Below are 144,179 nucleotides of genomic sequence, written 5' to 3'. Positions count from 1 at the left end.
TAGGTTCTTAACGATCAGATCAAGGATCAGTTTATGCTTCACCCTCTGCTTTTAAGAAAAGTCATGTCCTCAAATGTCAGAGCAAAAGAGAAAGAAGCAGCCCAAAGAAAAGCAGAGGAAAAACAGAAGAGGGAATACAGCAGCATCTCCTTGTGGCCAAGGACAAGTTTGTGAAGTCTCAAAACAGAAGCCAGTTTCTATAAAGGCCACGAGCAGATCTAGCTAAGTCATTCAGCTGTACTTCAGATTCCCAAGGAGTAACTGTCGAAGTCAGTGGGAAGTGTTTCTTCTGAGCCTGATAAGTTCCACAAAAACAGATGAAATGGCAAGACTCAAAACTGGAGTTGAGCAAAGTGTCAAGGAATGCAGGGAATGCAGATACAGAACGACAACCACAGCCACAGTCTGAACCAAACGGTGAGGACAGAAATGACCACCAGCCACATCTGCTTACACAGTCCCTCCCTCAGAGGATGCCATTCCAATAGCAGCAGCAATTGAAAAATCATAGGAAACCTCCTAGAATGCCTTTGTCTACAGCCCTGTCTGTAAGCCAAAACTAATTCCCATCTGTCTAAAATACAGTGGGCAGTTCAGAAGGAAATCTGCTTCCTCTTTAACTGCTCTGCCACCTGGGCAATGGCCTTTGGGAGTGAGGCACAGAGCCTTGGAAAGCCTCAGCTGCTGCAACACATTCCCCCGCTCCCCAGCAGCTGAATGTGAACACGTGGTAACATTAATGGACAAGATGAAGTCCTTCAAGGGTGGAACTGCTTACAGTGAAAAGAACTGAGGAAGAGCACGTACCTATACTTGGCACCTTCATCTTGATCCATCTGTGTTTGCACCTGAGCAAACCAGGAGAAGAACTAGAAGAGATTTTATGGTGTGAACAATATAGATATCACATGCAATCAATTAAAAAAAAATCAAATCTATGATCTATGAAATGAAGATGAGCTTTTGTTAAAAACAGAGCTGTTTTAGGATTCAGTTATTAATCTAGAAAACTAATTCCTCACTGTGGGTCCCTTCCAACTGAAATACTCCATTCTATTCCTTCACTGAGTTAAAATGGTGAAGACTGGATTTCATCTGGCTTTATTTGCACGAGAACAAAGGCATCACATTAGATAGTGGGGGTTCTTCTACTTCAAGAGCAACACCACTTTACTGAAGGGGTGCCTTATTCTCACATTAAATTCCACTCCAAATGCAAAAAGTACCTGTCACTTCAGAGCTAAGACTTCAGTGCTGTTTTCCCCCCAAGTTCCCCTTTATGCATCTTGAAAACAGGCCAAAAGGTTTAGCAAACCCTCTCACCATACCAAAAGCTAGGTGAGACACACAGAAACTAACAGAATTCCCTGAAGATTACTGCATCTTGGAGGTCTTGGTAAGTGAATAAAACATTCACTTACCTGCTGTGCTGTTTCAATTCTTTCATCCTCCATCCCTAGTGCTGCAAATCCCTTCAAAAGGACATCCTCGGTGGATTCTGGCACGGCAGCTGTCAGCAGAACAGGCAGCGACTGGGACGTCAGGCTGCACAAGTCCTCAATGGGCAGCTGCTCACAAAACACCACAAACAGTGCTCAGGTAACTCACTGAGAATCCCCTCACACTGAAGCACAGCTATAAAGCAACCCAAAGCAGTAAGATGAGAAAATTACAGGCTTCTACTTTTGAAGAAAAAAATGCAACAGACATTTTACCTATCAATATGATAATGGCAGAATCATTAAGTTTAGAGGAAACCTCTGAGATCACTGAGTCCAACCATTACACCAACAACTACAACATCCATACATTTAGAAACACCACACAGGAACTGTCAGGGTTTTTTTGCCAGACATTCAAGGAAAATTCAAGACTGCTGCCATAGTTTATTCAGAAGACAAAAAATAGCTCTGCTGAACTGGATTTTTTTTGCCACAATTATTTTGTTTAAGCAAGAAAAACATGAAAAAAAAAAAAAAACTTGAGATAATTTGTATTTAAGGATGACCAGAGACTATTAACTAGCCTATATGCAAGACATTAATTTAAGAAGAAAAATACTATTATATACACTTAACTAATATAATACCCTCTCCAGTTACAGGATGATGAATTGTATGTTTTCTGAGAACATCAGTAGGATAAAACCAGAAAACACTGCTTAACTGCAAATTGGTATCTCTCTAGAAAACAACTCGCTTAGTAAAATATTCCCTGCCTGGTAACATTAGTCAAAAAAAAAAAGAGCCATCAATATTTCAACAATTCATACATTTACAGATTGCCATACATTGTCCAGCTTCCACACACCTCTCCAGCCTGCCCCCAAAACAGGGCTGACCCCAGCAGGGGAGCCAGCGTTCCTCAGGTGTCTAATGCAGAGGGAAAGGTGAATCCATCAGAGCTTCGGGACAGCTGAGACAACACTGCCCTGCCCCCCAAAACAGGGCTGACCCCAGCAGGGGAGCCAGCGTTCCTCGGGTGTCTAATACAGAGGGAAAGGTGAATCCATCAGAGTCTGCTGCTTCGGGACAGCTGAGACAACACTGTCCCAGCTCTCTGAAGAACTCAGTGCCTTGCTTTGCTGCTGTCCTCACTGGCACACACAGTACCTGCCTTGTTGCAAAGCTGGTTTAAGAACACCCTCCGATAGCAGGACATCCTGCTACAATCACTTTGGATGCCTGCCAATATTTACTTTTTGCATTCTGCTTACACAAAAAAAAAAAGAAACCAGGAAGGATTAAATGAAACAGGTGTATTTGAGGAAGGAATTGCTTTACACTCTCTCTTTTGCAGCTCTGAGCTTTCAGACACTTGCTGAGAGCAAGCTTTGTTGACTTTATGGCACCATATCTTACACTACGATCCTGTTTAAATACAAACCCCCTCCTGAAAAGTGCACTTAGGAACACTTAGGAGACCAATCCCTGGCAGACAAGGGAGTGTTCATAAATAATCACCTTGTCAGAGTTTGGAATTTTACACCGTGGGAGACCATGTCCTCTTTGGTGCTGGAAAATTATTAAGCTTTTTATCCCTATTCCTGGCTTTCCTCAGTTCTTTCGAGAGCCTGCAATTCGTACCAGGAAATAACTCTGGCGCCAGCAGCAATGCATCAGTAAGGATCAGTTTAAGAGGACCAAGAGAATGAACTCCACGACTAAAGTTCCCAACCTCCGCAGGACAAATGCCGGCGGGCTGAGGGCAGCAGCGAGGGCGGGCAGCGAAAGCCCGTGCATTCCCAGGGGAAAGCTGCCCAACAACCCCTGCCCGACAGGGCGGCGGGAGGCTCCTGGGAGGGCTCCCGGAGGACGGAGCGCTCCCGGGGCAGGGGGCGGCTTCCGGGGGAGGCTCGGAGCGCGCCGCGCCGCGTCGCGTGGCAGCGGCGTCACGGGCACGGGGCAGAGGAGTGCGTCACGAGGGCCGGCCGGGCGGGATGGCGCCCTCTGGCGCCTGGGAGGATCCACAGGACCACAGACGGGCCTGGGAAAGAGCTGGGATCGCCCGGGATAACCTGTGACCAAACAGCACCGTGTCAGCTAGACCGTGGCACTGAGGGCCACGTCCAGTCATTCCTTAAATACCTCCAGGGACCGTGACTCCGCCCTTTCTGGGAAGAAGCTGCCCCTGCTGTCCAACCCAACCCTCCCCTGGTGCAGCTTGAGGCTTTGGCCTCCTGTCCTGTCGCTGGTTTCCAGGGAGAAGAGACCAATCCCACCTGGCTGCGCCCTCCTTTCAGGCAGTTCTAGGAGTGGCAAAGTCCCTCCTGAGCCTCCCTTTCCAAAAGCAGCTTGACCAGCCCCCGCTCTCCCAGGCCCTCGTGCTCCAGACCCTTCCCCAGCTCCACTGCCCTTTCCCAGACACACTCCAGCACCTCAACGTCCTTCCCAAACTGTGGGGCCCAGAACGGGACACAGCACTTGAAAAGCAACTCCACCAGTGCCAGGCCCAGGCTGACAATCCCTGCCCTGCTCCTACTGGCCACACGTGCTGATCCAGGCCAGGCTGCCATTGGCTTCTCAGGCACCTGGGCACAGCGGGCTCATAGCGCCAGCTGAGATCCTCAACTACTACTTCACTGCTTTGTTGCCTTTGGGATTTAGCAGCCAATTCCAGTCCATCTTGTCCACTATACCTCTGCAGCTTCCCCACAGATGAACTGGTACCACACAGTTACTGTCACTCCAAACTGGCAAACTTCTTGACACATTTGAAACTTCAAAACCAAAAGCACTTCTAAGTCATCACACTTTACATTTTAACACTTTTAATAGGCTTGAAAAAGATATACTATACTTACACAGCATACAAAAATATTTACATTTTTTATTAAAGCACAGAAACAGTTTTAAGGGGAAACACTGCACATCAGCATACCCCTGTATATAGAAAAATTTTAACCTTAGGAAAGAAAGTGCCTTGTGCATTTAAAAATTCTATTTGTGAATTCAAAATTAGTAATTTTAGGTGATTACAGCAATTTTGATATCGCAATGAAACTTCTTTAAGTGGAATGCATGATTCTATGAAAAATGTGTAAAATAGTAACACAAGGCCACAATAATCCAAAGCTATGGATCCTGCTTTGCTGCCCTCTGTAAACACAGAAGATCCATCTTACAATTTGCATCTCACATACTCCTTTTTTCCTGGAATTCAACAACAGCACTTAAGAAGGCTGATGTAACTGTTGAGTTAACAGCCCTGAAGTTCTGATATACCTTTAAGCCTAAAGGTAATGCTTATAGGAACTGTGGTTGATTTCTACATCAAGTGTTTCCTTGCATGTAACAGCAACTTGAGCATCTTTGGTATATGAAAGTGTTCACTAGTTCTGGACTTGGGGGTCTTTTTAAAGGAGGAAAGCAGTCTTTATAGCAGATTTGCTTTTGGAGGGGTTGGCTCTTGTCACATAGGCACCCACATGACAGGGCCTGACTGCTCAGTAAAAAATTGCTCTGTAAACCAGATAGTAACCAGCAGTCCTTCCCAAGGATGGAAAAGGCATGGAAAGTTTTCTCTGCAAGATCAGCAGATGGGCATGAACTTGTTTGAACTTCATTCCTACTTGCAATTTCCATATGAATATGTTTAAGAAGCACTTACACTGAAATCAAGAATTATACATGGAAGAAAAAAAAAGAAACTTTCTTCAAGCTGTGCAAAACTGTGAACTGTAGCAACCACACTTGCTAATGAAGCTGGATTATTCCCAGAAAATTATGCAGACATATCAGGACTTCGAACACAGGAAAGCTTCAAAACCAGAAACAGATTTTATACTGCAGTAGTTATTTTGCCAACCTGAAAGCTAGCAAAGATGTCTTGCGACACTTCCAGTTAACTGGAAGCTTTAAGCTATTACAACCAAATTGTATACATTTCTGAAAGCAGGAAAAGCCCAACTCCTCAGTTCTGCTTATCTTCCCTTACAGAAATACTTTTTTCCTTTACAGAAATATTTTTCTTTTCCTTCCTTTATGGAAATACAGAAGAAAAAAACCCTTTTCTTTAACTCTTACAAAACACTATGCTTTGAGACTCGGATGCACAAAAGTTGCATTGTGGATCTTTACATTCAAGAACATTGAAACAGTTGACAGAAGGTATTCCACCATGTTTGGTTCAGCCTGAAAAACAGTGCACATCAGTCACTGAATCACATGCACAAACCATGGTTACAGGAGCCAGTTTGCCTTGAAATCCCTTCCAGGTTCTTCTCATTCAGTCTTGCAGTGACCTCTTCCTTTGGCCAGCAGCTCAGACAGTAAAGAGCAAGCACTCAAGACAACTTGCACATTGCTCTAAACTCAGAAAATTAAGAGAACTCTGTACACAGCTCAACATGTCAGGCGTCCAATTTCTTCAGCTGCTCATATGTCAGAAAGAACTGGCACATGTGATTAAGGAAAATTGTTTCCTGTTCATGCAGTTAAAACTGGTCACTTCACTACTGAAGGTTAGCTGCACCTGTGTGCAGCTGTGTTCCATTCCTTGTTCCTTCCTTTGCCATGCTGCAGGTTGGTCACATTTTTACACAATACTAGGCAGAACAACGAAACTTGCTTAAAGGCTGGTGATACAAAATACTTTCCCATCCATCTTCCTCAGGATCTTAAACCCACGACTGAGGAGGCAGTCCTGCAAAAGCTGCCATAAAAATACTGCAAAAGTCTTTAAACATTTAGCTTTGATGGGCTAAAGAAGGTTTGCTTATTGTAAAAAACATTTCTACCAACCCACTTCCCAGGGCTTCTGAAACAAAGCCAGACTTGTGAGACTAAGATAAAAAAAAAAGGTTGCATCAGTAACTGCCAACAGTTTCCCCAGTTCTGGAAATAGCCCCCATTCCTAATTCACCTAGTCAACTTTGATTAAAACTAGGCTCATAACAAAGAAACTGGGCAGGTATGAAATTGGAAGAACAGAAAATTATTTTGCAAGGCTGTATTTTAGTGTTGACTATGTCTGAATGAAATTCAATCTGACTGGAAGCAGTTGACTAAAAAAAAACCTGTAAACTGCACAATTTTCCATTCATACAAAAAGGGAGTATCTGTGCTGATATGACACTTCCCACACTGACTAGTTCTGTAAAAAACAATACTTGCTCTTGTATGGCTTAGTCGTTTTGCACACCTATGGAAAGGATACAATGATATTCCAAGGACCAAGTCTTAGCCAGTTTGGCCAAAAGCCTTTATACAGAGCAAAAAAGCCTTCATTCTTCCATGTCTAGGAAAAAAAAAAGAACAAACTTATGTAATTCTTTATTAGTGAGAAATCCAGACAGCATCTCAGCTAACAAGACTGTACCAGACAAGGGGGTGGCTTAGTTCCTGTAACCTTAATTTATTGTCTGACAGGACAAAGAAATACATTTCATTAGATGTAAACTTGCAGTTGACATCTGACAGCCCCTTGAAATTTGCTGCATGTAAACCTGTAGCTAACATTTGGCAGCCCCTGGAAATATTTCAGTTTGCTTTATGGACCTCAAAAAATTTCCCTGGACAATGTGACTTGGACTGTTCCATCAACAGTTGGACAGCAACAGCTTACTATCCATTCTTCTTCATGTAAAAGTCCATCATGGTCCCACCTCATACCGAAGTTAGAGACTCCAGAAACCAAATCAAAGTAATCAAAATCAGAGGCTGATCTTGCCTCTGGCTGTACTAGGCTTTCCACTATGCAGTAAGCAACACAGAAAACCATCTGTTTCAGAAGATCTTGTCCTTCAAGGACTGACCTATGAAATTATAATTTCCCATCAGCCAGACAGAGTATAAAGTTGAGCAAGAGAGATTGCTGCTGAGAGCCTTCCTCTCCTCATCCAAGCACCCAAAGAAAGTAAGGTTCTGCAGTAGACACTAACTTCCTTCCTGCCTTTCTGCCAAGACAGTAAATACTTTTCACACTTGAGTGCACTACTGACAGCATAGTCCTTGTAAACATTATGGCAAAAAGCATGTCTAAGTTACTAGGGAAAACAGAACAATTTTGAGTTCCAGAGCAAAAACCATTGCTTGGTGGCAGCAGTTTCTATTTATGATGATACATGAACTACTTACCTGTAACAAGCAATCCAAAGTGCCCTTGTAGGCTGAGTGTCCCCCATGGTTTTGGCTTTTCTGATTCATCATGCGTGTTCTTACAACATCAACTGGGTTGGATGCAAGGGCTCCAGCTAACCCACAAAGAAAACTGGAACTAGTAAAAGAAGGGTTTAATGAAACCTGATCTACCACACAGATGTACAAGAAATCCCCCTTCCCACAAAACACACAGTAATAATGACAGTTTAATACTTTTACTAAAAAAATTAAATCAGTTAATAGATGTGAAAAGTTAGTTTTCATTTACTATACAACCCTTATACACATTATGCTTGGAAAGATGTTTGTGCCCCAGGGAATAATATTTGACTGTAAATTTCTTCTAACCTCAATTTGCAGAGTTGAATGATTCATACCACCCACAAAACAAATTTTCACATTGCAAAAGAAAGCTAAATGCAAATGCTAAATAAAATTAGCTTCCATGCTACCATTTGAGATGCTATTAGACTAAAAACTATAAACACATCAGAAGTATATGTACACATCTAGACAAGTGATAAAAAAAATCTAACTACTCCTCTCCCCTATAGCAAGAACTAACCAATCATGAGCTATACAACCAGTTACACAAACTTACAGGAAGTGAGTATATACAGTATCTCCCATATGTCCAGACATGATTATGTGCTTCTTGGTAAGGTCATATACTGGCAGCTCTACTCCAACAACAATAGCAGCTCTCTGTGCTGTCAATGATACTCCCTGGCCAAAGAAAGGATATAGCTGAAGTTTAAAGTCAACCTTCATGCACGGTTAGAAAAGCCAACCTCTTATAATACAAAGCAAAACATCACAAATTTGTTAAGAACATTGCAAATTCAAATAAGGCTAATTAGTACAAGTCTTAGATGTATGTGCTCCAAAACCACAATTTATGAAATAACATAAATCACTTCTCCACACATGGCAACTTCAGAGCCTTTAAGTTATTTTTTTCTCTGTTTAAGATCTCAATTCTTGCATCAACAGCTAAAACTGCAAAACCAGTGTTCCTTTGCTGCTGGCTGAAAAACTGACAAAGTAAGGCTCTCCAGTTTTCTGTTCATCCTCAAGAAACTATGATAAAAGCATGCTAATAGAAAAACATTCCTATTTTCCAGCTATTTCAAATCAATTATCCATTTTGGCTCTTTAATTGTTATACAATCTTTGACTACAACTGGCCCAAGAGACAAGCTGTAAGACTGAATGTGAGAGTTCCTGAGCTAGAAGAGATGCTCAGCAGCTCCTTCACTTCCAAATATTCTTTAGCATATGTTTTAAAACAGACAGATTGAGAGTTGTCATGCAAAGGGTTGTTGAACTGTTCCTAGAGCCAGTCACCCTAATTGAACCCTACATTTGTCCTCCCTCTCCAAAGTGGCAGCTAATCCTCACACAAGGCTGGCTGTAACCCTTCACCAAAAAGCACTGAGACACCAGCAGTGAAGCAGTCATGGCAAATGACAGACATTACTCCCTCCATATTTCTGCTGAGAACACTGCAGGAACACATGACATTCAGTTGAACAAGGAACTGTAGTTGAAGTGTAAGATACAGTTAAAAAAAAAAACTTGCCTTCCATAATCCTTTAGTGCCTTCCTTTTGGTAGATCTCTATGAAGTTGCCCATCATTCCTCCTTGAATTGTTCTACCTTGAGCTTGCATTCTGATCTGAGATTCATTAGAAGATACAATTAAAAAAAATAAATACAACAAAAAAATAAAACTAGATTCAACTATTAAGATACAACTGCAAATAGTAAAATCAATTTCTCTTTAAGTATAAAAGAAAGAGCTGACATTATCACATATCACAACTATAGTGCAAACTTTTGCCTTAACTATCCAAATGCAGCTGCTAATTTTGAAGAAGTATGTGGTAGAATTCTTAGCTGCATTGAGTCACTTCTATTTCTGTATGGGTACACTGCTCCATTTAGATAAGAATGGCAGATGGGTTCTGCAGGATATCCTTTACAGTGTTCTCACAGGAACATGTTGAAATGAAAGGTTAAACAGATTAATGTTTCAGCTACTGAAAACCATGGTCTTCAACCCTGTAGATTTATAAAATCATCCTTAGGAACCTGTCAAGGTAACTTTCATATACAAGTTGTCAACAAGTGACTCGGTAAGTGGATATAATTTTAGGAAGTAACTAATTGAAGCTACACTTGAAATACAAGCTTATGTTTGAAATGCCACTACATAACCACACTAGCACTATGAAGGACTAAGCTTTTTAGTAGTTTCAGAAAAACAGTTTTCTTGACTTCCTTTTTATTAGGAGCAGCTTTGTAAGCCACAAGCTCCACTTTTATAAGATAAACCCATCAACCCTTTCAAGTAACTGACTATGATTAAGCTAACAGATTCTTAAAGAGGTGGTTGTTTCACCAATTCACTTTAAATGACTGATGCTGGAATGCCATTTCCTTGGAACACAGGTTTGCAAAGCCTCTCCACAGTAGTAAGGAATCATACGGTACAAGTAGCATTCACTGGAACTCTTGCCTCTGAACTGATCTTCACCTATTTTGAGCTCCAGCAACATCCAAGTGTAATAGTGTTACCAAGAAGCACAGATTAAATATGCAGTATGGCTTCCACACAAACACCACAGCACCAAAGCTTTTCTCCACACTCAAAAACATGTGGATATAACTACCTCCCCAGCCTTCATCTTCCTCATGTATACTTCCAAGCAATTAGTATGGACCCCAAGGAGGTTCCAAGAACTCAGGGTGTTACTGATTCTTTAGAAGTTAGGAGATGAGAACAAATAGGGTTACAAAACAAATCCTATATTCATCAGGAGACAACAAAAACTAAAAGACAAGCTCTACATAATTACCTTTAAGACATCTGTAGGGTTGGCAATAGATGACGAGATTACTCCCGAAAGAACACCGCACAGAACATTCATCATGAGGGTTTCATCTATTTCACAAACAAAGATTTTAGCTGCAGATTTACAAAACTTAAGATGCCTTAGGACAGGACGATGCCTCCCCTCATTTAACCAGAGAGAGCCAGTTACAGAAGCCATAAAACCTGCTCTGACAAGTTACCCTTGCTGACTAACTTTGCTGTAACTGTTGTCAGGTGTAAGGAATGTCTTCTCAGTAGACTTGTTGAAATGCTACAGTAAGATACTCAATGGAATTTGCTTCGAGCACATCAGTCCTCAGTTAAATAGAAAATGACCACTCACCTTCTGGATGCTCAACAAACATTCTTTTTAAGCTCTGGTAAGTGCCTATTTTTATAGTTCCATATGAAGCTTGTCGTAGCATTGCCGGTGCAATCCTGTGAAAACAAGCAGGAATAATGTCTATGCTCCAGAGCTCAAAAACTCATCAGAAAATTCTTCCTAGTGCAGAGATATCTAGCAAAGAAAGGTTTGTTCATTTAAATCAATGTTTTAAGCTTACTATAAACAAAACAAGCTTTGGAGCTTTTTAGATTTTGGTTTTTGTTTTCTGTTTTTTTAATACAGCCTGCAAGAACATGAACAAACTCTGAAAGGAATATTACTATTAGACCATGCTTCAACTTGTAACCTATAAAATAGCTGGCAGTCATGTCTGAAATGTAGTTCCCCCACCATCCTGCATGTTTTGAAGAAAACCATGCTCATTTAGAGACAAAGGTAAATCCAGTTTTAATTCTGAGGGATGGAACAACCATAGCAGAACTGTAGAGAATAACCTTATGCTTCAGTATTTTGTTTCATGTACGTTTTGTTCTTTGAATTTGGTTGTTTTTTTTGGTTTTTTTTAATAGGAAATGCTATGGCAGTGTGCAGCACTGAAGGTATCAAAGCTGGGTCTTCCAACTTCCAGATTAAGGCTAGCCAAATACCTTGCAATCCTGAAGCCCAAAAATTCACATAGAATGGGCTTATACTTTTATCAATAGACTGTTCATAAGCCATTGCTGCAACTCAGTTAACCTTACCCAGAGTATAAGGCTTTCAACCCTTCTTCTCTGCATATTCTGACCAGTGCATGCACCATTCCACGGTAGCGGATCTCTTTATATTTGGCATCATTAACTTGACCTTGAACCTGGAGACGTGTTTTGGTCAGATCAATGGGGAAAGTACCTCAAAGGAAAGTGAGTGAGAAAATTAATGAAGTACCTACCTAACCAAGGACAACAGAGAATATCATACAAGAAACATCAACATTTATTATATATCATAACATATGAAAATACACCCATGGGAAAGAAGTTTTTCTTACCAAGACTTTCTTTTAAATAAGTGATTCACATTCTATCACCTTGTTTCATCTAAAGGCCTGACAGAGGCCCTGCCTACCTCCTGTGTTCACATTCACTATATTTTCAGACAACACAGCATTGCCATATTGTAAGCAGCCACACTGAACAGGACTTTGCAATCCCAATCAAGCATTGAGTTTGCATGTGTATTCTACCAACACTGTTGAAAAGGATGTCACTGAAGGCAAATAAATTCTGTAGAACATGCTATACAGATTCTGGCCTACTGTCTGAAAAATAAATAGCAGCAGTACCTATTCCTGTTACTGCTTTCCTGTAACCTACTGCTATGTTATGTTCAATTCATATTCTCCATGCTTCCCTTATGAAAGGATTCAGAAACTATCCATCCAGGAAAGGACCACCTCAAAATTCCATACTAACCTAAGTACTAACAGGAGCCAGAATTAACTACATCTGTTTAAATGAGCCTTACTGGACAAGCAAAGCTTTCATGAATTGTATGTCTTCCTCAAAAGCTTCTGGCATTATTGGCCATATTCAGTGAAGTCAAATAATGATAGGTTTGAAACCATTCATATTCTCCATGCTTCCCTTATGAAAGGATTCAGAAACTATCTATCCAGGAAAGGACCTCAAAATTCCATACTAACCTAAGTATTAACAGGAGCCAGGATTAACTACACCTGTTTAAATGAGCCTTACCGGACAAAGCTTTCATGAATTGTATGTCTTCCTTAAAAGCTTCTGGCATTATTGACCATATTCAGTCAAGTCAAATGATAGGTTTGAAACTCAAATTTGTACAGATTTCCTAAGTAGAAACCCTTCCCATCCCTGGAACCATTCAAAGTCAAATTGGACAAGTCTTTGAGCTTCTGGCATTATTGACCATATTCAGTCAAGTCAAATGATAGGTTTGAAACTCAAATTTGTACAGATTTCCTAAGTAGAAACCCTTCCCATCCCTGGAACCATTCGAATTCGAATTGGACAACAATTTGAGCAACCTGATTTAATTGAAGATGTCCCTGCTCAAAGCAGGGGGTTGGACCAGACAACCTTCCAACCCAAACTACTCTATGAAAACAAAATAGCATTCTTAAGTGTAATTTGATACTGCCTCTACTTTACTAGACAGACCTTTCATGCAAGCCCACCACATGTCCACTCATGTCCTGCTACAATGACAATCCAGATTTCCTTTATTTTCATATACATGCATTTCAAATACAACTCTACAAAAATGTTGATATTTAAAGTTTAACTTTAGAGGGGGCCTAAAACATCAAACATGCTGTTTCACTACAGCAATTATTCTGTGTTGCTCACTATTGAATTTAAGTGTTCAAATCTAAGAAACCACTTGCATTCAGGAAAAGATTATTTGAACTGCAACACATATTCAGGAAAGCTAAGAGAAAAATCTACAAGTTAAGAGCATAACTGATCTACAGCAGCAAAGCAGAAGCTGTATCTACTTATGACCACTATCTAGGAACAGATCAAACAAACACCAAATAATAAAATACAGAGGCAAAATATGTGCAGAAAACAAGACTCACCAGGGATAAGAGTTTACAGACACAAGTGTTCTGACATTGCAACAGAGATAAGAGCAACTCTTCAGTCAGCATTAAGCAAAAAACTCTATGCTGCAGACCACCATATACCACTGTGTCACTGGCAGCATGGAACCAAACTTGTTTTACATAGAGACAGTCCAAGTAAAGAAAATCATGTCAATTGTTAAAGCAAACACTTACCACATTCTGCAGTGATTGATGCTAAACCTCCATAGATAAAGGGCTTCCAGTTCAGTGCTGGCATTATTGGTTCCTCTTTCTGTGAAAGAGGAAGATTTAACACTACTGTAAGTACATGTCACAAATATACATGCTAACACTTAGTAAAAGCTTTGTGCCTGGTCTATTTAAAATGGGCCTTTCAAACATGAGTAGAGAAAGAGTAAAAAACCACATTTAATACATTTGACAATCAGAAGAAAGACAGGAATACCACAGAAAAGCATCAGGGTTCAAATCAGTGTCTGCTATGTATTTGGGCCACCACTCTCCTCACCATGAAAGGTTAAAGCAGGTTGTCTCCCAGGCATAATGTTAAGGAGCACTGCAGTGAATAGCCTCCAAGGATTTTTACTAAGCTGAACTAGTCTGACTACATCCTGCAGGCATTACAGAACTTCCTTTTTTTTCAGTTACCAACATTATTTACCATGAGCAAAGCTGGTACACTTGGACCATTTTTTTTTTCAGTTACCAACATTATTTAGCATGAGCTAAGCTGGTACACTTGGACCAAAAATAAGGGTGCATACACCATTTTGCTTCCATTCAGATCCATTTCTGCTACCAGTGTTCACAATAGTCATTCTTGTGATTGTTACATGAAAATTGTCATTTAGTGATTTTGACAAAGTAAATTCGTAATTGACTCTAGCATATGCTTTGCAAGATGTTAAAGTAATCCAATTGTATTAGAAAAGAGATAAGAACTTCAAAACCAAACTAGTCCAGCCAACACAAGATTGCCCTTCCCAAAAGCAAGTATGTCTCAACATCTTATTTATCCCCTTCCTCACAATATAAATAGTTTTCATTCCCCATTTTCTGTGATATCTCCCTAAACACTGCATTCCACAGTTATTTTTGCCAATTAATTTTAGGGAGAAATTGTACTTGAAAATACTTCCCCTGGCACTTACACTCCCTGTAATTCTTCCCTGCTTTATCACCTGTAGTGCCTAACTGGAAAATATCACAAATACACCCGTTACTTAGCCCTGCCTTTTGTACAGCTGAACCTTCTTTAGTCACTTCCTCCAGAAATGCCAATAACCCAGGACCTAAATGAGTTTTCAGAGCTGCAGACAATCAGCAGGCCTGAGCAGTTTCAGTTCTAGTTTTCCTTTAATCATCTTTAGTTTATGATGAGTTACCTGGGTGTTCTGACACACTGGGAAAGAAGCTAAAAATCACACAGTTTCACATACTGAACACCTACATGCACAGAAATCCTTCTTATTCTTTAGACTGCTGCAAAGAACATAATTAAAAAAAAAAAAAGGACAAGGCAACTAAGGTCACCCCACTATACTGCCAAAAAGAGTGCAGTACAGAGATCTGGACACACAGGCTAAGACCATGCCAGCTTTACAATATGAAGGAGGCAGAGCCACATGGATGACACTGTATCAGAGGGAGGCCAGTTCCAGCTCCAAGATCCTCGTAATCCTGTTCTGCCATGATTAATGGCAGATCACTTAATTAACAGAGACAAAGCCAAGCTCAGCTTGCCCACTATCTGCTACACACCTGATCTTTACTCCTGAGAAACTCATCAAAATTGACAGTTAAGCCCCCCAAACATATTAAAACAAGTTTTCATCTGTCACAAATACTACACTAATAAAACAAAAATAGATCCTTTTTCTGTTCATTTCATATTTCACTCTGCTTAAGCAATGAAGGCTACTCACTTTTTCTATGCAATTCTGAGCATGGTCAAATAAAGTTTTCAATTTCCACACAGATTTACAAATATTAGTTGAAGCCTTAATATATAAATAGGATACTCTAATGTAAAAATTTTAAAGCACACTCTTCCTTTGACAGATCCCAAAGTGAAAGTCAAGGCCTGTACATTTGAAAGGTTTTCAAGTCTCATCTCATGCCAGTATGCTGAACTAACCATATGAATCTTTCAACTTCTAACCTCCAGCCCCCTTCTTCAAGATTTCCATAATTTAGGAAAAAGTATGAAGAAGAAGAAAAAGATAAAGCAAAGAGGTAGAGTTTTTCCCAGGGAAAAAAAAAAAATAAAAAAGACACACCATCCAGTAATTTCGCCCCATGACCTCAGGTGTCTCATTTCCCGCTTATATTCCAAATTCTTGGTTTTCTTCTTAGTCAGAACTTCTTCCCTATATCAATAAAAATAGTAAGTGTCTCCTCAGAACAGTTCTGCATCAGCTGAGTGAGTGGCAAACTACTCAAAAAGGTAATCCAGCCATTATAGAAAACATTTTCCCAGGAAAAAAAAAATAAAAAAGACACACCATCCAGTAATTTCGCCCCATGACCTCAGGTGTCTCATTTCCCGCTTATATTCCAAATTCTTGGTTTTCTTCTTAGTCAGAACTTCTTCCCTATATCAATAAAAATAGTAAGTGTCTCCTCAGAACAGTTCTGCATCAGCTGAGTGAGTGGCAAACTACTCAAAAAGGTAATTCAGCCATTATAGAAAACATTAAGGTCTCCACTTTTACTAGAAAGATACTGCTTTTACAAAATACACATTGCCATACCCTGAACATCAACGATGACAGAGGGGATACTCGACCCTACAGGACATTGGGTTGAATTAATACAGAGTCATCCACACGCTTTCTGCAGTGGTCACAAGAGAACCCTCTTTCTTTTAACTACAGCAGGACTGGACTAAACCCAAAAGCCCGGGCTGCACGAAAGAACGTAACACTCAAATAACTCGCTATTTCCCCGACGGGGAACAGGTTTGAGAAGTCCCACATCGAATTACGTATTGGTTGAAAACATCGCTAGCGTATTAAGCACACAGTACACTCGAGCTTATAGCAATTTTAACTATTTAAAGCGTATTCGGGTCTAAGGTGGCAACAACTACTACACACCAAAAATGGTCTCCCACCCTCCAAGACCTGAGCAGCCACCACCGCCTCACTCACCAGAAAACATCGCTAGCGTATTAAGCACACAGTACACTCGAGCTTATAGCAGTTTTAACCATTTAAAGCATATTCGGGTCTAAGGTGGCAACAACCACTACTACAACCAAAAATGGTCTCCCACCCTCCAAGATCTGAGGGCAACAGCAGCCGCCACCGCCCCACTCACCACCGAGCCCTGCCCGAGCCCTGCCCGACCCCCGCGTCCTGCCGTGCCGACCCCGCCGCTCCCAAATCCCAGCGCTGTTCCCCGCAGCCGCGGCCGCGGCGGCTTTTGGGGAAGGCGGTGCTCCGCCCCGGGGCGGGCTGGCCCGAGGGGCCGAGCCAGCAGCGGGGTGTGGAAGGGGTGGATGCAAAGCCGCAGTTGGTTTGAAGGGGGCGCCGAGCCGGCTGTAGTTATACGGGGAAAAGATTAACCACGCTGACCTTGCAGTCAGAGGTCTCCCCCCGCCGCTGGCCTTGGAGGCCGGCATTTTCTATTAGCATTCCTGCTCCCGGAGGATGGAGCGGCTGTGTCGGGTGTTTGAGCGCTCCCCCGTTAACAAGCAAGTCACTCGCCCCTTAGAGTTTTTCCTCGCTAGTATCTATAAAGACATTGATTTTGCCCCTCGGTTTACGATCCTATGGGCGCCAGCGACGCCGCAGCAGTACCCGGGCTGAGCTTTCCTGAGGCGGCACAGGAACCTTTATCTACCTGCTGTGTGGAGGAACAGAAAGGGACAGGGTGGATTTAAATAGCTACTTTGCTCTTTAAAATACCCTCTTCAATATTTTTGGCAGAAAGGTTACACAGGTGATTCAGCAGTCATAGTAGTATTACACAGTTCTGTGCCATTCTAACTACGTTTCTTTGCATTAGCAGGGCAGAAATTATGGATTCAGTAGATATGCTTTACATCGCTTTGTTCACACACATCCAGTGACCAGAAGGAAGGGGGCTATCCAAAAGGGCGGGTCTCAGCCGCTGTACGGGTGGCAGTGACCAGTGCGTGGAGACTGGAGGAGAACCAGAAGTAGCCTGGTCCAGAGCCCAGGGCTTCCTGTGAAATAGTTGGAATCAGCTCTTTTGCTGCCCCTAAAGGCAAAGTGTTCTGGCAACTCGGTGCTTTCTGTTTCTGACTGAAGAGCTGCCAGGAGTGCTTGTAGGGACCTACCCCCACGGTGCAGCCTTGCTGCCACTGTCAGTCGGCTGCCTTGCCCCGGAAAGGGCAAAATCCCTGCGGGATTGCTCCCTGCGCCAATCTCAGGGCAAGGCTGGAGGCTAAGAACCTTTATTTGAACTTACTGGCTGGTGGAGAAAGGGGGTGACAGCCGCTCAGCCCTCATTGAGAAGCTGGATGTGGCTTTGCATGCAATCCTCAATAAAGCATAAGGAATCCAAAATCTGGGTTCCGGTATGCCACAAGTGCTTCATAGGGTGAAAATAGTTCTCTAAAGCAATCCAAGCCTATTACAGACTTCCCATAAATGTTACATTTCAGTTGTTAAAGGATGGATAGCCTACAAAGCTGGTGCTCTGTAGCACAGAGTAGTGCTATCACAGTGTTGCAAGGTCATCTTTGCAGGTGGGCCTCACAGAACCTAGCTCCAAAGTCCCACCTCAGAAATGGTATTCATTTTCTAACCCCCTCCTGAAACTCCTAGTACCTGGCTAGTACTTCACAGGTTTTATATCTACAGCAAGTAGTAGCATGATCTTACTTCAAATAAACTTTTAATGGCTCCTTTCTTTCTTTTTTGCACAGAGATCACTTGGACTGATTCTAACATTGAGTGATTTTGCACTTCGGTGCAGCCGTTTCAGTTTTCTCACTTCTCAAATTTCTGCCTCCTTTTAAGAAGGACTTTAGTTCCACTGTGATCTTGAGTTAAGCAGCTCCTTTTGCAGGCAGATGGGTTTTATTGCCTCTGATGAAAAGCAGCTCCTGCTCACATGTTATATCTTGCACCCAATCACATTTCTTAGTTTCTTAACAACCTAGTTGCTAGTTCTCAACTGTGTACTTCTGAACACAGAAGAATTCAGGTTAACTCTTATTACTACTGGTGACTTTACATGGGTCCTCTGAATAAAGTCTTCTGTTGTATTCTCAACCCAATTCATACTACGTATGAGGTACGTAATGCTTTTGTCAACAGACAGTGGACTACTTTTGGCAAGCTGCCTTGAAGCTGGCATCTGCGTCATACCAGCACTGACTTAGGTGCTCAGCATCTTTCCACATGTGCTACTGATTGCACAGTCTTACAACAGCTTTATCCAAGCACCGGTTCTTTCCCAAGGGGCTGTGCAGGACTACAGTTTAATTAATTAATTCCCAGAACCCTAAACTTATTGCTCCTATATTTCCTCACACTTTTTAAATTTTTTTTTTTAAAGCAAAAGACAGCCCTCAAACCATTTTACAGGGGAGCTCTGCTCTTTTTGCGTTTATTCCTGTTTTGCTATTTGAACTGCTGCTTGAAATGGAAAATCATTTCACTTCTGGTCGAGACAGGTCTGCCAAGTCTCCTGCTGCTTAAATGAATGGTTAGTGGAGAGACACAGCTGGCTACAGGTATTGTTCAAACTGCCTTGTCATTTTGTTGCCAGCTGTAACCACTGGAGGGTTACCTTTTTCCCTTGGCAACTTCCACAATTATTAGTTACATAATTGATTTCCATTTTTCATGTTCCATTGGCTGAGTGATGAAAGTGAGCCTAGGACATTGGAGTCAAGAGCTCCCTGCCCTGGCACAGCCTCCTCACCTTCAATTGTTTGCACTTTCCCTCTGAAGAGCATTTCATCTGACCCTCAATCATACTGCAGATGACTTTGCTGGGAAAGTAGTCACTCAGTGTGCTGTTGGCATGTGCAAAACTGTAAGACATAATAAATAGTATTTCCATTGTGTTTGCCAAGGACAAAGCCTCAGCCTGAAGCACCACATCCAGTTATGTGTGGTATATTTCAGGAGGGTTGTACAGAAGAACTAGGAAAATAAGGCTAGGATTACAAAACACAATCTGTAAGAGAAAATTGAAAGAAACAGTCTTAAAAAAAAAGATTAGTATAACATCATCTTCAAGACTGAAGGTTATCCATAAAGAGGAATTTAATTATCTGTTCTCCACCTCTTATATTAGACATACAACAGACTTTCTAATGGTGTGGACAGTGCTAGATGAAAATGACTGTGGAGTTTGCAGTACCTTCATCATCACCAACTTTTAAAAACTGTTAGGCAGCTGTTTTTGAGACATAATTACAATCTGGATTACCCAGGCCAAGCATTTGGGATGGACTCTCAAGGATCTTTCCAGCCCTTTTTTTCTGTAATTATTCAATGAAATTTCCTTCTCCAGCTGCTAGCATATGTTATGTACAATGACAAGACAACTGAAGTTTCCAACTTAGTAACATAATCTACTGTGCAGAGACCAAAGAGAAAGGAAAGTGAAATCAGGAGTAACAGTAAATGCTATTTTGTAATCTTTTTTTTAATTATTTTTTTTTGTATTCTGATTTGGACTCTGGCATTGGCAGGAGGCAAAGGTCTTTACTGTTTCATTGTTTTGTGGATATAAAAGGGTCATGTTATTTGTTTTTAATGGGTAAAGGGTGAAGGAACAGAGGGCAATTCCAGGCTTTGAGTGGACGAGAGTCACAAAGCATAAGATCCCAGCAAAGCAGTTCTAGCAAATGTAAACCTGTAAACCAAACAAAATTTTCTGAAAGTGTTGCAATCTTGCAGCAGGTCCTGGGAAATTGATTTGTCTTCTTTTCTGAGACTCCATACAGAGATAATAACTCCTGTGTACGTCACAGTGTTGGACTTCATGTTATTTGAATGAGCAAATGAAAAGCTGCTGAAGTTGCTCAGATAGGAAGGCACTATAGGAGGCTTTTCACTGCTACAAAATACTTTCCAACCTCAAAGGGTGATTCTCCAGGTCCTTGCTAAATAAAGATCAGTCACAGTTGCTTCACAGAGGCTTTTGTCCAACATTTCACTGCACTAAACAAGTAGCAACTGGAAGAAACAATGCCAATTTAAATGCTGGTAGAGGCAACACAAAGAAGAACAAATATTTTTCTATGTCCTACCAAAACCCAGACAGAATATGGTGTAAGATACAGCCTAACCTTTCCTACGAGGGAGATGATTCAATGTTGAATGAATGACAGAGAGGTTGACGTGACACCAAATGACATCTCACGCATGGCATGTTTTCTGCCACTTTCAGTACACCCCTTGCTGGCAGTACTCAATGTCCAGGGATAGTAGGGAGCATCTGTTGGGGGAAACACATATTTGTGGAAGTGTCTGCTGAGGGAGATACATATTTGCACTATCCTGTGGAAGGGAAACAGAGTTGCAGTTGAAGTAATTCTACAGTAAAAGACAAGAGAATGGTCAGGGAGATGTACTCACAGGTGACCCCAAGCCATGTCCTCCACAATGCGGGATTTAGGTTGATCAGAATACAGAACTGCCTATGTAGCAAAATTTCAAGCTTTCAGGGCTATTACTTCTTAAAGGAGCTTCACTATTCTCTTTCCAGATTCTCAAGTTTTGGTGGTTTTCCTCTAGTGTTTACAGAATGCTTTGCATTAAATTGTTACCCAAATAATACAACTTTTCTTCTGGTTACTCCAGTCTGGCTTTGGGTAACCTAGCTTTTGCTATCAGCATCTGAATACCATTTTCTTCCTTTTAAATTTAAAAGTGTATTTGATAAAATTTTATCAAATGAAGCATTAGATAACTTTTTTTTTTAATAAAAAGTTCTGAAAAGGCAGGATGCTTTCTGAAGAAGTATTCTTATTCTTCTGCTTCGCAGGCCTGCTGATCCACAGGATGACAACACCAGAACTAACACAGTGTTTGGCTGAGATGAGCTGATTGCTGTTAACCTTGAGCAAGACAGGTTATTCTGCACAGCAGGGAAAAGCAGCTGTAGGATTTTGTCCTTGTGGTAGTTGTCTGTCACAACAACCACATCCTGAACAAGTAACTCAGGACCTTTAATGTGCAGTGGGATTCCTTGCTGATGCAGCAAAGCAGCAGTCATGGGTAGGAACTCCCATCTCCACTGCTCCTAGTAACAGAGCCTGGCAGAGTGGGAGAGCAATTGTCTTCCAGAGGCTGAAGAAGCACAGATGACAGTGATAGACATCCTGGGTTTCCATGAAACACAGCAGCTGATATACTCATGTCCCTCCATTTCCCAGAGTTATTCTTCCCTATACTCGGTTCAGTGGATGCCAGCCTTTGGACACACTCATGCCTTAGGAGGCAGCACCAGGGAGCAGAGCAATGTGCCTCACATCTGTAAAAAGGGTCTTTGTTCTGCAACAAGGCAGTGCTGACGTAGCAGCTCACTGCCAAAAAGGCAGATGCTCCCTTACCTTCCCATATTCCCCTCCCATTCCCAGGCACAGTTCTAGCCCTTTGCTCAAGCTGCTGATTGCTGTCATCTACTTATGAGTGGGTTCAACTCACTAATTACAGAATGCAGCCATCAAACCCCAGGCTTCTTCCAGCTGATCCAGCTGAACTGGCTTCACACTGGCAGCAGCACCAGTGTAACAGAAGAAGCAGCATTGCATGACTTGAAGTGGGTTCATCCTGTTGGAAGCATTGAAATATTAGACTGTCTCAACATCTCACAGGAGAGATGTTGAGTATACAAGTATCTGGCAGAGCAAATACTCCTGAGGGGTTGCAGTATGCATCCTGCCTTTAACACCCCATCCTAATAGCTCTGGTCTCCTGTCTGGCTTGCAGTAAGAAGAGGAGGTGGCATTAATGCCCAGACTTCACACAATCTGCTAACAACATTTTCAGACCTTCAAGGCCAGACAACAGAGGCAAGGCAGAGCCACCTTGCAGCCTGCAGGCTGCCAGCTGGATCGTGTGTAAAACCTCATCAAAGAACTTTGGATGGCCTCCTACAACACAGCTGAAAATGCAGACTTCAATTCATGCCAAAAACAGGTTGGCCTTGTTTCAGCTCTAAGGCCATGGGCAATCCAGTTCTGCCTAATCAAAAAACCAGCCTGCAAACTTCCTTGCTTTTGATTTCAAATGCAAAGTCAACAAGAAGACATGGAAAAGAGAGACAAAAAAGCAATTAAGAGTAACAAAGATGAACAAGAGAAGATAGTGCAAATGAACATTCAGACAAGAGATATGAGGAGAACAGGCCTGTAAAAGTTGTGCAGAAGGTTTTACTGGTCCTTATTGATTTCAAATGCAAAGTCAACAAGAAGACATGGAAAAGAGAGACAAAAAAGCAATTAAGAGTAACAAAGATGAACAAGAGAAGATAGTGCAAATGAATGTTCTAGATGACTAGAGATATGAGGAGAACAGGACTGTATAAATTGTGCAGAAGGTTTTACTGGTCCTTGACTGTCTGAAATAACAAGAGGGATTTTTGTAAGTGAAAAGAGTAAGTGATGCTTTGAAAACAGATGGTTTGCTAGCTCAATGATAGTTGTCATGAGGACTAAGACAACTAGGTAGCTTGTTTCAGAGGAAAGCACTACAGGTGAAAGCTACTTCTGACACTTTCAGGATTCTGAGAGAATAAATGTTCTAAGTGTCTGGGGATTGAATGATTGTCTCCACGTGCTGGGGGAGGTGTTGAGGTATCCTGGAAGGTCACAGCACTATGCAGTCACACCTCAGGATACCCAGCATGGCCATCCTTCCAGGCTGCTTGGAGTACAGGACTTAGCAATAGATTATATACTTCCCCCTAGATGGAGTTAGACTTTGTGGTTTTGTAGTATCTGTAAATTTTATAGGAAACTAGCCTAGCTCTTTAGGATGTGTAACATCCCAGATTTTATGTGGTTCCAAAAGATCCACTGGTTTTATTATTTTTATATCTTAAATGACAGTCCCTACCTGAAGGGCTTCTGTAATGGAGGTAATTGCATGTGTATGAAAATGAGGTAACTATAAAAACTACACAACCAAATGTATCTCAGCAATGTGTAAATGACAGCGCTTTTTTCTGATGTTGATTTTCACTGCAGACTCCATTGTAACATTGAATTTTGGAGATTATAAACAGGCTGTTCTCTATTTCTAAAACCATGAAGTACAAAAGCAGTTCCAGAAACAGGGGAACCCCAGAAAATGGCTTTTGATCAGTAAGTATACAGCATCTCAAAGGAATGGGAGACGTGAAAGTGTGAGCAATGAAATGTAGAGTATAGATGATTTTACTCACTCCATACAATCCAGTACCCGGTAGAGGCATTTAAATGGTGTGGTTAAAGACTAGGTGGGGAAAATAACACTGGTGTGCAGGCTCCTGCAGCTCCATCTGGTTTATCTGAACAGAGCTCATTCAATTAGCTCAGCAAGTTTCTAATCAGCAAAAAAGATCTTAGTTTAACCACTGTCTACGTCACCAGTGCAGAAGGAATTAGCTCCCAAACCGAGCTCATCTGACCATGTTAGCACATAGTTATGTGTCTGTCTTTTCCATGTTAAAGTTAACACACCTGACTTCACAGGTTCCAAGTATCAATTAGTTGTGTCCCAAAAGCCCAGTTGTGTCCCAAAAGCCCTCTAAACTTAGCCAAACACAAGCTTCTGGATACCAGGCAGAAGAGTTCTAAGAATTTTCTTAAATTCTGCATTGTGCTGTAATCCCCTAACAATTGTGATAGGAGAATTTCAAAACGTCCTTTACCTGTTGCAGGGGGACAGCATTAGGAATTAATTCTTGGCATCTTAAATTCTGCATTGTGCTGTAATCCCCTAACAATTGTGATAGGAGAATCTCAAAACTTCCTTTACTGTTGCAGGTGGACAGCATTAGGAATTAATTCTTGGCGTGCTGTCAGAAGTGCAGCACTTGCAGCAGGAAAATCAGAATCAGGCCTCTTTCAATCAAAGCTGTTCTGCCAGTGTTGCAGATGTTTTGTTTTGCCTTAGAAACAACGAACAACATTTTTGCATTTTCATTAATTAACATTCTTGGTCAAAATCATTATACCCAGAAAACTCAACTGAATAGCATTTTGGTTTTTTCCTATTAAATCTCCTAAATCCACTGCAAAATACATCAGTTCTCTGGAAAACAATTGTTCAGACAGTCCAGAGCACCCATCCACTCTCTCAATAGTTCCAGCAACTCCAGAGTGCATTTACAAGGTTTGGAGGTATTTGCCCTTTGCTGACAAGTGGCAATGGCATCAAGCCCTGGAGTTTCTCACTGACATTCAGTTCTTTCTCCTTTATTTCGCCTGTTTTGTTTACTTCAAATGCACTGAAACAAATGGCCATATAAATGTTAATGAATTACAGGCTCACTAATCTGACCTGGGTATGCCTCCAAGTGTTAGCTGATCTCTCTCAGCGTTGTGAGCAATGTACTGTGAAAATTCTTGAAAAGCCAGTTTAGTTTCAGAGGGTGGTGGTGGGAGGCCGATTATTATTTTGTAATGTTCTCAGATCATAACTTTTATTGTAGTAAAAATAGGAGGGGAAGCCTTGAAGGAAAATCAAGAGCAAAATATTCTTGAAAGGATACCAACTGCTCATCCTGAACCAAGGGTCTAATTTTCCAATATTAGGCTAGACACAGTAATCTCAAAATACTCCATGTGCACCAGCACTGCAAAAGATGTGGCTGAATTTATGAAGTAGATTATCCTGTCTAGTGTACATTACACCTGGAGACATCCTGTGACACTGGCACTGTAAATACAGAGATGTGTCTTCCAAGAGTTCTCTGAGCTCACAGAGGCTCTGCTCTGCTGATTTGAGCTGACTGTGGCCATTGAGTGAGGAGTCAATGGTGTGTGGCACAGTTGTAGTCACTCTGCATTTTTGATGACTGAGATTGGCTGGTTTTATTCATACTTAAAGCTTGGTCCAGCTTGGCTCCAGAACATCTCAATTTTAAAATCTTCTGGAGCATACTCTGAAATGTTTTCCATTTCCATTTCCATCACAGAACACACACACACAAATAAAGATGCTCTCCACCCCACTCCCAACCTTACTTTATACTTGAAGAGGTGCTTGCAAACATGAACTTTAAAAAGTACAGACAAAAGGGCAAGCAAAAGGGCAGTGGACAGGTAAAAAGATTATAATAAATCTCCTCTGTCAGAACTGCATCTTAGTTCTCACTGCCTCTGTTTTTAAGCCCAGATTTGTAAGTCTGAACTTTCCTCCAAGTAGCACATGACAGAGCCAGTTTGTGCCAGGTTCCAAAATCAGCTCCCAGAGACCTTTCCTGACCACAGACTGGAGCCAGAGCAGGCAGTGTGACCTTACTGTGGGGTCATGCTGGGCCCATGCATAAAAAAAAATTATTTTCTTTTTAGCTTTTCACTTCTGCAATTGCATGAATGTTTCATTTCCTCTTATTATACACTATTAACATAAGAATTGGTATTGAAATAAGTCAAAACAAAGCCATGATGTCACTTGCCAGAGCATGGAATATAAAACATTGCATTGAAAACCACAGCTCTTGTCTTGCAAACTACATGATTAAAAAAATATAACTACAGCCAGCTTAATATTACATCTGTATCACACACTAGGCAAAACCAGAACTCAACAGTCTTCAACAGTCTTCAGCTCTCAGATGTCTGCTGGACATTTGTGTTAAAAGACTAAAGTACTTTCTGTATGAGTTCAATATGCAAGTCCAGGTGTGCAGTATATACAATCTGTAGCTTTCATGTTTTTCACATAAAAATTGTTTTTATATAAGCTAACAGCAGTTAACATTGTGTGCCTTTTTATATAAGTTTTAATCATTGAGATAGATACATAGATAATAAAATATTGTTTAAATGTTGTGGTGATAATATAAGTCTGTATTATCAATACAATACATTCTTCTCTTTGTGCCTTTCTGGTAACTTCATAGTTATTATTATTTACAGTTTTTAAACTAGTAGGTCCTTCACATTAATGATATAAAAAGCCAAATAAAGGACTTCAGAACTCTGAATATGACTGAAATTGCACTGACTGTGAAAAAAGGCTGTAACTGTGCCTGAAGCTGTTCACATCTCTGCAACTGGACTTGAACAAGAGGATGCAATTCCTGCATGTTTTGTAATACTCAGTTTTCTTCCTTGAGACCTTAAAGGGATCTCATCCCATAGACTGCACTTCTGAGCTGTTAGCAATGACTCTTTAGGGTATTTCTGTGCAGTCTGTTACTGCCCACATGTACACATTATGAATAAAGGGACTGAAACCAAATAATGGAAATCCAAACTGAGTGCCAAGAACAAGACCTGAGCATCACAGGAAACTCCTGCCTCTGCTGGGAAGCAGAAAAGTACTTTGATTCCTAAAAACATTCTTACAGGCTTAGCCCTGAACACCCTAGAAAGTGGCACAGCTCCAGCAGGGCTGCAACATGGGAGTTCACTACTGTCAGTCCAAAACTCAGCCCTTTTCCATGCTTCTCTTTCAAGATTAATATTTTGTAACTTGGGACAAATGCCACACTGTGAAAACAAACTTTGTACCTCTCTGTAAACCAAACTTCATCACCAGCACCACTGAAATATTATCTTGACAAGATCTCAGGTTCTTGTTATCCATCCTGAATATCCATGATCTCCACAGTTTTGTTTCCCTACCTATGGAAATAAGTAATAATTTGTTATGACTGCATTACACCAGAAGAGAAACTATAAACTAAGAAACATATTTGGTCAATATAACTACCAACCATCATGGCTATGTTCAGGAATAGAGCATATACTCAGAAATCAAGGAAATTGTGAAAAAGAAGTTTCCTGGTCCTTAATTTTCAGTGGGCTACAAAAATCAGAAGCCTCAGCCTATATGTTTGCATTTTTCATGTGAAATGTTCTAAAAAAAAAAAAAAATTGCAAATAAAAATCATGCCTTGAGCCTCTGTCTTCCTAGGTCAGACTCCAGGTAGTAAAGACACCCAGAAATGATCAGGTTGTTCCTCTGAAAATCTGGCCCTCAGGAAAGCAGCTTGCTTATAAACAAGACTGCATGCAGAAACAGAAATGGTGCCTTTTGTGTTCAGCAGCAGCACACCTGTTCAATAAACTAATGGAGAAATTGCTATTTTTCTGTCTGTGTTTCTTGTGTGAAGCATGCAACTGAAGGCTTTGGATAAAAGCCAAGTCTTTAAATAGCACTGGCCATCAGCAGAAATCCAAAGCAGTGGATAGTAAACTCAGATTAACAGAAAGAAAGAAAAACCATCCCCATTTTCATGGCATTGCTCTTATGTGCCTGGCTGGAGCTCACCCCTTTGCCTTGCCCCAGAGGATTCTGAAGTCAGTTTCTATCCTGCTGATTAGGGGTCCCCCCACAGCACTGGGCACCATGAGCACATCACACCCTGCATGCTCTCACCCAGTGTATGCAACACCCACTCTCCCCAAAAGCAGCTTCTTCCAGGATGTTCAGCACAAACCTGCCTGTGAATAGTGAGAAAATGCACCAAAAAGATGATCAGAATAATTTGCATATATTTGATGTTCAGCATAGTGCATCTGTTGCATGGTTTCCATATTCATGCTGTTCTCAGAGGAGAATCATTTGCTTTGTGCTATAAGAGCTACACCCCCACGCCTCCCTGATTTCTCTGCATTCACTCACTCCCATACGTATTAATTTTTTCAGTGGGATTTCTTCCTGGTTTCCTATGCCCATAGAGTAGTAATGATTTGTTCTATGAAGCCTTGCAGTAGGTGCATAAACATTACTGGCCTCATTTCATGCATGGAGAATCTGAGACAGGAGGGTTATGCACAGACTGCCATCTGTAAGCACCAGTTTTGACATACAGGAATTTCTCTGTTGCCTCACAGGTATGTACTGTGTTCCCACCCATGCTCCTGAGCTTTTTAAAACTGAAGGATAGCATGACCTTTTAGGAAAAACAAGCCCAAACCTAACAGGCACTGTGTGCACCACAGTGGTTGTTATTTACAGCAGAAAAATGTGTGTGCTCAACTTTGGATGTGCATAAATGTGTTTTTTAAGTCCTAATGCACTTTGCTCATACACATGTACATGCTTGTGGGCTCAGGTATTCACGTGTGGCAGGACATCCCAGACAGGAAATTTGCTGTGATTTTTAATGATGAGCCACAGCTGCAGGAACACAGGACTAGACCGCATTGCAGAACCACTTAAAAATGAGAGTCACAGAGGGGGCCTGTGGCCCTACTAAAGCGTGCAGAGGGTGGATGTGATTTCTTGGCACTGCTGAAACAAGGCAGCCTGACCTCACATCACCTCTGTAATCCTTCGCTTACTCAGGGATATCCAACACTGCCTTGGCTGGGCATTTGAGCACAGTCATTAAACAGTAAGGAAGTTGGTGGCAGCTAAACCACCTGTCACATGTAAGGAAGGTTTTGCTTGCTCTTTGAAATGTCAAAACCAGGTCAGAACTGTAAGACAGCAGGATCAGATGAGGAGAAATCCTCAGGGCAGCAGCTAATGCAACTGGCATAGCTGGGAGCTGGTGAGGCAGAATGGGCAGCAGTCCTCCCTCACCTCAGCATGGCCCCACAAGTTTGCCAAGGGTTATTTCAGGGCAGAGGAACAGACAGATGATTCCCTAGCCTCCTTACAACTTTCTTTCCCCCTCAGTGTTTCTAGAAATGTTCTCCCCTAAGGCTGCATATGATTGACAAGTTAAGAAAGGACATTTAAGGATACAGAGACTTCAAACTTCTTCCTGAAAAACATACAAATCTATGCAGAGGAAGGCAACATCTCAGTGTTAAATTTCCTGACCTCCATCAGTCCTTGGCTGTAGGGTTTCTTCCTGAGCCAGAAGTGCTTAGTAGCCTTTTCTGCAAGCTTGTAAAATTGCTTTTACAATAACTCTAAACTTTTGGCATCCACAGCATCCTCAAGCACTAAGTTTCACAGGGTAACTATACACAGGGTGTTAAAAGGAGCCATCTTTTGACTCTTCTGAACTTGTCACCTCATCATTTTCTTGATGTTCCCATATTTCCTGTCTGCTGATAGACAGTAAATAGTTAGTTGGTCTCTTCTAATTTTTGCAGCTCTGTTGGTGATTTCAAAGATTGCCATCACATCCACCACCACAGATATCTCTTTTTAAAGTTAGTGTGTCCTATTGCAGATAATATTTTGCTCCCTGCCTGTCTTCTTGGTACTGGTCCCACTTTTATCATACGTTTTTGACACTGTGAGGCCAGGCCTGCACATGGCACTTGACATTTGGGCATGCAGCAATTACATACAAAATATGTGTGTGTGTGTGTGTGTGTATTTACTCTGTGTGTGTGTATACAGACATATGGCAGGGATGTTTCTGCTTTCATTCTCTATTTCCTTCTTAAAATTTCATTAACAGTTTAGTCTTGTGATCAGCACTGAGAGAGGCTCTTATGTTTTCACAGATGTAGCTGTAATCGCTTCAGGCAACTCTGTCCTGAATTGTATTCATTAGCTCAACTGCTTTTTTTATGTAAAACTCTTGAAGAAATGCATGAGATGAGCTGGTTCTTCCATTTTTCCTCTCTGTGTACAGCATCACAGCTGTGGAGAGAGATTTCCATGTGCCCACTGACCCAGTGAAAGAACCAAACAGCGAGGAATACCCTGGTTCATCCTGTGTGAAAGTACTCACAAATAATATAGTTGGGCTTTTTAAAGAAATACAGAAATTTATTTCTGTATTATTCTGCACAGCCAAGTGTCTGTGTAGAATGGGGCACATTGAGCTCCCTAAAGATCTGAGGATCACACAGATCTCTAAATCCACATTAATGCAGGTTGTGATGCATCCTAAACTTGTAACACTCACAGGGGAATGGTAGAACCCAGCCCCCTGCTCAGTAAGCATTTCTGTTTGTTCTGCAGAGGACTATGGAAATCTCCAGCGCCAGGAAATCTGAAGAACAAGGTAAGCAAACATCTCCCCAGAGAAGTGCATGTTTAACTGATCCCTCTGATGAAAGAAGACTTGCTGACTGAACTGTCAAGGTCCTTTTCTACCCTTATCTTGAAGTGCCTCAGATTATCAGCCATCTCACAGATAGACAAGCAGATCAGTCCCTATTTCCCCAGAGCATATTTGTGGATAGAATCTGTAAACACCTTCTTCTCTCATCCTTCTCTTAAAATTCCCCAATTTTGAGTAGCTCCTACAGTGCTGCCATACCTTTCTGAAACAATAGAGCAAATCAAAATCGCTCAGAAGCTGGGAGATACCTCCTAAGTGTCCAATACATCCTTTGTCACCCAGGTGACAAAGGATGTATTGCAGAAAGGAGGAATGTAATGGACACTAAATTCTTAACAGAAAGTAATAAATATCTGTCTTGAGATGTTTGAAAATGACAGCAGCTTTGTATTTCCAGCTGACATGTGTTACGACCTCAAGTTACTGGATTGCCATTTGAGAAGCTGTTTTCCAAAATGGAATCTTTTAGTCCCGTTGCCTGCTGTCCCCTACAGTATTTTAAAGTGATGCTTTGTGAGACCAAGAAGTTCAACCACCCATTTCCTCATAATGGATATTAAATCCTGCCATTTTCCTGGTGCATCTGCAGCAAAGTTTGCTTTCTAAATGTGACTGTGTTACCCGCTGGTAGTGTCAGAATTCCACGGATAACACCATTAACATGTTGAGTGCTCTGATGATTATTTCCCTCTATTGACAAGACTGAAAGCTCACTCTGTGTAATAATGACCTAAAAAGCACACAGGGATGGATTAAAATGGCAGAACTCAATTTCAGGCTTCATAAGATTTCTGAAGCAAATTTTGAAAAATGGCAACTGAGTGAGTTTAGCATGGCAGGATTAGCCCCTAGAATGGTTAAGAACTCAACAGACCCCAGCTCATTATGAGTGGATGCTAATTATCTGGAGTGAATGGTATCTGTGTGCAGCATCCAGCTGGCCAGGAGCCCAGAGCGGCTGCATCAGTTACAGGTCCGAGATCGAATTTTACTTGTGCTGGTCCTGGGGCATTTCAGGTGACATTGGAACGGTACCAACAGCAGTGGAAAAAGCTCTGGCCTCCTACCAAGGTGAGCAGAGCCCTGATTACCATCCACCGGCTCCTGTTCCGCCATCTAGTGGGGTGTCTCCACATGGCACAGGCGTTCAGAAAGCCTTAAGGCTGGCACAAAAATAGAGAGCTCGCAGGAGGATGTCTTTGAGTGCTCTCAACAGGGATCACTAAATTAACTGAGGATGTCCTCAGGGTGAAGAACTGGGCAGAGATGTGTGCCTTAGAAGCACTGGCTAACTTTGAAGTGGTGCCTGTGCGTAGAACTTGTAACCTTGACTCACTTTGCATAAAACCAGCTCCACGGATGAGCTGCCCTGCTGGGACTCTCTTCCCCAAGGCTCAGCATCTGTTTGTGCTCAGACCCATCCTGGCCTGGCTGGGGCACCCTGGGACTAAGCCCTGGCTTGGGAGGACACTTCCCCTGCCTGCAGTTCCAGCTCCCCTTTCCTTACGTAGCCAGCCCGGCTGCTCCATGAGAAGTAAGCTTGAGCTCTCTTAAGAAATGGATCTACTCATGAGTTATCTCTGCTGTGGAGAATAAACAGGACAAATTCCATTCCCATTCTTTACAAAACAATTGAACCAGCCAGGCATGCACTGATTTTTTTTGGTTTTTTGGTGGATGACTTTATAAAACCTCCACTCTGCTGTAAGAGAGGATATGTCTGCAGAGAGACATCCAGTTTTACTGCCCATGGACTCAGGAGAGTCCCATCACAAGAAATTAGATCCCTTTGTCTTAGGTTTGGCACGGAAGGAACCCTTTCTGCAGCATATCTCTAGTCTAAGGATTGTACCACACTTTATTTAAATAGGACTAAAATAGGGACTTACTAGGATTAAAACTCTGGGCACTGCAGAACCTGAATGCTTCTCCTTCTGTGTATATGTGATTTCCATGCAGATCCATCTTGCCATGCAGGGCAACATTCCTCTCTCACAATGCCCCTTTTCTAAACCCCTTGTTCATTCTGAATAGGGATTTGAGGATATTAATTCTATCCTGATTGTGCAACCTCTCTAAACAGGTATAAATGACAGCACATCTAAGAATGACTTGGTGATGAATAGGGCTAAAAAGAACCTAGACAGGCAGAATCAGTCAGCACATCTAAGAATGACTTGGTGATGAATAGGGTTAAAAAGAACCTAGAGACAGGCAGAATCAGCCATTATTTGTGTCAATAATAACAGATCTAACATGCTTTCTGATCTCTCATGAGCAGGTTTCTAGCTTATTCTCAAAAACTTGCCAAGACAGAGAACTAGGTAGACAGCCTATTCTTTGCTTCTCTATTGGCTGTACTGGAAAGCATTTCCAGTGGCTAATCTAAATCTTCCTTGCAGAATAAACAAACTGATTCATTTTCCTCCTACTCATTTCCTCTGCTCTTGTGAACCCTTGCTGATCAGTCCATACCTTTTTCCAAGTGTGTTGCTAAAGCAGTGCTCCAGGAAACACCAGCACCACCAAACAGCCCCTCATATCCACGACAGCACCAGTTTCTTACATATAACATCACCACTTATTTACTCCAATACGGTGTGGGCTTTTCTCAGAACAGGTGAAAGAGGCATTAGGATTTTTTTTCCACTGATGCTTTCCACTGGTCAAGCATCAGAACAGACTGCCCAGGGATGTAGTTGAGTCACCATCCCTGGAAGTATTTAAAAGACAAGTAGATGTAGCACTCAGGGACATGGTTTAGTGGTGCACTTGATAGTGCTGGGTTAATGATTGGACTCAATGATCTCAGAGGCCTTTTTGAAATTAAATGTTTCTATGACTCTATGATTCTGGTTCAGCTTTGGATCCACCAGTATCCTAGATCTTTAACATGCCCAGTTCTCTGTCCTGTGTCCATGGCTGATCATTTCTGCTCTGCACTCACAAGCATGACATCAGAGCACCCATATAGAGCACATCATGATCTCAGCATTCCCTGGCATTTGCCAGCAGCAGAAGCCTACAACAGAGCAGAGGACCAGGGCCAGGATAAGGCAGCACTTCCCCTATGCACTCTTTGAGTTTCTAGTAACGTGTGGCTCAGAGCTTTTTGAACATTATGCTGCATCTTTGTGTTCAAAAGCCTTTGGTAGATTTTCCTTTTAGTAAATGTTTGACTGCTCATGGATGGGCTGGCCTTGTCTAAATGCCTTCTAACAATTCAGGCCACTCATCCAATGTGTCAAAATCACTTTTTAATTCCAATCTTAATCTCCAATACACTTGTAGTCCTTCCCATTGTAACGTTACTGCTACTTTAATGAATGCACTCTCTATTCCATCACTGAGCACATCGGTGGGACACACTGGCAACAGACCTGAGGATCAGGTGCAGGCATTTCCACCACAGCCCCTTCAGTCACCTGGATGCTTATACAGTTAATAAGTATAAAATTGCGGGTGGGCAGCACCTTGCTTCATAGTTCTTAACTTGGGAATCGCAGTCCTGTTTTTCCTAAACACGCAGCAGCTGCAGGGCGGGCTGACAGCCTCACAGCCCCCAGGGCAGGGTCTGGGTGAGCTGGCCTGGTGCAAGCAGTGCCACAGATAAAAGGGTTTGTGGCTGCGCAGTGACCTCTGCGTCTGTCCGCAGAAGTGCAGCAGCCAGCGAGAGGAACAGTAAATACTGAAAATGCGCAGGTAAGAACACCTGCAATTGTTCTGAGTGCAAGAGGGGTTGTTGCTCAATCGAAGACCTTCCTTGCATTCTAAAAAGTGATGCCTTTTTATGGGATACCTTAATCCAGTCTAATATGGTCTATCATTTGTGAATAGATCTGAGCTGATAAACTACACTAAAGATCAAAGCTCAACTCTTTCAAATATTAATCTTGGGATCTGGGATTCTGGCTTAGTACACTGCCAGTGTAAATCTAAATTATGAATTTTGGCTCGAGATCCAAAAACAGTCGAAGGATTGCCAAACACTGGAAGACTGACAATATTCATAACATAAACTCACCCGAAAGAATCAAACTGATGGTCTGGCTTTGTAAGATCAATCCCCAATTAATAAGAGGGGGTAACAAATAGTGATCAAATCTTTATTGGCTGGAAATGCTCCGGGGAAAGGACTTGAAGGAAACCAGTTAAAAGCTGCAGTTTCCACCTGTGTGTGTTGAAACAGGGTCTACAAAGTCACAGCTCTTTGATACAGTCCTACATTCCAGACAGATTTGTGAAGATATGAGCTGATCACATGCATCCAGCCTTTGTGCTGGGAGATGCACTGGGGAAGGGGGCACTGGGCACAGACTGTCCTGCCAGCCTCTCTGCAGCACCAGGGCTTGCTCAGCCCTTTAATCCTCGTTTTCCTAGTTTCCTTCTACCAGCAGATGATAGATATAGATATAGATGCACTTAGGGTCCTCTCCCCCACACCCAGCAAATGATGTAAAACATCACCATTTTATGTGAGTTTAACAGCCTTTTACAGAGGTTAGACTGGTGCCATCCCTTATGTCATAGCCCAGTATCACCTCTCTTCCTCCAGACTCACCTCTGCTTTATTTTCACTGATTGCACCCTGCAGGGAAGATAGCTGAAGGCAGGATCCCCTCCCTTTTCTTACAGCTCAGTGGGAGTTGCCACAATGGGCTGAAAATGTACTGTTTATTTAGGGACAGGATGGTGTAGTATCAGCTGTCACCTGGCACTTCAATCCAAGACACAATTAGTTGAGCACAGCCATATCTAATCGCTAATACTTGATGGAAGCAATACTGCAGTAATTCACAACTGTCTGAGGCGTGGCTTTCCATGAGAAAGGCTTCTTGTGAGACTCTGCAGACAGCTGCCTAGAAAATCCTCCTCAGATATAGTTAGAAGACTCCTCTATAAACCCACAGGATTCCATCAGTCCTTCGGGATTTACACAACACCAAAGGTGAGGTGCACTATCAGGAAAGCTTCTCACATCATTTTGGTTGTCAATCGGCAACGAAAAGGGTGGAGGGAGGGATACAGTGGATTCACTGAAATGTGAATCCAACTCCGGCTGGATGTGAGAAGTACTTGAAGAGGCTGCCTGGACAGAAAGCAGGTGAGGAACACTCAGGTTTTCTCAAATGTCACTGGTTTCTGAAAAAAAAAAAAAAAAAGGGAGGGAAAAAAGCATTTTCAAATCTATTTCACAAAGTATCAGCACATAACATAATTCTGTGTTAATATGGGATCACAGGAAAATTTCAGCACTGGGACTTCAGTGAAGCCTATGCCAATTAAAACACAGCTAGCTTCAGCTTGATACTGATTTAACTTAACTCCACATCAAACTGGCATTCACACAGGAGCCTTGACCCATTTAACAGACGCATTTTTAAATGACATCTCATATTTTACACCTGCAACTCTTAATGCAGACCTACAGGCAAGGTAAAGCAACCTGAAGATCCATCTACCTTCACACTGTGCTAAATGCTTTCCACCCTGACTTCAGCAAGTTGAGTCAACTGATGAATTTTTAAGAGGTTTCTGGACTACTCAGAAATATCCACTTTTCTAGAACAGTCTCTTGAAAGTAAAACCAAATTGAAGCACACCTACTAACTGGATGTTTTTAGCTGCATATTACACTACATAGAAGGAGCCAAATGTTCCCCTGTCACTCAACACGCTGCTAAAGATGTAAGTTGCTCTTTTTTTACTGTGATTTGTAAAAGAGGGGCTATCTTTTATCAGGCCAGCTGCCACTGAAAAAGAAACAGGAAAAGCTTTTGGGAAGAAGCCCCTTCTTCAGGCCCAAAATAGCAGCAGTCTTGAAGGTGAAAACCAGCAGAGAACGACTTATAAATTTAATTAGATTATGTAAGAAGCTAGACCATCTTAAAAAAAAATAAAAAAAGGCCACTGATATCTAGAGCAAAGGAAGGAAGAGCAGGGAAGGAGGAGATAAAAAGGGAGTTCCACTGGCACACACAAAGAAAGCAATGAGCAATTCACTGCCTAAGGAAGGCGAGGGACAGGGAATTGTGTCCTGTGCCCTGATGTCTCTGCCAAGTCCAGGATCATTAGCAGCATTAAGTGTTTCAGGTCCCATGATGTATTTTGAAGGTATTTTATCAATGTCTCTTAAGAATCAGAGTTCAAGTGAGGTCTAGATTTGTTTTAGCTGTGACAGGCTGCTGCAGGAAAGTATGTCCAAAGGGGGAAAAAGAGGTTTAGGCATAACTGCCCTTCCATCTTTCATCTCGACCTTGACTACTGGGCTACATCTCACTTATCCTTAGAAAAATAAGAAAAATATACCTGCCCCAGCCAGCACTATCGCGAGTGCATAAGCAGTGCCCCTGAACATACCCAACTCAATTTCACTGGGGGAGTAATAACAGAAAGAGTCCAACAGCTTCCTAATTATTTCCCTATAAATGTTTTGAAAACATCACTTATTTGGAGGAGGTTCAGCACCCGGGAGAGCAAATGTATGTCCATGTACACCCAGTAGGGCGAATGACTTTCTGTGTCCCTGTGTCACAGCCCTTGCAAGGTCCAGAGCCCCTCAGCAGCTGGAAGTGGCCAGGACAGCTCACACAGACACACCCCATCGGGCTGCCCAAGGAGGGGACAGCCTGGCTGTGGTGGGACACGGGCAGCAGTGCTTCCCCGGGGTGCTTGGGAAAAGCTGGGCACACTTCTCCTTGGAAAGTCAGTGTGTGGATTTATCAGGCTGCCTGTGTTAAACTAGAGGCTAGTCTGGAAAATGGGAGTGCCAAGATGCTTCCTAATACAACACAAGGAAAAGAGAGTGGATATACATTTAAAACCAAACAAAAAACCCCCAAAAAAACCAAAATCCACCACAAAAAAAAAAAAAAACAAAAACAAAAAACCAAAACCAAAACCAAAAAAAAAAAAAAAACCCACAAAAAAACCAAACAAAAAAAAAAAAAAAGAGGAAGAAGAAAAGATGGATTGATGTGCCCCAAAGCTGTACCATCTTGCAGCAACCGGCAAAAAGAAAGTGAAAATGTGATCATCCCAGCTCGGTGACTCTGAGCAATGAGAAAAGAGCCAGTGATCTCACATCCCAGACACCTCATAAGAAGTTAGACAAAAAGAAAAATGTTACCGAGAGCTTAAAAGATTAGGGGAAAGAGGAAAATTGGTGTTGAAACCCATGAAATGCAACCACAGGCAATGAGGGAGAGGCACCAGCCCCGCTCTGGCGCGGGCAGGTCTGGTTGCTCTCCAGAGGTCCCGTCCCTCTGGCTCGGGAAGGATGAAATCCTGCTGCCCGTTTTGCAAACTGAATCCGAGCAGAGCCCGGGCAGCCAGGAGGGCCAACCCTGTCCTGGGGGCATCAGGCACAGCATCACCAGCCGGGCCAGGGAGGGGATTGTCCCGCTCTGCTCTGGGCTGGGGCTGCCCCTCATCGAGTGCTGGGGGCAGTTCTGGGCGCCACAACGCAAGGAAGACATGGAGCTGTTAGAGCGTCCGAAGGAGGGCAGTGACGATGGCACAGGGCCGTGAGGGAAGCCGTGCTGGTGTGTTGATGCCGGCGGGGGCGGAGGGCCGGCCCCGCGCAGTGCCGGCTCCCTGAGGCGGCGCCGCCGCCCCGGCGGGAGCGGTGGGGGAAGGTGGGGGGTGCCGGAGGCTGACGCGGCCCGGTGTGTATGTGTGCTTGTCTGTGCCCGCAGAGGATGAGATGTTCTCGGACATCTACAAGATCCGGGAGGTGGCGGACGGCCTGTGCCTGGAAGTGGAGGGGAAGGTGAGTGCGCGCCCGCCCCGAAGCAGGGAGGGAGGGAGGGAGGAAGGGTTGCCGCGGTGACTCACGGCCGGTGGGGAGTGGGGTGGCGTCCCTGCCAAGGGCCCGAGCAGGGAAAAGAGAGAAGGGAAGACTCACCTTGGCCCAGTGCCCCGAGCTGCCGTAGATGGTGCCTGAGAGAGGCCGGGTCAGCCAGGCTGGAGTGTAATGGGGCTTCGTTCGTGCACCGTGGGCGAGTCGTGCTTGGGAGTCATAGAGCCATAGAACGCTTTGGGTTGGAATAGACCTTGAAGATCAGCTAGTTCTAACCTCCCTGCCGTGGGCAGGGACACCTTCCACTAGACCAGGTTGCTCAAAGCCCCATCCAGCCTGGCCTTGAACACTTCCAGAGATAGGGCATCCACAGCTTCTCTGGGCAACCTTTGCCAGTGCTTCCCACATAAAGAATTTCTTCTTAATATGTAATCTAAACCTACTGTCTTTCAATTAGAATCAATTCCCCCTTTTCCTGTCACTGGGAAGTTAGTGCTCAAGCTGCAGCCAGGTCCCTTGCACTGAGCTGTATGTCTCGAGTTGTGCCCTGCTGTCAGGTCATAGGTGTGTAAGAGCAGTAGTGCTAAGGTTTTTTGCAGAGCCGTTAAGTTTTTTGATGTCTCTAAATCTAGATGGTCACCAGGACAGAGGGTCAAATTGATGACTCTCTAATTGGTGGCAATGCCTCTGCTGAAGGTCCTGAGGGAGATGGAACAGAAGCCACGGTCATAACTGGTGTTGACATAGTAATTAACCACCACCTTCAGGAGACCAGCTTCACAAAAGAATCCTACAAGAAGTACATCAAGGATTACATGAAAGCGTAAGTGTTGGCAGGCTTTTCCTTTCAGTTGGATTGCAGTGGTTTTGTGTGCTTGAGATTGTAAAAACAGCATTGGATTTACTCCTGTTAGGTGTTCATCCTGGTACACGTGTAAAACTGGCTGTGAACTTCAGTAAGGTCTTAATGCTTGGCAGAAGTGGAGCTCAGAAGAATGGGGGATGGAATATCTATGTTTATTTTGGCTGAGGTGGAGGACCTGATCATGTGCTTTGGATCTTATTTGTAGCCTTGCTGTTTTCTGTTTCTCCATGCCAGACCTTCATGTGGAAGGGACTGAAGTGGTAAAGAAAAGCTTCTGACACTTTTCTAGAGTGACAATGTAAACAGCTAAAAAAAGTGTGTGAATGGGTCTTTTTGCTAGTTCATGGTGTAATAGCTGTTGTTTGATGTTCAGTGGGGTCAATACTGAAAGTGAAAAAGCTTTGTGATGTGGTGGGTGATACTCCTGGTGCTGTGGAAGGGGCTTGCTGATTTTTGCCTATTACTAGCCTGGTTGTAAAATGACCTTGGTAGGAGTGGCAGGAACTGTTCTGTGATTTCACTTGAAAAACTAAGTTAAAATCTGGGGGCTTTGAGAGGAAGTGGGGGGAAAGGCAGCAAAACCTAAGTTTGACAGGTTGCTGGGTGTAGTCTTTCTGCTATGACATCCTGCCAGACAGCGAAGATACTAAGCTAGAACGTGTTTTCAGAGCATTTTTTCTTTCTCCTTCCAGAATCAAAGCCAGACTTGAGGAACACAAGCCAGAGAGAGTAAAGCCTTTCATGACTGGGGCTGCAGAACAAATCAAACACATCCTTGCCAACTTCAAAAACTACCAGGTAAGTTATGTCTCCTTACAGCAGTATTGGTAAGCTGTGATTGGTTCATCTGCTGAACAGCTTGTTGAGAATTTTGAGGGCTCCTGTTGTGAGGCTGCTATAACCTGACCATCTCTGAGAGTATTGGGGGCCTGAGAGTCAGGGAGGAGAAACAGCCAAAGACTGTTGGATGTTTGGGGACCTCGTTCCAGCTGGTAATCCTGGTAGTTACCTGCATTTGTTGTTGTGGTGATTCAGGGACTGTGCAGTTAGTCTTGGATCACTTTGGCCCCTGCTGTCTCTTGCTCTGTTCATAGCAGCATGATAAAATTATTGAATCACAGAAGGCTTTGGGTTGAAAAGTGTTATCTGGTTCCAATTCCCTGCCATGGGCAGGGACACCTTCCACTAGACCTGGTTGTTCAGAGCCCCATCCAGCCTGGCTTCAGACACTTCCAGGGATGGGGCATCCACAGCTTCTGTGGTCAGTCTGTGCCAGTGTCTCACCAGCAGCACAGTAAATAATGTCTTCCTAATATTAAGTAATCTAAATCTGTCCTCTTCGGAGTTTCAAAGTCATTCCCTGTTGTCCTATTGCAATGTGCCCTGTCAAAGTCCCTCTCCAGACTTTTTGTAGCCCCTGTTATGTATTGGATGCTGTAAGGTCTCCCTGGAGCCTCTGGGGGTGAACAGTCCCAATTTCCTCAGTTGGCCCTCATGGGAGAGGTGCTCCAGGCCTACCTAGGCTTGGTCCATCTCAGTGGCCTACCTAGGCTTGGTCCAGCAGGTCCACATCCTTCTTGTGTTGGGATCCCAGCTCCTGAGCTGGATGCAGGTCTCCAAGTGAGGTCTCAGCAGAGCAGAGGAACAAAATCATATCCCTGGACCTGCTGGTCACTCCTCTTTTGATGTTTGGGTTTCTGGGCTGCAAGCTCACAGTGCTGGGTTGCAAGGACTTACGTGTCATCCAATGCCCCAAGCCTTTCTGCTGAGAGCTGCTGTCAATCCATTCCCAAGCCCTGCATGTCTCTGTGCTTGGGCTTGCCCTGACCTGGGTATAGGGCATTGCACTTGGCCTGTTGAACTTCACAAGGTTCCCATGGATGCCCCTCTCCAGACTGTCAGGGTCTCTCTGGATGGTATCCCTTTCTTCTCATGTGTCAGCCATGGTGGCAGTAAGATGGACAAGCTGCAGAGAAGGAAAATCCCTGTGGCTGGTCAGGGAGACTTTTAAACTGAGTTTGGTGATGTTGCATTGTTTATACAAAGGTATTGTATAAAAAGGCATTTTCTCATGGCATTAGCCAATTAAATGTCTTAGAGACGCATTCCTCTGCAGTTCTTTGTAGGGGAGAACATGAATCCAGATGGAATGGTTGCTCTCCTGGATTTCCGTGAGGACGGTGTGACCCCATATATGATTTTCTTTAAGGATGGCTTAGAAATCGAGAAATGTGTAAGTACAGAACCGGGTTAACATGCCCAAGTACATGGTGAGCTCCTTCATCTCTTGCTTTCCTGTACCCCTGTTGAACAGTTTGAAAACTTTAAGTATTGTGTAAGTACAGCCTGATTGGTGCTTTTGTATTCTACAAAGTGCCTGAAACTTTCTTTGAGTACTATTCAGTTGTACTGAAAGGGGATGTAGTAGTATCACTGCTGTGATTCACGGTGACTTAATGGCCAGGAAATGCAGAAGGGGTGGCCCTGGTGAAATGTTTGTAATTGGAAATGGGTTTAAACCATTAGATTAAAGAGCAGGTCCTCTGAAATGGAGCACTTCTATTTTGGATCCCTTTTCTGGAGGTTAATTGTGAAGTACCTTGTGTGGTCATGTTCCATGTTCTTTCATTTCATCTGATGCCCTTATACAAGAACTGTCAGTTTAAATATTGCCCTAAATTTGGAAACAGTATTACTTGACCAGATTATTAACCTTTTTCTGTCTGGAATCACCAACTACCTGAGCTCCTGTGGGCTGCTTTAACTGCTCTCTATTGGAATGTGGTTACCACAAGACAGTATTTGGATCTCAACACTTGTGGGTTTTTGGCTTGCTTGGAGACCTGTGGAATTCACTGCAGTGTGGGATCAACAGTTGCTTTGCCCATTGTGGACTTGTGAAGTCTGTATATAGACAGCTAAATTTATCTAAAGCCTCTCACAGGCTTTCTGGTATGCAAGTCATGTAAAGATGAGCCAGATTCTGGTGTGGAGCAGTAGCCCAATGAAGGGAATACTTCAGTTGGCCAGACACAGCACCTCCCACAGCCTGATGGAGGGGGGATGTCTGTTCTGGCCCAGGAACAGGTGATCACCTGGAAGGCACCTCCTGGGAGCAGAAGCTTGTGCATCTCCTCTGTGGGGAGGCATCCCTCTATGGGGGCACGCCTTTTACATGTGTTTGGATAACTCCACCTACTTCAAGGTGGAGTAAAAGAACAGTAGCAAGGTGTTCCCATGTGCAGTAAAACCTGCTTCAGCTTCTTGGTGCAGCTGTTTCAGGAGACAGCCAGGTACATTGTAAGCTCTGGTACTTGTTTAGGATGTGCTTGAGAGGAAATCTGAACCTTGGTGTGTCAAGCAGGAAGGGTTTGAAAGCGTGTTCAGCCTGGCTTGCTCAGCAGCTGGTGGCTGCCAGTTGCTCTGTATGATTGTAAAAATGATCAGCATCCTCTGATAGACCACGAGCACTTTCCCTGTTGCTCCCTGGTTTGCACTAAGATGCAAAAATAACTTCCTTGCGCTTTCTGCCTGCCTGACTGTGGCAGCCCAGATTGAATTAGGGAATACACAAACAAGTTGCAGAAACTTGCTGATACTGTCATGACATTTAACTAACACTTGCTACTCTTTTTTCAGTAACAAATCAAACAGTATGGTTTTGGATCACTTGTCTTCATAGCTGGCTGCTGTTTCTTCTTCATCGGCACAACACCAGGAATCAGCAATGTCTAACTGGACTGATGTCATCTTGAGCTTTATTCACTTATTTTGACCCTGATTTGGAGTGGAGGCATTGTTTAAAAAAAAACGAAAAAACATCTATCATGTAGGTTGTCTAAAATAAAACTCATTTAAACCCATTCTAGGTGATGTCTTTTGGTCTGATGTGTCTCTCAAGGTGACTCGAAGGAGAGGTTGCACACCATGGATTGGATGCTGTCAGTAGCACAGCTGGTGCTAGAGCACTACAACTGGACTGTTTCCAGACAGATTTCACAGTTTGCCTGTGGCATTGGAGTGCAAAAGCAAGTTGAGGTCAATAAGGCAAAGTCCAAGAAATGTCATAATGGAGTGGACCACCTTCTTTTGTGATTGTGCAGAGACTTACCACTTCCCGAGATAAATTAATAATAAAAACATCCCAGAATGGAATATGTGCTACTCCAGCTGAGTGCTGGCTGAGCTGCTTTGTCAGACAAGAGTACTTGTGCCTCTGCTGAGCTGTAGTATGTCTCCAAGATCAAGGCGGGAGGCTGAATGGGAATACTGGGGAGAGAAGGTGAACTGGCTCAGTTTTCCAGCACAGCTTGGCTGTGGTACTTGGTATTTGACAGCTGTTGGGGGAGAACTAGATGATATGAACTAGAATTCAGTCAAGTTGCAGGACTTTGGGTTTTTCTGTACTTGGCCTCTTGGAGAGTGATGTTGAAATGGCCTAGCCCTGCTTTAGACTTCTCCAAACCAGGTGAATGCTTGTACTGGGGACTTACTTGAGTCTTTGTAACTTAGGTTCCTGCTGTATTCCTTGTTAGGGAATGCATCTGTTTGACAGACCTGGAGCAAACACTGTTGCTTCTCAGGTTCTCTTTTGAGATGCAACAGTAACAGGTTCCTTGCGCTTTCTGCCTGTCTGACCCGGTGGCAGTTTGGATTGAATAAAGGAACACAAATTCCTTCAGCCCCACCTGGAGCAAGGAGCTGTCTGTTGCTGCTGACCCTGTTCCTGACCAGGGATGTTGCCTTGGACTGCTAATCATTAACTTTTTCCCTGCTGCAGTGATGGCAGAGGCATAGGAGGTTAAGGTGCCTGAAAGGGGAGGGCACAGCCCACTTGGTAACTGTTTATCTCCTTTGGAGTTTTCACATCTTTGCTGTTTTGTGTCGATTTTTGGCCCCTGATGCTGGAGGGTGGAGGTGGTGGAGGTTCTGCAGGGGTGAGATAGATTTGGCAGAAGGCTGGGAGGAGTGAGAGACTGGAGGAGGGAGTGGAGCCTGCCCTAGTTATCTCCCAGGTTCCTGTCTGGTTAAATACACCCTATTATAGTTCTGTGGGAACTTCATATATATAGGGTTTTTAATTTTTTTTGTTTGTTTTATAAGCTTGTTCAATAAAGGGTTTTGGATCAGCTGTGCTGGATGAGGTAGAATTTTGGTGTAGCCTGCTTCATCCATTGAGGCTGGGAGGCAGGGTCAAAGCCAGATAAAGGCACTGAGGCAGCTTGTGCTTTTCTTGCAGAGGATGTGTTTAATGGGGCCAGGTGAGGATGTTATCTTCCCTTTCCTGATGCTTCTTCATTAAAAATGGCAGCATTAAAAGAGAGGAAGAGGAGGCAGTCCTCAGCTGAGTGAAGTTAGTGTGGGCAGGGCAGTGTGGTATGCCTGTGCTGCCCCTCATAGCCCTGGCTCCCGCTTCCTGTGAGTCAGTGTTTAAAATTCTGGGGCTGATATGTGGGAGTGGAAATGACTCCTCCCCCCGCTGGCTGGTCCTGCCAAGGCTGGGAGCCCTGGGCACCAGCCTGGAGCCAATTGCCACGTGGCACCTGTGTACAGGTGCGGAGCTGCTTTGAAAAGCAGGTGCTTCAAAGCACGATGAACACAGCCTTGCTGCTTGGTTGAGTGGTAAATTGTCATCCTGTCTGTACTCCAGGCTCATTGGGGTATTTAATTGCTGTGTGTAAACATTCCCAACTAGGGAGTTCTGTGCTCCAGGCAGGTGTGCTTTTCTGCATGGCACAGCCTCTGGTGGGAAGGCTTCTTTTGCCTGCTGTAAGGAAGTGTCAGTTCAAAGGCTCTGGAGATGTGGCATTTTGTTTGTTTCTTCAGTGAGCTGCACTTCCCAAAAATGCATTGCTGCCTTCAGTTTCTCAGGGAAGAGGATAAGCCTTGCTGCTCTGCAGCATCACGTCTGTCAGAGGCACCAGGGAGGGTGTGGCAGGGAAGGACTGCGGCAGTGCCAAGTTGCTGCAGCTGCACTGCTGTGGTAGCTGCCTGCTGTGCAGTCAGGGTGAGGGAGGGGAGTCACTGCACGCTGTGGAGGGGAGGCCCGTGCTGGTAAATGTGCTTGTCCACAGTCCATGACGCAGCTCCGCGTTGGGAAGGAAGTCTGCGTATTTCCTCATAGCGTAATTCCTCTTCTTCTGACCCATCTTCATCTCAAGCAGCTGTTTATTTTCTGAGCCTGAAAAGCTGAAGTGATTTGGCAAGGAAAATCTTCATAGTTCAGACAACAGCTTTGGAGTTATTAAATTGATAAAATTCCCCATGACAACAAATTAGCCTGGTGCTGCTTAAAATACAGCTGGAACTGAAGGACAGCTTTAACACTTAGCCCAGTCTTGTTTCAAAATGTGCTTATCAGGCTTCCATCTCACATTCCTGGGAAGATACCTTCAGTGGATTTGGGAAGGATCCAAATTGCATTTTCCCTGAGCCTCATGGAGCAGGTTAAGCAGCTGGGTAGAAACCTCCCTTATGCTGGTTGGGGTCTCAGGCTCTGTGGGGCCAGGAGGCTGCTCCCACTGAGCTGGATGCTGACAGGAGAAGGAAGGTTGATTTGCTTACAAGAGAAAAACCTGCCTTTCTAGTTTCATGCTTCTGTGGTTAAAGGAGTGATGCCTTGGGGCTGAAGGAAGCAGCTGCTGTGCTGCCCACGTGTCCCATGGTCTCCCTGACTTTTTGCCCTCAATATCTGCTTATTATCTCACAGTTTTGCTATGCCACCTACAAATTCACTATTTTGTTCTCTGGAAGCAAACAAAAAACCCCAAACGCTTTCCATGCCCCAGTGACTGATGTTAATGTCCATTTTGCTGCCTGGCCATCTGCTTGGAGGAGAAAGGGTGCAGACCTGGGGGTGTTTGTGCAGTGCAGGGACCATCTGGTGTTCCCACTGCCCCTCTGGGGTGCCCAGCTTTGCCCACTGAGCTGGGGGTGGATGCCAGAGCCCAAGTGGGTGATGGGCTTTGAGCCTTGTGCAGCCCTCAGCTTTGGCACAAGGAGGGAGAACCTGCAAAGGGAAGATTCTAAACGAGAGTATGTAGGAAACAGTTGGGTCTGATTGGTGTTGGGGGCTTTTTTTGTGAGTTTATTTTTTAACTCAGTTTAGCTCACAGCCAGAAGGTAGTTACAATAAGCACAAGACATGGTTGTTACCAAATAAAATAACTAATTTTTTTATTTTAATTTTTTTTAATATGGAAAAAAAAATGGAAAAGCTGCATTTTACTTACTTTGCTAAGCAAGTCTCTGGCTGTTGAGCTGGCACAGGTCAGCCTACTTCAATCCTGGCAGTGGGCAGCCGTTCAGGGAGGATGCTTTCATTAAAAAGCAATAGTATCCACATCAAGAACTTCTGCTTTCTCATACTCTGCTGCTCACTTGGAGCAGATAGGATGCCTCCCTCTGCTCCTGTGAACCTCCATCTGTGCTTTAGCTCTGTAGCCATTTCTCTGGGGTGTTGCTGCCCTTGTAATCTGGGACGCTTTGCTCTGGACCAGGAAATCTGTGTCACTGTAGCTGGCAGTGGGAGAGCAGCAGTTAAACACCACATTCATTAGCTCAGGGATAAACGTCTTTGTAGGAGGAAAAAAAACCCAGCCAAGCCTGGGAGGTTTTTGCCCTAAACAGTACCAAATCCATTCACAAGAGCACAATATTGTTGGTTTGCAGTCCCTGTGTCTTGCTGTCTTTTGGTTGAAGCTGCAGCTGGAAGCTGTTGTGCAAAGATCACAGCCAAGTGCCTGTGGCCAGGACTGGTGGCTTGAGGGAGCTTTTTTTGGGTGCCAGCAAATGCTGGCAACCCTGCCAGCGTGTTCTGCAGGAGTGGGTGGGATGTTGAGGATGCACATGGCTGCTGAGCATTTTAATCCACTAGAGCTGCATTCATCACCTTCCACCTCAGGCAGAAGGGGTCCAAACACCCTTGAAGACCTTTTTAGGACTATTCTGGTTGTGTGATGGCAGTATTGCCAATGTGGCAGCAGCTGGACACACTGATAAAATGTTGAACCATTGTTTCTCTGCAGCCCACATTTTATCCTGGGAGCTAACAGCTGAGATTCACCTCCCCATCTGTAACCAGCAGCAGTAGGAGGGAAGCACTGCTGGCATTTCTGAGAGCAAACCTCTATTTTCCTATCCTCAGCGAGGTGCAGATGTGCTGGCACAAAGCAGTCCAGCTGTTTGTTTTGGTTTGACCATGAACATAGACGTTGAGAAAGTTTAAAAATCAGCTTCCCAAACTATTTTTAACAGAGTGATTGAAAAATGGCCATGTAAACCTGGGTGCTCCTGTCTTCCTCAGCTAATAAACTCCCACTGTTGCTACTGGAGTGGTCTGGTTCAAGGGCTAAGGTTTAGCTGCTCTACCTACAGCTGTGTCTGCACCCGAGCTGGGTGCCCTGGGCCCCTCCCGTGGCAGTAGGGAGGGATGATTTCGCTGTCCCTGCAGCTGTGTGGTTGCTGCAGCCACAGAACTGCCTGCAGCTGCTGGTGCTTCCTCACGCTGCCCACAAAAAGGTGTTTCAGGGAGTCAGCTCTGCTCTTCACCCACCAGCAGCATGTGCCATCCCAGTACCCCATATCCTGATTTTCAGCCGTGCTCATTTCTGAGTTTATTTCTTAGCAGCTGTTGCAGTGCTGTGTTTTGGATTCAGAATCTGAATGGTGTTGGTAACAGACTGATGTTGTTTTTCTGCTAAGTCGTGTTTACCCTAAGTCAAGGACATTTTTCTGTTGTCTCATGTGCTGCCAGCAAGAAGGGATACAAAAGAAATGGGGCAGGGAGAGCACAGCTAGAACAAAGAACATGGGCTCACCAGGGATATTCCACACCAAAGAATGCCATGCCCAGTATATAAATGGGGGAGACTTACTCATAAGGGGAGGTCTGCCATCAGTCAGAGGGTGATGAGCACTTTTACTGTCCATCACTTGTTTTTCCCTTTTTATTAGCATTTCTATAATTTTTTTACCATTATTACTATATTTTACTAATTTTCAGTTATTAAACTGTTCTTTCTCAACATAAGAGTTTGACTTTGATTCTCCTTCTCTGGAGGAGAATTTCTCTGGTGTTGGGGGAGAGAAAGGAGGTTGAGTGAGCAGGGGATCTCTAAAGGGGTGGCTGTCACCTTGTGTCTGCTCAGGTCCCTGCTGACCTTACCGTATATGAAATTTCCAATGACTCAAACTGGTCATTCGGGTCAAGCAAGGCTGGAGAGTGGATGTGCTTTTAATCTCACTTAATGGCATTCAGCGTACAGAAACTTCTGCTCATGCCTGTGGGACCCGCTCACCAAGCAGCATTTTGACCACTAATATTCAAGAACAGCTGCATGAACAGAGTTCAGCGTCAAGCAGAGACAGCAGCAAATGGGAAGATCAGCAGGGAATTGTTCATCACTGCTGCAAGTCCAGAGTTTAAATTAATCCAAATGTGGGGGCCAGGGAATAAGACCTGAACGCCTCTGAGCCTCCTCCTCTCTTCTGGCAGATTGAAATCTTGCCAACAGCACTTGTGTAAGGGCGTTGTGCAGAACAAGCACAGCAGAGCTGGAGAGGTTTTGCTGGTTATTAAGTGATGGATCCAGACGAGGTTCTCCCAAATGCTCAGTCATTATCCCAGCCTTGCATGAATTTAATAGTCCTGCAGTGCCCTGGGTTACTGCAGAAGGTAAATATGGGACTCATAGCAGCATGTTTATCTTGCTGCTTCTGTCTCTACGATGGTTTGTACTGTAAGATCCCGTGGCTTAGCTGCAGGTTGGATGATGACCTGCTAAGGGCACCTAAAAACTCCACCTTCATCTTTACCATGTGCTCCCACCAGGTAGGAGCCAGCAGAGCCCTTGAAGGCATGGCACAGGTCCTGCTGTCAGCACAAGAGAACATCTTTCATGCTCTAGATCAGCATTTCTGTGGGCTCATTGTTCCCTTCTCTCATGCCACTTGGATTTTGTGGCAGCTTTTGAGGCTAAAATTCCAATGACACCCTAACATGCTAGAAAAACTTCAAAATCATGCAGGAAGCAGGTAAAAAAGTAGCTCACAAGCTACCTGGCTTCTGAATTCTCCACTGGTTATCTTTTCTTAGTTTACTCTGATACAGTAATTCCATTTTTGAAATGGTGTTTCCTCACTGTCCTGCTCCTCATTATTTGGAACTAGTGCTACTTCAGAAGGCTGAAAGCAAACCAGTACACCATAGCATTCCTCATCTTTTCTAGTTGCTCACTGGTTAAAAACTCTACTGCTTCTTTTTTCTGTTTACTTCTAGCAGTCTACATGTTTTAATGATACCCATTAAAAAATCAGCCCTTTGCAAAGACCATAAACCCCATAAAAAATGGAGTGCTCTGCACACTTTGTATTACTCCTGAGCAGAGCTTATTTACCCTGTCCAAAGGCACTCTGCAGATCAATAAAATACTTCCTTACATGTTCAGGCATTTCATGCTGACTGATTATGTCCCTCTTGACTGAAGACAAACTGTGAAGCAGCTCACATAAAACCAGAAACACAAGCAGACCCAAAACTTTCCTGCTAAACTAATCCTGCTGGGGATTCCACTCGAGGTAACCATTTCCCTCTGGAATGTCACAGTCATTTTTACCTGTGGCAAGGAATTACACCACTACTTAATCAGGATTGCGTGGCATCCCCCTGCATGGATTTAGAGGACCATATGAGGGGCAATAGAAGGGAGAAGCTTACCTAGACTTGCTGGGTGCTTCAGCTTCACCTGCTGAAACAGAACACGGATCCCACAGAAGAGCCCAGCTCATCAAAGGCAAGAGCTCTCATCCTACACATCCCTGAGCACAAGTCCACAGAGGGCTCGAGCACTAGGATGAGGACAGCAGTGAGCAGGCCCTGGCTACTGCCTGGGAGCACATGGTGTTCCACAGCAAGGCACAAAGGCTGACTTCCTGTGTTCCTCTCAGCATCCTCAGATGGCTCCTGCAGCCATCTGCCCGCTGGGTCCTGCTGTAGAGCCCGAGGAAACACGAGTCAGTGGCAGTATTTATGAAAGCACACACCCCCCTGGAATGCGATCTGCTCTTCAAAACCCTCAGCAGTCCCCCTCCTGGGAACTGGGCATTTAATGCCACAGGATGCTGAGCACCAGCTCAAAGTGTAGCTGTAGAGAGATGCCTACACAAACAACTCTAGAAAAAAATGAATTTAGCAAAATTGTGTGACTTATGTATAAGAGTTGTTTTACAAACCTCTGAAAGCACTTGACCACTCCCAAGCCTTTCACTGCTTCCAAGTGGACCAATAATGGAATGTTTGCTTCTCACACAGACCTCCTGTGTCATTAGGGTGAGCAGAAATGATGCATACACCTGAAGGACATGAGAGAATGTGAAAGCTGAGCTATCAAACCTCACCTGCTTAATTTACAGGTATAATAATGAGGTTATCCCCACTCTCTGTTTTTTGCTCTTTCTTTAACATAAAAGCTTTGAGAATATAATTAAGTAGTCCCTTCTCTGCTCCCTCCTAAAAAGGATGTTGAAGGAATAACCCTTGCAGTGTGCATTTCAAAAATGGGGGAACAGAGACACAGACACTTTTAGCACTCTTCCCTAAATCACAGAGGAACCCAGTGGCAAAGCCAGCAATAAAAACATGCTTTGGAAGAACACTTCAGACTTGTGCCACCTAAATCACAGCGTGTTTAAGTCAATATTGTGTGGTACAAATGAAAGTAATACTTTTATTGATAAGCTTAAACAGAACATAGGTATCAGAATAAAAACCAAACAAAAAACTGTTCCTTGCTGTACCTAACAGACATTTCATTTTTTTCTCAGTAATCACATGGAGGGGACTGACATCTTCCCATTGACTTCATGAATGTTTAGCTGCATTGGTTTGTTCCCAGGGAGTCTAAGGATTGTGATGAGCACCATGGTTGTGGCTGTTCTTCCTAAAGCCTGATATTAGGAGGAGCATCATGTCCATTCCACACAAACAGCGCACAAAGAGTTGTGCACATTTGCAGGCTTCCAGACAAAGCCCTGACAGATGCCAGGAGAACCAAGGGTACTAACCTGGTTACACTGGAATGCAAACCCACAAAGTTATGGTTTCCTCTAAGACACATTTTCCATCAAAGTTATCAAGACTTGGAAAAGCCACAAAGCTACCAAGAAAAAGTAAGAGGAGAACTCAGAAGATTTCTAATAAAGATAAATCTAATACAAGTTTATTCTATAAACTTTTCCTGTCAAAAGACAAAGCATATATAGAAACATACAAGAAATATTCCTTGGGGAAAAAAGCTACAGAAAATTACAAAGTATCAGCTGCTTTAATTTATCTTTATCCTTGCAGAATTGCACTGTGCTCAGTCCTGTCTGTAAATACCACAGATCCCTCAGTGCAATCATTCTTACATAATAAATATTTTTGTTAATCACTCTTTTCTTCTCCTTGGTAATGTCTGTATTCTGGCTTCAGCTCCCATGTGTTTTTGTGGGTTCCCTTCACATTGTAGATGCCTATTTCTCTCAAAATTTCTTTCAAGTATATCTGAAAGGAAACAAAAGTTCAAATTAAACAGACAGGCAATTGCCACAGTTCCTGCACACCTGCTCAACTGCATGGACTCAGTTCCTAAGGGGCAGACAGCCTGGCTGGCTGATGGTAACTGGTGTGGGAAGGACTCTGGGATAGACTTTGACCCTCAAGCACCAGCAGGGATTAGTGCAAGCCCCAGGGATGCAGCAGGGAGCACCAAGCCCCAGAGGTGATGGCTCCCAGGCAGTCCCTCTGAGAGGCAAGTACTCCAGGGGCTGCTGAAATGAAGTTACCAGCACCTCTTGGGAACTATTATGTCACACATCTTCCTCCTGCTGGAATTTCTCCAATTGAGCTAAAAGCTCTTGACCTTTCTTCCTGCTTGGGCTGGGATTATCTTGAAAATCCGTGCCTTATTCAGACTTTGTCAAAGCCTCAAGCTGTTGGTTTTCATGCCATTTTGCAAAGCTTTAAGCATTTTATTATGGCCTCATTTTTAGAGGAGAGCTGAGTGTATGTCTGAGAAAATATTAAGGTTTGGAAGAGAAAGAAAAAAACCAAAACAAGTAGAGCTATTATGCCAGTAGTGTAATAATCTTTGACAAAACGCAACTCACTGGTATTGCCCTCCTTCACTCTTTATAATAAACACCAGTAATTTTCTTAAGAGTCACAAGAGCCTGCTTGTTTGTTTAATTATTAATTGGGACTGAGATGAGTGGATTGTCATGGCAACTACAGACCACAGTTTAAGAATCCCCACATTAAATTCATAATTGCTTGAGTTTGAACAATTTAATCTTGTTGGAGTGCTTATATTGAACTGGAGTTGTTGGAATGCTTGTATTTTTGCATCTGCAGTTTCATAAATATCAATGTACTCCAAGCTATTAAAACCAACAAATACATGTTGAAGACACAGGAAAATAAGAAAGGCTGATTGTCGAAGTGTTCCTTACATTCTTTCCCTCTTTGCTAAATGGAAAAGCTGTAAAATACATGAACAAGTTACTCAGTCAGTAAAATAAGTGTATTTTAGTAAAACTTATCCTTACTCTCCCTCTCCAGGTACACATCAAAAGTGTGCAAAGCAACCCAACACGTAAGAAAGGTGACTGTCAGGGATGTGCATATGAACCAGCTTCTTAGGGTCTTCCAGGGTGTTTCCTCTGAGCAGAGCAGCTGGGCACAGGAGCAGGGAGTTCACTGTGCAGGAATGGCTGCTCAGCCTTCTGGGGCGCAGGATGCAAACCCCAGCAGGTGGCAGCAGGAGATCAGCGACGTGCCCTCGCACACCTCGTCTGTTGCAGAGATGCCGTCATTATTCCCCTCAGGTACCCGGGACACGGGCTCGCCATGGCAGTGATGCACCATGCATGGTGTAAAAGGCGCTGGGAGCAGGTGGAACAGCCATTTCTGCATGGGTGTGTGCAGGTGGGCACCCCTGCATACCCACTGCCTGCTCGGCCATCCCTGCACACGAGGCAGTGTCACCCACAGACACTTCAGAGCAAGGCAGAGTGGGCAGGAGAAACACCTGGCTGCAAGGTTAAATTCTGCTCCAGATCACATGGACAGAGAACTGGAAAAAATCCCCCACAACTGCACTCAGTGCCATGAGGTACACTGATGTGCAGTTCTCGAGTTGGCAGATCAGTCTGTGTGGGAAGCTGGGTCACAGGGTGTGATGCTGCTGCTGGGCTCAGGCAGAGCAAAACCACTATGGCTGAACTTTCCACAGCACCCACCCAAACCCACCCACCCTGCTACACGAAGGCTATTTTTAATTTCAACTGCTTTTCAGACCTTATTACCCAGGCAGTTCTGCTTCTCTCAGGGCAAAACTTCCAAGAGTGTAACAAAATGGAACAAAACCAAACCAAACGGCAAGGTAAGGTCTGTGACACAGATAACAGCACTTGAAGCTGGAACCGTGAACTGCAGCAGCTGAGGATTTGCCACTTACTTCCCCCCTCTGCTGCAGGGGGTACACCAGGCAGGAGAGGTGTTAGGGAGGGCAGCTGAGAGCAATGAACCCCAAAACATCGTTGTGTGTGCACAGACCACACTGAACTGCTGGAGTTTTTAGACAGTTATGAAACATAGATAATCCCACTGTGCTGGGCTGTACCTGAGAGCAAGTGGCTTGAAGAGATGAGTTCAGGGGATGCTATGATTTTTCCTGCAGGATCAATTCTCCTTCCAGAAACCCACCTGGGTCTGCACTGCACCAGGCTGGCCTATGTATCTTGATGTATAGTGCTCTGACAGTGTACCATGGAGAGAAACCCCAGTGATGCCAAATACTGAATTTTAGAACCTGGTGATTGCTGATCAGGGGGCCACAATTTTTCCTCAGAAAGGGATCCATATAATTCTAGGGCAGAAACTCATCTGTAGGTGATCTGTTCATATATTTAAAGCTCTTCTGCTCTGTTCTACCTTTCCTCATGATTTTTTTCCATACAAAGTGAAATGTTACCATGGAATTATGGGATAAAAATTTTTGAGGAGTTAACTTACAAGCTCTAAAAATTCTTCTGAAACTTTAAGGAGGAAACAAACCCTGTTGTATTTAGGATAACCACTACTTAAATCTAAAATAGAAGAAAAAAATCCAAACAATCTACTCAATTTTTAAAAAAATACAGTTCTTAGGCCACTGGCTCCATCCTGCTTCCATTCTTCACAAATATTTGATTCCTCACAGACAGTATTATGCTCTCGGCCATGAAGCCCAAGTCTAGAATTACTGCAATATTTCCAGGGAGCATTCAGTACTTACATATGGGTAGGTGGCAAAAGATTTGCCTACTACTGCAAACTGTTATTTTGCATTAGAATGAAAAACAAATAAATCCAGGTTTCCCTAATATAGCAGTAATTTACATTCAGAAAACACTCGTTTTGTGATTTCATGACACAAATAAAGATGGCAGCAACTTCTTGTGTAACATGCAACATATTCTGTAGCAAAGTTTAATTTACTATTTACATTTACCATTACATAAGAAAAGTACCTTTATTTATTTGTAACTTCAAGTTCTCCAGTGCCTTAAGTGGGAGTCGTGGGTGACTACTGCAAGCTGATGTCATGGTAGATGAGATAAATCTGTACAGACTTGCATTCAAAGTGTTCAAGATAGTGACTGCCACACTTCTCTTGGCAAAAATAAAACCCACTTAAAATTCTCTTGCCACTTCCTCCATACCTTCCTCCTATTCCTTCCTCCTTCTCAGCTCCCATGACCCACACACCTTCTCTGCCGCAGAGCTATGGAGCTGACTCATGAGATAAATGAATGGAAGACATGGATATGTTACTCAATTTCCAAGTTCCTTTCAAGACACTAGAACACAGTGAACCTACATGGATTTTACTTGGGCAACATCTTCGTGCAGCTTCTAACCAAACAGATTGTTCACTTATACAAAGGCTCTGACAGAGATACACTTCATTCTAAATGTGAAGTGAGCAAAACTAGTAAGCATCTTCATTTCCACCCCTTTTTTTTTACAGAGTATTTTTTTCCATAATCCAGCTGTTACTGTTCTTTCTTCTGCCTTAGCTCTAACAACCTGTGACATTGTTGCTCCATTTAGACTCAATTAAGTCCCCTTAAGTCTTCTGACATCTGCAGCTGGGTTGAGGATAGATATTGAAGTTGGCAGTGAAAAACATCAAGAACACTGACTTTGCATGTCACTGTCACCCTCCCACTCTTGCCTGGTCTGCCCAAGGACAGCTTGAACACGGAAAGAAGGGAAAGAACTGTAGAGTTATGGTTCATACATGAAGAGGCTGACAGACACTGCAAGACAACAAAACCATCACATATGCAGATGTCTTGCTGCTTTTCTTGTCTGTGTATCAAAACACTGTTTAAAAGAAAACCCCAAATAAATCCCAAATATCAACCACCTAAACTCTTAACCTAAAAATTACCCTATTTGTAAAGGAAATCCAGTGATTTTGGAGGCATTGAGCCTGAGCTCACAATGCCTGAGATTCTAATATGCACAATTCTTTCATTTAATACAAATTTCATGAAATACAGAAAAAAAGCAACCCCTGTACCAAAATACAGCTCAGGAGCTGAGGGAAGGGCTGACCACAGACAAACGCAAGCTCACAACTGCCAAGAGAACTTGCTTCAGTGAGGACAGGAGTAGCAGGGGAGACATGAGAGCATTACAAAATTTGGTTCCTAGTATTAAAGCAAACCTAAATAAAAAACAGACCATTTAGGTTATTTAAACCATCTCTGTCAAGAAAAAGCACACTCATTAGAGCATTACAAAATTTGGTTCCTAGTATTAAAGCAAACCTAAATAAAAAAGAGACCATTTAGGTTATTTAAACCATCTGTCAAGAAAAAGCACACTCATTGCAAAGTTTGGTATCCTATACTGTCCTACAATGCTGAACTTAAAACTTGGTGATTTCAGTTTGTTGTAAAACATACTTAGAAAGGAGTTTCTAAGGAATATATATTAAACTATTTTCTAGATATGTAAAATACACACAGTAGTATCTACTGAAAATGGTTGTATTTACAAGACTTGCAGTACATACCACTGGCTGTTTGGTTATGTCCACCAGGTCTTTAATGTTGTAATACTGATGTTTCTCAAAGGCTGAAAAAAGCATGTCCAACACTTGCTGTTTATCAGCTCGAGCTCTTTTTCCATCTTCTTTCTTCTTCTTCTCATATTCAATCTGTTACAAAACATGTTTTAAAGACATTCACATTTAATGCTGTATAATTCTCAGTGCTGACCATTAAGCTACAAAAAACCTTTTCTATTTAACAAAACACTGTTCAATGACTGAGTGCTTGTCATTTGCAAAGTTTTCTTTTGAACATTCAAATATTATTTTATTAATGTAAACTAAGCATTTTGTCCTCAGCACAATAAACTTCTCAGATGTATCTATTTTAACCAGGGGGAAAAAAATGCAGAAATAGAGCCTGCAGGTGACCAGACACAGAAAAAAACCCTAATAATAATACAGAAATCCAAACTGAGACAGTATTCTCATTCCACTTCTGTTGGTACCAGCTTCTGAGGTACAATGACAAATGTCAACCAACCTCCAAACTGCCATGCTTGGGAAAATCCACAGACTAACATGGCTACATCCGCAATCATAACAGGCACTTGCCTAAAGAATATTCCCAATGGCCCTTGGACATTGCCTCATTTTCTGCAGAAGCAGCACTCAAGGCATCAGCTCCATCAATACACAACCAATCTTCAAGGACACACTTTGAGGAGCTGGATGGTTTCTCTTCAGGAGAAGCCAGAGTTGTGCACATGAAGTTGCACTAGTCCCAAAAAACCAAACCTTCTAAGCAGGCAGAGGCCCCTTGCAGCCACACATCATCCTACTTCAAACTGTACATCAAAAATTACTTAACCATTATAATCTGCACCAGATGACTATATGTTTTCACAGAAACTTTTATCGCCTCCAAAAATACTTCCTCTGATTCACCATCAGAAGCACAGACCAGCACACCCCAAACAAACCCCAGTCGCCGAAGAGCACCAACCGCGCCACCTGCCAGCACATCACCCCTCCCGCCCCCAATACCACCCTGGAACAGAAAACCAGCCAGCTCCTTGGAACCAACAAAAGTGATCCAGAAGGTAGTGTAAGTCATGTAATCATCAAGTGCTTTCAGGCAAACTGCGTGGGTGAATCCATAGCGGCACAATGTACAGCAGAATGTACATGCATGTGATCAATGAGGGACACGTGCCTGGCTGTAAATGGGATAATTCTGTATGGGAGCTGTTCTGCTTCTGATGGCTCAAATCTGACTCTCAAAAAGGAAGACCTTCAGATGAAAAGCCTAGAAATGAAAATGCACAGATCTACTAGATAGTAAAGATCTTATTTTTAAGAAGAAAGATTGGTTTATGGCCCAATTCATATTTTCCTATGCATCCTTGCCAGCTAACTCCCTCCTACTCTCAGAGTGAAAATAGCCTGGCTCTTGGTAGCTGCACCAAAGTGGCTAAAGACTATTGCCACCTTTGCTGTGGCTCCCAGGTCTCCAGCCAGCCAACTATCTTCTTCACATTCTGAAATGGATATGCATCATTAAACTAGATGCAGAGCAATTGTTCCCAACCTGCAGCTTGAAGTCTCTTCTGCTTTAAACTGAGTGTGCACAACTAAATACTTGTCTGCTTTTCTAACTCTGTGCAGTGTTATAAAAGCTACAATCTCACCACACAAACCCATCATGCAATTGATTTTTATTCAGTAACACAGTTTAGTGCAATTATTTAACTCTTTAGCCAGTTCATTTAAAGAAGAATAAATCTTCACAACAGTAATAGCTGTGCAACATAGCAAACTGTAACACCAAGCAAACCAGCTTGACAGTACATTATCATGGTTGCCAGGATCCACAGCAGAACTGCTGCACCACAGACACGAGAAGAGGAACATAAAGCTATGACACTGGCCTTCCTTTAAACAATAGCATGTCAAAACATTTGCTTCTTCTGGAAGTCCAATAGACAATTATTTTAAAGATTCCATGTGACTATTCTAATATTCTTAATTCATCAATGTATAAAATCAACTCATATAAAAAACTGTATATCAAACCCTCCCTTTACTGAAAAGTTATTAGCTGCTGGTGCCCCAGTTGCCCACTCTCTAATTAGCAATACTCTAGCATTTTCCTCTAACTTCAGCAACAGTTTCCACTGTTGTCTGATAGAAGAGCACATAAAGAACTGCTAAAAAAAAAGCCTGGTGTCTTATGTTGATGATTTCTTCTTTTTGGCCTTGTGAATACACTGCTCACAGCAAGTTACAATACAGCCTTTCACTTTTTTCCTTCCTGTTTTCTTTGCAAACAGGATCTTCTATGTAGTAGGCTTAAAGCACTTTTTAATAATCATGTAATGCACCTACACTGTAAACTAGATGTCTTAGATGTCTTTAAAGTTGTGTGGTTTTTTAATTTAAAAAACTTTCAAATACTATTTGATTTCAAGGAAGGACCATTTTAGAACAAGCTGCTTAGCACAGAAGTTGTGAGTTTATCCCCAGAAGACTTTATACTGAAATCAATTTCTTTTTGTTTACCTTCCCAGGATGTTGCTAAGCTTGCTGAAAAGCTGCCAAAATTGCCTTCTTGAAAGTACCATTAATACTGAAGCTGATGTAACTGCTTTGGTAGACAGCAAGACAGCGAATACAAAAGTGATAGAGAAGTTGGAATAAATCCGAAGTTTCATCTAAAGATGCTTTAAAGTAGTCCTAAAGGTTTCCTTGTCTCCTGGAGCATGGATACCAACCTCTATTGTACAGGACATTGGGAAGAAAGGACCACAAAGAAACCACTAAAAGAAGCCTCTGAAGGGGGAGCCAGAACCAGTGAAGAACCTTTCTGCTGCATTATGAAAAATAATTAAGTCACAGAAAGGTTCCAGAATATGAATTCAAGAATATTAACATTGCAACTTTGTAAACATATTTAATATTTACAGATATAATGGAGGTCTTCTCCCCAGAGAAGAAATGCTAAGTTACAATCTTAGCATATATTGTAATGGAATTGCAATTTCTTTAAAAAAAAAAAAAGTAGGTGTAATATAATTTCTTGCAAAAATAACCTAATCACTTTTCCCAGTCCTTGAATTCAAACAAGCTATTGCTATTCCCCATCCACATGTAATTCATTTCCCTCCTCCTTCCTGCTGTATGTTCATTTATAGGTACATGAAGCAGCCACACTTAAGTCCCATTTTATATTCTTTCCTTCAAGAAATGTTAACTCTTTCTATCTTACTTAGTAGATACTCATTCTTCCCTCAGAAACTGCCCAGATGATGACTATATTAACACAGATGACAGTTTGTACATTTTTATTTCTTTCTTGTGAAAGTTCAGTCTGTCCCCAACACAGCACCCATATGATTACATGCAATGCAGCAGCTTCTAAGAAAGCAGCTGCTGCTTGAAAAGGGCAGAAAAATTCAACCAAGCAGTTTTAGAAGTTCATGGACCTCTTCTCCCAGTTATATACCCTTTCAGCTATCTAACCTGAACTTTAATAAAAGACTTAATGAAAAGAAAGATTTTGTAGAAAGTAGTCATGCCTTCACTTTTAGAGTCAAGGCAAGGTCAAGGTGACTCAAGGACAAGTATGTCTTACAAGATTTTTCCCATCAGAACACCTTTAAGGTAGACATGAAAACTAAATACATTGCTGATGGATTTCCATGACCATGGACAGCTATGTAACCAATAAAAATATATACTAATTAGGACATAAGAGCATCATCACTTGTAACAGGCCTGGTTATACCCCCTCAATCTCACACAAGATTTAAATTTCCATAATGATACGATGACCTGCAGTTTGCAGCTGGAATAAAGATACAAAGATTATCTCTAGGTTGTAGTCATACTGCCATAATTATGCTGCTGTCAGGGATATGGAACAGCGTCCCACTAAAAAGAGAAGCTGTACCCCACCAAAGCTTATTCCAGAATTAAAGAAGAACTCCAGCAGCATCATAAAACAATATACTGATGTAAAACTGCATCTGCATAGTTGGACACATCAGTGTGACTGTTTTGATTAAAAGGCATTCCCTGAGCTGCAATAGTTATATTGGTATGATCATTCACATACAGAGCAGACTTTGAACAGTAACTACTACAAAACAGACCCATGTGAGAGAAATTATTATTTCTGGTTCGGTGGCAATAGACTGACTTTCATAATAATGCTTAAATATCATCCAGTATATTGTCACTTGTTTTATGTAAATAAAATCTTAATAAAAAGTGTAAAAGTTTAAATGACTAACACAGTGATTCATTTTCAGTATGACTTAATGTTCCTCACATTCAACATACTCAAAGAGTATCGTTAAGGAAAAGGACGTTAGTTTATATGTACATCAACCGATCTGAAACAGCAGTGTGGGTGTAATATTGACAAAGCCAATGATGCCAATAACATGTACTGTGAAGGTAGGAAACTGAGAAAAATTATCAGCTGTTAGTTACTCTTTTCTACTTGTTGCCAATTCCTCCAAAGGACTGGAAACTAATGACTCTTTTCAAGTCCTTTACCCTCCTGCAGATGATAAGTTATTTGGCTCAAAAGAGCCTTTCCACATCTCACAGCACAAAGCCAGAACTGCCTGTCATCCACAAATGTAAAAATTACATTTTAAAAAATATTAGACGAAGAATGTAATAAAGCCACTAAAAAGGGCTGGGTGAAGGTGGTCTGCCCTCCATCAGATAACACAAGACAGTTACGACTGGCAGACCTTAGCCCCAAGGGTGATACTGGTCTTGAGACAGAAAGAAAATCCCCAGAAGACAAAATCAAGGAGAAATCAGGTGACATAGAGCATTAACAAAGACAGTGGCCAAATGTGAGCAAAAGACCTGCTGGACAGCAGCAGAGCAGTGCTGGAGTCCTAAGCCAAATTCCTCCTGAAGAAAAGAAGGGAAAATACTAAAAGCTACTTACATTATACTGATGATTAGCCACTGGTTTATAGTTCGTGGTTACAGCTTTGTCCAGCTGCTGTGATAACCTTACAGGTTTAGAAGATTCTTCTATCTGTAATCTACAAAAAAGAAAACAAGAATAAAAAATTCAGACAAGCACACACTCAAAGTCAATTCTAAAAATCTGCAATTATGAACCAGTCATTATCAAGGGTCAGCTGCAAACAATCTATAAGGCAAAACAGATGCACTCTTCTGGATTAAGTACTTCCTACTCTATTTTTGCTTAAGGACACTGAACTATTAGGGTGCTGCATTCTACAGAAGATACTGAAATGCTAAAAATCAAACAGCTGAAGAGAAGTTACTAAAACCAAACCTTGAGCACAAATTTCACTGCAAAAGCCTAACGCCCAGATTGAAAAAAAGTCCTTGCTCTTAAAAAAGATCAAACCCAACCCAAATGAATGCAGAATCTCACAGCTTACCCAGCTGAGGGATGAAAAAAGCTTTTCATCCACTCTGGTAACCCATAACCAATCTTCTCTTAGATATTGAAATGTAAAAACATAAATTTCTGTGACCTTTCCTTTGGTGTTACACTACAGTAAGAGAGTGCAAATAATGGTTTTAAGAGCATTATAAAGACATGAAGACAGAAAAACCTACCCAGCTTCAAATCAATGTGCAATTAATTCTCTATCACACAGATAACAATAGGTGACCTTCAATTCTCTTTGGGAAAGACTCTCAAAAGGTCACTAGTTGAGGATATCTTGTCAAGCTCATCCCTATGTAATTGAAAGCTTCTGTGTGTTGATGTAGAGGGAATGTTCCATTTAATTCAGATTTAGCACTCAAGAATTTCTATTTGAAATGAAGAGGCAAGAAACCAAGCTCTAAAAAAGCATAGGACAATGGCCTTTCAGACACAATGGCTTTATGGCACATCTGATGTGATCTGATTCTGTTCAATGAAGCAGCTTTGTTTCCAAAGGTGCATCTTGTAGGCAGGGAGTCAACTTCCACTAAACATAGTATAACACAGCCCAATAAATGCACAGTGATGCTTGCTTCTTTCCAAACAAAAATTAGTATGGTGACATTAATGCAAATAATAACTGCATGTTTTCTAGTGTAAAACATACAAATTACAAAACTGACAGATCTTTAAAAACAACTGTAAATGTTTGAGATCGCTGATTTATTCTTGTAAAGACATCATTTACACCCAAAAAAAGATAAAATTTAAATTCAGCATGTTTCTGAGTTAACACCTGAACAACCTAAATAAATTACATTTGAAGGAAGTATTAAATTAAGAAATAAATTCTCTAGTTGTAGCAACTTGAAAGGAAGAAAATCATCTCTCATAGCTGGTATTGCTGGACAGTAGGTGGGGGCAGTTTTTTCTGATACATAAATAAACTTGCTTCCTCTCAAATCTTTGTATCATAAAAATTTAGAATATGAGGCAATGATTGCTTAAGAGTAGTTAAAACTACAGGAAAAAAGACAAGTCTGCAAAAGGAAGAAGGAAAATCAATTGGAAGGTAAATGAGCAGTGAACATTTTGTGCTTATCACAAGAGTTTATCTTTTGGCCTTCAATCTAATTAAATGATTTTAATGATTTTCTTGATCTGGTTACCAAAGATCTTCCAAACTCATGTTTCACAAAAGGCAGAGACCAAAACTAAATCACTATCTTTTCTATAAATCTATATTTTTCTCTACTTCTCCATTGCTTAGTATTTTTCTTTTTGGTCTCAATGACTTTTTAAAATTTTAAAATATTTTAGCTTTAATTTTTACACAGTTTGGCTTTAATTCTTTAATTTTTTTTCCAGTTCATCATGCTCCAATTAGCTTGATCTGGGGAGTTTTCCAGTTCTTCCTCTCCTGTATTCTAGCTATTTTTCATATCACTTCTCCCCCCATTTTTCCTTCATAAAGGAGATTTCCTGCTCACCCCATTTACTGATACTGCTCCTGTTCATGAGACAAACTGGGAATTCTTGTCACCCTCTTCCCCTCCAAGGCCACTGCACCAATTTCATGTGCACCAGATTAAGTTATTTGATTTGCAATGTAGCGCCAGAGTCCTTCTCATAACAGCTACAGCACAGGGTCCTAACAATACTTAAATACATCAGATGGTGTCACGTTTTCAGGTGGCACCAGACATTCAACAGTGACCTATCTTCATGATTAATCCTCCTTGCACTGGGCTTTATATTCATTACTCTTTACAATGTAAACTAACAATATCTCTGTTTCTTCAGGTACACAGCCAAATAACTCCTCACTGATGAATTGTTAGCCATGGACTTTAGACACCACTCATGTTCAAGGCCTCTTCCTGATCTGGCACTTTAAAATTACAATGGAAGAAATTTCAAGCCCCATTCAGAGCGGCTTCCTTAAATTAGTTGTTCCTTGCACAGAAGTACACTAGCAATTTATTTCTTAATATTTTTCACTCCCCATGCAGGATATGCATTTCAGCTCTTTTATGTTAACTTCTCAATTTCCAAATCAGTAGAAAACCAAATGTGTAAGAGAGCTAATACACTTCTCAGAGGCCTCCCTCCAAAGGCTGATGGAAGTGAAGGTACATTTAGCAAGTAAAGTCCTCCAGCATATAATCTTGAAAACAAAGAAAAACTTACTGCCTGCTTAGGAAACAGAATGAAAGCCAACCAAGTGAAAATGGAGAGGGACCATCTAAGTTTGTTTGTGGAATGGCAGACGACTTCAGAAAGATCTATACACAGCAAGTAACAAATACATGAGCCACAAATGTATGTCTCTGGAATTTCAGAGATATCTGTGTTGTACTTTGATATTTCTTGCCAAAGGTTTCCAAATTACAAAGACAGATCTCAGATGGTCTTTAGAAAACTGGCTTACAGTAAAATGTTAACCTTTTTTTTTTTGTTTCACTGCTGTAGTGAGAGCTAAAAATACACTACATTCCTGATACTACTTTTTAATGCAAACAATTACAGCAGTGGCCACATGCCAATATGGAAATTTATATGGGAAGCATGGTGACTCAGGAGGCAAAGCTTTTTATTAGCTTTTTATTCTACACATGCATCTTGCTCTTCTCCCTAATGGCTGCCCTTCCCATTTATTTTTCTGCAGCTTTCATGATTTCACAGAGCCTCAGGTTACCTTCCTTTACCTTCCACTGGGCTTCAGGTGGAATAATAGCTGATGCATATCTGGAATTGGCCTCACAAAAATGCATGAATACAGGGACTGACAAACATGGTATAAACACCAAATTAGCAAGTGCTTCACGTGGGGATGAAGCACTGAAATTTGCTTAGCGCATTACAGAGGGTAAAGACAAACAGCCCATAATCATTTTGTCCAGATGATTTGTTGATACAGACACTATCTGCAGGGAAAATACAGCATGGTTGTTTGGGTTTTTTTCAAAATCATGCTGCAATTCTGTTATATTCAGAGGGTAGTATGACTGGGGGAATATAACTGACTTTTAAAATTTGCATAGACATTGTCTGAAAAAATTTTATTAAATATATAAATTTATACATTCCAGTAATTATACACTCAAAAATACAAAACAAAAGCTATAAACCGGGAATTGTACTAGCCTTTCAGATAGATGTTTTAACATGTTAGAGATATAAATACTTTTAATTATTTAAAATTTCTTAAACAGAATTTAAAAAGCAGTATTAACCAAGAATATCCAGCAGTGCTTTATGCAGAATTTTCTCAGAGTGGACCTGCTGAATCTTAAACTAAACTGCTGGTAGGAATAAAGAAAAAAAATCAATAGATATTCTGAGTCACTGGTGACACTGATTTAAAGGAGCAGTGGCTTTTTACCTATTACTCTTTATTATTATTTGCATGAGTTAAAAGATTTAGTTATAGCTCTGAATTATACACAAAGCTCCAAGGAATTAAATTTTACACTGAACTCTTGTTGCAATAGTTAGAGCCATATTTCATGCTAATATCTGGCCTAAAAAAATAAAGAGAAAATGCAGATTTTTTTCCCCAAAACTACCAATGAATTAGCAACAGAGCAGCCACCAGCCTGCACACTGTGGTTTTCTCTTCCGCCCCCAAGATCAAATATAGCTCTTCCACCTTGAAATACAGCAAGCAACCAGCACAGCATCGAATTCACCATGGTCATTTCCCAGCAAAACACATTTCATACTGCAGCTTTGATTTGACATTGTGGTCATACTTGAATAAGGGGGAAAAACCATTCAAACAGACTGGAAATAATTCCATAGGACTTGGCAACAGGTAGCAAGCTCATACAAGAAGACAGATGAAGTCAGTACGTACATTCCTGGGAAGAGATATTCATTGTTTTTTAAATACATGTAATTTTCATCAACAAAAAATAAACCAAAGACCTTTAGAACTGATAATCTACTGTGATTAACCTTTTGTCACAAAACAAATGTTTCAAAGATTTGGAACAGGTATTAATCAGAAACACTGCCAGGGCTCCAATTCTTTGCATTTCTAAAGAAATTATTTTACAGATAGGAGAGGAAAGTTCATGCACCTTTTTGTGCTTGGCTATCTATACACAGGGCACCAGTAAGTAAGGAGTCAGTCTTACTGATGCAAAAAAGGAAAAGTTGTGTTTCTTCTCTCTTTGCAGTAACACCCAGCAAAGATGCACTAGAAGAGAGCAGGCCCACTGCCCAAAGCTTTGGAGGGGAAGAAACATAAGCTCTCCATCTTTGCACAGTTTTGTAGCTTTTCTCTGATTGCTCACAGAAGTTTCCAGTCCAATACCAGGGAACTGATGCTCTCATCATCTCTTACTCAGTAATTTTGTACTAGAACCAGGCACTGACAGCTGCATTACTGAAGTTTCATGATCCCTGGTATGGGCCATGAAGCTTTTTCTTTGCTTCCTCATTTCACTAAGTATCCCAAACATGACAGAAGTAGGTACATCCTGAAGAATCTAATTCAAAACAAACTAATAAAGTAAATGCAACAATATAGCCTCACACCTCTTCTTCTTTTGTTAATTTGGACTTCTGCATCTTGCTGAAGTTCAGGCAGCATCTCTTTTGACTTTCCCTCCAAGTAAGAATAGCAGTAATGTAAGAAGCAAGCAGATGATCAACAAGAGATGAACATGATTATAAGATACTGAAACTTAAAAAGTTTCACTAGTTCTGTGAGAACTAAGGGACTTCAGCACCCTGTGGTGCGCATTCTGCTAAAACAGCCCCATGGCAGGGCTCAAGCACAAACAACACAGGAAATTACTAGAATGGCCACACCAGTAAAAGCACGCACTATCTAATAATAAGAATGACAATCTGTTGCCACACCAAACAATCTGTCATATATTCTCAAAGACAAGAACAACATGCAAATTCTGCACGTTGTGTTTCACTGCAAGGAGCCCTACTGTCTCACGTTCCATGGAGGCGGATGACAGCCTCCATCACATGGATGAATCCACTGTTCTTCAGACACTCAGTGTTACTCCAGCGCAGTCAAAGCAAAGGGAGCCCGTCCCCATTTATGAAGACTAGACAGGCAGACAGAGAAGAGCATGAGCTGAATGAAAATGGCATTAAGAAGCACATTTGCCAGCATTAAATAACTACATGTTTCAGATTATTAATACAGGATATGATTTATAACTAATTTTAAGTCCTGAAAACCTGGCATTTCAAGAAAAGTGCTGTAATTATTATGTGTTCAGATATTAGATTTTTCTGAAGTCGACATCTTCAACTATATATGTTGAAGGATAAGCAATGAATCATATGAATATATGACAATTTCATGTCTAATACTCAGACAGGCACCACAGTCACAACTGAAGACTCCAATTCTACATAATTGTATCTTCCTCCAGTACAGAACATCAGAATATATAAATGGCAATTCAACTATAAGTAACAATTTCTTGTGGATTTTATTTTTTGTATTGACAAAAAGTGAATAACTGATTAAAATCAATCCAAGTTTTCCTCTGTGATCTTAGTATTGCAAATGACTAAAACCTCAGCTAAGCTTGTGTGAACAAACAATGTAAAGATAAAATAAAACCTAATTTAGAATTAGTAGTGATATAATTGAATAAGTTTCTCTATTTGTTTGAGGCACAACTTTAAACATGTTACATGATGCACTAATGCAATTAGCACGAAAAAATTGTGACATCTGCTTGACATCACAGATATTTTTAATCATGCTCATGTGTATCCACAGATACTTCCACTGGAAGCATTCTGACACTGATGAAGTCAGGCTCTGGCATTGCCTGGTCCACACGGGACAAGGTGAAAGAGTTTCATCTGAGACTAAGTTCAAAAAGGAATCATACCTCAGAGGTATCTTCTACATTAAATGAGGTTATAAGTAGCCTATCCATTAGTGTGGCTGACAAAGCTTGCTTATTGTCCCTGCCTCCATTAGGTTTGTCTGTCCAGGTCTGGGTCTCTGTTTTGTTTGTTGCCTCCCCCTTTTACACAGCACCCACCCCCTTTTCCAGTGAAAAGGGTCCACGACCAGATATCTTTAAGGGCAGAGATTCCCATTCACCCCTCTGCAGTCTCCTTGTCCTTTCAGGAGCACTTAGGTCAGGACTTGGGTCACAGCATCACCCCCTTGCCCCTCAGCTGAAAATGCCCTTTCAGCACTGTTTAGGCTGTTGATTGATAGAAAATCACAGAACCAACGACAGAATCATTTAGGTTGGAAAAGGTCATCAATTTCAACCATTAATCCAGTACTGCCAAATCCATCACTAAACCATGTCCCAAAGTGTCCCTACAGGCCTTTTAAACGTCTCCAGGGATGGTGACTCAATCACTACCCTTGGCAGCCTGTTCCAATGCTTGACATCCACTTCAGTGAAAAAATGTTTCCTAAAATCCAATCGAAACCTCCCATGGCATAGCTTGAGGTTGTTTCCTCTTGTCCTACCATTTACTGCAAAGAAATGAACACTTCCTTATTACAATTCAGGTACTCTGGAAGAGCAGAGAATTTTGCAGCTTTGCAGCTGTTAAAAATGTCATTTTAGTCAATCAATTAGTGCCTAAAAGGAAAAGAACTCTCTGTTACTGGTTCCTGACACACTTCCAATATTTTCTTATTAATACACGTACCACAAATATCTCTGTTCTGCCCTGTTTCCTGCCCAACACAAGTGAAAAGATCAAGTTCAAGAACAAGCAAAAGCAGAGCTAAAGGGCAAGGTCTTCCCTGAGGACTAAGTCAGGGTAAAAGTGCATCCATGCACGCTCAGTTACATGCTGTAGCTCCTTTCGGGGCACTTCATCTTAGTTTTTAAGTGGATTAAAACACAGTAAATTTTTATATCACGGTGCTTATACTTGTGGCTTATTCCAGTGACAGAAAGGACTAAAACTAGGATGAAGTAAAACCTGGATGTCCATTTGTGTTGTTTGGAGCATGTAAGGGTACCTTGACCACAGGCATGAGACAAAGTTTGAGACTGGCAGAGTGATAAGGTACACCAAACAAAAAGTTAGACAACATGCAAGGAGAAATGGGAATGCAGGTGAGATTTTGGGGAGAGAGCTATAAAGAACCATGCAAATGTACATGACACAGATCATTCCCACATGGAAAAAGAGAGGGAGGCAACACAGAGGCTGCAAGAGAAGGACAACACAATAGGAATGGCTGAATAGGCAGGAGTCTGGTGCACATACTCCTGAAAAACAGCAAGAAAGGGGGAAAAGCAGGTTGAAAAGCTTTTGGGTTTGTTCACGTGATGATCCACAGGTCTCTGAGCCAACCCTTTGACACTGGACACTGCAGTCTGTACAGCCCAGGCAGATGCCAGCATCTGAAATACCGTAGGGATGAGTAACCATGGAGCAGATCCTGGCTCCGGGGGAAGCACCAGCAGCCTCACAAGCCCATTACTAATACTAGAGAAGGCGATCTAGGAAAAGTGACTCATTAGCAAACTAAGCAAGAGAGAAAAAGCCCAGCCCTTTGATTTTAACATTAATATTAGCTCCTGAATTAAAGCCAAATAAAGTCTCCTTTCTCATTTCCATTTTCAAAGATTCAATTTCCTTTCTCGCTCCTATTTTTCTCAGTCCTCAAATTTCTCCACAACAAATGGATTTACATGCTAGAGAGGATTTCAATTCAGATTTTAGAAGAGGAATTCTAAATTCTGAATTATTATTTTTAAAAGTAAAAAAAAAATAGACTTGTCTCAAAATTACATAATCTTTCTTCTCCTGCCAAAACTCATCTAGTGTGCTTGGAGCTGTTTTAAAATCAATGGTAAAAGTAACAGGGATTTTTAGGTCCAGGCAACACAAAGCCAAATAGTTCTTGTCAGTCTGCAGATAGAGAAATCGTGTGGAAAAGAGAATTTTAAAAACTAGTTTGTTAAGAAGAAAGGAACATCTTTAAAAGAAAAGGAACATCTTTACCATACCCTGAAAGGCCTAGCTCTTCAATTACTGTAAAAGTGTGGGTGATTTACAAGCTCAGTCAATTCACTCCACAATGAAACTGCTCACATCTAAGGAGGTGGAAAGAAAGAGGCAGGCTCTTGGCTACAAGTCTTCAATGAAAAAAAAAAAAAAATCCCTACAGCACCTCAGCTACATCTCTTCAATCTGAACCTCTCCTCCCCTTCTCCTGCAAAATGTCTCTATCAAGTTACAGCTGCCAGCACTCTGCCTCCAACTACATGCTGCCATCTCTAAAACTCCAATTCCCAAATACTTCACCACTCTCCCGATTGTTCTGCAAACAGCTATGGCATCTGGCTCAATTGGGGATCTTCCAGTTAAAATTTACTGTAAACAATTTAACAGTTTGTGACAATCTGGAAAACATTTGGACTGCTTCCCTAGAAAACCTAGATGGCTCAAATCCTCAAGGTTTTTCTCTGTCTCTTCCCTCCTCAGCCTGCAGACCATAAAATGCTGGATTGCAAGAACACCTTTTTGAGGCCCCAGCCCTCCCTTCAGTTAAAATGTGCTTGGAAACAACTGTCAAGAACTGCTGCAAAGGGCACTGAAAGGCAGGTGCTGGGAGAATGTACTGCACATGCCCATGGGTTAATGACTGCACACTGCCTTTGATAGCTTAGAGGGGAATCTTGCACAGTTCAGCTGCTGTTCAATGGTTTAAACATATGGTAGCACTAAACTGCAGAATTAGCTCACACAGAACTGCTGAATTAACCCACCCAACACTTTTTCCTGCAGGCAAAGAGAATGAAATTAGTTTTAACTGAACTCTGAAATCATGCTTAATCCAAGCAAAACCAGCATTAAGTTAAAAAGAAGAGCTGGGTAGGTTCAGCAACCCTAGAAACCCTATGCTATAAAAACCAAAGCAAATGAGGAAAGAAACCTGTCATTCTTCTCAGTCCATGTGAAAAAACAGCCTTGCTCATCCCCAAAGTGGAAAATTTACTAGTTTCTCCTGCAAGCCACGGGAAAAAAAAGAGGTAACACAGAACAGACTGAAAGATATATCAGTTAAATCAGAAAACTGGAGATTTTTTTAAATTTCGACCATCATTCTTTCAGCCAATTGTACTTCCTTTGATAACTGCACAGAACTACTGCTCTGCTGCATTTGCTCACGTAGTTTAATTACATTTTACCTCCTCCTATTTTGCAAAACAAGTGCTCCCCCAGCTCCCTCTCCCAATATATTACATACCTGCCCACATTCACTACCCACTGGAAAATCACTGCTGGAGGTCCCTCACCTGTTCAAGGGGGAACTGTGCTCGCACAAGCAGAGCAGGAGGATACGGAGCTGCAGCAAAGCCAGAGGCAGACACCAGCTGAGTGGAGGGAGCCCAGCAAGCAGGAACAGGGCTGGGAGCTGCAGGGCTGCTCTGCAGCTGGGAGGTGATGGCAATGGGGAAAAAGGGCCACCAGAGGGTCACCTGCCACAGGACTCCACTCCTGCTTGCCAGGTCATGAAGGAAGATTTTACAGCAGCCCTGCATCATTCAATTTGGTTTGAATCACCCTCCTCAAGGTCTGGTCTTTGAAATGCTGCTGCAGAGGACAAACCTGGATGTTATTTTCTTAAAAAGCCTTAACTTGCCTTCTGTGTATCATCTTCGGGGTGGTGCTTATCAAAGCCACAGCTGTACCACCATTAGCCCCAATAAAAGATCTCAGTAAAGTGAAAATACCTTCAGGATCAGGAGACTGTGGCTCAAGACTCATCTTCAAGCTCTGCTATAGCTTTAAACCAACAAGTCTCAAAGTCATTTCAAAATAGCTTTCTTTAAAAAGCACACTGATAACCACAAGGCACAACAAGGACATGACTAGGTTTTAAGTCCAGAAAGTGTTAAGAATTCATTTTGCATTTGAAAAATATAAATTAAAAAATAAGCTAGCCTTTGTTTCAAAGAAACCAACATAAACTTAGTAGTTCAGAAGATCGTATTTGGAACACACCCTATAGAGCTTACTGGTTAAGATATAAACTTAGCTCCATGCACTTTAAGGTCTGCTATATTAGTATTCTCTTAATTAGAGATTTTCGGAACAGTGCATCTTATTTGTGAGCACAAAGAAACTCACCCAGACTTTGTGAAGCCATACCTATTCTGTTATTAAATAAAAAAACCCCAAAGATTTGATTACAGATTTGTCTGCCATGACAAATTCCAAAAACAGTTAGTGGCTGAAGCACAAACATTGTCTAGCTTCCCCAACAGGAAGCTGGATAATTGGGTTTTCCATAAAATCTGTGTGAAAGCAGACTCCATTCACGTGTAATTTGGTTGAGTATGTCTTCCACAGGGAAGGGGGGGGTGGGGGGCAGGGGGGGGAAGAGTCATGAAAGAAGTTTCAGGACCATTGTATTTTAAAGCTTAATTTGCATGGTGTTCCTTCATTAAACGTAAGGTTGCAATTTTAAAAAATGCATACATACAAGAAGAAATGCTCCACATAAATGTCACTGGTTTGTCATGAACTGAATTTGTTGGTCCATAATCCAAACATGAAATGTAATGTGAAACCGTTATTACTATACTAATAAACAGTGAAACCATTATTACTGAGAAAAGTATCAGTTTTCCCAAAACTTCTGTAGTTTTTTATTCAGTGTGGGAATGTTTCTGAAATGGCAGCATAAAACAGCGTCCGTCAGTGCACTGAATCCGACAGGGAGGGGCTGAGCCTTCCCCACAGCAGCCCCGGCAGTGCCTGAGCAGCACCCACACAGCACCAACACCCCAGGGTCCAGGAGGCTGGAGTGGGCAAGAGGTTGGCAGGGGATGCAGCCAGGACAGCTGACCCCAGGTGACCATGGGGATACCCTGTATCATACGGTGTCATTCTCAGGGAATAAAAGGGAAGAGAAAGGAGGAGGATGACATTCCTTATGAAGGCATTCTCTTCTGAAGAGCTGCTATGTGCACTGGGGCCCAGCTTCCCATAAAGTGGCTGGACATTGCCCACTGATGGGAAACACATTAAATCTATATTTTTGTTTTGCTTCCACACACAACCTTTGCTTTCTTCCATTAAACTGCTTTTAACTTGACCCATGATATTTTCTGTATTATTTTTTTCCACTGCCCTGATGAGGAGGGAGTGTGAGAGAGCAACTGCGTGGGCATCTGGCAGCCAGCCAAGGTTAACCCACCACACTTAAAAATGCTAAAAAATTTTGTAACTTTATAAAAAGTTAGCTCAGTATTAGAGATATTTAGAGCTACAAATGTTTTAAAAACACTTAACATCAATGGGAGAAGTTCTCTGGACTCAACAATACACACTGCTGTTGGCAGAAAACACACAGCAGTCAATATAGGTCAGCTCAGAATGATGTGAACTGCTGGATATCTGCTCTTTCTTCAGTGGTATACATGGTCACTTCCAAGAACAATCATGGGAAATCACATACACTTAATATTGTACTACATCTTCTAGTGGAACATATTTCTGCTTATGGAAGAGGTTTGGAACCAAGTGATTCTTAAGATCCCTTCCAACCCAAGCCATTCTTTGATTAGATGAAACAAAAGTGTTCTTTTTTCTACTGACATGTCTCCTATTAAGTTCATTTTCGTTTACATAATCATCTTGAAAGACAATAATTTTTGTTGTTATTATTTATTGGCTTTGTACAAAAACAAAATTAGAAGCATCTTTAGGGAAAAAGAGAAAAAAATAATCTTTTGTGAAAGTTGTGAAAGCTCTTTGGAGCTTAAAATTCCATGGGAGATCAATTTTTAAATTCTAGCTATAAGTCTAGAGAAGGTTAAGACATTCTACAGAAATGAACTGGAGAACAGATTCACTTAAAAATCTCCCCCAAAAAAACAAGTGTAGCAAATATTTAATTTGTTCAATATAGAGAACAGTTAAGCAATTACTCAGAAAAGTAAGAAGCCCAACAGGTTTTTTTCCAAACAGATGCTTTTATATCATGTTATTTCTGCAATACTTTTTGGACTACTTGCTCTGCTTCACCACATCCTTTAATTTAATAGCTCCACAAGACTTTGGAGGATTCACACATCCTTCACTGCAACAGGAAATGAAACATAAATTACCTACCACTTTCTTTATTGCTAGAGTTGCAAACATTTTGCGCTAAGTGGGGAGAAGAAAACTGCCCCTGCAAGCCTGTGTCTCCAGCTATACAGAGCCTCAAGACCTCTATGACAATTCAGCACTTCAGGCCCAGTACCTCCTGCTTCAGAGACCACAGGATCTCTGAGCCAAAGACAACAGGTACTATGCACTGTATTCTCTTCTACATTTGGCTTAGCAGAAGCAGAACACAAACAGTTTATACAGCCTTCATAATTGTGGAAAATCCTCTACTCTGAAGAAACCAGGAAACTTATTTTTCACAATGGGAAAAATACCAAATTATGCAAAATGCTGGTATAATTAATTTAAAATTCCTCTCCACTTGATAAATGAAAAAAATAACTGTCCATTTTTTCTTCTCAAGTGCAAATTCTATTAATGGCTGCATGAAAACTAGGTTTACAAAGAGGACCAGCAGCATGTTGCTTTGTAATACAAAAGGGCCAATGAAAAATAGTAACATATAAAAATACCAAAGAATGAACAACTTAGTATTGTGCATTGAAACAAGGTACTTATACAAGAGGTGTTCTGTTATGCCATACCCCATGTAACACATGAAATAAACTTTATTGCAATACAATACAAACAAACTGAAATGGGACATCTCTCTTTGTACTTGTTCCATGACAGACGGTACTGGAACGGTATTTGCTGCAAACCAGATCAGTTTTAGAAACTAAATTCCATCAATGAACAGATTGCACCATCTGCTTCTACTAATATACATTAGAGAATGTGTATTTTCCATAGCTGCATATTTACTCTGTAATCTGAAGCCCACAAGACGAATAGGTATAGCTTAGCTACAGAATGGCTGAAAAGCATCATCATTTGAGAACGTCAAGAGCGTAAACAAAAAAGCACTTAGGTTATTGAAGGCTGTGCAATGAAGTAATGAAACTAAATTAGGCAAAAGAAAATTTAAGCAGCACATTGGGACACTAACAGTCATTGCAGTGATGTGAGAAATACTTAATGCAAAAAGCGTAGATGCAATAGAGTTTCCTACTAATAAGATGTAGAAAAAAAAAATCTTTCGGCTGAAGCCTAAGTAGGGCTGTCTGGAAATCTGAATTTTTATTACATGGTTTTTTTGTGCTTTCAAGAAAAAAAAACAGATTTGAATCAGGAGGTAAGCCAACATTTGAAGTTTTCATGGAACAGAAATCCTGCAAAATTTTGTTTTGGAAATCCAAACATGATGTTCCCAAAACAAAATATGCTTTCCCAGTATCCTCAGCAGCTGCTGACTGAAATTAATGCAATTCCTTTTGTTTTATAACTGCCATTTTTATGGTTTGCTATGGTGACAAAAATGACAAAATCTACATTAGACTCCAGCTCTGGGAGAGCAAAGCACCTACAGGACCTTCTCTCTGACAGTGCAGCCATGTGAGCTGCTCAGAAGGCCAGAGCTCTGCATTCCCAGGTCAGCTGGCTCCCAACACCATCCACAGTCCTTACAGCCAGCCAGGTGACTTTAGAGCCACTGATATCTCATACACAAGACCCCTCTTATAAGCATCTGGAAAATCAGGCTGACACATTGGTGTGATATTTTGTGGCACATTGATATTACAGCAACGCAAAAATGAACCCGAGGAAAAAGCTTGAGAAGCCAGGGTGAGATTACACCATTATTACTCCATGTATCCTCAGCAGCAAGAATGGTTATTTCCTGGAGGGTACGATACCAACTGCAATTAATGAAACAGTATTTCATTATAAATTGTGGTCTTCTCTCTGAAAGGACAATAAAAGAAACAAGAACTATTGGGGCACTAATATTCCCTGGTATAAATGCCCAGAGGAATGTAACAAGTTACATTCTAAGAAAAAAAAAAGGAGTAGAACTCTTCAGGGCCAAAAAATAGGTATAAATGCCCAGAGGAATGTAACAAGTTACATTAAAAAAAAAAAAAAAAGAGTAGAACTCTTCAGGGCCAAAAAATTAAAAAATGAGATATGAAGGTATGACTGAGGTGTATGAATTCATGCAGTCCAGGAATAGAGAACAACTGTATGATGTGAATACCAGAAGTAGCAGGCATTAAATCACAGGAAAATCCACAGCAAATTGAGGAAAGCAGTTCCTCAGACAATTTGTAAATAAATGGCTGAACTTCTTGATGCAGAGTATTATGCATGCTGAAAGTGCATATGGGTTCCCAAAAAGTAACTTTATTGATGACTGCTAAACACCCAACAGTCCTTGAGATATGTGTATCACAGGACAAGCACAGTGAGCTGGATTTAGCATGAAAAGAGGGAAGACAAGCACTCCTTCTTTCCATTGAGCAGAAAGAGGCACTCCCTCTGCCATGCCCTCCCACCAGCATCCAAAGTGAGCAGCCACAGCCTGCTCTGTGCCACTAAGCACAGCTCCATGCAGGTCTGAAGATCTGGATGTGCCAAGCACTCACTCCAGCTCAATACAATTGAGACTCCAGAAAGAAAAACACATCAGACACTGCTGTGATTTTTTTCTCACAGTCCTGAGAAATATTAATTGCTGGGACAGTAATCATGTTTCATAAACAGCTGCTGCAGATAAGGAATAAAAAATTAATGTCATGCTAAATGTGTGTAGATTTAATTAGCTTCTGCTCAAAGGTACCTCTTAAGAGAAGGATGGGATCCAATACAAAAACACAAAGGCATTATATTGCTGCAATCTTAATGTGGAAGTAAGTCTAAGATATAGAAGAAAACTGAAAGGAAGTTCAGCAATTTGGAGCTGTTTAAAATTTCTGAGTTGAGTATGTATTATTTCAAAACCAAGGCTTTTGACTTCAGAGTGTTGCAGGGGAAGAAGCATCTCACATGACCTATATAGATGAAAAGGAAAATAAGATGAACCTGGTCTTTGCCTGAAACTGGGAAGTGACCATGCCACAGCTTTTCTGTCAGGACATGCAGAAGAGCACCATCAGCTCACTTGCCAAAGCAGGACTAGTCAGCTTCTTCATAGCTCTACATCCCCACTCCAAATCACAGCACAAAATTGACCACTCAAAAGTGCAAAGCCTTTTAAGACCCTTGGGTACAGGCATATTACAGAGAGTATTAACAAACTCCAGTGGGCCATGCCATGACCATGTCAATAAACACAGAGGCACCACTTTGGAATAAAATGCAAGCTAAACAGTTAAGCCAAAACCAGTCAAAAGAGGAAAAAAGTGAAACATTTATTCCTGCTGGCTAATGAAACTGCAGAGAAATTAAATTACTTCTTCAAGATGAACATACATGACAAAGCTGGATATTTACGCCCATGATAGAAAAGAACTACCAAAAAAAAGTTTGTGAGTTAGTGTATTTTTTAGAATAAAGTAACATAGTCATGACTTAATGAGGATAGCCTCAAGCAGGGAACCCTACGCATCCATACAGACATTCAGATAGGCCCACCTCCTAAAGCTAGAGAAAATGAAGAATGAAAATGTAGACAGAAACACACGACAGATAATTGGAAGGGTTTTGGAAGAGTTTTTTGAATAATCAAGAAGTCATAATTTCCTAAAGAAAAAAGGATTTCTTCAAAAAGGAATAAAGGCACAATGGGGAGGAAAAAAATAACAAAAAAATATAAAGGAGGGGTCCATTAACAGCCTTCCTAAGATACTAATTTTCTGTACTTCACTTAGGAGAGGGACATCGGATAGAATTTTGTCTACTTGGCTTTCTTAGATAAAGACACTTTCATTTGTAGGTGGACATCATGACACTGCTATTGCACTCTAATCTCCATCCAGATGTCAAAATAGGGCATTGTGAAGGATAATTCAATGAGGAACAGAAACTGTGGACAGATTCAAGTACCTCTTTCTTGTAATCTTGAGGGGTGTTTTATGGGGTTTTTGTTGAGCTTTTTTAATGTCTAGAGCTTCATCTTCCTTAAAGATGGGCTACTTAGCTGCTTGGCTTGAGTTACTTTGATGGAGTTGTTTGTAAAAGGCTCCTATTTGGGGCAGCAAGAAGCTGCATCTGAACAAGAATTATTTTGTCGTCTAGCTTTTAAATCCTCTAAAAACGATTTTCCTTCCCCTTCTTTATTAATATTGCAATGAACTGAAAGTACTCCTGCATTTTGCCAAAACTTCAACAATCTTTAACTTCAGAAAAATTCTGAACAAAACCAAAGCAAAACACTATTTTTTACAAAATAAGGAAGATGCCTATACTCTGAATGAAGTTACTGATTTATCTTAATAGAAGGCAAAAAAGGCAGGGTGCACTGATTGCCTGGTCCCCGAGAGCCCAGAGCAGATAACTCTTTTTAGCCTCAATTCCTTTCACAGGCGACTTTCAATTCACACATAAAACTGAAGTGAAAGCCAGGTTCAATTTATTTTATTCTGACATTAACTTAGTCCAGGGCAATCACTTGTGTTCATAGCAATTAACAAAGAGAAGAGATGTAACTGTCAAGCCAGTGTAAGAAGCCAGGTTATCTGGAGAGCACCTGGGGGACAGAACAACATTTTATTATTCTGAAGGGAGCGCTGCAGAGTGGGTGGCCTCCACGTTGCATTTTATTTCAGGGAAAAATCCCTCACTATTATGGCAGTATCATCTTTGCTTACATAGGAAAAGCAGACCTGTTAGAAAAGGGCATAGAATTGAAAAGGCAAACCAAAAACTCTATGATCACAAAACATAGCTAACACATAGCATTTTGCACCACCATTAATGGGGTGATTTAGTAACTGCTGCACTTGATGGAACTCTTCCTCAATTTGACAGGATTTAGGGACCAAGCCCTAAAAGCTCCTAGTAATTACTTGGCCAATGCAGCATGACATAAATTCACAACATTGTTTGAATTCTGCCTTTTAAATTTTGCTAAATAAATGCCTTGTATATCAGCCACTTCTTATACAGACACAGAAATACATCAAAAGACCTTGACAAATAACTAAACTGACCACATAACACGATGCTTCCGTTGCTTCCAAAAAGGACACTGGTCTTTCTGAACTCAGTAAGAGCTTGTGCACTTGCTTTTCAGCAAGTTTCAGATATCCATACCAAGCATAACTTCTATTTTGCACATAACAGATTTCCTAAGTCCTAGACTTGAATTATATGTTTATTCTTTTATTAAAATAATGGCACGTGACATGTGGGCAAATATGCTTATAACCCTTCTTCATCTTCTCTGGATGATACATAGGACACTTGTGCTTCACTCATCAGCTTCTGAAATGGATCTGCCCATAATCTTCAAATTACTTAATGCATAATTAGGCAATTCCTGATTTCCATTACTCATGTTCATTGCTGCAGCATTTACATAGCACCAACCACACAGCTGCCCATGTACAGATGTGAACACACCACTAATTACATACGTTTCATTTGGTTCTATTCCTTTATAAGGGAGGTTATGGTTTCCAAGGGCCATGTTCCAGGCTCATACCCAGATGTTTGGGGACCAGAAAGTCCCTGAGGTGTATAAACTCATTTGAATTTACTGACCCTTTCAGAGAAATAAAACCACAAATAAAGTATGTCTGCTGTTTTATTTCCTAACTTCAGTATCTACAGCTACAATATGATAGCTTGGATTCATTAAAGCTGGTGATGCTTTACCTGTGATTCCTTACATATAATGTTGAACTATTTTTTTTATTATATTAAAATAATTTACAGTTTGAAATTTTTGTTGGAAAATAGTAATAATAGATCAGTTTATCATTTGTTTGCTCTTTTCTTGTCAGTTTAGATGAATGACTGTCTGTTTAGACCAAGGAGCTGCTTTTCATGCAGCTTTCACAAGTCTTACTTTCCTTCATACAGCTGAAGTCTCAATAAATACACAGAAGACAAAAGTACAATACTATTTATTGTCCTCTGTTTAGTCAGTCTCAAGACTTACACAAATGCTATGCTTAGGTAATTGAAGCAAGTGAAGCATTTATTTCAGCAGTACTATGCACATTTATAACTACAAAGTAGAGTGTAATAGAAAACAACTTAGATTTTTAAGAGCCTATAAGGCAATTAAACAAATAACTGCCATATTCCAATCCATGTTCTGCCAAATTTCATAACATAAGTACAGACTATGCAGCAGATAATAGACTTCACTGAATACACAAAACAATAGCTCACTTTCCATAAGCATTGGCTCTCAGGCCTGTCAGGAACAAAAAACCTATATGCTCACTGTGGCTAACATCTATCATTTACTCACCTAGCACTTCACTTACATACAACTTAATGAAATAATAAAAAAAAAATCTAAATGCTATACAATAAACCACCTCCACAGAGTACAAACTAATATCCAAGTGATATTCAAAGTTGGTTTTTTATTTTTTAAAGCAGCAAAAGGATGTATTAACTGATAATTCATTCTGTACCAGACCAGGCAAATCTGAAAAAAGAGTACAGGATAGAGAAGAGGGAAAAAATACTGTGTAAAACTGCAATGAAATGTCTTAAATCTCGCAGATCTATTTGCTAGGTTTGTACTTGCTAAGATCCCACAAATTGTGAGAAGCACTTTTTACCCCTAGAGTGGATACTACATCGGGTATTCGTCTTCTATTATGAAAATAGGCTAAAAGGAGTTAAAAGAAGAAATAGCAATAAAAACAGCTTTAATAATCTACTCCAGTTGGCTGATTTAAGCATCAATTTATAAAACCTACACCATTACTCCTACTCTAATATGTGGCAGCATAACTACGCTGTAGGTGTTTCTCTCCAAGTTGCCCTGAGTACCTCTCATGGTCGATATTGCAGTAATAAAGTGCACTTCATGTTAGTTTAAATTTGTGGTATAAAGACCAGGAAATGAGGTTTAGGTGCACAGTTAGAAATTTAAAACAGATGCTTTAATTTATTAAGAAATATTCATATGATTCAGTTTCACAGCATGCGTGAATATAAATCCTCAAGAGATTTAATTAGGTGTATTTTATCATAAATTGCATTCCCACAGACATATGCTGCTCCTGCTTCCTGCTGATAATAACAAAACCAACTGATACTTAAGAGCATATCTGAAGTGTGGTTTTCTGACAACATTAGGTACAGCGAGAGATTTAAAAAACAGTGCTCAATATAAGTATCAGTGGTTTTCCCAGTTGCTTAACCATACTGACTTAGAAGAGAGTTTATTTTATACAGTACAAATTAACCTCATGAAGTTCTGTGTTTTGTCAATCTACAAAATATATCCTTTGCTTCCAATACCGTAAACATGGCACACAAAAAAATTCTGTTTGCTGTATCTATAGATGTGTTTCATGAGAGCCTACAAAAATATTCTCTTGTTTTGAAAATCATAGTTTTGATCAATTAACATCTTATTAAGTCTTTTCTGCAATACAGTGATTTCTTAATGCTCTAAGTATTTTGATCATAGAATCATACTTTCAGGATGCAGCATTTATTCCCTGCATTTCACTTCAGAGAAAGAGTATTTAGTTTTCGTGGACTTTGTTGAAAAGTTCTTTGTCAACATGAGCCACCAACTGCAGAATAGTTAAAATGATAATTTCTTTTCTAGACAGTTCCCAAAGTCAAAACAGAAGCAAACATCTGAATTCTGAAATCAGAATTCAAAATAAAGAAATTATTTGAAATGTAATTTCAAAATCATATACAGGTCTTTTGGGGTTTTTTTAAATTTTAATTTGAAATGCATTATATAAATACAGATCTAAAGGGCAATTCTCTCTCAGATATTATCATTTAACATCTTCAGGTATGCATCCACATATTGGTGTTAATTTTCATGTAGTCTGCTATTTTTATCACATATTTTTCTACTCCCGCCTACACTCACATACAGCGAAATTTCTCTTTCAAGATGACTTCACAATTCAGAATATATCCCAGAATGCAGGGATTTTCTTCTCTTTTTTTACAAAAAGAAATCTGGCCATGGATATTTTTGTGTTCCTGTTCCTCTTGTCTGTTTTTCCAATTAGAAAAAAATTTGTGTGAACTATGATACAGATAATATTGAACCTTGTAACAGGTTTTGAGCACAGGGCTTTCTTTAACCTCAGAAACAGCTATAGTGAACACTGCTGGAGATAACACTGCTGCTAGGATCTTTTCAGATACAACACAAGAACTTTTGAAAATAAACTTAGCAGACAGAATGTCTGTATCATTACTTCTAGGTCCAACTAAACACCTTTTAAAAAAATCTGAACCATTTTGAAAGAATTTTTTTTCACCTCCTTATTGTTTTATATCTGAAGTGGTTGCATTGTCACAGTCATGATGGTCTAAGGGTCAACAGGTGCCTAAGTTCATGGGAAGATAAGGATTTGTGTTAAGCTATTTTTTACACTTAGATTCCTCACCTTAAAGGTGTTGTCACAGTCCTGACTGACTCTAACCTGAGAGTTCACTGTTCAACCAGTTCTGAAGAAGGACAGAAGCCTGAGTGTCTCTGCTTGTGCAGACTGGAATCATTAAGTCAGAACCTTACATTACAAACAAAAATGAACCCTGAAAAATCCCTAATTTCCCCATGCCTATTGGTGGGAATGCAGCACAAAGCCTCAGAACTGAATACAACCAAGAGCAGAAGGAACAGAGGAAAGCTCTTTGGTGAGCTGTTTCTTTGTCTAATTCATTCCTATTTCTTCTTTATCTTCCTCCTTGGCAAGGTCTCAGTCAGCACTCATGAACACATACACAATCTGAGGGAACAGCAAGGCAGTAATTCAAATTTATATTGCAAGTCACAGGGTACAGTTTCTCCTGATTCTGCCACTATCATTAAGAAAGGGGTTATTCAGATATCCCTGAAAAAATATGTTCAATGACCTAACACAGAGACTTCATTGCCATTAACTTTGGTTAGGACCCAGTTTTTTCACATTTTCCTCAGTTACTGTTTCAGTGTGCCCAAGACCTACAAGATGGTCCTGCACTTGTTAATTTCTGGCAGGTGTTTTTGGAATTGCAGAATTAATTCTAAGAACTGTCTGTGAGGATGGACTAATACTTTAATAAGACAGGAGGTCTGCAATCTTTGACATTTGGAAAATCAAACATAAATTATCAATAGAACACACTGTATGAGTTGAGCACAGATTTAAATTTCTTTATATTTTAAAACTGCTGCTGAAGATAACTCCTGGATAAACTTGCAACTACACCTTAGTCAGAAAGGGCCACCCTAAACTCCTACCAGCAAGTATTTGAGTGCTTGACAACACCAGAAGCATCAAGCACACCTAAAGTTTGAGTGAGAAAAGTACCCTGGATGTGGGAAGGGAAGGTAGGATATAAAAGAAGACACATACAGCGATCAATGGGAAAAAAAAGTCAGTCTGTCGTCCAAAACACCCCAAATCCAATCAGTCTGCTCCTATAGATTTCACTACTGTCCTTCTCCACCTTCTAAACCTAAGTTCTGGTCTGTGCACACAGTGGTTTCTAAACTGTTCAGAGATGGCTCAACTAGAAATGGCTTTAGCTAGCTTATGCTACAACATCCTAGCAGAGACAATGGATCCCAAAGAAAAGAAAATGAAATAATTTTGATAAAGCAGGTAACATATACCAATACCTACCAATACGTTTGGACATCAATAGGATATTAATTCAGGCACGCAGAGCCACTTGCAGTGCAGAACATTATCAGCCTTGTGGTATGTCAGAAACTTGGGTGAAGATGAGAGCATCTTTTTAATCATTTCCATTTAGTGGCTTTGCTATATTAATTGCACTCTGTTCAAAGCTTTAATTTCAAGTAGTGGCATATAATCTTTCTAAGTTTTACTACATTTGGAAAATCAAACATAAATTATCAATAGAACACACTGTATGAGTTGAGCACAGATTTAAATTTCTTTATATTTTAAAACTGCTGCTGAAGATAACTCCTGGATAAACTTGCAACTACACCTTAGTCAGAAAGGGCCACCCTAAACTCCTACCAGCAAGTATTTGAGTGCTTGACAACACCAGAAGCATCAAGCACACCTAAAGTTTGAGTGAGAAAAGTACCCTGGATGTGGGAAGGGAAGGTAGGATATAAAAGAAGACACATACAGCGATCAATGGGAAAAAAAAGTCAGTCTGTCGTCCAAAACACCCCAAATCCAATCAGTCTGCTCCTATAGATTTCACTACTGTCCTTCTCCACCTTCTAAACCTAAGTTCTGGTCTGTGCACACAGTGGTTTCTAAACTGTTCAGAGATGGCTCAACTAGAAATGGCTTTAGCTAGCTTATGCTACAACATCCTAGCAGAGACAATGGATCCCAAAGAAAAGAAAATTAAATAATTTTGATAAAGCAGGTAACATATACCAATACCTACCAACACAATATGTTTGGACATCAATAGGATATTAATTCAGGCACGCAGAGCCACTTGCAGTGCAGAACATTATCAGCCTTGTGGTATGTCAGAAACTTGGGTGAAGATGAGAGCATCTTTTTAATCATTTCCATTTAGTGGCTTTGCTATATTAATTGCACTCTGTTCAAAGCTTTAATTTCAAGTAGTGGCATATAATCTTTCTAAGTTTTACTACTTTATGCTATACCTTGCTTTCAAACTTGAAACACGAGAAGCTGACAACTCTCAGGCGATGCGCTATCCATTTTAACTTTGGGTTTGAACACTTCAGTCTTCTTGTGAGGCACTGGGAAAGCACGGAGCAGTCACCTGCAACACAGCACTTCAAGGCAAAACCAGATCTTTACAACTCCTGTGTGAGAGGCTTTCTGTGCTGTGAGCTGACATTGCCAGCTCATGTCCAATTTTCCATCTACCAATATTCTCCAGTCCTTCTCTACAAGACTGCTCCCAATCACCTGGTTTGCACTGATACTGGGGATTGCCTTGCCTCAGGTGCTGAATATGTGTATTATCATACATTTATGTGTTCTACAGAAGAAACAAACACAAAATTATAAACTAAAGTAACATTGACCCTAAACCTTAATGATCACTGGTAGTTGTCACAAAGCTGCCTCAGTTCCAGCTTTCTGCCAGGGCCAGCAGGAGAGGAACTAAGCAGAAGAGTCCATGAGCACTCTTTGTGCTTTCCTGTTGGGGTCATCACAGCACTCAAGGTACAAGGTCAGCTCAGAAAAAACCTCTCATTTCAGTCTCAGGTATGGATAAAGCACATCAGCCCTGTAACAGTTTCACTGTACTATTCAACAAACATACAGACAGATTTGAGTTGTAATACTCTTTCTACCAGCACAGAGGCATTTGTGTTGAGTCCTCAAATGGTGGTACTGGCTTAGTGCACAGTGCAAAATTTTCAGTGAATTATCCCAGATACCAAAATGACAATGATTAAATCCCAGGCAAATCTACTGAATATAAACAAAAGAGGCAAGAGTCTAGCAAAAACATCATAACAGACTTCAGGAATGGCGTAATTATTGTATACAAGGCTCAGTTAAAAAGTATTTTTCATTAAAAAGCACAAAGCAGCTTGAAAATTTCAAACTCAATGTAGACTTGAAAGGAAGGAATACTTGCAGGACTTCCACATCACTAGAACTGACATTTAAATCATATTCTGTTGATTAAATACCATTTCAAAGAGAAACCACCTCATTCTCTCACAATCATGTCAGTCTTGCAATGGTAACTGAATTAAAATAGCAGCACATGTTTTTCTTAAGGCCATAAGCAGACATATCTGTATTTAAATATAATGGAATATATATCTGTATTTAAATGAAGGCATGGAAAGAACAAAGAATTTGCAAGCCATTGTTTTTATATGAAATCGTTACATTTGTGTATGCACATGAATGCACATAAATATTTCCAGTAGGGGTGCTTTGTATTAATTCCTGCTTCTTTCAAGCTGTGGGAAGTAACAGCCTGTAGAAGAGCTTTTGTGAAAAATATTACTGAAAATTATTTGCATTTGATTTGAAGTGTAAATAAGCCTCCTATGATTTTAAAGTTCCTTCACTGTATTTGCAGCTTAAGTATAATTTGTTGGCCTTTGATACTGGCAATCCCATTTTTTTCTATCCAGATGATTCAAGAGAAAAAGTGAGTTTAAGTAGACGAGTGAATTTCCTTTCTAAGAATTTTACATTATATCTCTCACTTAAAGTAAAAGAAAGTAATTTACTGGTCTTTTCCATTTTATGGCATTAATTTGAACTCAACTCAAAAGCCTTTTTAAAAGCATCCCAGACTCAAGCATTAGCAGGTGGCTGCACAATATCCTCCCTTTTGGAAAACATTTCAGGATTGTGCCTGAGTACTAATTGATTGATGCAGTGCTTCAGTGTCTTGTATTAATATCTGAGGCATTTGGAGAATGAAAGAGTCTTCCATAAAATGCAATGCTCTGATTAATTTCTAAAACTAGCATCTTTTCCACCCAGAGCCTTTAAGGAGCAGAGGAGGTACCTACACAACTTTCCTCCATGGTACCTAGTCCTATGGCACTTTAGGACTTAAGCTCCCACTGGAATTTTGCCACATCTTTAGGAATTAAATCACCCACTGATCACAGGGAAAGCCAGTTTGATAAGCACTGGAATCCCACAGACAGACATGCCTTTAAAAAAGAACCAGAAAGAGAGGATGGGAAGTTTGTAATCTATAAATTTTCTTGAACTTGGTGACATCCCAAGTAACAGACACTATTTGGAGGGACACATGTGCACCCTGCCACCTTTCAGACCACTGTCTCAGTGCCTTCCTGTAACTTCATAAATTTCAGAAATGTTTTGATAAGCCAGGAAATCAATACATCAGCAACAGAACTTTCCCCCTGATAATTCTTTGATTCTGCACCAGGTAGCTTTTAGTACTCAATGATACCACAGAATTTTTGGAGCTCTTTTGCAGCAGGGAACTGTTGGATGATACCAGTCTACTGATCTGCTACAAACTCCAAATATCATCAGTAGCACGTGAACAAAACAGTTTAAAAATAGAAGATGTGGTATGGTGCTGACATTCTACATATTGTGAAAAATTGAGCTTGTCAGGCTGGTAGTTGCCAAAGCAGTTCTGCAGAACTCAGAACACTGGCAGTACTCAACGTGACTACAGCATTTGGAATGGTGGCCAATAAGAGATCCATGAGCTTCAGTGAGGTCTGCAATAGAGAAAATGCTGACACCGATGAAGAAATGAGCTTTTTTATTTACATCAGTGACACCAGATTGTCATGGTAGTTAAAACTGAACTCTCAGATTTTCACCCACTATAGTGTGACTTTCATATTACAGATGGAAAAGATGATGAAAAGGAATGTGCTACCCTGGGAAGAGGAAATATGTTCCTACGTACTAAACAAGTCCATCACTGAAATTTGGAAAGCACCTTAGCAGCAGAGGCATCTTTGTAATTATTGCTGTCCTGGATGAAGGACCTCCAGCATTGTACGACACCAAGGACTGGTTTCAAGAGAAGGAATCAGTGCCCCTGACATTAAGGTTTACTAGAATTATAAATATCCAGAACTTCTGTGCTGAGCACTGGTACTGAGTGAGGCTTTTTTCCAGCCTGAAGAAGCTGGCTACGACTGAAGCCTGAACATACTCCAGGGTGACTATTTTTAGCCTCACTGCTTTCAGCAGATAGAAAGGAAATGGATGCTATTTTGCTAATTACCATAAAGGCAAACTAGACATGTTCTTAAAAGCAATGCCTCTGTTTCATGAACGTTATGTCAAAAAAATATTTTCAGGACAATGAGAACTCTCCAATTGCAACTATTAATTTCTTTCCCCAAGGTATAAGGAAAAATTCATGGAGTATTTGCCATAAACTCTTCTTAAATATGAATCCTAAAGTATCTCTCTTCTTTCTGAACATTACTTTCATGCTAGGCTTCTATCAAGAACATGTCTTTCTAAAAAGGCACAGAACACATACACTATGGTCTTTACTCAGAAACTATTTCAGTTCCAGAGAAATGCAGAGGAATCTGGACACAATCTTGGGCAACCAGTTCTAGGTGGCCCTGATTGAGCAGGAATGTTTGGACCAGATGACTTCCAGGGGTCCTTTCCCACCTCAACCACTCTGTGATTCTCTGACTCTCACCTGGAAATTATGATATTTAAAATACAATAAGAAGGTAAATTTCGTACCATGCTGTAATGAATCTATTTTAATGTAAAACAAAAGAAGAATTTTAAGTCAGGCAGCAAAACCTACTTTTCTTTTATCTTGTCTCCCGGCTTTTACAAAAAAAAGGAAACTGAGATCTAGTGACCAGATCAATCGGCTCACCCAAAATTTAAGAAAGTATCAGTTTCCATAACAAATATAATTCATATGCTAGAAAGTGCATTAAGAAAAAAAAAGTTTTATGCCTCTTCCCCGCTGCCCAACCCCCCTCAGATTAGCCTGAATACACTCGGCTACTAGAAGCTGAAGAGCACAATGGAGTAAAAAGAACATATTAACCTTCTGCATCCAGCTGCAGATTTAAGAGAAACACAATAAATTACCTGCTGCACTACCAACAGTAGGCTATGCCTTATTTATTAGTATCATTATAATGGCTGGAAGCAACAACCAAAATTACAACCTTTTTCATATCACTGAACAAAAAAGCATGGTAATATAAAAGGCCTATTAAAATCCAGTCTCAGAACACCACTTGTTAAGAACAACAAAAAACAACAGACAAAATGAAAAGGACAAGGGACAGTGAAAAGAGTCTAAGATCACCAAAAACTATAAAGGAAACAAACAAAAGCAATAGTCCTGACTGCTGAAATGGGGAATAACCACTTCTCTGGGCTGCTGAGCTCATCTCACTTAAACCTTGTTTTTCTCACTTGTTTCTCTCCACTTCTCTGGTAAAAAATGTGAAAAAATGGATCAAAAATGGACACACATACGGAAGTGTGTCTGTTATTCTGCAGTCTAATTGTTCACAATTAGAGTGTTATTTGCTTGATTTCTTAAAAACTGGTGGGTGTCCAGGAACACAAGAATCATATTAAATACATATCTTAACAGTATAGCCTAACCTACATGAACAGGATTAACATAATTTTTACAAAGTGCACATAACTCTTCAGGAAAAACTGTGATTGGAAACACTCTAGCATATGAAAAAAAAATTGTACTTGATGAGTAAATTAAAGCACCCTAGGAATGTGGTTTTCTACTATGCTGAATCTTACCTCAAGTCAGAGAAACTGATCTTTGGTACTTGAAGAATCAAGGTCACATTGCATCTGCCTGTCAGTCAACCTCAGCCCTGCATAAAATTGGTTTCCCACCTCAAACAAACTGAGCAGCATTTGTGCAGCACGTCAGCCTTTGTGGAAAATGCACAGATGTATGCATACTTATGCATTTTGGAAAGGAATTCATAGCCAACTAAGCATATCTACAAGAATATATAGGAAGTGGCATGGTGGTCAAATGACTCATTTTCTTCTGCTAGTAGGAAATATTTGTGGGGGAGAAAAAAGAAAAAAACCCAAAACAACCCCAACCAAAAAAACCCTCCCAAAACCCTGGTATAATGCTCATTTTCTGCAATATACTGAACTGTCAGTCAGTCAATACTCTCTCAGTACTTTAGAAAAGGTGAGCATCTCATCTGTACTAATTAAATTTCACTTGCTTGACCTAGAACACGAAGCTTCAGGACTTCTAGAGGCCTTCATAATATGGTTGTAAAGAAATATGACTTTTCAAATGTGGAAGTTCATTTTTCTAGAATATTTTACAACCCATTACTCCTAAAAGTCTATTATGCACGTTTCTTCCAGCAGCTTTTATCAGGACTTTCATGATATTCTCTACAGAAAACTCTTACAAGAAAAAGCAAGAAGATACACAAAATTCTTGCAGCCTTGTTACAAGCTGTCATACTGGCAATCACTATTTTCACTAATGACACTTCAAGACATATTTTTAAATTACTCAAGAGAGCTATAGGGATTATGACCCTTGTTGCATGTTAAATGTTGGCTCTTCTAGGCTTTTGGAAATCCTAGGACTCCTACTTTTTCTTCATTTGGTGTACAGTTTGTGAGACTTCAATAATTCAGGTTAGGTATAGTCAAACCAGAGTATTCCAAAAGCCATTGTGAAAGGTGACCAGAATATCAGCATCACATTTGAGAATGAAACAAGGGCACTGAATTAATCATTTTTTGCCTGCCATTCTCCACTGTTGCAGAAGCACTAACAAACACATCACACAATTCATCAACTGCTTGAGCTGCACTTCACATGTGCCTTCAAAACCTCCTCTGAGAACTTCGAGCCTGCTGCCCATCCACCCCAGTGCAGAGGGCCCAAGCAGTCCTAGAGACCTTTCTGTAGCTACACAACTGAACCATGTCAGTCTGAATTGCAGCTTCGCAGAAGTCGCTCTCAGAGACTTCTTTCTTAAAATGAAATGTATAAGATACTGATGTGGTCCAAATACTTTTTAAAATCTTTTTTTCTATGAGGGAATGGAGAAACGGAAATGGGAAAGGGGAACTGAGAAAGCAAACTCTCTTTTTCCCCAAATCTATGATCATAGGGATGAAGAGAATGGACGTAAGGACCAATGCAATGATTCAAACAGGTAATGTGGCAGAAAGAATCTGAGATGGCTACAACTGGCATGATGATATTTAAGATGCAGAAAGAAGGCAAATTTCATATCATGCTGTAATGAAGCCATTTTAAGGTAAAACAAATGCTGTAATGAAGCCATTTTAAGGTAAAACAAAAGAAGAATCATAAGTCAGCCTGCAAAGCCTACTTTTTTTATCCTCTGTCTCCACGCATTTACAAAAAGAAGGAAACTGAGACCCAGTGATCAGATCAATGGTCCCTCTCAAAATTTAGGAAAGTATCGGTTTGCACAAACAATATAATTAATACGCTAGAAAGTGTATTAAAAAAAAAAAAAAAGGAATGTTTTTTCCTCCCTGTACATGCCCAGCCCTCCATTTTCCCTTTTTTGTGAATAGCAAACACTCCTTAGGCATATCAAAATTGTATTCTCATCTCCTCTCAAGTCATCTGGAGCCTGAAGCAATCCTGAATGTCTGGGGAACTCCTCTCTTCCTATGCCCTATGTTTCCCAGTGCAGACAAGATCTTCTGCTTGGAAGATCTCTCTCTTTGGAGGGGTCATTAACCCAATGTGGTTAAACATTGGAATCACTAAATTAAAATCTCTTAAGCCTCAAAGACAAAATTAAGGCACAGAAAATGCATCTTCATGGTGGAAAGCTGACTACAGTAAGAAAATCATCTGGCTTGTGTGGGACTGGCTAGGGAGGATGTGGAGCCTGTCTAAGGCAGCCTGACAGACGGGAAAGGCAACCTGCCTGGATGACACGGCTGGTGGGGGCACAAGCCTGGTGCAAATACAGAGTGTCTGCACAGTGAGCCATGTGTGTGACACACGCACTGCCACCACAGTTCACATGTGCCCCCACTGTCTGACAGGCTCCATGGGGCAAGAAGGAACTATCGTAGAGTAGTGTAGGCACAGTATTTTCTGTCACACTGCACAGTAAAGCTGACTGCAGTTAGGAATGGTCTGCCTACTTTTTTCCCCACACAGTCCAAATATTTTTAAATGGGATCATGAGATCCACTCCCACAAGACAGAAATCATGACAGGTGCTTAAAAACCACATATATTATTTTCCAGCTAGCCTCAATAACAGCAAATGTAAAACCAATCATTAAGGTGCTATGAAAAAATACACTGCTAATAAAAATTTTGCAGGAAGTTCAATAGCACAAAGCTTTACTAGCAAGATAGTGGGAGATTCATGGTATTTGTCTCTCTTCTAGAACGTGAAGTTCAGGAAAACTGAAAAAAATTAAATAAATCTGTCAACAACAAAATTTGCAAAATGGAATACCCAGTGAAGGCCACACAACCTCTCTTTTACCTAGCTAGGGAGCAGCTATCCCTAGACACACATTTGTACCTTGTATTCAACATGTTACAAACATCAACCACCTCCATCCTTTCTGTAATCAAATAAAAAGGTGGGGGGGGTGGAGGGGAACCCTCCCTATTCTACATTTTTTAACATTTTCACTCACACATGTCACCAGTTTCTGCAGTTTCATCATCCATCCTTAAACCCACATGTCACGCTTATCTCCCACTTAACAAGCCCATCACAAGACCATTGCTTCATCCTCATGCTGAAACTCAACAGAGCAGCAAGGAGACCAATGCCACGCCAGGCATCCATCAGCTGATCTCCTCGACCCAGATGCAGACAGCAAAATAGACAGGATCCGTATCTGCATTTAATACCAGGAAGTATATAATCCTTTTTGGTTACTGCCAGCTCTCAGAAAAAAGTGATTACAGATTTTGAGAGTGTGCAGCTCCATTTTCTAGATCTTAAACATTTGAAGCTACTGCATTTATCTTTTAATTTTACTTCCTTCCCAACTCAACTTAGTATTATAGCACTCAAAGCCTACACAATAGACTTGCTGTTTTATCATTATAAATTCCATCTTTGAAGAGTCTCTCTCATCTAAAGCACAACAGTAAATTGAAAAATGAACAAAATGCTTTAATATAACACAGCTCTATAATATGTTTTATATTTAATGCTGTCACCTTTTTTTATGTACAGACTGTAGCATGTTGAGGGTGGGAGAGCATAAAGGCAGTGAAAAGTTAGATCCTACTACTCAAATACCAGATACAGTATTTGGATATAAACCAATTCCTTCTGAGGCTGTGACTGCTAGATGTGCTAAATCTCATGCTGATTCTCAGCAGATCAGACTATTTTTTTTAACGTCTTGGTAGAAGGCAAAAAATCTTTAACAACATGTGAAGTTAGGAAGCAGGAACACACAGCCTGACAATTTTTCTAGAGGAAGGAAAAAACAACGGTAGCATTGTTTTCACCTGCCAATGTTTTCAGAGACAAAATCTGCTTTTGTGTTTGTACTTCTGTTGCTCCTAAAGGAGTAGAACATGACAAAATTGAAGACCGGGGGGGCTTCATCCATGCGTGACAGAAAGTAGAATGCTGAAAAATTCAAAGTTTGGGTAGTTCTTAATTAAAGCTGTCAGTTCTGTTTTGGTCTCCTTCTGTGACCTTACCAGAAGAAGCTTATCTGATCAACTATGTACAAAATGCAAAAAAGCACTTGGATCAGGAAACCTGTGATTAGAACAAGTATGAAGCAAATACACTCTATATTCATGTATATTTAAAATTGCCAGGTTGAAATGAGTCCTTTTCTATAGCATTACATTTGCCTCATCTCCATTTCCTACTGATGACAAAAACCATGACAGCAATCATAGAGCTCAGTCTGAAACTAAGCAGTTCACTATACAAGAACAAACTTATGGTACTAATTTCCAACATAAAATGTCAAAAAATGTCAAAACGGAATGAACTCTGTAAGGAAATACTGGAGCAATTTCGATGACAGAGAAGGTTAATAAAATACAAGAGACTGAAAACGTATATGATAAGTAGAAATCAGATTTGGCATCAGAGAAAAACGTCACTTTGCATTTTATGTTTCTTTTGACAATTTTAAAACCAGTCACGGACAACTCTCTTCCTGAAATTTCCTGTTTTCAATTTCTCTATTTACAACAAACTCACAGTATAAAAAGGTGATTTAATGAAAACCCACATGCTTACATTATATAAAGATGGACTCAATATAAGGCACAATTCAATGCCAAATCTGGTTACTAGAGAACGTCATCAAGTTAATTCCCCATAAGATACATGAATCAAATGGTAAATTCTAGAGCTATTTGCTGAAATTTTCAGAAGTCGCTAAATGATCCTGTTAAATATGTGCACTGTGGTTTCCATGCCACTTCTGGTATTTTCAGTCACTACCCTTTCTAAGAACTATGCCAGTTTAGGTTCAGCACTTCTCCAGAAACTTCTATTTTGGACATTCTAAATGTCTTAGCAGAGATCTTTTTTGTCTAGTATGGCATAGTGTAAAGTGGAATTAAACTTGTGTGATCCACAGAAACCCACACTCAAGAAATGCACCCTGAGCAGACCAATATAATCCCTTAAGTGCTCAGGAAATTCAGCTTGAATCACATTTGAATACAGTCATATGTTCAGATATGAAAAGGTACATGTGCTCTAGTAAGAGATTTGCGTATGATGGGATGCAGAAGTCTGCATCATCCCACCAAACAAAACCAGAGGGAGATACAACACCCACAGCAGCCTCCACTCCCTCCCTACAGTAAATCCACCCCAAAAGCAAGATCAATTCTGATTCTGTGTAGATCTGGTGTAAGACCATGATAATACTGAAATTAACCTTCCCCAGTAAAGCAATAATAAAAGCACCCAAGTTAGATATCACATATCATTTGTTATTAAGGACTCCTACCTTTTCAGCTTCATATAATTTTCACTAGCTGCAGGTCTGCATTCAGCCCGTTGCACCACTATTCCTTCCAAGGCAAGTTTATCTAAAATTAAAAGAAAAATGAAGTAAAACTGGACATTAAAATAGGATCCACCAAGACGGTCAGCATTTGAATTATTTTTCACTAATTAAGAATTTACTAAATATAACATAATTCTAAGTTCTCAACTCAAGTTCTAAAATCTCTGCTATTTAGACACCAAAGAAATAAGCAGGAAAAACATGTTTGCATAGCTGTATACCCTAGACTTCCTTGTTTTGTCTTCAGATGTTTTACCATTAAGAATGAATCACAGAGATCAAATTTTAAATAAGAAATTGCAACTCCTTTCTCTAGATGTTGCACTCAGATTATTACCCAGGAACTTTTTTGTAAATGGGCAATTAATACAATCAGTGACTATGAAAAAAGAAATCTATAAAGAGAATCTGATAATCAAAGTATCCAAAATTAGTGGAAGATAAAACAAAAGCTAATTTAATTCTTATTCTCAGGAAAATAGTACCGCTTTTTCCTCTTGTTTCATTTTTTTTTAAAAGTACATTAAATGAACACAATGCAAAAAAAGTAATAATACAACAGATGGTAACAGTCAGGGAAAAGAAGTAAAAGCTTTCAGTTAGTAATCTAGGACACCACATAAATATATCTAGGTAATACTTCTCTCTGGACAATCACCACAAAGTGAGGCAGTCACTTTGTTACCCTACGTGACCACATTTTGCCTAAAGCAAGGATGACTAACAGAGCAGTACCAGCCTACACCATAAAGGTAGGTAAACCCAAAAATTAAAAGCAACTTAATGCAGAAATGAAGAGAGAAGTGATGGTGGGGAAACTTCTTCACTTCTACTACAATGTTCTAGTGCATGATGTGTGGATGTGGGAGGAGCGCATGTCAATTCATCCATCTGTTTTGGGCATAGCCAGCGCAATATGTGTTAAACAACACCTCTGGAACAGCCTTGCATACAAGAAAGGACGAGTTTTAAAGGCTTAATTAGCTCCCAGTATTAAAATGTCCTTCCAATAGCACTACACTGTCATTGTCACCTTCTGCTGGCAATGTCACAGAAGATGACAGAAACACTGAGAAATACTGATGTCCAAGTAACCCAAGGCACTCTGAGATATCTCCAGATTTCCTAGCACTTTATAGACTGAAATATTACTATCTGCACATCTGAAATATTACTATCTGCACATCTAAGTCTGCTCTCCCTGAATAATGCCAGAAGCAATTACTTAGATATCACGTATTTTAAAATTACTTAATCTAAAATGTATTGGATTGATTCAAACAAAATCTTTGAAAGCAGTAAGAAAGCCATATTATTTTCAGATAGGTTTGAATGAAATAGAAGAAAATTTGTTTTAAAACACTTGTGATTTTGCAGATTCCCAGCTTAATGGTCAAAAGAGACAACTTGACAAATTTGCCTGACTTCCTATATATCACAGACAGAAAAATTGTATGGTCTTCCTACTTTACAGAATCTAGTAACCTATTTTTGGCTAAAGTGGTACTAATATTGCTGCTTAATTTCGAATAAGAATTCGGCTTCAGCTTCTAGCAGTTGGTTCTTCTCATGACTTTCTATACTATGGTGAAGAGTCTTTCAGTACCTGGTGTCTTCTCCCTTTGAAAGTACTTATAAATCATTATCAAGTTGCTTCTCAATCTCTTTTTCAATAAATGAACAAATTTAAGCTCATGCATTCTCATTACAAGACATTTTTTGCCATACTTAAATCAGTCTGAGGTTTCTTATTTGCATCTTGTTCAATCTCAAAATGATATTTCAAAATAACAGAGACCAGAAGCCAGACATAATACTACTGAACTGATTTTATAAAAACCATACATGGAAGTAAAATAACAGATACAGGAGCTGGAATTTCTCTCACCTCACTTAAGCCATCTGAATGTTATTCAGAATCTATGAATTCAGCAGAGAGAGGGAGGAAGGGAGACTGTCAGGAAAAAAAGGTCCCATCTCTTTTAGAATTAAATTATGTTCCAGTGGGGTTTTTTCTAAGTTTTTTTTTTGGAGGAGGGGGCACACTGTGTCTGTGTCCCATGACTGCTTCATGCCTAGATGGCTAAAACTGGGTTAAGATCAATTTGTCTCTATAAACCAACTTCTGGAGGTTTGTGAAGTTCACTGACTATTATATTACTAACATAACTATTCTGAGTCTTCTCTAAAGCCTCACATTTCACCTATGTGCTCTGCATTGCCTAGGTGTATAATTGCCTTTGGCTTGGTGAAATCACATTGTCTCTAAAACAGATTCTGTGAATTAAGCAATTCCAGTCACACTATGGCAGCCCTGTCATACTTACTCACTGTCTGACCTGCATTTGTGTCAATCACGACACATTTTATAAGCAGTGATTCTCACCATGTCCTTCTTGCTAATCCTGGAGTAAGCCCTTCAAACTACAACTCAAGAGGCTTCCTACTCATAATTCCTTTCTGGTAACTGTCAGCTAGTTTTTAATCTTGTTCTGTGCTTGTTTTAGTTTCTTTTTTAATATAAATCAGAATGTCACAAGGATCTAGACTACGTGCAATAGGAAATGTTAAGCATGCTGCAAACGTGCTGTTACTTTAAACTCAAAATCTTCAAAACAAAATTAGGTTTGTGGGACCAGAAAAACTTTACATAAAGCCATGTTTGCTAGCATTCATTACATTCCAATCTTAGATACCTCTTGAATTCCATAACAATTTTTCTGCTCACTTCTATGGTACAGGTTTCAAGGCTAGCTGACCTATATTTATCTGAACCATCTAACCCAGCTGCCTGAACACACATGTCACTATCAATCTCCCTCCACCTTGCACAGTTTTTTTTTACATTTCAAGGATCAGGATCAGTAAAGCAGAGACCCTACCCATTAACTATTTAGAAAATGAACATCCCAATTAAACATGTTTATCCTTAATATTACCACAGAATCACATAATAGTTTGGGTTAGAAAGGGCCTTAAAAATCACCCAGTTCCAACCCCCCTGTCATGGTCAGGAACACCTTCCAGTAGACCAGGCTGCTCAAAGCCCCATCCATCCTGTCCTTTAACACTGTTGGGGTTAGGGAATCCACAACTTCTCTGGTATCTCATCTTTGATGGGTCTTGGCTAATACCGTCTTTTAATTACCACTGATCCAGATTTGACTTTTGCAGTCAAATCCAGACAAAATGTTCCAATCACTTAATGTACAAGGCTGTGCATAGTCTCCCAAACACCACTTGCAGCTAAGCTTGTTTGCTGTCTAAGAGCATCCACTGTCCAAACACCAAAGCTTATGTCCCACTTTCCCAGGACCCTCTTTGGGATTTTAACACAACCTTAGAGTCAAGCAGAATACACAAAGATGCACGCAAACTTCGGGATGCAAGACTAGTGAGGGAACACATTTTTTATTCCCTTTGTAGCCTAATTAGACCTCATTCACCAAACTCAAATTCAGAGACTTGGGTCTGTCTTCAACTGTTGCAGGACCAGAGATGCAATGAAAAGATATCCAAAATGCTACCCATCTGCCTTGATATTTCCATAGTCACATCAGCCTAGGAGGTAATGTATGAATAAGGCATGGAATTGCTAGTTTCCTGTTAAAAACACCTACTCAAAGTAGATAGTACAAAATAAATAAATAGGTCTGAAAGACTAACTGAGATCAGTGATAAGAAGGGAAAATAACACATTTTCCCAAGAGCCTCACACTTTCAAATGCCCAGCATGTGTTGGCAGGCACAAAGTACCCTCTTAGTGCTGCTCCAGACAGGCTCCTCCACAGAGCCCATACGTTCATCATTAGCTGCCAAGTGCATGCTCACCCTGTCCTCCCTGCCTGAATGCCCTGTTGCCAATTCATAAAGCAATTTCAACTATTGTCTCAGTGAGATGATAGATATGCTGGGGAGACGCAGAATCCACCTTGGAATCCTTTTGACAACCATTATCAAAGAACAGAATATGGTAGAAACACTTAACCCAATGTTAATAAACAGGCAGGAGAGAAATTTACTGGAATTGTACAGTAGATGGTCTGATAAGAGTTGGCTTGTTGTAGTTTTTAGAGAGAGAGAGATGGATTGGCTTGGAGATTTTAATCTATCAATCTTCTAGTCTGACTGCACTCAGCTTCGATTTCCAGTCACTGTCTTGTTGGACCATTGACTGCTAAGTTGAAGAGCCTGCTAGGAAAGCATTTCTGCCCATCCAAGCACTTATATAGTCTCCCCCTTTATCAAGCCTAATAAAAATAAATCATGTTTTCTTGACCCTTCCATTATGCCAATTCTTCAGCTTCTTAACTGTTCTTACTGGCCTGAGAAAGTCCAGTTCATGTATGTCTTTCCTGAGATTTTGTCTCTCACAGCCAGACTTGACAGCACGTGGGTCAGGTTCTAGAGCTTACCAACTTCTCTGCCTTGTGAGCAGTGCCAAGGAAATAAAAGAGAAGAAGACCACACTCAGGATGCATGGTACTCAGGCTGCAGAAAAAAGGAGATGAAAGTGCAGGAGGGTCAGGCTGTGGGCATGTGTGCCTCCAGCTCCTCAGCTGTTAGAAGACGGGCTGTTGCTTCCCAGCTGTCATGGTTTAACCCCAGCCAGCAAACAAGCCCCATGCAGCCACTCACTGCCCCACCAGGAGGATCAGGGAGAGAATCAGATGGGTAATAGCTGGAAAACTCATGGGCTGAGATAAAGACAGGGCCGTACCACATCTAACAGTTACTTGGGAAGACAAATGCCATCACTCCAAATGTTCTCCCTCGTCTTCCTTCTTCCCCCACTTCATACACTGTGCATGGTGTCACATGGTCTGGGACATCCATTTGGTCAGTTTGGGTCACCTGTCTCATCTCAACCTCCAATGCACCTCTAACTTCCTTACCAGTGTGTCAGTACAAAAAGCAGAAAAGGCCTTGGCTCTGTGTAATCCCTCTCAGCAATAACAAAAACATCTCTGTATTATCAACCCTGTGTTCAGAACAAATCCAGAACACAGCCCCATATCAGCCATGGTGAAGAAAGTTAACTCTACCCCAGCCAAAACCAGCACAGCTGCATGCAAGTCAGAAGTCGTGGTAAGCTCACACTGCTTACTTTAACCACCGTTCATCTTCCCAGGCTTCTGCATGTGTTGGCTGGACAAGGAACATCCCCTTCCATCAGAAGACCTCAGCCCTGCATTTACACACCAAAGGCATTTTGTGGCACCTCTCTTGCCTCAAAGCTGGTGCCCTTCTCAGACCATCCTTCCCTGGTAGCTATGCAACTATGGAACAGGCTCTCCAGGTCTTCACTTGCCATTCCCTTATTTAGGCATCCAGTGATACATTCTATGTTTGTTTTACTGACCACTGCACAGAACTCATGCTCAGCTGTCAATGACCTATTATTATACATAGATCCGAACCTCTGCCGCAACTCTCCTGCAAACATAAATACTGCAAGCTCTGTCTACAGTGTATTCCTGGGCACATAAACTTTGTATTTGGTGATAATAAAATGTTATGCTAACCAACTATCCAAATCGTTCTGCATCATCAATGTATCACCTTACTGACTCAACTCCCAGGTGTATCATCTCCAAAACCATCAGTCACAACCTCCTCGATCACTCACTAGAAAAAAATTGGACCAAGAACCAAATCACAGCAACATTTGAATGACAATTTTCTGCTTAACATTTGCCAGTTTGAAGCCTGCAGGTTAAGTTCTGTATAGCTAAATGACAGGGAAACTAAGATGGCATATATTCTATTACAAAATGACAAATGAAACATACTGAAGGATTTATCAGAAAAAAGCATCACCTGCTTTGCTGAACAAATTCTAATTTTAAAAGAAGGGCAAAAAAATGTGGCACCACCCATTTTCTCTCCACATATTGATTAGCATTATATCACTATCCCTTAATTTTTAACTGATTGATTTCCAAGTCAGATATTTTATCATTTTTCATACAGTACCTTTTCATATTTAAATACCTGTCTCATCAGATATTGGCACAGCATTTGCTTGTCTAGTCTTGTAGAATTGCAGTGCTCAAAAATTATTAAAAATATCAACAGCAACTTTGACAGTTTCTTAGATAGCCCTTTAGAAACCCTTGAATGCAAATTATTCAGACTTGCTGGTTTGAAAACTTTTAATTTTAATTATTATGTAGAGCTTGTCTTCAACAGCTGTTAATCAACATCTGGAGATATTTTTGAATTGAGAATTTCTATGCTACCAACACTGTGAGGCAGGAGCTACTGAATGGTCTAATTGTCCAACAACCTGGCCAATTTTCTGTGTTATGACATTAAATGACTAGCAAACTGCCTCAATAACCCTAACAGATTGCATTAGCATGGCTTCGTAATACACTTTTAAATTTCTCTCCCTCCTATATCTGAGAATTTTCCTCATATTCTTTTGTACTCTAACAAAAAATTTAGCTGGTTTCTGTAACCCAGATTATTTTCACTGACAGCAGACTGTTGGTAAAGCTGATGTTCTTTGGATAGGCAAGTAAGCTGAACCACTAGTAAAGCACCAACTTTTCTATGGTGTGTTCTGGTCCTGAATCCTCAGTTCCCATGGTATGCTCAAGCTTACAGACCAGGAGGTTCAGGAAGAGGGAGAAAGTTGAGTGAGAGTGAACTTACTTTCCAAAAGGAAACATGTAGGGCAGAAGGAGGGGCAGATGCCTAGTCCTCTCCTCCTAAGTTTTGTTTTTCTGTGTAGCTGCTAGACACCAGCAGTGAATTTTCAGTCTCCAGGACAGCTTGTCTGAGCGAGAACCTGGAAATCTCTGTGGAATGCCCTTCTGCTGCAACCCAAAGTGTGTGTAACTTGGGAAGGGAGTACAACTACTATAGCCACTTTCCTAAGTGTGCACAAGGGCTCTCAGTGTATTTCCTGACTTAATCTGAAACCAAAACAATATTCTTTCAATCGCTGGATTGTAACACTATTCCCTATTTCAACAGCAAACCCAGCATACAGGTGACACTAAAAATTCGTGAAGCAGCAGTCATTTCAGGATTGCTACCCCACACTGTAAGCAGAACACTTCAGCTGGATAGGGCAGAAACAGTTCACTAACAACAGGGGAAAGCATCCAGCAACAAGCTACTCCATTCAATCCAAGTGGGAAGCAAGATCTGGGATGCATTTGGTACATCTCAGCTACCATGGACAACACAAAAGACTCTCAGAGGACAAAAATGGTCAAATTCTCTAACTTGATTGCAGGAAATACTTCTGAATCTTTGCCAAAATTAACTTTTGGATGGTCTTTCAGTGCATGGACAAAAGGACAGAAAAAAGAAAATCCAGCATAGCTACACCTCCAAAAAACAGTAAGTTATATGAAACCACCCCACTAAAATTACATGCACTACAATACCATATGTATGACCAAGTGCAAAGGAAGAATTAGGCTTTTTGGGAAAGTCTTGTAGCATGGCACAGAAAGTGGAAAATTTTCACTGAGAAATGCCATGCTTTAGTTTTGTGTTACAGATGACTGTCAGCTGCAGTGAAATAAAGCTACACTGGTTTGTGGGAATGAACATTTTACAGCAGCTCTAAATTTTTCAAGTCTCAAAGGTTTAAGTGTAAATATTCATGAACTCCACAGAGTATATTTTCCACACCAAATCCATTTTGAATATTTTATCACACAAACCACTAAAATGATTTTGCATGATCTTTTAAAGAATACTTACTTCTTCACAAAAGTGGAAAATATCAACCGCAAGTGTTAGAACACTGAGAAGATGACAAAAAGAGAACACACACTGTTCTGTAAATTCTGTCTGTTAAAATGCAGACAGTTTAACTGGACATGGAAAGTTTCTTGTCTTTTACAAATCCCTTCTCTCCTTGGAAATCCCTAGTCACTTGTACCAGGATACTCCTAGCACAGCTTCAGAATATTTCAAGTTCACTGTGTGAGATGAAAGAACCACACCAATCATTCTCTAAAGGTTTAACAGATAATAAGATGGTTCAATATTTTACTTATGCACAATCTAAGCACATTACATGAATTTTCCATCACTTGACAATAAAATGAATTTGAATGAATGTCTCTTGTAATGAAAAAAAGAACCTTACTTTAAACTAATTGGCTTTTTCATTTTCTCATTTACTAATTCAGTAACTTGAACTTCAACACCTTAGTAATTAGTGAAAGGAGTTAATCTTGAAAAAAAAGTCCAAATGTTTAAGAATTAGAAACTGATTGGAATCTCTGACTGAAGTTACGTTAAACGTATCCACAGCATCAAAAAGTTAGAAATAAAACCATTACTAATTCGTGGTAAATCAAACCTAATTAATAGTACCTGCTTAATATATCATATACAGCAGCAGAAAAATTTAGCGCTGTATTCAGCGCTAGGGATAGGATACCCTGGCAAGGAGAAGAGTGAGAGAAAAACATTTATTTTCACTAGAGTCGGTTACCAAATAATGAAATAGTATAGTGATTACTCTGTGGTATCGATAAACAACCTTACAGACAGTGGGAGCAGTAGGAATAAGATACTTAGAGCAGAAGAATTTACAGAAAAATAATCTGCCTTTCCACTGCTAGTCAGACAAAGCAGGACACATCTATCTGTAAAGTGAAAAATACATCCTGAAAAAGATGGAACCTCCTCCTCTCCAGGTCTAACCCAAGGAAAGCCTTTGCCCCCACCCGTGCGGGGGAATGTGTGCACTGGCTCCCATCTGTCCACTCCCCAAGGAAACGCCCAAAGAGATGTGTGGAGAGCTTTTCCCTTCCTGCTCCAAACTGCAAATGTTTAAAGGGGAAATCTTTTTTCTAGGAGGCAACTGAGAGGCTCAAAGTACAGGAGAGAAGATAAGCAATTGATTTCAGTGTGCTGTGCCGATGTTTCTGCCTCCCTGTACCCCAGTGGTGCTAAGCTATGGTGTTATGTGATGTTCAAAGCTATCTGTAGGCACACAAGCCCTTTGTTCCACAGGGCAGCTGAGTTCTTCTATCGAAAGAACCAAATGATGCTAGACAGCCCTGGTGACTTAAAAACCATCATCAATATAAATGGTAAATCCTCCCTGTAAAACTGTTTTTGTCTATGGCACACAGGAAGGAAAAAGCAAAACCTAATCAGACTGCTGTTCTTGTGCTGGTGAGGATAGACCCTTTGACTGCAAATAAAAGCTTTTGCCATGAACTTAGAACAGTCAGATCAACAAGTCCTTAGCACCACTTCCAGGGTATCTTCTGTGGAAACATCTTACTGCTGCACACGTGCCCGATAAAGGAGTGACATGCATGTGCACACATTCCACAGATGACACCCCCCCTTATACACACAGGGACACCTTTCGTTTCTGTGTTGTCCTTCTGTATGCATCAGGTACTGTAATCTGTACTAAAAAACAACATGAAAAAACAGGCTTTGTGAAAATAAAAAATCCTTGAAACACAAATGAAGCTGTTTAACACCATAAGCACAAAACATGATTTGGCCAGCTGACACTACAAATTCATCTGCAAGTATTAAAAATAAGTTGCCATTTAGTATAGCAGTATGTATTTCTGTGCAGAACCCCCTAAGCTATGCAAACTACTTAGACTGAAGGGAAAGAAATAAAACAGTTGTTATATGCTTCTTCCCTTACACAGTTAAATGCAAATTCTCTCTTACAGTCATATTCCTGCTATCTCCCTGCACACACAGCTGATACGCCACCTACTGCAAACCCAAGCTGACAGTCGGAGCAATGCGAGCAGCATTTCCATTCCAACATCGAGCTGGAGCTGAATAAAGGTGCTTTTTAAAAAGAAACATCCTCTTTGCAAGCTGACAAGAGCAAAGCAGGATAGCTGTATTGTTATCCTAGCTTCAATAATGGAGAGAAAAGCAAGCAGGAGAGAAAACGAATGCGAAGAAAAAAACAGCAACTCTGAAAGCTCCGAGCTAGACAAGGACTACAAAACGTCTCTGATTACTCTGAATGTCGGTGGTTATCTATATATCACACAAAAACAGACACTAACCAAGTATCCAGATTCTTTCCTGGAGGGGATCATAAATGGAAGAATAATGTGCCCATTTGATGCAGATGGTCATTACTTCATAGACAGAGATGGACTCCTTTTTAGACACATTCTCAACTTCCTACGGAACGGAGAACTTCTTCTACCAGAGGGGTTTCGAGAAAATCAACTTTTGGCACAAGAAGCCGAATTTTTCCAGCTTAAGGTACTCTCAGAGGCAGTGAAATCAAGGTGGGAGAAGGAACAGCTAGCATCCCGAGAGACTACTTTCCTGGAAATAACTGACAGCCACGACCGTTCACAAGGACTTAGAATCTTTTGTAATGCTCCTGAATTCATTGCAAAAATAAAATCCAGAATTGTACTGGTGTCCAAAAGCAGGCTGGATGGATTTCCAGAGGAGTTTTCAGTATCTTCAAATATTATTCAATTCAAGTACTTCATAAAGTCTGAAAACGGTACACGATTGGTACTGAAGGAGGACAACACCTTCGTATGCACCCTGGAAACTCTTAAATTTGAGGCTATAATGACGGCTTTAAAATGTGGATTTAGACTGCTGACCAGTCTGGACTGTTCAAGAGGGTCGATTGTTCACAGTGATGCACTGCATTTTATCAAGTAATCACAAAGGCACAGGAAACGAGCACGCAGCCAGTAAACCTCCCTGAGCTGCAGCCTCCTGGCATCACAAATAATGCATCTAACTAGCTCTGTACCACAGAGCTCAGCTGCTAATCAACTGATGTGAGCTAATGGTATGTAAATCTCATAATGACATCTATCTCTGGCTTACTAAAGCTGACTGAAAATTTTATGCCTGAATTTAACAAGAATCATCTGCTAACATTGTAAACAGATGGAATGCTTTATGCTCTTTGTAATACGTTTTCTCAATGCTGTCTTTCAACCAGAGTCTAGCTGAATTTTTGTGTACCTGTGTGATGAACATGCATATACCTAACTGCTCTGCTGAACAGCAGTGAGAGTGTTTTCAGACAATAAGCAGGCTTAAAGTATGTTTTGCTTTTAACAAATTAAGAATGGATTTTAACTGGAATAAATGATTTTCACTGTTCATTAGTGTTTATGGTAATGTATTGTACTGAATTTCCAAAAATAAGATTGCAAGAGAGTTTAAAATAACCAACTTAATTTTTAAGTTAAATGATTTCTCAACTCACTTAACCCCAAATTTATACTATATTGTTACAGTAATGCTGCCAGAAACATGTAAACCAACAAAATAATTCAGGGGGAAATTAATTTTATTAAAGGAATTGGGTCCAATCTGCACAGAATGTTACATTTTCTAATCATACATACATATGAAATAGCTAACAAAAGTATCTGACATTAAGTTTAGTGTAACAGGTTTCCAGTATCAGCATCCAACAATGCCACAGTCAGTATTTCCTAGCAATCATTTGTGCTCATAAGGAGAGGCAATGAACAAAGCCCTTGCTTTGCACAGTGGCTTACTAAATGCAATGAGTACTATCAGTTCTGAACAGACCACCTGCTGGCATTAAAGACAATTCACTCTTAAGTAATGGAATAAATACCTTCATTCTCCTCATCTCCACTATTTATAAAATCTTTTAATTGATATTTTAAACAAAGTTTTAATGGTTTCTATAGCACAACTGTAACTAATTTAAACACAAGGATTACAAACCAGTCATTTCACAAAAACAAAAGCTGAAAAATCATCACAAAAGGCAAGAAGAAGCAGCACTAACTCTAAGTGTTGTTTGTCATTGAAACCAATCATCACTCACAGCTCATATGAACCCAAAATTCAAGTAAAATGCTTATAAAGAAATAAAAAACCAACTAAGTAGTCTCCCAAAACATTGGTTTTATAGAGGAAAAAAATAATGTCAACAAAAGGCAGTACAATCCATACTAGAAGTGACAACCAAGGAAAACAGCTAACAGAAGACAGGCTGAAAACAGTTGTGGTTTGGATTTCAGGGGGAACAAATCAATCCTAAGTATCAAGGGCTGAGAATACAAATGCAAGGTCCACTTATCCCTCAACATGAAACTCTTTTTCACTTCTAACACACAACAGGTGTTGTTAACTAGGGCCCTTGCTAGAGATGAATTAATACAGTGATGCTACATCTCCAAACCAGGAGCAGTGACTGAAACATATTCCAACATGATTTTGTCAAATGGGGGAATTCAACCTCTCCAGAATACTCAATCAGAATGAATAAACTGTCTAGAAATTATGATGTTTTCTATTTAGTCCTCCTGTTACAGACTTACAGTTCACAAAAAAAAATGTGGTTCTGTTAAAAAAATGGTTCTAAGTGGAACATTTTCAGGCTCTAATGTTTAAAAATCAGATCACTTTAGATTTCAGGCATACAAGCTGAATAACTGTCTATGTATCCCAAAACTTCTCTGAATTTGTCCAAATGCATTAATTATATACACACAAAAGATACATAGTAAAATACTATTGTTTACATGTGCCACCAGTATGTGTCATCTTCCCTCCTCCCCCTCCAAGCTATTTTCAAATTGAGGTATTAAAAAAATCCTCATTAACCACAACTCTTGTGCTTATAAGAATCTGTAGGACTTCTGTGAAAAGCAAATGTGAAAGCTTCCCTAAAAGAAATACAAATCCTGTTGATCTTCTAGGACAAGAACTAGAAACACAATCACACAGAACAATTACATGAAAAGCCCTCTGTAGATAGAATTCTCTACATGAGCAAGATAAAGTGGCAAGACAATCTAAAAAAGCTCCATAATAAATCCACAAGTTTTAAAGCAGCATGCTCACAGTGCTGTCAAATACACAGCCTGCATCAACACAAAGTCTGGAGGAGGCTGTTGCTCCTGGGATGTCAATCCATTTGCACTTAAACACTTTTGATTACAACCTTCATTTGTCCTGGGTCTTTGACTAAAATTTAAAATGTAATTGCAGCTGAAAAGAAGGAAGGTGAAAACCAATTTTTATTTCAAACAATTAATATATGTTAATTAAAATATGTTGTGGTTGCTCGCCTTTCAGTTAAGCTCTTAGGATGCCAAACACCAAGAAATCAATTGTTAGCACTCCCCTATCAGAAGGCAGAACCAGTTTCTTATTGGAGAATGACTTTTGCTCATGAAAAATCAGTAGAGAATTTGATGGTTCTGCATTTATTGTAGAAAATACTTGCAGAATATAAGTTATTCATAAGCTGATAATCACAAGTAACATGGAAACCATTTGAAGCATCTTCTAAGAATATTGTATAGCTATTCATAAAAGATTTATTTGCCAGGCTTTTGGTTCAGAGTATCTACTGCCCTCTTAACCTATGAAAGAGAACTTGGAAAAAAAGAGGGGGTTTTTAGGTGAAAAATGTACTTCTCTAATAATTATTAAAATAAATACCTGTGTTGTTTGGTTGGTTTATTGCAGGTTGGTTTGTTTGTTTGTTTGAAATTCAATGATTCATTACCTTATGTAATTTTAACTGGAAATTTTGTATATTTCTGTGTAACACTGACATCTATGGCACGCACGTAAAGTCATGTGCTGCAACACTAACTTCAATCTTGTTTCTTTTCCCTTATTCATGAGCAGTGATGCATTTCTGCAAGTGTCAGGGTTTGAAAATTTTACATGCTACCTCTGTTCGAAGGTACCTCAGCTCTTTGAATTACACAGCAGAAAGGAACATGGAAGTAAAAAATTTAATTCTCTTCCCTATTCAGACTAAACAAATCCACAACTGTCTTGAATTATGCCATATCAGCTACAATTAGACACTTAAAACTAGATATAAACTTGAGCCATTTTTCAGGGTGGGACTGTCTTATTTCGGTATAGGAACAAAAAAAGGATATAAAGCCTCAATAGTGTGAATAATGTTTCCTCTGTACTCCATAATCATCCTAATTATAACATATATTTTGCATATGTTCAGTCAGTCAGGTGGATACTCGTGTTCCATCACAGTAGGATGAGCCAGAAAAAGTACCCAGTCATGCATCAGCTACCTTTTCTGTCTTTTCTTTAAAGCTGGAAATTTCATATTCAATAACTGCTGTGACAATATGAAAGCTGCAAAATCAAGTGCTTAAGCCAGAAATACCCACAGTTGTTCTAACAACATTAACATCACTAAGTATATGATGTGCAGGCAAAATATTTCTATTCTCCTTTCTCTCATTAAGACTGGGATCACAACAAACTTATCAGAACGGTCCTACAAGTATCAGGAAGGAATGACAATTACCACCATTTCTCTGATGATCTTCAATTGCTCTGGTAGGAGTAAGAAGGAACTTCCTCCTCTTTCCCCAGGGAGGCACTTAACCTGCTCCCAGGCTTGGTCAGCTCTGCTTGCCTCCCTGCCTGTTTTGCCAGGTGAGATAAGGTGTCACCAAGCAGAAAGGAGAGGCAAGTGAAGGCAGGACTAAATTCCATAGACTATAAAAAAAAAGTCCTTGTCCCTATTAATTTCTTGAATGACTACTCATGGAAAAATATAAATAGCTGCCAAATTAACCAAAATACTGACACCTGGATGCTCGCCTTTCCCCAGTGGTGGAGCAGAAGCCAAGGATTCCATCACACTTGGCAGTACACTGCCATAGGTACCAACTACATGGATTTCTATTGAGTACAAAACCTACAAGTGGCTGCGCTATGTCTGACTAAAGCTTGTTTTAGCCCAGTTTTCCCTGGTGACTGGGAACTGTTTCTGAACCCAGAGACTTCACATGTCTGGGAGAACCCACATTTTTGACAGTTTGACCCTCACATTCTTTCCCTTGTCTTGTCCTCTCCTCCCATCATACAACTATTTTTCATTTTTGTTTCACTGTACCCCTTTCCTTCATCAGGCCAGTTGTGGGGCTTTGTCAGTGATGCCTAAGAAAAAATAAATACTGGGAAAAATATATACAATGCCTGCTCAAAGTATTTCTTCAGTCTCTAACCAGTCTTACTGCCCAATGACTTCTAGAGTTAGATGTGGTTTCTGGATGTAGTCTTGATGCTGTGAAATACAGAGGCTGCACAACAAGGTCAAATTGCAGCTCCAGTTCTGTACCTTCAGCACTGACTCACCCACTGACCAGTTTCTCAGCCTCATAATTGCACTATTGATATTTTCAAACACTCATGTCTTATTTTTCATTTTTTGCATTTGTACCTATTACAACTGTTTAAGTGACGACAGGTCACTTCTTTTCTACAGTAGGTAAAAATTACATCATCATTTGCAGAAAATCAGTGGCATTGCTGTTTTTGCCTCTTAAAAGCATTACAAGGTTTCCACTCACTAAGAGCAAGAAGAGGTTAAGAAAATTATCTTCCTCCCCCACTCCTCATTAGTATACAAGCAGAATAAGGGCAGGCAACAAAAAATACAATTTAATAAGAGCAGTGTCTAATCCATTCATTTATTTGTGTAGAAGGGTCACGTTGCCCTAATGCTATTGACTGATAAATCAGGATTGGGGATGAAGAGCACAAGTTCACTTGAGTCTGTGACAAAATAAATACTATTTTCCTAGGCTAGATCATCTTTGCAAAATAACTATTACATAAACCTAACATTGTCTGCTGCCCTGCAACACAGGGTAGATTGAAAAGGAAAGTGACTACTAGTTAAAAAATGAAGGAATCCTTACATGAAGAAAGAGGCTTGCATAATTTACTGTGTTGAAACAAAATCAATAAGTACGGTACAAGGAATTTAGGATCAGAAAAAATAACATTTTGGGATTTATTTACATTTGAAATAGACATTCTGTAACTCGTATGTATTGGTATATCACAGAGAACATTGTCTCAAAACACTGCCTCTGTAAATCACCATCATTCCCAAAAAATTGCCAGAAAACAAGCAGTATGGCAAGGACTGGGGAAGGTAGGAGGAAGATGTATGATGACACCTGAGGAACACAGATGAGCAACCACTCTGAAAAAGCAACTGCAGTTGCCTTTCTTTCTGAAATTGCGTAATACTCTGTAGAACTAGACAGTTGATTTCTCTTCCCAAAAATGTTTGTAGTAGGAGTACCACACACAGCTAATGCAACAGTCTCCCAGGAAGCTGTTTCTATCTGTGCTGTTCAAAGCTGGTACAATAATTATAGCTGTAAACAGCAGCTACTCATTTAAAACACCATTACAACATGATGATATGCAAGCTCAACATGCTAGGATTTGAAAACCAAGTTGTTAGAAGATGACTCCTATAAACTGAGTCATTCTGAATGTCTGTAAGCTTCTCCTGATAATGCTAAAAATGACAATACTGCCTTGTTCACTGGCGGTGTGACTTTGGGAGACATAACCTTGGTTTACACACAGTTCATGAAAGCCATCATCTTTCTGGGCATTAAAGAGGTATTCCACTAGTCCCACCCCAAGCATTATTTCATTTTTGTGAAAAGCTAGATCTCTACTCTCTTCCAGGATACATCTTTTTTTTTTCCTTTTACACCACCAGACTTTCAGGGACAGCTTTGCTCCAGGTACAGAAAGCCTGCTCTAACCGAAGCACAAGGTCTCACTGCTCACAGCTCCTGAAGAGAGATTTGGCATCCTGTGTCGGGGCATGGCACTTTACCAGCAACAGAAACATATCAAGGTGATGAGAATCCAGATTTAAAAACCCAAGGCTGCTTGCTGGGGAAATGCCCCAGGAAGATGAAGCTCCAAGGGGCTTGCTAGAGTCTGGAGTCTGATGTTCAGGGAAGTCTGGAGTGCTGGACTCCCCCAGCTGTGAGAATGGGGAGGGAGAAGTGTGGTGAGAGAGCCTATGAGCACTACGAGGTGAAGAGAAAGGGACGCAGTGTCATTCACTGTCAGCTGAGGGTCATGGTTTTGTGATGAAGACAGATGCCCACACCGTGCAACACTGAGGTTATACAACATCAGTAATGTCTAATAATCCTGAAATTAATAAATAAATAATGGGTGAAAAATCTTAAAAAATTCTTTTTTTGCTTTTCATATGCCACCTTTTAAAGAGGCAATTTTATTTATTATAGCAGAAGTCAGAGGAATTAACTTTTAAAAAAAAACTGTTAATAGCAAATTTCAAGCTACAAATCTCCTGCTGCAGCTCCACAGAAAGCTATTTGGTTAGCTCCTAGGAGATTCCTGATTTTGTACCATAGTGAAAAGATAAAGTGAAAAAAAAAACAGGTCAGAGGTGGATACAGACTCTCTCAATCAGGAAGAAAAAATAAGCAAACAAACTAGCAATGAACAGGCTAAGCATGAAAAAATGTAAACAGAACAAGCAACTGTAACACCAAAGCCGGTCATTTATTGCCTCTCTACTATTAAATAAGGCCTTTGGCAAGTATTAGGGATAAAGCAGTACATTTTCTCAGTACTGAAACTGGTAGTCTCAGAGGAGACAAATTAAAGGTCCTGCCAGCCAGGTTGATAAGAATCAGCTAAAGAGAGGAAAAGGTACTCTTGAGGTTAGAAGTCTTATCAATACTAACATTATCTAAGGCCTGCAGCACTGCCAGGTCTTATGACATTTCCAACACTTTTTCTAAAAAGAATAGCAAATAAAGTTCTTTCCCAACAGAACCGAAATCTAACATGTAGGCTATCTTACGCCTTCCATATGACGACAAAAGTCCACTTCTGTAACTTTTCTGCCACGTCAAGATTATGATTTCTGGGTTTGCCCACAGAGTTCCCTCATTTTATTCACTTTGAAACTGACTCCTGCAAGTCTTACATGTCAGTCTTGTACTGGCCAAGACAGAAAACATTTGATTTTCCTCTGCCCCTTTGATCCATCATTCAAGGCTCTGAATTCACAATACTCCAAAAATCTGAACCCATCAAATGCGATCAAACCCATCAAACGCTGGTAGGTGGGTGAACTGCAACAATCAGCAAAATACCTCACAGAAGACAAACACAATTTGTGAAGTCATGATCTGCAGTGCTCGGCATGGCTAAGATTCCTGGGATTCCTCAAGTCATAAGGAAAACCAAGAACTCTGGTACAAGCCAAAAGCACACTTCTGTTTATTCACTACTTCTACAAGCTGCACATGGACATCATAAAAGGACAAAATATGGTCATGGGATTAATTCCCCTTGTTTTGTATCAAGTTCTGTTCTCAGGAGAGAACCCGTATGATAATAAGAACAGTGTTGTTTGCTCAGACATACATGTTAGACTATTCATACAATATCCTAAAATAAATAGCCACACTCTAAGGGCACCAAGGACATTTACACAAATTCTCAAGAAAATTCACTTAATGGTGGCCTACATTAAATCCATATCCTTTTGCTATTGTACCACTGCACCTTCCCTGTTCTTCCACAATATTCATTATAACCAGTACCACAGGCCTTGACTACATATAGCTTAAAGCAAAAATCATTGCTTTGTGTGTTTCAACAGCTACCAATGAAGTCTCACACTGATTACGGCTTCTGGAAAGCCACTGGGAAACTTGTATTTTAAGCTGTGTTGTATTTATCTGCCAACAAACCCAGTTATATCTCCAAGACAAAAACTGTTTCTGTGTCTTGAACATGGCAGAATCTGCATCTAAATGATCTTCAAAACTTAGCTGCAAGCTAGTATTTAAATTAAAAGTTACTGTTTTATTCCTCCTGACAATCATTTTTCACTTAGAGTTTTGCTTTTGGAGTTTAACTAATATATGTTAATTATACCATCCCATGTTATACCATAAGACTAAATTAAAAGTTACTGTTTTATTCCTCCTGACAATCATTTTTCAGTTAGAGTTTTGCTTTTGGAGTTCAACTAATATAGGTTCATTGCTTGAAAGAAGATAAAATCAAATGTGCGTTTAGCAGCTTTATACCATCCCATGTTATACCGTAAGAAGTCTCTGTCTTTACCAAAAAATGGCTGATTTTATCACATGGAGGTCAGTGGTTATCATCACATTTACAATGAGTTTCAAATGTTCCAACATATGTATAATCAACATGTGAATCCTTTTTTTTTACTATAATATCAAGAAATTAAGGAAGTGGTATCTACAAACAGTTTGAGTGTTGTATACTTGTGTCTGCAGTCACATTTGGGAACATTTTAATACTAATTTCACCCTATATTGTCTGTCTACATGCTCAAAGCTTGGGCAACATTAAATACTCAGTTGCTGCCCCTGCAGCTTCCACATAAAGCACTTCCACAAGGACTGCACCTAACTGAATTTGCTCTTACATGAGAATGCATTTCTTTACTGTATCATACTCAGCAGACTACACAGGCTCACAGCAGCAGCTTCTGAGTATTTTTATTGGGGGGGGAGCAGGTCACACTTTATACTGGCACAAATGCTTGGTTTTCACAGCTTCTGTCACCACTGACAGCACTTTCAGGTAGGTGCAAGCGATGTCATAAACAAACAAGAGCCACATACACATATTTGGATTTAAATCGCTTGCTCATCCTTATATAGGACCAAGTAAAGCCAATCCTCATTTCTCTTTTCCTGTAGCTTAGTGTATCATTTGCTCCTTTCACTTTTAGCATAAACCAGCCTTCAGGCACTAAACAACACTAGTTGAATCACCAAGCACTGTTTATCACAAGCTCTAAACAAATAGATTTCTGTATGGAAAAACTGATCTAAAATGATAAAATGCAAAAGGAACTCAAATTTAATTTAAGGAAACTTGTCTCACATATGTCTTGATTCCTGAATATTTTGCTGTTAACATCATTCGAGATATTATGGATACTAAAGATTTTACATGGGCTCAAACAACAGTGACACTTCATAGAAGAAAAATCCATGAGGTTCCTGTTAGGTAAAATACCATAACTTCTGTTTCTGGAACTCCCTGAGCGGTGAATCACTAACGGCTGGAAGAAGCTGGAACAGGTTGCCCAGAGAGGAGGAAGGTGCTCATCTCTGCAAACCTTCAAGATTAGGTTGGACAGAGATCTGAGCAACCTGTTTTAGCTGGAGATGTTCCTGCTCATTGCAGGGGTGCTGGACTAAGTGAGCTTTAAAGGTCCTTTTCAAACCAAACTGTTCTAGGATTCCATGAGAAGTATCCTGGGGAGGTACCATTATGCTCCTACACTGCTCTTACTCTCATCCCAAGGTATGTGCTGCTGACCACCACTGAGGACAGCACACCAGCCAGATCAACTTTGGTGTGATCCAGTATCACTCACAGTCTCTCTCAAACAGCATCATGTAGAGTAGCAACACTGTCACGGCCTTTCTAGGTGGTTTACAACTATCCCAACAACAAATGTGATTAAAGATATCATACATAATACTAAGGATTTACGACATAAATTCTAAAGTTTGACAGCACCTTGCCAATGTAATCATCTTTTAAGGATGTAAATCAAATGGTTTTGGAATGCCATATCTCATTTACTTTCTTTACTTACTATGAAAAACTTTACATATTTTAATTCAGTAAGACCCAAAAGGATTTTGTTATGCTAACATGCTAAATAAAAACATAAAAGACATCATCTTTGCCTCAAAAGTACTTGATGTAGGCCAAGAAACAGTAGATTAACAGAAAAAATTAAATACTAAATATCCTGAATTACCTGAGAGGTAGTTTGGAAAAGGCCATCTGAGTTCCATAATGATTTTGAGAAAAAAGTGAATAAGCAAAGTGTAACTGATGGCTGAGAGACCTCCTTTACATGCCCCAGGGTAAGCAACTACCATCACTCAGAGTGAATCCCTACCCAGTTTGATTCCATTAAATGGGCTTAGAACTTATCCTGTCAGCATATTTAAACAGCTCACACCACAGTAATTCATTATTCTGGCTGAAGCAAAAATACAAACAACTAAACACGTGGCCATCTTACACAACATTCACAGAACACAGAAGAGACACCAAGTGAACAGCAGACAATTCAACCATTCAAACACAAACCGAAACAAAACAAAACCAAGAGTGCACCCTTACAACTACAAAACCAACTAAATGGAAGTATAGGAATTCTGATTCATTTTAGCAGCTAAAATCTCAATATCTGATTTACATGAGACACTGCATAGCAGTGAATCTCTTGTAGTGGTATAAAATACCAATCTCTAGGAATTATCCCTTCTTATCTTAAAACTGCACCACGATTCACACAGAATCAGTGAACAGGTTTTACCAATTAAATAAGAAGAATTGCAAGCTGTAAAACACACCCTGTACAGACTTGCATTCAGTACAAGTCTGCAGACCATAACATTCCTAACGTCAGTCTTCTGACATGCTTAGGCCAGAGTAATAGAAGGAATCTCCATTTTAGAAAAAATTCCCTGCTACAGAAAATAAAACCCAAACCCTACCTCTAGCCAGACACAAACTACACACTTCTGACAGTATTTGATGCTGAAAAGCAATTCAAAGAAGTCAGATACTAGAACAAGCAGACATCTCCATGTTTAAGGGTCCAAGAAGTACTTTCAAGAAGACATTTTAAACACCCACTAGCATTAGACTTTTGTTTAGGAAATGCTTTTAAGAAAAGTAGGAGTTTGAAACTCTTTCACATCTTTCACATGAGCCATCTCCTATCTGTGCCATTACCACTTAACAAGTGCACTCCAGTCCCAGTACTATTTAAATCATGTGCACCAGAGATAATACTACTTTTTATGGACTATTTTTATGACTGCTTAGTTTATGTAATTGGAATCAAATAACAAAAGATATGGAAATGTGTCACAAACTTTCCAACCAAAAGAAAAGAATTCAAACTAAAGGTAGACAAACAATAAATTGAAACAAACAAACAAAAAAAAGTTGAGAAACAAATAAAAACTCTAAAACAACAGTGCAAAGAACATTACATTTCTAAAGCTCTCCTTCATCATTTTATTCCCCTTCTTTTAAATAAAAACTATTAATAATTTAAACATTTGGGCAGAGCAGATAAACAGTTATGAAGTTATTTTTTAATGTTATGACATTCTACAAAATATTAAAAAAGACACTTTTTTAAATTTACCAATTTCTTAATATGCAAAACTGAAAATGTGCAGTAATAAGTAATTTCTTATGTGTTTCAAAGGAAATGTCTGTACTTACCAGCACTGCCGCTTTCTGATTTTTCTTCTGATTGATTTTCTGAGAAAAAAAAAAAAGCAAACAGAAAAGTAATCATAATGTTTCCATGTTGATTATTGGAAATTACATCCAACAACTGGGATGCAAAGTAAAGAATGATAAATTATGACAAAATCAAAATCACTGGATTTTATTAATGCTTATAAATACACCTTCTGAGGAATAATTTGCTACCAGGAGCAACAAAAGAAAAAGTACTTTAGTGCCCAAACTTACAACTTAAATGAGGAAACTCTATTGCACCTCTGACTGAGCTCTGCGAGAACAAAGTTACATGTTTATACAAAATCAGTAGCAGGATTATGCTCAAGAAATGAACATTATTCATTTATCTCACTGGTTAGCCTAGACAAACATTTTTGTATATTACAAAAATAATCAGGGTTCTGCAAGAGAACGTATTTAATTGGCATTTTGTAATTTTTTGATCTTGATCAACCTCTTCTCTACCCTTTTTACAGGCCATGGAAGAATTTATTTCTTCAAGATTTTCCTCTCTGATTATTTGTCCTACAATGATACTATAGCCCATTGGTATTTTTTCTCAAGTATTTGTACTTGTCAAGTACAACAAATAATCAGAAACACCTCCTGTTCCATGTAGCAGAGAATCATATGTATGAAACAGACACAGTGTTGCAAATTGACTTGCTAAAAAATTATCACTGGTGAATGGCAGAGTCAGAATCAGAAGCAGCTTTCTGCAAGGAATTCCAATCCCACATTTCAAGGAATGGCTGCCAGTATAACTCAGTTATAACCCCTACCTGAGTTATAACCCTTACCAAGTCCTGTATGATTAAACCTCTCCATTAATTTGTCAGTATTATATTTGACTGCTCCTCCTATATTTCTCTTTTTATGCATCCTCTGATGCAGAGAACAAAAAGAACATTTTCACTCCCCTGAAACACAGAAGTGGTAAAACATACTTGTCCTTTGCTTTCAACTCAGGCAAGTTACAGCTGTCATTACAGGCTATTTACTTACAGGCAAGAGTGAATTACTGCTCTAACTCAGAGAGTAATTTTCAAGTTCAGTTAGGTTGAAAATTTCTGCCATTTACAGGCTGGGTATTAAAAGAACTGAAAACATGAAATATTTTAGAAAATCTTTTTCTTGCCACTGATTCTTGCTGGCTTTGAAGGCTTCTGCCCCTCTTTTCTCATTGAGATGGCTTGAGAGCCTGAGGACTAAATGCAAACATAAAAACCAGTATCTTAGAGCGCCTTCTTTCTTTACACCAGGTGGCTGTCATTAGTCTCAGCAGCTGAAGGCACCTGCTTTCTCTATGAGAAACAATCATTATATGGCCCCTTCCCAGCCATGAGTACTCACAAAGTGAGTAAAGATCCCTGCCAACTTTCAGACGTACATCCAGGATAGCCTGTTCACAGAAAATCAGGTATTTTCTCCTTGATGTAATTTTTTGTGCATATTTGGCACATTTACAGCATGACATAAAACAATTGTAGTTTAACAAAGGAAACATTCAGTACACACACAAGAAGCAGAGAGGATGAAATGAAGAACATACAAACATACAAAGATACAAACACCTGTCTGAACTGAGAAGCGAGATGGAACTGGATTTAAAGCTGTTCAATTTCAATTCAGTTTCAATAGAAGACCAGAGCTACCTCTCCAAATCTATTGCCAAAGACATCACACTTGAACATTGCTAAGAGCATCTCTGATTCAAATAACAATAAATGTACTTCACGTCTACAGGGAAAGTGTGTGTGTTTGTATCTGCCCTTAACAGCAGAGACAAAAAAACAGACAAAATTCAAGTCTTGCAAAAAAGTGGCATTTTTCTTCCTCATCATTAGACAACTCAGTTTTGTTATGATTAGGTCACAAGTTCTGCTTTAAAAATCTTCTCAGCATTAATATAATGAAGAAGGTAAAGGAAGTTTACTGAAGTCTATATGTCTACTGAATATATCTCATTAATGCAGACTACAGCTGCTCAGCCTCCTCTACAACATGCAGGAGCTGACAAATGTCAACAGACTGGGATTGGTAAAAGTTGGGGTTTTTTGATGTTAGTGGGTTTTTTGCTGTCATTGTGGTAGTGGGTGGTGGCAGGGTGTTGGTTTTTTACACATACATCAGTGAGACTGGAAACAAAAGGTATTTTAAATCAATTAAGTTTGCAAAAAGACTACTCCCATCACACAGAGCCCATTCTAACAGACCATATATTTTGAGTTACACCCTCAATTGTTTAAATTTGTACAGGAATTCACAGTCTATAGTTTTAATAACAGCAATGAAAATAAAATTAGCTTATCCCTGCCAGCCAACTGAACCTGCTTACAGTACTTTTTAAACTCTCCAACAAGCATAAGTAATTAAATAAATATAATTTCCATTTTTTTTTTGAGATGGAGAAGGGGTATGATGTAAGCAACTGCAATTGTTTTCTAAATGGACTGTATGTCTCAATAATACACACAAAATTTTGAGCCATCAAAATGATGTCTGTAATTAAACTAGCTTGAGCTTCAAATTCTCTCTTTCTGATCAAGGGTTTTATCTTTATGATTCTCAAAAATATTTGGAAATTTGCATAAATGCCATAGATTTGAAAGGCTGCTGTTGCTTCTAGTACTTTGATCATGAGGCTGCTGATAGGTTTTCTGCTTCTGCTAACAGTCCAGAAAAGACTGAAGTACAAAACAGAACAAAGAAGCATTAGGTTAGATCCCAAAATCTTCTGGAGACTGAATATGTGGTTAAGTGACAGCCTGAACAGAAACAATTGGAAAGTACTGTTAACGTAGACAGGTACACATCAAAACTCCTCATCAGGCTGCCCTAAAATGGCAGAACAATGAGGGTGTTTTTTTCCTAAATAACAGTTTAATGAGGAATTTCAGAATTCAGACACTTATCTAATAGAATTTGAAACAGTATTACAAGGCATCAAGATTCTGAGCACACTGTATTTTACTGAGAATAATTAAGTGTAATTAAAGTAGTAATTGCTTTAATGAAAGGTTTTTATTAGAGTTTGTTCCCTTCACATTTCTTTAATGGCTGGACATAGCTGATATTTAAAAATACATATATACAAAATACAGAATAAAAACCTCTGAATATTCATTTTCACTGGAATACAATTGCAAATTGTATGCTATATGGTAGGTGTGATTCTTGTACAAATTCAGAAAAGGTCCTTTCATACCTGAGAAGCTTTTGTGTAAAGGAAAAAACCCCAACAATTCAAAACAATGGGAGAATTTTCAAGAAATGTGGGAATAAAGGAGCTGTTCTTGGGTGCATAGGCAGAGTTATGTGTATTATTGAACAAGAACACAAAAAATAATTGAGTGTCACTAACTGAATTTCTGAAAGAGAGAAGGCTCAGGAACTGAAGAAAAACAAAATACTAAAAGCCAGCAATGTTCTGTGAAGCATGAAACAGTGGGACAATCCATGCATGAATGCTGCTCAGAAGCAAAGCTCTGATATGTGTTCTGTCAATGGAATTCTCTGAACACTTTTTACTTTCAGTAAGATAGAAAGAGCATGAAAGAATTTAAATATGCAAAAATAGGCATTACGGCTATCCCACTTGTGAAGGGGGAGTTGTGAAGATATATTCAAAATTTAAATAAAGTGAATCATCTCATCCTACTTTACAGAAATATCTTACACTTTAGCTGTGTCTACAGTGTAAAATCTTCTCCTCCACCCATCAGTCCTTTACAGTCTGGGATGCAATTGCCTGCCAAGGTCTGCGTTTTCAAAAGTCATATTAGTAGCACATTTTTCCAAAAACCAGTTCAATAAGAAACTTTTACCATTATCTCTAACAAAGCTGCAATTTTATTTATATTAAGATCCAGCAAACCTAAACTATGTGCTGGCAGAAAAATTAAACAATGGGCAATTAAAGCAGTAAGGAAAGTAATGTATAATCATAATCAGAAAAGTTTGCACTTAAATGTTTAACAAAAGTGTGTCACCATTCCTTCAATGAAGGAAAAAAATGTTAAATTAGAGTGTTATCTTATGCTAGGGTGTGTGCCACTGGGAAGTGCAGAAAACTATTTTAACCAAATATCCCCTATGTATCAGGCTCATGAACTGCCCCTAGATAGTTTCTAGCTATATGCACGTATGAAGAATTAATTTTGTTCAATAAGAAATTAAAATATATGCAAAATCTTCAGTTTTTCACCCGCCAAAAACCACAGCTATGATAGCTGATGACAAAGATGAGATAAAACGACTGGAAGCACAAATAGCATTGTAGCATAGCAACTGTTGATGTACATATGGTGATGTTTATGGAACAGAATGTAGTTCATATTTAATGCAGAAATAACACCAAAACCAGCCTAGACAGCAAGACCTAGACAGCAAGAGACAAGTGTGCTTTGGATCCCTCTGCAGACATGACAGAAGCCATGCTTCCCACCAGCTTTGCTCAAGAACGCCACCACAGGCCTCAGTGATGGAGACAATGCAATGTCCACACTTGCAACAGCCTTGCAAAGGAACTAGGGAGATACTTTGCAACTACCACCTTCAGAGTACTCAGCACTATTCACTGGGACTATTTCAAATTACAGAAGAAGTAAAAGAAAAGAAAATAAATGGGAGAAATCCCAGAGCTAATCCAAGCAGAGGACACAGCACATGTGAAAGCCAGCCCAGGACAGATTTTTAACAGTATTTGGGATGGGAGCCACTTTACCAAGCTTCCTATTAGCTCAGATACACACTGCAGAAGAGCAAGAAACTACTATTCATTACATTTTGGACACAATAAATTGTAACTTAGGAGAGCCTACTGCTGTCCATTAAGAAATACGGGACCACCAGAGATGCAGACATTTACAAGGAAAGAACTGAAGGATTTCTTCCAACACTACAAGTAGGAGAAGCATAGTTCAGTTAAAAACAAAACCCACAGAAAATCCATTCAGAAGACTAGAAATTACATCATGCAGAAAGTATTAAATTACTTGTCACATTTGATCTTTTTTGCTTGCTCTAAATGACCTGGTGAGTCAATGTGAAGTGCTGAATTATCCAGAATATATAAACTGCCTACAGCATCTTCCAAGATCACAGCATATTTCAGAAAAGCCATCTAAAAAGACAGTCCCTCCAATGTAAGGATCCCAGGGTTAAAGGACTACACAGAGAATAGATCTTAGGATATTCAGTGCACCCAAAAAAACAGTGGAGGGGCGAAAAAATCACAAACCCACAATCACAAAAAACCACTCTACCTTGTACAAAACAAACCCAACTGCTTTAAGCCATTTGCTCTAGTCGATTTAAGTCAGTCCTCAGTAAGGGTACTGCCTGAAGGCAATAATGCATGAAGCACTTTTTTTATTCATATTTCATTGCCTAATTCCTCATTTGCGCCCTTCTAGATGACATCTGCAGTTCCATGACAGATTAATCTTTGGCCCATGGTTCAAACTTGTGTTACTCACACTGATGCTTGTGTTACATGGTGCAGATAAAAAAAAAGAAAAAGGACAAGATGCTTTTCAGAAAAAAATATGCTAATTATAATATGAAGACTCATAATGACCTGTGAACCTAGGAATGAACGAAAAAGAAAAAGGACAAGATGCTTTTCAGAAAAAAATATGCTAATTATGACGACTCATCATGATCTGTGAACCTAGGAATGATTTCAATTTCTTATTATTGCCTTACTGTGGATCAACTGATGTGCAAAGGTATGTAAGTTCTTACTGAGTGTTTTTTCATGGTCAAAATAGTGGGTTTCATGGGGATTTTCTGGCATCCAATACAGCAGCAGCCTTTCTTTCAGTTGAGACATCTGTACAGTCCACCCTTCAGACACCTGTTTTCCCACTAGCCATAATTCACTTTGAAATTTGTTGAAAATGGACATGGAGCTCAAAACGTGCCTACACATTTAAGCACATGAGTGTAACCTCAGAAACATGCTGCCTAAGGAATCTGACTGGAATTTGGAATATTTGTGTCATGTTCATTTTTCAAAGCAAAAAAAAATTCAAGCAAGAAATGCACAATAAAGTACATTTTTGACTGTACTGTCACTGTACCAACTTAAACGCAATATCTGACCTGTGAACCTAGGAATGAACGGATTTCAATTTCTTATTATTGCCTTACTGTGGATCAACTGATGTGCAAAGGTATGTAAGTTCTTACTGAGTGTTTTTTCATGGTCAATATAGTGGGTTTCTCCATGGGGATTTTCTGGCATCCAATACAGCAGCAGCCTTTCTTTCAGTTGAGACATCTGTACAGTCCACCCTTCAGACACCTGTTTTCCCACTAGCCATAATTCACTTTGAAATTTGTTGAAAATGGACATGGAGCTCAAAACGTGCCTACACATTTAAGCACATGAGTGTAACCTCAGAAACATGGTGCCTAAAGAATCTGACTGGAATTTGGAATATTTGTGTCATGTTCATTTTTCAAAGCAAAAAAAATTCAAGCAAGAAATGCACAATAAAGTACAGTTTTGACTGTACTGTCACTGTACCAACTTAAACGCAATATCTAAAGATTTCAGCCATTTTGCATTTAAGTCTGCTTCAGGAAAACTCACTGACTGCAAGTTATGCTTGCTAATATCAAGCAAAAACAATTTTGACAGGGTCCATGCTTATTTAGTACTTCATCCCAATAATTTCTCATGTAACTAACCACACTTTGCTCCCAGTTAAAATAATAACTTCTATTCCGTAAATCCACAGTCCTCAAATAACTGTCTCTTAATTTCTCATGTAACTAACCACCCTTTGCTCCCAGTTAAAATAATAACTTCTATTCAGTAATCCATGGTCCTCAAATAACTTTCTCAAGTTGCTGGGAAATGCAAAATTTTAAATTGATTACATAAAAATGATGAACAGAGGAAAAATCATCATTCTTATGAAATTATATGCACAGCAGAGACCAATTCAAGGAGAAAAAACCAAATACTGGTTCATACAAAACACACATAGGAACACAAAACCATGTTTTTTCAGTCAAAACCCTAAAGGAGAACGTACACAATGTACTGCACTCTATTGCATTCCACGTTCCCCCTGCTCTCTCCAGCAGACTCAGAGCTGAAACGTACATGATAATCCCAGAGAACTTCAATCAGTTGCTCGAGCACACCAAGTAAACAGAGAGACACAAAAAATTACAACAGTGTTATCTACACAGAAAAAAACAAAACAGCAAAAATCTGAATTAGGAGTCTTCTGTCTTTTACAGCACTGAGTTTATTGAAAGCAGACATACCAGTAAAGTCATAACAACCTTAAATCTAACTTACCTACTGAAGTTTCTGTGAACACTGTTAAGGTCTGTCCTCCCACACTTTGCAGAAGAAATGGATGTTCCCTTGGTGCACTGACTGAAGCAGGCTTTCCTCCAATATCACTGATGCTTGCAAGCTCTTCATTCAAAGTAAATGACACCTAACAGTCACAATTGCCACAGTGTTACCAAACAGACTCCATTACACTGTTTCCCGGGTTATGGGGAAACAAAAAGAGAAAACACAAGTAGTATAGCATATTTCTATTTCAAAAATAAAGGGTGATGTAAGAGTCCTTCCACACTGATCTCTTGTTGAAATACAGAATTCAAAGCTTTCATGTACTTAATAAAATTTACTCAGCTTTCAAAAAGTTGTAAATTGCCTCCTCCTGAAGTCAGAGAACAACTTGATTTTACTTGTTAAAATATATGGTATAATAGGTTTTCAGCCATTGCTCAGTATGAGTGCTAAAAAATGTTTTGCACAGCCAGCTGAGCTCCAGGAAAAGTGCTGAAGTGCCACAACAAGTGTTACTAGCCTAGGACTCTGGAACTGCAGACAGCCCAGAAGAGGTCTAAACACAGCTCCCTTGCTATGTTCACAGTGTACACTCAAAAGAGAAGCTAAGGAAGCTTGAAGAGGGATACTTCACACCAGCACCACGTGCTTTTCCTGTGCATCCTCCTCAGCCTTTTGTACTAACACATCTCAAAGTGTCTGAAGAGAAGGTAAACAAAGTGAGGGAACAGAGAGACCTGACGCAAGTCCCACGGGCATCTATGGGCAGAGCTACTAACAGAATTCTCTCCTGATTCTGTGGTATATCACTTCGCTAGAGGTATAACAAAAAATATGTGACATTAGAAGCCAGCACGTTCTAAACGGTTTTTAGAATTCAAAACATAAACTTTAGCAATTACTTACTTCGGTTCTTCCTTGATTTCTGAAAAAGAAAACATTTAATACTTACTAAATATATATTAAAAAATATTTAACAACATTTCCATAGCCTAATTCCTCAATTTTAGCTTTCCTGATAAAAAAGCAAATTCAAATTCTAGTTTTGTTATTCATCTTCACTCCTGAGCTATTCAATATTTTGTTATGCTATGCCCAAGAATAAATGGGAAAAGTCAGCATGAAGAGAGAACAGAAGCAGCAAAATAACACATGTAAATAAAAGCAAATTCTGCAATTAGGTTTTCTTAAACCTAGGAAATCAAACTTCATGTAATGCTACAGAGGGACTCCCCAGTATAATTTTGTAAAATTTATATTCCTAATCACTACACAAGCAAACACTGTTCATGTATCAGAGAAATATGCACACTGTTGGCAAGAAAGTGGATTATGTCTTAGAACAGGTGCAACATATTCTTATTTTACACAGGTAACTTCTAAGAAATGTAACCAGTAAATGCAGAATAAAGGCTTACTTGACAATCCTTAGTTTTCCCACTTCACCTCTTCCTGAAGCTTTACTCCATTGTTGTGACAAGTATTTGGGGACCTAAGAGAAGAAAACAGATTTCAAGAAAAACAGATTTTAAAATTCTATACAAACTGTGTATGGGTAAATACTTTAAATGCTTTTACCCTGACCACTTCAGAATAAAGTATGAGCTAAATATAGTAGACAATAGAGAGCCATGGATGATTTTGGGTGGCAGGGGCCTTAACAGACATCTAGTCCAAACTCCCTGCAATGAGCAAGGACATCTGCAACTTGATTGGTTTGCTCAGAGTTCTATCCAACCTGACCTTGAATGCTTCCAGGGATGCCACAACCACAACTTGACTGGGCAACCTCATACCTAGTGTATATCCTCCTTCCTTTCACTTAAAACCATTACTCCTTGTCCAGCTGCTACAGGCGCTACTAAAAAGTCTGTCCCCATCTCTATCATCAGCCCCTTTGAGGCTCTGGAAGACACCTGTAAGGTCTCCCTGGAGCCTTTTCCCCTCCAGGCTGAGCAGACCCAGCTCTCTCCATCTGTCCTCCCAGAAGAGGTGCTCCAGCTCTCTGATCATCTTTGTGGTCTCCTTAGCATTTTAGCTGTGCTGATTTTGTGTTTAGCAGGTGGAACAACCAAAGCAGCCCCCCAACCCATTTTCCAGAACAGCAGCACAAAGTAGTGATTAGTCCAGAGACAGGAACAAGACCAGCATAAATTGAGAATTAAAAGCTGCTGCAGTTCTGTTACCTCACCTACACACCAATTCCTGCAGTTGCAAAGCCTGTGGTATCTGCAGCATTGGGTGACCTTGGCTCAAAAAGGACAATGAAGGCCTCTGGCAAGCAGCACACTCCTCAGAACCTTACAGCCATGTTCTTTACCACCACAGCAAAGTTTGTCCTGGCTCACACAGTCCACAGCTACTGAAAACATCTGTGCCCACATAGAAAAAGTGTGAGGCACAGCCAGTAACAAAGAGAAATACACTAAGCTATGCCTGGGGCATTTTCTGTTTCAAGCAGCAAAGAAGCACTTTGAAGCCTAATTTTTGTCTTGCATAGAGTAAAACTAAGCCAAGCTGGGGAGAAAAAGAGCCTGTTCCAATAACTTGCTGACAAAGAACAACCTCCTAACTTCCTGAAGCTCAAATTAAATAAACACTAACTTTGCATTTATCAGTTCTTCAAGAACTCCAGGTCTTAGAACTCGTGCTTAGTTAGCACTTAGCTTTAGACTCACAGCACCCCATGAAGTACATGTAGAATAACTACAAAATCCAGATGCCTCCAACTGCTCAGACAAACTAAATGGTAGTCCAGATTCCCATAAAGTTCAGACAACTTTGGTCAAAAATACCACAAAAGCACAACAGAAAGCCATGAATTGACACAATCTATTGATGTATCTATTTCCAAACTGGTAACTTCCTACAGCAGATTCCATGCCACATCAGATACTGTTTTCTTCCTAAAGTCAATATAAATGTTATGACATGCTCCAGCTACTCAACAGAAGTATTATTACATGATTGCACCTCATCTCTGTTTATACTGCCAGATAATAAGGTGGATGCCCATTCAGTATGAGTGGACAAGGAGTGAAGGGCTCTTATGGTGTTAAAATCATTGACTTGCTATGTAATATATTCAGACTGGGAATTAAGTCAGATTAAGACGTTGCAGATCAATCATACTGCATGGGAAAGTCTTAAAGAGTGCATTTAATTATCTTTCTGCTGGCCTACCTGCAGTCAAGGGCCATGCAGAGAAAGACAAAGGGTTTTGAAGGGCTGTAATCAAAGGATTACTTCCAGCTATCCATAGGTACTTCGGATAAAACCGGGTGCTACTCACAAACCCACATGCTAATGACGTCAACAATCAGGAAAGACTAAATCAATCTTAAATGCCATAGATGTTATGAATAGAAAGTCTTTAGGTTGCAGAGTTAAAAAACAAGTCAGACCAGTTGCTGTAAGCTATTTTCACTCCTAAAGAAGAGTTCTTCAATTACCTGTTAATGGCTGGTGATTAACCATTGTCCCCCTGATGCTGGCCGCTTGCCAGGGAGGGACACGGGACAGACTCTCCAGGTACGAGGAAAATAGGAGTGACATCAGAGCCAGTATGCAGATGAGAAATGCATTGTGCCCTGAATTTTTACAATTTTCCCAGGAAAAACCCCTAAAATTACGAGCCAACAAGTGACCTAAGTGACGTCTAAGGATGGGAGCGTAGTCCCGTACCTGCTTGGATCCTTTTTGCTTCTCACCCTAACCTGAAAAGATGTTGATTAAAGAGACGCCCCAGGGTGTTAGACAAAAAACCAGGAATCTGCTACTCTCCCGTGAGGACCCAGCTCTGTCTGCAGAGCAGTGGACAAAGCTGCATCACCCTCCTTCTCCGTGCCACTCCTGGGAGCAATGGCGGTGTGGGCGCGACCCGTCGATTTCTCCCCACCTGAGCTGATTCTTCTTAATAAAGGCATTAAAAAGGAGAAAGATCTCCTGCCCATTTATTTCAATAGACGTCTTATTTTGCATCTTTCTTTTAACTTTAACATAATCATTATTGTGAAGAGTCAGGTTTCAAAGTCGTAACAATCCTTGAAAGAACACAGAAAACAACAGCAACCTGTTTTTACAGGGCAGAATTTTCACAGATCCCACAGGAGGATTTTGAAAACCACATATGCACAGAAAGAGCGACCTGTGGACAGAGTGCCTGCCCAACTGAAAGGCAGCTGAACGCAGCCTTTCAGGACAAGTGGCCTTTATTCTGGGAATTGTAGGTAAGGACACTCTTCTCTCCAAAAAAGAAAACATTGAGCTTAATCACTAGAACAAATCTGATGTACTAAGGAGCATCACTTAAAGCTGTTCTCCTCTTGCTACTCACACCACAGCACTGCCCAGGCTGCAGTACGGCAGGCACACTACAGGCAGTGCAGGACACGAGGGACCCTGCCCCACTCCTCTTTCAGCCTGGGCACAGCTTCCTAGCCCCCTTCAGAAGGGAGCACACGAGCAGCCCCTCTCTGTAACACACTACTTCCACTTTTCTGCAAGAAACTAAATTAGCTCTTTCTCTATATAGCAATACATACAACAGAAACTAAGGCTGATGTCAGATTCTATGTTTAAATTTTTCTTTGAACATAGAAAAAATAATTAAATAAAGATATCATCTTTCTAGCTATAGAACCATGCAGCAGATTAAATACAAAAACCTGACCAACACACTCAGAGAGAAAGAGATTAACATTCTAATGGCTAACACTAAATGGGTTTCGCTTTACCACAAGTACATAACCAAATACTCTCACTATTTCTCTACTTTAAAGAGGTAAAACACACTGAAAACACAGAAATAAAAATCTAGTGGCTTTCTGGATTTGTACTAAAGCAACTCACTCTCTTTATGCTACCTCCTTTTACTGCTCATGCTTCTAAAACACTCATCACTACATTTCTTTATTGCCTGTTAAGTAGTCTCTCTGGAACACTTCCTGTGCTAGCACAATGCATGCTAAAAGGAAATCAAATAAGCCAGTTTTTTTATTCCATCAGAGCTGAATGCTCTCTCCCTCAAAGGAAGGATAAATTCATCCTCGTTGTCTGGGCTAGTGAAGATGGAATACAGGTACTATGCACTGCCTTGCCACTGAGTTGGAAGTCCTCCTAACAGATGTGGCTGCTCCCAAGCTCAATTCCAAAAGAAATCAAAGAATAAAATCCTGCATACCCCATGTTATGGTCTATCAGTGTTAGCATCTTTTCAATATTTTTTACTAACATTACTATACAAGAAGACAGACGTAAGTTCAGAACACATGCATGAAGGACGACATCAACATTTACTTGGAAGAGTAATACTCCAGCTTTCCTTTCAGTCCTGTTTTCTCATTAAACAGAGTGGCACCAACTGTAAGAACAAATGTGCCTGAAAATTCCTTGCTTCAGGAAACATCACACTGTACCAGACTAAAGGACAAGCAAGTTCAGTGTCCTGTCTCCAAATGCAGCCATTGGCAGTCACTTCAGGAGGAACATACAAAGAAAATTTATTTCCCCAGTTGCTCTTCTAATTTCTAGGGTGTTTTAGCAGACATGGGGTTTGGCAGCATATTGCTTTTTAATCTCTCAATTCAATTTTCTTGCCTGAATTTGACTAATTGTGTCTGAGCTTCTGCAAAGTTTTGAAATTCAGAACTTCTAACTGCAAGAAGTTCCAAAATTTAACTACACATTGTGCACAACAGTACCTCCTTTGCTCATGCTGAGCCCCACCAATGAATTAATCTGACACACCTCTAATTCTAGGGTTTGATCCGATTCTTTCCTGTTCACCTTTGCCTATTCACTTCTTCCTTATCCATCCATGACATTGCTTCAGATATCTACAAGATTCCCAAGTTAATCCTCTTGCCAGGTAAAAGGTAACACTGCATTTAGGAGTTCCCTCCACAGCCATCATTCCCTGTTGCCAAGACCAGACCTGGTGCTCTCCTCTGGACTGTTCCCAGGTCCACTGTACACATTCCACAGCAGGGGGGATGAGACCATGGCTACACAGAGCATTCCAGATAGAGGCAACATGATGGCACAGTAATATTTTCTCTTTTCTGTGTCTTTTGTAATCATGTCCAATGTTGACTCTGCTCATTTGACATGTTCTTATAAATTTATCTCCAGGTACAGAAAAAACCACTCCTCCTGAATGAAAACAACCAGCAGAAACCCAACTGCTGCGTACATATAATTAGGATAGTCCTTCTCTATGCACACCAGATTAGATCTCTCAACTCTTAATTTCATCTGCCACTTTATCATCCTGTCACTCAGCATGTCATGATCCAGTTCTGCAGCTTTCTGCTGCCAGCATTCATTGACAGCACCCAGGAAGAGCTACTGCAATTAGAGCACTTGCACAGTGTTCATTGTGGTTTTGGGACACAGTACAGAAGAGGAAGCCAGATGCAGCAACCTGCCCACCAAAAATTATGCACAGCAAAGCAAATCTGAAATCCCCAGCCATTTTTAAGGGGCACAGTAAGAAGTTTTGGTAGCCGAAGCATGATGATGTTACACCCCTCTCACCACCCAGGACTAGTATTTGGTACCACCCTGCCCCTACAGGGTCTTTCAAGTTGATGGTCTGAACCTATTCCTAAAGGAGAAATGGGAGGAAGGAACTGCTCCTCCCGAGAGACAATAAATATAAGTCTAAAAAAACAGGAGCACACCAGAGGGGACTTGAAGCAGGCAGGGCACACACTCCCCCATCAGCTTCAAGTTCCTCTTTCTGAAACAATCCCTGGTATTGGCAGCAAAATGTCTTGACAGCAAAGTCACAGACTCCAGGGAACAGAGCAGCGCCAGCCTGTTAGCGGTAGCACCAGACTGGAGTGTGGCCCTGCACCAAACAGGTTTGGTTTGACACCCTCACTACCTTTTCACAGCCCTCCACTAGAGCTGTATTTCATTAGCACTAAAGGGAGCTGTAATGACAAGACACCAGTGTTTATTTTCCTTGTTGGATGTGCACAGTTTTTTAGTCAGGACGTGAATCTGGGCACACTCAAAACTTTTTCCAACTCTCAAAGTTTTGGGGAAATAAAAGTTACACCGTCATGTTTGCTGCTCCTCACAAACCACTAGCAAGGACAAGTTTATAGTGCGGGTGGTGAGACACTGGCACAGGCTGCCCAGAGAAGCTGTGGATGCCCCATCCATGTGGATGCCCCTGGAAATGTTCAAAGCCAGGCCGGATAAGGCCTTGAGCAACCTGGTCTAGCGGGAGATGTCCCTGCCCAGCGCAGGGGGGCTGGGACTGAATGATCTTTCAGGTTCATTGCAAGCCCCCAGCGTTCTGAGAGCTCCCCGGCAGCCCAGCTTTCCCTGCCGAGTCTCCTTTACTCAGCAGGCAGCGGGGCCCAGCCCCGCGCTGTCCCCGGGAAGGGGAACAGGCGCAGCGGCTGTCCCGGGCCACCGGGCGAGCCCGACGCGGGCAACCCCGGCCGCAACCGGGGCACGGCGGGGCGGCCACGAACGGAGGGACGCGGCTGCCACAGGCCGCGCTGGGCCGGGCCCGGGGCCGCGGCGGCGGCTCCTCACCTTCACCAGCCACATGCCCGTGTTCTGCTTGGCGCCGGTGAGGTCCAGCTCGCCCTTGTCGCTCATGGCGGGGCCGGGCCGGGCCGGGCCGGGCGGCGGACGAGACGAGCAGGCGGCGAGCGCGGCAGCGGCGCGCAGCCGGCACACGGCGGCCCGGGAGGGACAAACCTCCTCCGCTCGCACGGCACGGCGGGGCGGGCCCTCGTTGCGTCGGGGCCGCGGGTTCGGGTCCCCGCCCTGGCGTGGGAAGGGGCGGGAATCCGTGGTGGCCGCAGGAAGTCCCAGTGTCACAGGATATCCTGGGCTCGAAGACACCCGTGAGGATCATCATGTCCAACTTCCGGCCCTGCACGGGACATGCCCAAGTGTCGCACCGTGTGCCTGAGAGCATTGTCCAAATGCTTCTTGAGCTCTGTCAGTGCTGTGCCCACTGCCGTGGGGACCCTGTCCCAGTGCCCAGCCACCCTCTGGGTGAGGAACCTTTTCCTGATACCCAGCCTGAACCTCCCTCGACACAATTTCAGGCCATTGCCTCGGGTCCTGCCACTGGTCATGAGAGAAAAGAGATCAGTGCCTGCCCCTGCTTTTCCCTCCCGAGGAAGCTGTAACTGCAGTGAGGGCTCCCCTCGGTCTCCTCCAAGCTGAACAGACCAAACAACCTCAGCTGCTCCTCATACAGCTTCCCTTCAAGACCCTTCACCATCGTCATTGCCCTCCTTAGGCTGTTCTCCGACAGCTTAATGTCTTTCTAACACCAAAACACTTTCTAACACTTTTTGCAGCAAGACCAAACAACCTCAGCTGCTCCTCATACAGCTTCCCTTCAAGACCCTTCACCATCGACATCTCCCTCCTTAGGCCGCTCTCCAATAGCTTATTGTCTTTCTAACACCACGGCACCCAAAACTGCACACAGGATTCAGGGTGAGGCAGCACCAGCGCAGAGCAGAGCAGGAAGTTTTTCCCTCCTGGTACCAGCAGAGTTTTCCCAGCATGCTGAAGAAAGACAGCAGCATGTAAATGATCTAAGGGACTTGCAGAAAGGAGGCACTACCATGACAGTGCCTTTCTGTTTGGAAGACGGTGGCTAGGGGAGCACTCCTGTGAAAGAGGGCCCAAAGGCCACGAAAAGGGACTTGCAGAAAGGAGGCACTACCATGACAGTGCCTTTCTGTTTGGGAGGGAGATGGTGGCTAGAGGAGCAGCTCCTGTGAAAGAGGGCCCAAAGGCCACAAAGTGAGGAAAACTCAGCTGGTGAATCACTTACTAGGAGTGAAAGTGAAGATTTAAGCTTAGCTTTCCCAGAAAGGGAACTCACAAGGACGTGTCGGAACAGGCTGTCCGAAGATAGGAGGGCATGTCAGACACTGCAAATGTCGTGTGTCAGGAGAGAGAAAGAGCCTGCCCATCCTGCTTTGAGATGGTGGTATTTGGCTTTGAAAAACCTAAGTCCTCTTTTTACAGCTGTCTCTATCCCTGGGGAAGTTTTCCCCCTTTGCAGTTTAACCTTGTTATCTACCTTCTATCCACTGTGAGCACTAGAAAGACTTGGACACGCTGGAGACACTGGCACAGGAGGCCCAGAGAAGCTGTAGTTGCTCCATCCCTGGCAGTGTTCAAGGCCAGGTTTGCCAGGGCTCTGAGCAACCTGGTCTCATGGAAGGTGTCCCTCTCCACTGCAGGGGGTTTGAACTAGATGATCTTTAAGGTCCTTTCCAATCTGAACCACTCTATGATTCTATGGCATTGAAAGCATTTTATTATCTTCCTCTCTTCTTTACTTTATCCTTTTACTGAGATGTAGCCCTTTGATTTGCCTCCTCTCAGAAATACCTTCAGTTTGTTCAATTCTGTCTCATAGGTGTATTTTCTAGACCTCTGGCTATGTCCATTGCTCTCTGAATTCCCCCCAGTACAAGTTTACATCCTTTTTGAAGCCTGGCTGTTCAATATTGAAGGTTATACTCCATCTGAGTCTGTACCAGAAGCAAGCAGAGGATTTTTTCTGGTGCAATATGCAAGAAATTGCTCACCCAGCTCACAAAAAATTATCTCAGTATTAAATCTCAGATATGAGAGTCTGCCTTTCTAATTATAGGCAGTCATCTAGGTAACCAAGGATGACAACATTTTTATATGTATCTGAAGCAATAATGGCTAACACTGAACTATTGACTAGGGTTAGTTGCATTTAAAATTTTTTACATTTAAAAATTGCTTTTGTTTTTGCACTAGAACTGTGTTTGTCTGCAGTGGGAGGGTGGATAGATCTTATATTGTTAGTCAATTTCCACTGAAAATTCAGTTTTCTTTATGACAACCTTACATAGACCTACTAGAGGCTCCTCAAATGCTAATAAAAATGGAAATGGGTGCATCTCAACACTAGTAAGACCAGCCCCATTTTCTGGGACTGTGTCACCCCCATATATTGTAGATCCAAGACCCTTTGGTTTTGTTCACTCGCAGAAAGAGTGGATCTACACAGACAAACACCATTGCTTTACAGTCTGCTTTGGATCCTGCTCATAAGATCATAGAACAGTTTGGGTTGAAAGGGACCTCAAAGACCATCTAGTTCCAAACCCCCTGCCCTGGCAGCGACACTTTCCACTAGACCAGGTTGCTCAGGGTTCCATCCAACCTGACCTCAAACACTTCTAGGCATAAGGCATCCACAATTTCTCTGGATGATTTGTTCGAATGTTTCACTATCCTCATTTGGAAACATTTATTGGATTGATATCCAGTCTAAACCTACCCTCTTTAAAACCACTGCACCGTGTCCTTTCAGTACAGGCCCTGAATAAAAAGTGTCTCTTTCTTTCTTGTGAGCCCTTTTAATGTACTGAAAGGCTGCAAAAAGATCTCTCTGGGGCTTCTGTTTCTCCAGGCTGAACACACCCAAATCTCTCAGCCTGTCTTCATAGGAGAAGTGCTCCAGCCCTCTGACCATTTTAGTTTCTTTCCTCTGGACCTTGTCTGATGGGTTGGTGTCTGCCTTGTGCTGGGAACCCCAGGGCTGGATGCAGTACTCCAGGAGGGAGCTCAAATGTTCCCCTGGGATTAACACTGAATTAACAACAAAATTGTCCCTCTGCCACCACTCCCAGCTCAGGCTGTGTACTTAGATCACCTGCACCACTACATTAAAAAAAAAAAACAAAAAAAACAGTGGAATGGGTGTCTCTAACGGGATGGCATTTGCAGCAAAGCAGCGTCGCAGGGGTTCAGGTGGGCCTGTGCTCCACTTGCAGAGAGCCCAGCAGCAGGTGACAGGAGCATGGCTGACCACCTCAGGACTCCTTACAGAGGGAATCCATGAGGAGTCATCACTCATATTCCAAGCGTAAATGACAATAGCAAAAACCTCTGTAAAAGCCTGACAATTGGGGTGGCTCAGCTGGCAACCCAGAGGGGAAGTCAGCTAGGCAGAGATCTCTCCTGGCTTCCTCCAGGCAGCCTTTCCATAGCTGTTTCCATGGAAACTGAATTTAAAGGGACAACAAGCAGGAGGAAGAGCTCATTTTCATTAATTCCTCATTTAAAATCTCAACCTTGTGTTTGCCAGGGACACATTTAGTGCCATGGAGGAGGACCCAGGGGTCAGCTGTTGAGCTGCAGAGCTGTGTGTTAGTCACCCATTTTCTTCTTGCTTGCATGGAAACAGAGGTGTCTGAGAAGAGAGATGGCCAAATTCAGGCTTGCACAGCCTTTCATTCTTTATTTTCCCCTTGTCCACTTAGGTGGAGATGAAGAGTTGGCAGTGTCATCAGCAGCCACACAGAATTGCTCTTCATCTGTTTTAGGAATGGGCTAATTGATGCAGCCTGGTGGTGCTCAGTGAAAACCAGCACAGCAGAAGATGCAAAAGGCCTGATGTTGCCCTGTTGAAGCTGATGGGAGTTTTGCATTTAGGAATCCATGTGCTTTCCTCAAAGCCCAGCAAGGACTAGGGAAGATGTGCTCCTGGGAGCTGGCGGTCCCAAAAGATATCAGGGATGGACACCATCAGAGAGGTTTCCATGTGCTGGAGAAGCTGAGTGCTGCCCACATCTGGATGCTCCCTGTGTTCAGTGCTGTACATCAGAGCTGTGCTGGGCCTCCATGGAGTCAAAATATTTGGGTCTGGAGCCAGAGCTGAGATCTGCTGTGAGGCACAGAGGGAATCTCCTGCAGAAGCTGGTTTTGATTTGGGAGTATTGAGCCAGGAGGACTATTGCACCAACAGCTGATGCTCTAACTTCACTCATTCCTGCCTGCTGATCTCCTCATCACAAATTAAGGTGAGCGGGGAAGTCATGCTGGAAAACTACTGGAGGGAGATTGTTACAACTTTGCTTGTCCTACTTGTAACAAGTACAACACAGCATCAGCAGAGCTCTGCCCGCCAGCAAGGATCTCTCCTGTATTCTGAACACCTGAATTTTCAGTCAGCAAAGACCTCATGGACTTACGAGGATGCAAGAAAAACTCAAACTTAAATCTCACAAGTACCATTATTGCTTGAATTGCTTGAGTATGAGGGGGGCAAACTTTTGCCATCTTCAACTGTAAAGCATCATTCTCTTGTTTGTGGTGCAGTTGGTCTGTGTAAGCTGGAAAAAAGAGAAGAAATAATCTGCAAAGATGAAAAGAACATCTGGGCAGATCTTGATTATTTTTGAATAAGAGAAAATAAATTCTGTGTAACTTACTCCAAAACAGAGCGTGGCCCATCAAGCTGCATATCTATTTCCTGAGGCAGCAAAGAATTCTCAGTGTGTCTTTTTAAGACAAAAATATATGTTGGAGCTTTTGTGTTTTCAAACTGCTTTTGAGCAACATGTTAATAACAGACTTGTTTACTCCAAGCTGTTCTGTGGCAGAGAGTTGGAAAACATCACAGGGCTGAGCTCCTATTTCAGTACAATCCTAGGCAGTATGAAATCTTCAACATGGCACTTCTGCTGCAAAACACAACATAAAAAGGCAGTTCTGAACAGAGGGCAGCCTTCATTAATTTGTTTGTAATTTTTAATTCTTTCTATATATTTACAGCCACACATTTTTATCTATGCTATGTACTGGAGAACACTTAATTTTCACTGTAATGGCATTGCACCTCTGCTTGCAGTTCCAGCCCATACCATGTCTTCCATCATATTGACAGTGTGCAGTAAATTTGACTGTAGGCAGCTTGTACTCTTGCTTGTTAGCATTTTCACCAGATCAAGGAAGGAGTGGGAGTGGGGGAAGAGAGAAAATTGAAAGACGCAACTGCAAATTATTTTTTTTCAAAGGAAGAGAACACTTGTCAGAGAATTTCAGGTGCTTGGTTTGAACCTAATTTAAAATAATTTTTTTAATGACCATAAAATTGGCATTATCTCTTTAACTCAAGGTACTTTTTGTGCCTTGCAGGCATAAAAAAAGTATTATCTAGCCTCTTTCACCAGTGTCTCTCAAGAAGGAGCTTTAAGCATACAACATTTTCAATCTAGTAATAATACAAAGGTAATGTGAGGTTTCAGCAACTTGTTGCTTTCTAAAGTGCCTTTTCATTGTAGGTTATAGAAAATGTTACACAGAACTGAGTTTAACCTGTTCTCCTGCACTCCTTGATATTTTTTCTGATCCTCTTCTCAGGTATTGTACCACCTCAGCACAAAAGGTCAGCAGCATCTACCATCACTCATCTCCTGGACTTTCCGCTAATGAGCTGGTGAAGAGCAAGGCATTTTCTCTTCAGCTACCAAAAAAAAATGGTTTTCAATGGATTTATTTCCCTTGTGTTATAATTTAGCAAACTTGATTCTATGCCACTGATATTTCCCCTTATTTTGTAGGTATAGGCAATGCACAGTCACCAAGGTATGTTATTGATGCATAAATTATCTCCTAATGAACTATGGTTTTGCAGAGGGAGCTTCCCAATGAGACTAGGAGAAGGCTGTGTGACTAAACTGAGCAAAAACAAGATTATTGACAAGAAGAGCAGATCTACAATGCTCCTAAAGAAAAACAGGGCACTTCTGTTAGAAAGCTTCTCAGCCTGAAAGCATAGGCAGGTGTATATAATTTTGAGATTGTGTGTACATATAAATGCAACAGAGGCGTCTATTTTGTGGGTGTCACTGCTTCAGAAGTGATCACTCTGTGACTCTTCAATGCCACAAGTGTCAGTGCTGTCATTAAAGGAAATGAACCACATGCATGTACATCTAACCTCGTGTCCTGCCCTTGCACCTAGCTGCAGCTCAGCCACAGCAGGGCCTCACAACAAACTCTCACTGAGATAATTAACTGGAGACATCAGAGGTGTCTGCTTCATTACTGCTGTGTGCTGCTGCCGGCGGGTTCCCTCCAAGGTTTTTCCACCTAATGGCCTTTGCTGATAACTCACTTTTTTTCCTATGTGCTGCTTGTTGGCACTTCTCTAAAACAGCGCTAATGATCTAATAGATATGATTATGCAAGAGTGGTTTGTCTCCTTTCAGCATAAGCTAACAATGCTATTACAGACCAGAGCAAAATACATTCTCTTTGCCACAAAGAACAGATTTCCCACCAAACTGAAATAAATAAACTGGAATAAATAGAAAGTGTTACAGACCTGCAATTGAATAATATTTTACTGGATTTCTGTTGATGGATGAGGTTAAATAAGGTCTGAAATTTTGCCTTCTAGTTAATTGTTATGGCTTAAACATGAAAAAAAAAAGGAATGGAAATGACATTTCAGTCAGTGTGAGAAAAATAAACAGAAAAGGAACCAAGGAAAACAGAAAGTAAAACCAGTGAGATTAAGAAAATCCAATGAGAACGTGGGGGCCAAATGGTCATGAGAGGGACAGAGACCACAGCTAGTCCTGATGGCTTCGTGTTGTTTCATTTTATCTTCTGGCAAATGACACATGGGGCTGGAGGGAAGAAATATAATAATTCTAGCATTATTTATTATCAGAGGCTATTTCTTGATAGCCCGCCTCTTGTTGAAAAGTGCAGACTTACCACTGAGAACACTTTCTTCCGGAGACTGAGCATTTGGCAGCAGCAGCCCTCAAATGAGCACTTGCAGCTGGTGGGATATTTCCTTCTCCCTCCTGAAGCTCACCCCCTGTTTCACATGCATTTGTCTTTTCTGGAGTCCCCACATGGTCAGGTCACCTCTTCATATACTTTTGAGGATGAGTCACTGAAGCTTTTTCTAACAAAGCTGAATGCTAAACTCTTTGTTAAATTACCTGAACTTTCTTTGTTCACATGGAGAATTTCTAGGGTGAAAGAGAAGGTATCTTTCTAACAATGCCAGGAATAAGGAAGTCTTATTTCTCTTTCACTGGAATCTCATTTGACTGACTTTGAGTCCTTGTTTTGGCTGAGATAGGCTTTTCCCTCATTATTAGTCTTAGGTATTAATCCTTTGTTAACAGATATGTAATACTTTTCAACATGTAGAGGGCTGAAACTGGAAAAGGGAAACATAAGGATTTTCTTACCATATGAATAGATAAGTAGCAGACTCAAGATTAAATTTCTTTGTTTTGCTTTCTTTGACCTTTTGTTCTGATCTCAGTGACATATCAACCATGCTTCTGCTGAAGAAAACCCAGGCATCAGAAGTCACTTGTGCCTGCCAGCTCATCATGGGCATTCAATGCATACAGAATCCTTTGCAGAAAGGAGCCCACTGCTATATGAGAAAGGAGAACAACACAAAATCTTTGAGATGACTGCTCAATAAAACTCAGCTTTTGAAAATCAAGGCAGGTCATGTGAAATGTCCACACACCTTGATGAGTTGTAAGTTTGGTGTGACGTCCATTTTGAGCACTTGTGGTGAAGTCATTTTCCCTCTTGTAAAACACTGTTGATTGAACCACAATTATGGTTTTGATGAGGGACTTTGAACTGGCCTGCTGGAGTCGCAGGCGATTTCACACAAAGAGAAGCAAATGTACAAAGAATGGGTAGCAATTTCCTTTGGGTACAATATGTACTTAGCTGACATGCCTGTGCAGAACAAAAGGTCTGGATATTAAACCATTCGTTGCCTCTGCTGAGCAACAGTGCAAATTACTTCTGACAGCCATTAAGAGATGCTTCAGTCAAGCACCCATAGCCATACAGCTCTTCACTAGAAAATTTGCTGATATTTTGAAAACATTGTGATACTTCACTAGTCTCAGAAATCCTTTGCAACCTATCAAAGAAAAGAGTCAATGTCTCTGCACTAGTAATTACTCCTCTAACCAGATAAAGTGCCAGATATTCACCTTCCTCTTAGGAAATGTGAAGTCTCTGGCAGATAATAACATATTTTTAAGATGTTTGGAGCAATTGTCCATTCTGATCCTCTCCAATAATGTAGTTTCTAAAAGCTGCTTTTGAGAGGGCCAGGAGAGTGCTGGCTGGTAGCAGATTTCCATTCTCCCACTGTTGTTAGTCTGTGCTTGTAAACAGTGACCCAAAATAGAAACGTGAGTGTTGTTTGAACAGCCAGTATTTGCTATGAAGAAAGTGGCTCAACAAGTAGGGGCAGATCCCGCAGCCTCTGCTCGAATGAGTCATCTCCCTGCACACAAGTGCTGCTGTCAAATTCAATAAGCCTGTCTGTGCAAGGCTGGGGGATCAGACTCATCGGCCTCCCGACATCCATGGCATGGGGACAAGGATGTGGATGGCTTTTGCATTGCTGATCCTCTGCATGTTTGTGCACAGGGTTTGTGAATCTACTATCAGTGGGCGAGAGTGTGTGAGTGAAAAATGCAAAAAAGGTGAAAATCTGCTGAAAATTACAAGGCATCTTCCCCTACATAAACAAAGTCCATCAAAGTTAACACGCCATTGCACAAAGTACTGCATTGAATATAAAAATGATTCCTTGAAAGAGTCATTAAAATTGCAAAGTCAAGTAGCCAAAAATTAAAGAAGGCCAAAGTTCAGGCTGCTCACACCCCATTATTTCTGTATTTCTATATTTCTGCATTATAATGGAGCCTTGAATGTCATGACTACATAGCATTTAGCTTGGTTTTTTTATGGGAAGGAAGCCTTTGGAATCACGTTGTCTCTGTAGGTGTCTGCTTGCCAGTGGCTCTGTCCCTAACTTTTGAAACTATCCATCAGTTTCAGCCAAAGCCTAGAGGTACCATACTGCCACAATTCTGTGGAAATTAGAGGTTCAGTTGAGGAAAGAGATGCTACTAGAGATGCAGTGAGAGAGAATAAGAGCAGTGTAAACCCAGCTCTTAAGAGCTAACAGAGCAACCTGAGGGAGGAGAATGCTTAAAATACTACAGGTATGAGAAAGGCCTCAGCTGGTCTCATGCTTTATTAAAACCTTGGCCACAGTCAAAGTTTACCTCCTCTGTTCTGTAAATGGGATAAATATGTATTGTGGTAATTCTCCTTCCAAAGGTCATGCTGCAGGCTGGGTTCCTGCTGGTCCCAGAGCCACTCACTCTTCTGCCCAGCTCAGTCCCACACTGCCAGCACTTCCCATGGGGGCATTGCAGCAGCATTGGCTTGGCCCACACTGTGGGGATTCACTCATCCTGCATTCTCTGCTCTGCTTGCTGCCTTCCATGAGGAGTGCTCCTTCTCCAAGCCATCTCTGAAGGTCTCAGTCAGGATGTCTGGCTTCAAGGAGAAGAGATTCAAGCCTTCTCCCACTGTGGAAATGTACAATAAAGCTATTACACACTGCCCTGGGAGCTATTGGGAGGACACGCTGTCCCTCTCATGCAGTAAGTTGACAGTGAATGTACAAAACCCTGGGAGAGCAGTGCAGGTGGCTGTCTGGAGAGAGACTGGCCATGGTCAGGAGCAAACACAAGCAGTGATGGATAAGCAGTGGGGGAGATGGCAGGCTGGAGTGGCTAAGCCTGAGCCTGGCCTCCTTCCATGTTCTGCAGATGGGAAACTGAGGCTCAGTGAAAGGGCAGCTCAGACGTTGCTTCCCTTATGGAGAGGAGCCTCCTGAAGGAGTGCAGAGGTGTTTCTTCCAGGCAGGGGCTGAAAGAGTGAAGGGGAGTCTGAGCTTTGCAGGAATTTGTAGCTGTGGGTCATTGCTGCTACTCAAAAGTGAGCATCTATTTTAAATTAGTGCTCAAGCCCCACTCTGTCCTGTGAAACAGAATTTAAGATCTGTGAAGCATGTCATAGTGTCACACCTCTATTTTTTAGAAACCACATCCAGTCACTCCCCTGCTGCCCCTCCTATTCACAGTCTATGAAGCCTTTTGGCATGCCAGTATTGTAAGAGCAAAGGTTTCACGATAAAGATTTTTATGTAGGTGTAATAGCTTTTCTGAAGCCACCTAGTATATCTGAAGAAAGCAGATGAGTTTTGGGGCATGTACACTCCTCAGAAAAGATGAGGTGAATTTCAAACCTAACTGCGTCTTGGGAAGAGCCGTTCTGGGTTTAATTAGACCTGTGTCTGAGCTAGACATCTGACAGCACCCGTGGAATATAAAGGCTGTATTGGTGGTTATCTCCTAGGAGCAAAAGAGATGCAGGTAATTTGTAGAGTAGTAGTAGCATGATGTAGAGCACTGGGAGATTGATAATTGGGAAAGGTGCAGAGAGGAGGATGGTAATGTGTTCTAAAACATTAGTATTCAGGAAAGTAATGAGATACAGTTCCCAGATTTACCTCACAAAGATACTGTAGGATCTTCTTTGATAATCAGGGCTGGAAGATCAGAAATGGAACAACTACACTGTAAGGAATGTTGCCTGTTGGAAGCACTTCATCCCAGCTGACTCTTTTGAAGAGTTGAAGGCTGTATCTTTTGACAGGCTGAGAAAGAAGCTTTCTTTTGTCTTTGCAAAGTTGTGCCTAGTGCATTTCAAATTCCCAAGCATTTGGCAGATTTTCACTGTCTTATATTAGCTGCTAAACAAAGAATTCCTCCTGGTGAAGATTTTTTTAATATGACTCTGTAACCAAGACTACTCAGTTGCTAATTGAGGGGGTACAGCAGTCAAAATAGGATGATGCTTCAGCTGCCTGTATCATCCCACTTGTTATTGCTATTTGGGTGTTGGTCGAGATTTCTGCTTTTTCTGTGTGCTTAAACCCAGATGAGAGGTTACAAGTTCACTTGTCCATGTTCCAGGAGGTATCAATTTGTTGGACTATGCCCACCTCAGAGAAAATCACCACCAGCTGGTGGGTGACCAGGCAGCTCCTTCCACACTCCATTTTCCAGGACCCTGATGAGCAGGATTTGACAAATAGGTATGGGACAGATATTTCACTGGTTGCCTCAGCTGATGGTTGTGATACATCATTTCACCCCAGAAGCTGACAAGGCAAAGTGGATCTCTCCACATCCTTCAAGAGAGCACGCCACAAGATTTCTACTGGTCAGATCAGCCACACAGATGGAGAAGTCTGATCCTCTGGAGTGGACAGGTTCCCTGCTCACAGATCCACTCATCCTGGCATTGCTGCAGCCCCTGCATGTGGAAGCAGACCTCAGCCAGCCTTCTTGCCTGGGGTACAGCATTGCCAGAGCAAGTCTTGGGGAGCTGCTTCTTAGGCACCAACACATTTCTTCTCAGCATCTGTGACCTGAGAGGGTTGAAGGCTTGTAGGTGGGGGTATATCTGGTAAAAAAAATTAAAAATACTCCTTATGCTAGCAAGAGTCCCAAATTTAAGTCTACATTCCAAACCAGAGCTTTTCAGCACACAGTGCTAGGAACTCTTCAATATTGGCAGTGCTGGGGCTTGTGCTCTGAAATACTCTAAAAAAGTCATACTAATGTGACATTTTGTGACACAGGGTCTTGTGCGTGAATCAGAGCTGACACCTAGATAGATAACGCCAGCTTCCAGGAAAGCTGCAAATACTTGGAAAGGAGGGCCTCCTGCTGCCAAATTTTTCAGACAATGTTTGCATTTTTTATCATTGCAGTTCCCCTTCTGGTTCCTGGCCATGCACTTGTCCTGCTAGAGTATAAATACTAAGCAGAAACCTCCCCAGGACTATCCCCCCATAACCCTCATCACTGTGGTGCTGGTCTTGTGCTAGATTCTGCCCTAACAGCTCAGCCCGGTGCTTGTGTCCTTCTCCCCGCTGAGGTCTCTGTTCTGAAAAGGTGTTGGAGAGAAGATGTTGGACCAGGGGCAGCAGCAAGGCCACAAACTGGGAGTGTGTCCTGGGAGGGCTCTGTGGAAGGCTGGCAGTTTTGGTGCGGGCTCCCTGCCAGTGTGCAGCATGATAACAACAGGAAGAACTGCACAGAGTTCAGTGATGACCTTAAGTTTCTCTGCTCCTGGAAACTCTCTTTGTGGACAATAACGTGTACATCAAAGGATTAAAGTATTGCGGGCTCCCTGCCAGTGTGCAGCATGATAACAACAGGAAGAACTGCACTGAAGAGTTCAGTGATGACCTTGAGTTTCTCTGCTCCTGGAAACTCCCTTTGTGGACAATAATGTGTACATCAAAGGATTAAAGTATTGGACTCAGTACGTGACTGTGGGCACATCCTCTCATTCCTCTTCTCCTCTCTCATGCTGGTTTTGAAGAGGCAATTAAAACCCAGTGACTTCTGTCACAGGTGGTGCGGAGGTCAATAGCATCTGACCCGTGTGACTCCATACAAGAAGTGCCACTTGGTTCAGTGGCAGCAACCCAGCTCTCTTGTGGTTGCCACAGAGACAAAGTCTGAGAAGCCTTCACTCCTTTATTTCCCTAGAAGATCCCAGGATGGCTTTGAGGCACGCCTAGCTGATGCCCATGCGATCTGGAGAGCTCATGGATCCTCTCAGATGAGCATGGGAAGGTCAGACCCATGAGGTGTGGGCACCAAAGAGCTGTGCATTGATGAGGTTCCTGGGCTCCTGAGTTGTAACTCCAGTTGGAAAGCCATCTATGATAATTTTGAATTAGCTGACTTCCATCTGGCAGCAA

General features: G+C 40.9%; 5 protein-coding genes and 2 non-coding genes across 12 annotated transcripts in view; 4 read left to right on the top strand and 3 right to left on the bottom strand.

Moving 5' to 3' along the window:
• Positions 1–3,273, bottom strand: part of COG3 (component of oligomeric golgi complex 3) — a 30,769-nt gene extending 27,496 nt beyond the window's left edge. The window contains exons 1-3 of one of the 3 annotated variants that reach the window (XM_039716716.1): positions 3,087–3,273; positions 1,422–1,568; positions 808–869 (exon numbers count right to left, since the gene is read on the bottom strand). In XM_039716716.1, the coding sequence (XP_039572650.1) occupies positions 808–869; positions 1,422–1,568; positions 3,087–3,119 (242 nt within the window). In that variant the 5' untranslated portion in view covers positions 3,120–3,273. Of the gene's footprint in view, positions 1–807; positions 870–1,421; positions 1,569–2,963 lie in introns of all 3 variants that reach the window. The other 2 variants (XM_039716717.1, XM_039716718.1) reach the window with 2 other exon arrangements.
• Positions 3,274–4,237: 964 nt separating this feature from the next.
• Positions 4,238–16,856, bottom strand: SLC25A30 (solute carrier family 25 member 30). Of its 4 annotated transcripts, none has more exons than XM_039716755.1 (11): positions 16,764–16,856; positions 15,935–16,025; positions 13,623–13,701; positions 11,569–11,716; positions 10,823–10,917; positions 10,463–10,548; positions 9,184–9,279; positions 8,203–8,327; positions 7,578–7,716; positions 6,658–6,738; positions 5,555–5,893 (listed from the first exon to the last, which is right to left on the bottom strand). In XM_039716755.1, the coding sequence occupies exons 2-11, from the start codon at positions 15,953–15,955 to the stop codon at positions 5,852–5,854; spliced, it is 912 nt and encodes a 303-aa protein (XP_039572689.1). In that variant the 5' UTR covers positions 15,956–16,025; positions 16,764–16,856; the 3' UTR covers positions 5,555–5,851. The 4 variants fall into 4 exon arrangements, with proteins under 4 accessions (XP_039572688.1, XP_039572689.1, XP_039572690.1 ...); XM_039716756.1 differs by having other exon boundaries at positions 15,935–16,024; positions 16,752–16,793; XM_039716754.1 differs by lacking the exons at positions 15,935–16,025; positions 16,764–16,856 and adding an exon at positions 15,710–15,800 and having other exon boundaries at positions 4,238–5,893.
• Positions 16,857–38,183: 21,327 nt separating this feature from the next.
• Positions 38,184–43,091, top strand: TPT1 (tumor protein, translationally-controlled 1). The gene is made up of 5 exons (XM_039716788.1): positions 38,184–38,331; positions 38,994–39,184; positions 39,919–40,024; positions 41,343–41,459; positions 42,866–43,091. Exons 1-5 carry the CDS (start codon positions 38,266–38,268, stop codon positions 42,866–42,868), a joined length of 483 nt encoding a protein of 160 aa, XP_039572722.1. The 5' UTR covers positions 38,184–38,265; the 3' UTR covers positions 42,869–43,091.
• LOC120505869 lies at positions 42,671–42,800 on the top strand. Its single transcript, XR_005628366.1, has one exon. It is a non-coding gene; the product is annotated as a small nucleolar RNA SNORA31 (small nucleolar RNA).
• A 673-nt stretch (positions 43,092–43,764) lies between the features above and the next one.
• LOC120505870 lies at positions 43,765–43,900 on the top strand. The gene has a single exon (XR_005628367.1). It is a non-coding gene; the product is annotated as a small nucleolar RNA SNORA31 (small nucleolar RNA).
• Positions 43,901–50,924: 7,024 nt separating this feature from the next.
• GTF2F2 (general transcription factor IIF subunit 2) lies at positions 50,925–131,514 on the bottom strand. Its single transcript, XM_039716785.1, has 9 exons — positions 131,267–131,514; positions 125,131–125,204; positions 124,619–124,637; positions 123,707–123,851; positions 116,362–116,400; positions 94,210–94,291; positions 61,283–61,382; positions 56,335–56,478; positions 50,925–51,770 (listed from the first exon to the last, which is right to left on the bottom strand). The coding sequence occupies exons 1-9, from the start codon at positions 131,330–131,332 to the stop codon at positions 51,651–51,653; spliced, it is 789 nt and encodes a 262-aa protein (XP_039572719.1). The 5' UTR covers positions 131,333–131,514; the 3' UTR covers positions 50,925–51,650.
• KCTD4 (potassium channel tetramerization domain containing 4) lies at positions 103,962–107,862 on the top strand. The gene has a single exon (XM_039716786.1). It carries the CDS (start codon positions 104,152–104,154, stop codon positions 104,923–104,925), a length of 774 nt encoding a protein of 257 aa, XP_039572720.1. The 5' UTR covers positions 103,962–104,151; the 3' UTR covers positions 104,926–107,862.
• Positions 131,515–144,179: the final 12,665 nt, after the last annotated feature.

The sequence above is a fragment of the Passer montanus genome, unplaced genomic scaffold (genome assembly GCF_014805655.1).
Source record: "Passer montanus isolate IOZ18808 unplaced genomic scaffold, ASM1480565v1 scaffold36, whole genome shotgun sequence".
Taxonomy (NCBI): domain Eukaryota; kingdom Metazoa; phylum Chordata; class Aves; order Passeriformes; family Passeridae; genus Passer; species Passer montanus.
The sequence above is the reverse complement of the archived record's forward strand: the minus strand, read 5'-3'. Positions and strand labels throughout refer to the sequence as shown.

Bases quoted from the DNA above. Each gene is read 5' to 3' on its own strand.
- SLC25A30 (XM_039716755.1), bottom strand. From the start codon at position 15,955: ATGGGGCGAAATTACTGGATG. The intron at 8,328-9,183 runs GCAAGTTTTTTT...TTCTTTGGCCAG, and splicing joins GCACTAAAGGATTATGGAAG to GGAGTATCATTGACAGCACA. The intron at 6,739-7,577 runs GTAAGTAGTTCA...TTTTTTTCCTAG, and splicing joins CTTTGGATTGCTTGTTACAG to ACATGGAAGAATGAAGGCTT.
- TPT1 (XM_039716788.1), top strand. From the start codon at position 38,266: ATGTTCTCGGACATCTACAAGATCCGGGAGGTGGCGGACGGCCTGTGC. The intron at 38,332-38,993 runs GTGAGTGCGCGC...CTCTAAATCTAG, and splicing joins GCCTGGAAGTGGAGGGGAAG to ATGGTCACCAGGACAGAGGG. The intron at 40,025-41,342 runs GTAAGTTATGTC...ATTCCTCTGCAG, and splicing joins CCAACTTCAAAAACTACCAG to TTCTTTGTAGGGGAGAACAT.
- KCTD4 (XM_039716786.1), top strand. From the start codon at position 104,152: ATGGAGAGAAAAGCAAGCAGGAGAGAAAACGAATGCGAAGAAAAAAAC.
- GTF2F2 (XM_039716785.1), bottom strand. From the start codon at position 131,332: ATGAGCGACAAGGGCGAGCTGGACCTCACCGGCGCCAAGCAGAACACG. The intron at 94,292-116,361 runs GTAAGTACAGAC...TTTTAATTTTAG, and splicing joins ATCAGAAAGCGGCAGTGCTG to ATAAACTTGCCTTGGAAGGA. The intron at 56,479-61,282 runs GTAAGTAGCTTT...GTTTTGTAACAG, and splicing joins TGGCTAATCATCAGTATAAT to ATTGAATATGAGAAGAAGAA.